Source organism: Limanda limanda, chromosome 5 (assembly GCF_963576545.1).
Source record: "Limanda limanda chromosome 5, fLimLim1.1, whole genome shotgun sequence".
NCBI lineage: Eukaryota > Metazoa > Chordata > Actinopteri > Pleuronectiformes > Pleuronectidae > Limanda > Limanda limanda.
In genome coordinates, this window is record NC_083640.1 from 23546358 (window position 1) to 23690536 (window position 144179).

Below are 144179 nucleotides of genomic sequence, written 5' to 3' on the forward strand. Positions count from 1 at the left end.
ACACACACACACACACACACACAACACACACACACACACACACACACACACACACACACACACACACACACACACACACACACACACACACACACACACACACACACACACGCAGACAAACACACACCTCTGTAAAAGACAACCCTTCCTCCAGCTGATGGAAGCTGAAGTCTTGCCTGGATGTCAGCTGAGGGCGACAGAGGGAGGTGTTCCCCCTCCTCGCTCCTCAGCATCTCCCTCGCTCCACAATAAACTTTCATTTTGGGAAGTCGACCGCACGCACATATACACACACTCACACATGCACTCACACTCACACACATGCACACACATGCACACACACACACACACACACACACACACACACACACACACACACACACACATACAGTCGTCATCCTGTCCTGCCACTGTTCTGTTCCCGGGAAGCTGGACCCGCACTTCACTTCACCTTCATTGTACTTTTTGCAAAACGCGCGTAAAGGAGGACGCACAAGAACCTGAGACGCGCACCGGTGGAAACTCTATTTCTTTAATTCTTCTGAATCCACTGGTGTCACTGGTGTCATCCACTGGGATCTACAGGAGCAGCACCATGACAGAAACCAGCCTTCTCTCTGCCTCTTTGTGTGACTGTTTTATTTATGTTTGATGGTGATTTTTTATTTTTTGTTTGGTGCCGTTTCCTCTGTGAAGACCTGGAATGGAAAAAGTTGATCCGCCTCGTGTGGACTGTAGTAAAAATCCCAGGAAAGAATGAAGTAACCGCGATGGAGCCGGACAATGCCCCGCACTCCAAACTCAAAACCACTGGAGTCGGGGGGTGAGTCCATGTCTATCTTTATTTCTCTCTCTATGATCGGTTATCTGACATTAATGTGCTCGTGAACATCTCTTAAAATAATGAATGCATTGTGCACATTCTTGCAAAGATAAGCTGCAGGTAAAGAGTTGATAAGTTGTTATAGCTGTTGTCTGCAAAACTTGCTGCAGGATTTGTGGAAGTATCTTAAGAAAGTAAAGGAAAAGCTTGATGTTTTTATTAAAATGCACAAAACACACGAGTTAATGAGTTTTAATGCTTTGCATGCAAACATGTTTTATTCTGCTCCACACAGAGTTCTGTGCAGTTTGCTGTTGAGGCTGTGTCTCTGCAGCTTGTCTCACAATGAGCTGCCAGACGGTCTGGGACTGATTTCAGGGGGAGAGAGATGTATGAGAGGAGGAGTAAAGTCCTCTCCTTCTCTTCCTCCTCTCCCCTCTTCCTCCTCCTCCTCCTCCTCCCTGCTGTGCATCTCACTCAGCTGGTTGGCTGTCTGTCCAAATGGGAGGGGGAAATAAAACACACAAAGTTGCATCATATAACTCTGCTGGACATGAGAAAGAGAGACTTGGTCACAAACTGCACTCTTTTCAGTTTTTTTAGTTTCTGTTGCTAATGGCAGAGCAGCAGAGCAGCAGTGGGACATGAAGAGGAGGGAGGAAAAGTTTTTACTGGCAAGTCAAGTGTGCCAGTGGTTGACCGATGGGTTTTCTTTTCTGCGGCTCGGTGGAAAAACCGCAAATGTAAAAGATTTCCTCTAACTGCCGTCTTTATGGCACTTGTCACCGAGCCTTCACCACTTCAAACTCCAGCAGCTCAACAAGCGTCCAGTTTCATGAGCCACACACAAGAAAAGCACTGAGTCTGAAAAACCAACATCATCTCTGGGATAATATCCTGTTACGCTCCTCAGAAATGATATAACACCTCTTATCAGCTCAGTGTGTGAGCACTCAACACCCTGTCATCACTTGTCTTGAGATATAAATGTCACTGAAAAATCAATGGCGGAGGTTTCCCCGCGTGTGGGCTGGTGCGAGGCGACAAATGTCAGCGCCGCCACATGAAAAAGGAATTGATCAAACTTTCGCAGGTTGAGAAAATAAGTCCCTCACCTTTAACATTCATCGCATCCGAAAGTTCACGTTAGAAATGAAAAGCTAAATTCATATATTTGAAAAGTGTTAATCATATCCTTCAGTGGAAAGTGATGCAGCGGTGTCAGGTTGTCAGAGATTCTCCAGTGGGACCAGTCACCTAGAAGCCGCTTGAGCAGTAGCTTATCTGGTTTAAAAAACAGATGTGAGACTTTGAACAAAGCTGCTGCGGCTGCTGTTTTCAGTCATTCTGCTGCAAAGTCGTCGTAGGAGTGAAGTTCAGAGTCACTTCCAAATTAGTTTCATCTTTACATGTTTCATTTTAGGCTTATTCCAGGTTCGGCAACCACATACAAATGGACGTAGACTGTGGGGAGTGAAGATTCCTTTGTATAAGCAGTCAGTTTCTATAGAAGTTTTTGAGAAAATTAACTTATTTCTTACTCATTATACATTTTCCTGTGGAGTTTATGGTCTCAATCTCCAGATTCAAGTGTTCTTCAATACAGCAGGATGTTCATTTTGTAACTCACGGCCCCATTTAGAGTCAAATAGACGCTAAAGCAATGAATTCATTGGGGCATACAGCTCTACGTCAGGCTCCACCCCTGAAGGTGTCACTTACCAAAACGCAAAAATTTAAGGATTCAAAATGGCGGCTCACATTTCCCACTCGTCTGCAACTTATGATTCTATTCAGTTTATTAGGGATTGTGTTAGTGGTTGGGACATGGGCCATACATGGGCCATACTGACCTGATAATAGTGGAGCCCGTGTAATGACAACACGATCACCATGGGCTGAGTGGTAGTCACTTATTTATGCTTTCATATTTTGGAGGATGAACATTAATCAAACCATATTTGAAGGAATCGAATAATATCTAAGATCACCTGGTCCCTTGATTATCAGTCATAATGTTTCCAAACTGTTTTCTTCTTCTCCAGGAGATTTCTGATTCTTTGGACGATTCTCTCCTGCTCTCTGAGGCTGGCACAGGCACAAGGTAAGTAAGGGTTTACTCTGTGTGTGTGAGAGGGTGGAGAGAAAATTAAAATGGATTTATGGGAAGTTACAGTGACACGTTCAGGTGTCTCCTGTGCACTACAACACAGAGAGAATATCCAGATTCTAAACTGATGACTGATAAAAAGTCACTTCTGGTTCACAGGTTTATCCAAGTTTATCAGGAATGATCTAAAACAAGCACAGGCTGTAGATTCCTCCTGCGTCAGCATCACTGATTGATCGATCAAGGTCAGAGACTCTGATTCAATACATTCACTCATCCCTGGATAGAATATTAAGTCTTTGTTGGAGATGAGCTTCACTTTTCTTCCTCGTCCCATTGAAGTGGTTGTTTGTGTGCTCCAACACTTGAAAGTGGATTAGCTGGGACCTGCAGACGTCCTTCACAACTCTGCTTCTAATTCAAGGGGCGATGTGTTCTATGTAGTTTGACGATGGTGGAATTAGAGCTAGATCCCATATTGTCAGTAGAAACATTTTGAAAAAACGGATGTGTTGTGTGATCCACTAATCAAATGCTTCAGCAAATTTTGTTGTTATCGAACCTTCATGACAAAGAAATGTAATCAAGGTTTGTTATAGTTTCAACATAAAACACAAGTCCAACCAAATATTCAGAGCTTGAATTAAGAATATAAACACACATGCACATCTTTTCTAAATGGTTTCATCTGTAAATCCCTCTCTCTTATGTCGACTGAGTCTCAGCTGTGTCCTGATGTCTGCAGCACAACTTAAACACCCGTAACCAGCACGCCGTCGGATTTTTGCTGTCAATCAAAATCCGCCAGATCTCATTCAATTCCAGCTCTTCCCAGTTTCTAGACGCCTTTTGATAACGCGCCCACGCGTAACTGTGTCTGGCAATTACTCCGTAATTCTGCCTTTGTAAGTTGATATTTTCCTCCCATGACGGCTGCTGAGTGTCTACAGACGCGGGGATTCTATATATACGAGGACGTGCTCATTTGCAAACTCAGATCCTAATGAGGTTATAAATCTGTTCAGGCAGGCTGCACTGTAATAACATTGCTGCTGGTAGAAAGCTGCAGAGTGGTTCTATCACATGAAGGATGTTGACTATGTTGTTTTCTCTTTTCATGTGGAGATGAGTTGCAATGGAAGGTCTGCAATTTGTTCACCCAATCCAAGATAGGTGTCCTGCACCGTCTGCTTCTATGTTTGCACCTTGGAAACTTAGTTTTCGATTTGCACAGGTGATGAAATTGAGTCTTTTGCAGTGTTACCATGGTTACACATGCTTATTAAGCTCCACGTTTCCTCAGGCGTTTCAGGGCTTGATCGAGTTCAGACACGGCAAAGCTTCCCTGGAGCAGACTTGGGTTCTGAAGATTTAATACCAACTATCTTCCAGGTGATGGCTCATCTGTCAGTGCCAGGAATTAAACCAGCAGCCTCTGGGATCACCGGATGACCTTTCACCTCTAGGCAGCAAGCATCCGTCCATCCGTTATCTCTACAGCTCATCCTTTGAGGGTTGCAGGGGGGGTGGGCATTGAGCGAGAGGAAGGGTACAACTTGGACAAACACCCATTCATGCTAAAAATTCTCCACAAATTCTCCCCCCCAAAAGAAACTCCACAGAGAAAGGATTTCAGATTCAATCCCAGAGTCTTCTTGCTGAGTCACAGGCCAACAAAATACCCCAAACTCAAAAACTTCTCTGGATGCAGAGTTCTTGAAACACAATTTGTGATTTATGTTAATTGTCTTTCAATTACCACTCATCGTCTCCATTAGAAGACTGAAGCAGCCGCAGGAAATCTTCAGTGTGAATTGACAGAATACTAATAATGGGGATGCATTTGTCTGGGAATGTCACTGTGTTTTTTGCTCTTTGGCAGACTTTTGTCTCTAGGATGTTCTATAACACTCCGCTTTCTATCTTTTCCTGCTCTCCAGGAAGTCACAAAAAGCATAGGTTACCTGCCTGTCCTCATAGATTTAAGTAAGCAGGGAAAGCTGTGAAGATGTATTCACAAATCACAAAGTAAAGGGACACCCTGGCTCTCGTTTTAAGATTTCAAATCTGTGCTGTATTGATATCTTAACTGAAGAAAGTCTTTGTTCTTTCAGATTCTGTTTTCTGTCATTTTTCTCTCTGGCCTCCCACTGTCTGCACACACTGAGTGGGGGGTTCCCTCCAAACACACAACGTGTCTATATTTGTGTTTCCTCTGCTGAGCCATAATTCATTATTTAACAGTTTATTTCAGAGTTGCCCACATTTGGTTTGCGTTAGTCTGGAGAAGAAAGGATATGTGAGATTCCATATATAAGCCTTTGGTTTCTGCATTGCACGTACTGGGGGATTAACATTCTGGGTTCAGGATATGCTGATTGGCTGTGGGGGTTGATCGACTCTTTATTTTCCAACCTTGGTAAACTAAACAAAAAGCATGTGTTTGACAGCACTGATGACTCGTGCCAATTGTAAGATAACTGGACTTTATAAAAGCACGGATTGTTATGTCCAGATTTAAATGAGCATGTGTTTTTGTTTCAGTGGCTATAACTTTAGGTCTGTTAGGTCAGTGAATACAGTAATTTCTGATTATTCAAGCTTTATTTCTTGTGAAATATCAAATAATATGAATTTAATTATAGATACACGATGGATAAGTAATTTTCTGTGTTATCCTTTTACAACATCTGCAGCAGTAGGTCACTAGTAGTTGCTCAGGATCGCTTCTTCAAAGGCTGTTCCTTGCTACCGTTAAACGTGGATTTAATTAAACTCAATAAAACTGCGGATCTAATCAGAAACAGTCTTAAGTACACACAACACCGCATTTCATAAAAAAAAAATTACCTGGATAATCCTCCCATGAGATGCAAGTGGTAATTAAAGTGTGCAGAAAACACAGCAGTACGTTTCCACGAGCTTGCGCCCCTGTCAGAGCGATCGGCTTTAATCAGCTTCTTTTCCAGGGAAAGTGAGGATTAATTCCCCCCCCCCCACACCACTGTCCTCTTCTCTCCGTCCCCCTGAGATTGTTCTAATTCAGACTGATGCAATGATTACATAATTTGCTGCAATCTCATAAACTGGATGCTGATGTATGGCCCCGTTGAAGATGTTATGCGGCCTTTATTTTGTAAATTGCTTCTGCTGCAGCTTTTCCATTAGTCTCACTATAAACCTGTGAACTCCCTGCTTGACATCACAACATATCTAATTAGCACTTATACTACTGCACGTTTCTTTGTGCTTTGGAGTGGGAGACTGTGAATAGGGACCTTACATGAATTAATATGTCATCTTCTTAAATAAAGAACATTATTAAGTGCATAATTTATTTTTTGGACATTTATCTATTGTCATACTTTTCCCTTTTGTAGTCTTTGCCATTACTGGAGGATCCTGAAAGAAGAAAGCCATGTACCCATCAGTTTGTTTTATAAGCTTAGGAATCAGGATCGTATTGTAAATAACATGTGGTTCTTGTTTGGGATCTCAAGATACTTAAAGTCTACAAAGCTACGAGTCACTGACTTCCTTCTCTTGTCTCTATGAAGATGTGGATGTTCTGCAGCAGCTCGGGCTCTCTGAGCGAAGGCCGGGGGGGTCACCATCTTCAGGCACGAGAACCATCCCTAATGGCATCATCCCCTTCAAGTCTGGAATCATCCTCACCCCCAGGGCGCGGATTCAGGTGCCTCTGCGCACCGTTATCCCTGCAAACTACAGCTCCGCCAACCTCTCCCTGATCCTCAGCTTGTCTGTCCATCGCGTCAACAGCGCTTTTCTTTTCTCAGTTCTGTCCAAAAAACGGAAAGTGCAGCTGGCGTTGCAGTTCGTGCCGGGGAAGGTCGTGGTCCACGTGGGGCCGAGGAGCTCTGTGAGTTTCGACTATGACGTCCACGATGGCCGCTGGCACAGTCTGGCCCTGGATGTCCGAGGCCATGAGGTGTTTCTACACACTTCTTGTGGAAAGCAAAGTGTACATGCTGATTTGCCTTCTAAAAAGGAGGAGGCCCTGGATCCAGAGGGCTCTTTCCTGCTGGGCAAGATGAACCACAACTCGGTGCCATTTGAAGGCGCCATATGTCAGTTTGACATTTATCCATCTGCTAAGGCAGCTCATAACTATTGTGATTACATTAAGAAACATTGCAGAGAAGCTGACACCTATCGGCCCGTATTTCCACCCCTTCTACCTCTTTTTTCCACGGACCCAAACATTACTGTCACTCATATAACTCCGCTGTCACTGACAGAGCTTTCCACAGAGGCCCAGAGGCCGACTCTGGCTTTGACGGCGGAAAACACCAGGACTACAATTCTTGCCCCGACTGACCGGTCGCTGACGCAGAACCAAACATCTGTGTTTCCAAAGCCTGGTGCTGTGTCTGTTTCTCCACCGCTTCTTCCAGGGTTGGAAAGCCCGTTCGAATTTCCAACTCAAACGGTTACTACATCACTGAGGACCAACGTGACGCCACCAAACCCAACTTCACACGCCAGAGAAAACACAAAGCAAATAGATACTACTGCCAATGGGGATAGATTGGATTTACCTGCCTCTACTAGACCTTCAGAGATGAAGCCAAACCTCCAGACCACGCCTGCCTCCACACAGGGGTCTCCTTCAACCGCCTACCTTCCCCATAAAACCCAGTTGAGCACAGTTCCTCCAGAGGAACCTGAGCAAAGGGTGACCGACGTGCATGATGTCAAACCCACCTCGCTTATTCTAGTGACTCCAGCTGCAACAGATGGCTTCCAAACATTCGACCAGGAACCAACCCACTACTCGCTGCTGGCTGGAGCTCCTGGACTAAAGGGAGAACCAGGACCACCGGTGAGTCCTGAATAAACACAACACAAACATGCCCCAGAAACCCTTGCACGAACCAAAGCACATTTATCACACCCACAATCAGTGCATATTTGTACAGGCACCGCAGAATTGTTATTCATCTCGTGACATGTTTAGATTAAAGTGTTTTTGTGCTTATCTTGCAAATTAACTCCTTATGAAGTAACAGAGCCATGTTTTAATTCATCATTTCACATCTTTAGATCACAATGATATAGCAGCTCCACAGCTTAAGTTGGTTTCCCTCTCTCTGATGTTCCCATTCACTGCTGATGTGTCTCTTGTTTGTGTAGTTTTGTGAATTTGTTGGCAGGCATTTGCATCTCTAGACTGTTGTCTGACTCGACAATGGAAGTGTTGTCTGCGTTACTGACAGACATCTTCAATTTGTTTAATTTCCTTTCTTCAATTTGTTTTCCAACTAGCTTCAAATGCTTTTATGTGGTGTTAAAGATTTCCTATCAATTTCAAATTGGTGCTGACTAACGTGCTTTCTTTGTTTTTAGCAGCAGAGGTAGAAACAGTCAGGTTTAAAGCTGCCCTTTGCTGTTGAGTGGTTGTCTGAGTGCAGGGGCTGGCGATGAGGTGCTAGATTCTTTTGAGAGGACTTGTATTTGACTTCTTAGAGATGGGATACTTTAAAAGTAAGGTCAAAGGTAAAACAAAAAAAGCAGCTGTGGTATCCCTCAGGGTGCAATTTTAGGCCCACTTTTATTTCATGCTTTATATGCTTTGTCTTGGCTCTATTTCCTTTCCTTTTCTTTAACATTGTTGAGTTGTCAGCATGTGACATGGGATATAACATTTTATTGGCTCTGAGGATAAGGATGATTATGTCTGTAAAAACATAAAAATAAAAGCATGAAATCTACTCAATGTGCACCCCACGTACAGTAGATATCAGTGACAAAGTGTTAGAAATGAAAAGATACTAGTGAAGAGATATTCATTCATCATTTTAATTAGATCATCGTAAGACTGCAGGGGAAGGCTGACCTTTCTGAGTTCAGGACAAAGCTTTGGCACTGAGCAGAGTCCAAGTATTCGATTTGACATTTATAAAGCAGTATGTGCCAGGGCCGGGTCTAGGCAGGGGCAAGAGGGGGCCTGGCCCCCTCAAATAAATGTTGTGCCCCCTCAAACTAAATCCCAATTTATAATAATAATAATATAATAAAGCACAATGCCCCCTCAAGATTTGTGGCTGCCCCCTCATACATGCCTGTCTAGACCCGGCCCTGGTATGTGCTATGTGCTCCTTCTAGGGATCTTTCTTCTACCTCTCTTTTGTTAAAGGGATGTCTCTGCCTTGTATTAAATCAGCTTTGAACAATACTTTTACTTAACTTCAATCTTTTTTAAGTTAAACTTTTAGAAACCAAAGCTCTGAATGCCCCTGAAGCCAATCAGACCGGTTCTATCAGACAGAAGTAATTAACATCAATCTATCGCTATTTGCTTCTATCACACTTGAACAGCTGTGACAAAATAACCTCGAGGGAAATCATGATTTGGAGCCAGAGTTGCATATCATGAAAAGTTTATAAACCGTATAAATTCTATAAAGATGTCAGATGTGAGATCTTGCCAAGTCTTGGCCCTCACTCCAACAGCGGCTGCAGCTTACACAGCGAATCAGGTGTGAAGACTAACCTGAGAGTCATAGGTTCTGTTCACACCTGGTATTCACATGGATTTGGGCCAATCCAGTCACATGTGGACGGGCTCTAAGAACGTCAGTTTACACTCGGCATTGGAATGTGTCTCTAGTGATGAGATCAGATCTCACTTCCTCCGGTCGTATGTAGTTTGTAGAGCCTAAACTTGTTGTTATTTTTTGACTGGTTGGGTGCAGAAACACATTTGTCGTGTCTGATCGGTTGCAAATGAAACGAGGAACACTGTTGATTAATGAATTTTGTATTTAAGGACGTCAGTTAGGAAGGCGGCACTTCAATGTGGCCCAGGACACATTTCTACACATTTTGCACTTTTGAGCAAAATGTATTTAACGTGTTCTTTGGCCTTATACTTGAAGCAGGAGGGGTTTGTGACCTATACTGTAGCCAGCCACAAAAGGGAGAAAAAGATAATTTGGCTTAATTTTTGCAGAGCTCTAATGTCATCCATCTTTATTTACTGATCAATTCCATCTCCATGTGTCCTCTATGCATCTTGGGTCTGATCACACGTATAAATAGCTGTCAACTGTGTTGACATTTCCCAAGATGCAATGGTGTGAGCCTTAATGCTGCTGATATTCCCTGTGGCTTTTCAAAGTGTAGGCTGGCTGAAAGAGTTTCATATTGATCTCATCCAAGTCAGACGGAATTGATCTATTCATCTGACATTGTTACAGAACCCCATTATCAGGCACATTCTCTTTTCCCTCTCTCTCTAAATGTCCTGGGCCATGGGAAAGGAAGTAACAATCCAATGTCTCGAGCAAATCCAGGTCCCTCAGATTGACCCCTCATTAGATTTGACCTCTAAGAGCTTTGCTAATCCATGTATGAAATTGTTTTAAAGCTAGCTGATGTCCATTATTAATGTGATTGGCTGTGCCTGGGCCAGTGTAGAACACGCTGCCAGGACAACGAATCAGCCGTACAGTCCGTGCACTGTGGTGGTTTTGCACGGAAATAATATTGGCTTAAGAAAAACAGGGCTGCTCTGGCCTCAAACGAGACATTTTCATGTTTGCTGTCTCCCCGGCCGAGTGCTTGGTGATGAACGTTGGCCTAAAGTTGCAGAGAAGCTTAAGATGTAGTTACTGATTTAATATCGACCTTGAGGGTCTTTTATCTGCTCTTTCTTCATTCTAAACACTGTCCTGTCTATCCAAGATTTCTTTGAAATGACACAACAAAAGGCAGAAACTAGTCTTCATCCTCGCTGTTTATGGATTGACTTCACTCTGTCCTTGACAGCTTCATCTTTTTCCTTTACAGGGACTTCAAGGACTTCCAGGGTTGCCAGGAAAGTCAGGGAACAGGGGCCCAAAGGTGAGACAAGTTTCCATTTACCTTTACTTTAGTTCCCTCTTTCTATAGTTTCCATGTTTTCTCTCTATACCCCTCCAAAGCCTGAATGATGCCCTAATCGTGCCTGATCCTGTATTATCGTACCATCAGACCGCTCTGAGTGCGCTGACAGGGACGAGCTTTGAGCATTCATGATCAAGCACTCAGTGACATCTTTGGATCAGGGAGCATTATTCATGCAGACGTTAGTTTGCTTTGGCTCAGGGTTTGATAAAGCTGTGTGTCTCCGCTGCCAAAGTACATCTGTAAAGCTGGAGACCAAACAACCATAAGCTATAAACCTGCAGGTTGCCAATTTGAAATTAATCAAACACATACGGTAGGAATAACTCAGACATGAAAAAAGGTTGCGTGAGCGTTTATACGCTGCATTTATATATAGGAGAACAGCGGCTGTGCTTAAATTAGGCAAACGTCCTATGTTAACATGAGTGAATGCCTCTAGTGTGTTGAGATCTGGAGCCTTCTCTCTCGACTGGGAGCTCCTGATGGAACCAAGGAGTGAGAGCAGATGTTTTTTCAAGCTCATGTTTTCAGAAGACATTTAAGAAAGGGGGGGGGGGGGGGGACATTGGAAGATGATTTGTCCCAAGTGACAGTTTGTTATTTTGGTTTCTTCCTACTGCCCAGTTACTGATGGATGTCGGTGCCCTTTTAATCGGCCCCTATATGAAAATGAATTGAGCAGAAGTCGGACTTCTCCTGAGATTGCAAACTTGGAAAAAATGAAGAGATAGCAATGTTGGTTGGAGAGTTCCTGTTGAAGTCCTCCTGCAGAGCACTCGTGTGTGTTTGTGTGTGTGTGTGTGTGTGTGTGTGTGTGTGTGTGTGTGTGTGTGTGTGTGTGTGTGTGTGTGTGTGTGTGTGTGTGTGTGTGTGTGTGTGTGTGTGTGTGAGCTACCTGCCACAGCCCGTGAGACTGCGGTCGGGCCTCAGAGGGGTGGGCTGTGGGAACCCAATCTCTTTAAACATGGAAGAAAGAGGGCTTTGTCCCCATCTTATTAAAGCCATTTAAGACCCTGTCTGGAGCTCAGCAGCTCTATCCAGTAGCGCACCAACCTCTATAGAGTTCATTCATCATCAAGCTCTTGAGACCCAACCGCAGGCCACGTCGACCTCAGAGCAAAATAAACCCAACAAAACCTGAGGGTGCAGTTCAGGTTCTTACTGATTGTTTTCTTGAACTGTCAGAATTTTTTCCTCAATAGTTCAAATGATGAAGAAACACCTGGAACCCACACACAACTCTAAAGTGGATCGGATCAGGGAAAAACCTGCACAACCCACAGTAGAAGATTTTTATTTTTATAACATAGGAGTTAATGAACAGTAACTCCCCTCATTTAGCTGCTCAAACAGTCATTACACTCTGTTGTTTATGTTTCCCTGCTGTTCCTCAACACTGCTGCTGGCTGAGGGTTGTGCACACTGAAGAGTAACACATCCTAATGTTGTTTGTGTGTGTGTGTTTGTGTGTGTGTGTGTGTGTGTGTGTGTGTGTGTGTGTGTGTGTGTGTGTGTGTGTGTGTGTGTGTGACTTTAAGACAACAGCCTCCTATTGTTTTATTAAGTTCAACAGGCCTCGAGAAATTAACGACACGTGTGATGAATTTATTCTCCTCTGCATTTTCTGACTTGCGGAGATCGACTACAATCATGGGAAGGTCCTTCACGTTTCTCTTTTGTTCCAGATGTGGGAGAAGTCGCAGGGGAAGACATCTGATGTGAAACATTTGCTGTTGCAGGAACTGTGTGGTCTTTCTGGGGAAAACTTGGGAAAGCTTACTCATCGTAAATTCACTACAGCAGCTGGAATGTGCCGGCACCTTTAGGGATTTACCTCTGCGATGGCGAGGTGTCATGTCTGACTGAGCCGACAGCCTCATCGTGATATGTGAGAGCGTCAACGTTCCTCGAAACTGCCATAAGCCCGGCAGAGTGCCGGAGTTCAGCCGGCCCCGAAGGGAAGGCTTGAGAGTGGATCAAAGAGGGCTTTGTGCAGAGGAACAGACCCACCGGCACTATATGCCGGCTTTCTGTAAAATTGAAAACATTTGCATAATCACTGAAGGAATGGTTGACACTGTATGACGACAGAGACTCAGCTCTGAATTTGCCACCGGTTGATTGGTGTGGAAAACAGAATTGATATATGGATGTTGTCATATTCAGACTCTTCCGAAATGAATCACACGTGTACGGATCGATGAGCAGCCTCTCGGAAGCTTGATTAGCATTTTCTCCATTATTATTAGTTACACAGACACTTTTCCACTATTGCTCTTGAGCTAACAGGGAGCACATCGGGGGAGTTGAAGTCTGGTGGCAGAGTTTTCACAGATGTCAGTGACACAGAGTTCATGAGAGTTCATCACCAAGGAATTCTTCCACTGACAGTAACACTGAGCATATGCAGACTGGCATTCTAACAATTTCTCTACTTTTGAGTTTGCATGTATTGTAAAAACTGTAATTTAATCAATACATACTGGATGGAAGTATTTCTGTATATATCAGTATATTTTAAGCCCACCTACCAGATACTACCTAAAAAAAGTCTGTGTGATTATATTTCCTGCTGCAGCAATAGTACTTGAACAGATGTATGAAATTAAACAGCACCTACTGTACAGTTTTCTGCACTGAAACAATCTGTCAATCAATCAGACTAGAATCAAATTTGTATTTTGATCCACACCAGATTGGACACACTCATAAATATTACTGCCCTAAATGTGATCCATGAATGATTCATAAATGGGTCCTGTGTTGGCCCGATTCTTTCACCAGGGAAATCTATTTAATAGTTTTTGTGTCATTCTGTTGTCAACCAAAAACCAATCGTTCAATCCTCGGCAAAGGTTCCAGTTCCCATAATGACTTAATCTTTTCAAATATGAGCATTCCAGCGGTTTGGCTAGTAGCACCCCTGTCATGCTACTGGCTGCTCTATGTCTCAATCAGGTCAATGATCAGAAGCAATCAACACTTAACTTTGCACCAAAATTCTTGCCAATTGAAATAACAGTCAGTCAGGAATACTATTATCCGAGCATGTATTATATTGAATAATCACAAGGCTAAAGCCCCAGTGTTTCCACCTGCGCAGTCCAGAGAGGGTGTTAGCGGGTCTGTTCTGGGTTAATGATCTATAAAACAGTAGCACTGCATGTGTGACTCCTGTAAAAGCCATCGACTCACATCGTAAAACCTGGTCACAGCTTTGGCATACAGGTACCCTTCATCTGCAGGCCTCAGCTGTGTTTGTGTGTATGCTGCAGAACTGGGTTTATAGTCCTGCTCCTGTGCATGTTGGTGTTTACTCCTCGGTGGAATCTAAATGGTCTCTTGCTTTTGAATAATTAAGCAAAGAGGATGTTTATTCCACTTATCATCCACGTGAAGATAGATGAACAAAGTGACTCATTCTTCCCTTTATCCACCGGGATAACATCCGCCCACCGAGTCATCGGCATCTTATGGACTGTGAGAATGTAATTTGTAATATTCTGCCCTGACCTCCCAATTTCTCTCAGTCTCCTCTTGCCCATGCTTCCAAAGTGGAGATAATGACTTCCATACGTTTTAATATCGAGCAAGGGAAAGGGGGGGATGCTCTGAATAGAGGAGGAGGAGGAAATCTGTAGATGAGCTTCTGGTAAGTGTCTCCATATGTCCAACAGCAAGCGCCTGCGAGGGGGAAGAGGTCTGGGCAGTTTGAGGGAAGAGGGGTGGGCCCAGGCTCGACTCCCTCTCCACAGTCTGATAATAGAGCACAGATAAGTAACAGACAGAGACCGGCTGGATCACCCAGCAGTACACTTACACCTCTTGGCCTCCAACGTCTGTTGGACTCAGAGTAATCTTATCCCTCACTTTCACCTCCAGCTCCATGGAAAGTCTGAATAACTCGAAAGAATGGGCTAGAGATACAGTAGCTTCCTGTTCGAGACATCTGAACATGTTTCATTGCGTTCTGGATTTTGCTGGGGGAAGATTTTCCATGCTCAGCAGTTCTACCCCACTCCACTCAAGTGTGCAGTTTAATGGAGGACTATTCTGCTGGATGCCTCAGGAAGTTGCGGCTTTATTCTTCCAAACAATCCCTCTTTGCAGCTTGCTTTAATTTGTAGTCCTTTCAGCCAGATAGAAAAAAATCTGTCTCCTCATTCTCTGCTCCTGTACATCTTACCCACCTGGCCAGACCGGCAGGAGATGATCCATTTAGATAAAACAATTGGCACTGATGGCCTCATGAATTACATCTAAGCACATTTAACATAAATCACAGATGACCTTGGCTCTGGAATGAAGCATTTGAGGAATGGTGGCCTTAACTTTGTGGGGACATAGAAAACAGTGGAAAAGTGTGGGGTTGAGGAAAATCACATCCATATGTCAGGACTTGGGACAGGCAGGAAAACAGGCAAGAGACACAGAGCGTCTCACAGAGCATCGATACACAAACACAGGGGGATCCTGGGGGTCTGCTGACCTGTCCCATAACACAGGCAGTGGAAAACAAACAATATGTGCTTACATCTGTGAATATCTCATACATAACACTAACCCCCCCTCTTAGCTGCTGAAATGGAAACCTGCTCAATGACCCTGATGACCACCCTTCTCTGTCTTCCCTAATTTTGAGTGTGTCTCTCTGTTTCCAGGGTCCTCCCGGCCCACATGGAAACCCTGGTCGTTCTGGCTCTCCAGGAGTGAAGGTACAGCATTGATGCATCAACAATGTTATCTCAAAGTTTTCTAAGGAACATGACACCTGTACTGTGTAGCACATTAGGTGGATCCTAGAATAAGTTATTAAGTTTGTAAGCCAGAGAGTTAAAGTAATTCGCCTTGATCCGAGATCCCTCAACCAAACTTACAACTTATATTGAATCCAATCCAATGGACCCTTCATCTTAGAGAAAGGAAAAAATTCCTGTATCAGCCCCTTTGTCTGGTTCTGTGCCAAAAAGTATCCAGTCCTCTCTTGGCCCATTTCCCACCCATCCAGCAAGTTTTGTGGAGATGCATTCAGTAGTTTTTACGTAATCCAGATAAATATAAAAAAGAACGTGAATTATTGTTGGCACCAGAGAAGCTGGTTTGACTATTTCTGAAACTCTAAACTCCAACAGTTTACTCAGAATGTTGAGAGACACAAAGATAGATCCAGTGGCAACGGAAATGCCTCCTCGATGACAGAGGCTAGTGGAGAATGGACAGGCTGACACGTTAATCAGATAACTTCGGCATAGAATGGACAGAATGTCAAAACCTGAGACAGACGAGCTACTCCATCAAAAGACCACATCAGCTTCCAGTCTTGTCAGCAAACAACAGAAATCTGAGGCTGCGGTGGACACACTGAGACTGGACAGTTCAAGCTGGGAAAAAGAAATGTAGCCTTGTCTAATGAATCATTATTTCTGTCGAGGTGCACAGATGGTAGCATCAGAGTCTGGTATCAACAGCATCAGTGGTGGTGGTGGTGTTGTAATGGTGTGGGAATTTTTTCTCTTGGCAGCCTTAATCAATGAATCATCATTTGAATGCTGCAGCCTATCTGGGTATTGTTGCTGACCATGAGCTTCCCTTTATGGCCACAATTTACCATGGGCTAATAGCAACTCTCAGCAGGATAATGCGCCGTGACACACAGCAAAAACCCTCTCAGAGTGGTTTTATGAGCCTGGCGATGAGTTCATTGTGCTTCAACGGCCTCCACGGTCACCAGGTCTGAAAACAATAGAACACTTTTGGGATGCGGTAGAACAGGAGACTCGCAGCGTGACTGTGCAGCCAACAAATCTGTCGACAATTTGCAATGAGAATCTCGAAGGGATGTCTTCTACATCCTGTGGAATCTATGCCGCATCGAATGGAGGCAGTTGGAAAGCAAAGGGAGCCCCTCTCCCCTTCCCCCTATGAGTGCACTGTTCCTAATGAAGTGCTTGTTGAGTGTTTATCTTATGTATCAGTAGTTTTTAGGAAATCCTGCTGACAAACCAAGCAACAACACGACTGAATGACCAACCACCCTTCATCATTACCTCCAATATTATTTAATCACTGAGTATCGAGTTTCTTCATCACAATGAACAATGAACTGCTCTTAAACAATTCAATCGCTTCCTATTATAAGAGGAAATAGGTAAAAAATTGACATAATATATAGATGTAACATTTCTTAAACAAGGCTATTCAAACAATAATGCAGAATGGAGAGCGACAATCTTTTGTGGTTTCTCTTGTTCCTCCTGCGAATGTTTTTGATTATCTGTATCGTAGTTTGCACCTTCACACATTCTCACAAAGACATTTGTGTCCATTCAGCAGAAAACAGCAGTTTTATGTCTGTGTGACTAATTTGCAAGTACTTGACATCAGTCTGCGTTCCAGCTGGTTTGAACTGTCAACAGAGAGGCTTGGTCAGCTCCATAATGTGTCAGCCTGATATCACAAAGGAGGCTGCATGTTCGACTTTGCTAGAATCAAACAGAAAATTGCTGGTATTTCATGCCTCTACCCAGTTCTATCAGATGCTCTGAAATTCAGCATTTTCCACAGCCTTCGAGCTTCAAAAAAACATAATTGATACCATGCTTTGGCTTGGTTTAACCAGAGAAGAAAACCAAAGCTCTTATATCATACATGTGTTGGTTGGAGCCTAACCAAACCTGGCCTGGCTCGGTTTGACTCGTTTACGCACAAACCCCACACAGCAGACAGCCTGGTCTGACTCAGTTCTCTGCTTTAAGACAAATGAACCAGCTTCATGAAAACAGCCTCTGTGTTTGCGAAATTCTGTTCTGAACATGTCCCTTTGTCCGGATTTAATGGAGATAAAATGAGACAAGAAACTTATCAATCACTTATTACTGTAAGTAGCATAACATTTGTCTTGAAAATGAAATGAATGAGGCCACGGAATATGTGTATAATCTGTGGAAGAAAAATACCTAATTTAGCATCACTTTGAGATTAAACTCTAGTTAAGGTGAAAACCTTTAAAAACAAAGTGTTCATGTATGTATGTTGCTCTTGGCCCGAGACCGTAGAGAAATCAGTCGGGAGAAAGTTCCCACAGACCAATCCCTGCCAAGTTGTGGCTCACGCTAACATGCAGGTTTAAATAAGCCGAAATACTGCTGATGGGACATTTTGTCTCAGTCAAGACGAATCCTCTCGTGTGTTATACTGTTTTTTATGCATTTAGAAGTTCTGCAAAGTTAAAAAGCCCAAAGTCAGAAGTAAAGGGAGTTCCTCTACAGCACAATAAACACCGAAGCTCCTAAAATGACCACAATGGTGATGCCATAATGCCCTATATTTGTATAATGCACAGCAAATTTGACCTGCTAACAAGGCCAGGTGAAAGGAGGGCGGACATTTTCTATACGTGCTGGAAACAGTTGACCAATCACAGCAGACTGGGACATAAAAGAGAGAGCAGGTAAAACCAAGTGTTTCAGACAGAGGCTGAAAAGAGGAGCTGCAGCAATGGAGAGTGAGGAAAGTAATGAGTTTTCTGAAGATAAACCTCTTCAAGTAATAACCCACATTACAATTATGAATCTGAGTATGAGCAGAATATGTTTCCTTTAAACCAGTGTGCATCTTTCCCACTTAAGACTCAACTGCTAGTGTGCTGTTGCTTTTTTGAGAAAGAGGTTTGGGAATACAACTGGAAGATTTTACCAAAGAGAGTCAGAGTGCAGGATTCATTTACACAAGCAAAGTAGTTTAATAAATTAAATCAGAGCTTTTGAAATCGACTGATTCCGGCTGTTTTTGCATTTCCAAAACAGCTCTTAAAAATTCTCTTTACATGTTTCTTTGGAAGTCGTCTAGTCCTTCTTATGACATTAAACCCGAGAGACACATTACCAGGCAGCTCTTCTATGAGTGAACATCAAATGCTGACCCTGAATTCAATAACAAGACTCCCACTGCCCGAAAAGGCAGAAGAATGTTCACGTCCACTCCCATCCCACATCACTTCTCAATGCATTGGTGTAAACCGAGTAACAGGAGGGCATACATGGAGCGCAGGTTTGTGTAAATACAAACCCGCCGCACTCAGCCGAGAAGTAGGTTGAAGTCATAACTCTTTGATAGTGTAAATGCAAACTGCAGGCTCCTCTGGAAGGGGCTGCGGCAATGCAGAAAATATGCAGAGAACGCTGGGCCACGGACAAGGAAATATCTTGTTTCTATTTGTGTCTCTGTAGAAAAAAGGAAAATGTTCTCTGTTCTTATGTTGCAGGGACAAAAAGGAGATCACGGACTGTCTCCTGGTCAAACCCCAAAAGGAGAAAAAGTACGCATGTTATCACCTTTTCCTTTTATTAAATATACTTGCCTATTTGACACAATCATGTCAAATATGTTGGTGTATTGATATGTGGCCTTATTTGTCATTTCAGGGAGAGTATGGTGTCGTGGGTCCTCCTGGAACGCCGGGCCAAGATGGACGAAAGGTAGAGCTCACACATTCTGAAACAAGTTTTTGCAAATCCCACCAAAAAAGCAGCGGACTGGCTCTTTCCCAAATGGGTCAAAGTTTACATTCTGTGTTTTTGTGTCCGTTCTGCTTTTGTCCTCAACAAATGTTTTCACACATAAATCAGAGAGGAAATTACGGAGTGGAGTTGTGCATATGGAGGATCGGTAAATCAATCGTACTTCCCCGGCCCTCTGAGCTGCCTTTATGGACGTCAGTCTGTGAAATTGCAATGTTTAGAGGTTCCAGCCAAACATGGATGTTTGAGCTCTTGTTTGGAAAGCGGCCGAACATAACGCAGGCATTGAGGCGCACACCTGTGTTCTGACTCCCACGTGGGCTGAAATACTAAAGGATGGAATAGCAGGGATGTTACATCACCAGTATCACAGGGCCTCCACAGTGAGAGTGAGGAAAGCAGAGGTTTACTGGGTGAAGCTCAAGTTGTAAATTCTCCCTCCGACTGAATGTTATGTCATTCCCTCTCCGGAGAGAGCAGCGCTCCCAAAAAAGTAGGACAGCGAACGAATGTGGGTTAGTCCTGAGATCGTGGGTCCCTCTCAGGATTGGTCGTCTACATTGTGCCGGGATCCTGACAGAGGGAGTGATGGTTAGTAACGTTTTCTCCATGGCTTTGTGCATTTTATCCTTGGCCTTTCCCAAACTCTGCTCTCCTGCTCACACTAATTACACATCTGAAGTGGACCGCAGCCACAACTCTGTATAGTAGCCAAAGAGCAAAGTAAACTGGAGCGGACTGGGTTTGTTTGATTTCTTTTTTACTGATTTATGGAGATAGTGTGAAAAAAGTCTATATTTGCAAAACATTCCATTCAATCTTGTTTTTCTTTGCACATTTTCTTGATGCATATTATCTTACTGTTCCTTTTGACCTAATTAACAACTTAAATGAACAAATTAAGTTTTTAATTGGTTTTGAGATGGTCTCATTTTAATATTGCTGGTTCCTTATGACCTACAACAGCAAAGGAGACAAACAGGGAGAGTTGTCAATATCTGAGGTTGGGTCGGACGACCAGCGAGTTCAGAGGATTTACGTCAGGGTTAGAGTATGGAAGGTGCTAAAGCAAAATTTTAATGTTGTCAAATTACAGCAACAAGAAGATAACATGACCTTATCGCTTTGCATCATTCAAACAGCTGATTGTCCTTTTCTCAAACTGAATGCACATGCTGGTCAGAGTTTAGTTTCCTCTACTTCAACTCTACACAAACTCTGTGATCTTATTTTAATATCTTATCTTATTCTTCAGAACAAACTGCCACTGCCTCAATTTTTCAGGTGATACATTCAAGGGACCTCTGTAAGCTATGTAAACTATCACTCGCTTCAGGTGATGCATTCAATGAGCCTCTGTAACTCTGTAAACTACAGAAAATAACCTGGGTTAGACCAACAATGCATCAGTCTGTCCCTCGATACTTTTTGAACTTCCTTACCCTTTCTCTGGCAGTCAGCCCAGACCCATTGATTCCTTACTGAAGGTGTGAATTATTATACACCAGCAGGATGGCTGCAGCATCGACTGCAACACCCATGTGCATTGTGTAATTGTGCATTGTGTAACTCATGTACACATGTTGCTATCGAATGTCATCCTGCACGTGTGTGCTAATGCTACGCTTTATAGTAAGTGTCGTCACTTTTCTGAGAGATTTCTAGGAAAGTCAAATTTCACACTCTAACAGGATAATGTAAACAATCCTTCGCCTTCTGCTACCGAGGGATATGGGAGTCTGACCTGACGACCCAGTGTCAGTGGTGAATAATGGCAGGTTGGGCCCATTACTCATTTGGAGTATCATGGGGTTCGGAATAATGTGGATCGTTTTTGGGCAACAATGGAGCTGTGTGACACAGATAAATATCCTTTATCAGGTTTTGTCTCCGCTGGCTGGACTTGTTTGTAGGACACCGACAGAAAATGTTCCTCAAACCACGGTTCGGTTAGAGTTTCACTCTGCTGTTAGGATCTAGACATGGGCTGCGATATGCGTGCAGTTATGGTCTAGTACGATGTTTGTTAGCTGTCTGTAGTATGGGTTGATTCCAACAACTTGCAGGCCTCATAAAATCTTCCATGACAACCCATCACTGGAGAGGGCGACAACAACTTCAACGCCAAAAACTTAACAAACTCAGCGTTTCACCCACATTTATTTTGTTAGCATGGCTGAAACATTGGAAACAGCAGTGAAACCACCAAAGACTGCACTGAAACCCAAGTACATGATATTAATTGAGGATTATCATGGAGAGGAAACCACCCTATTTATTCAGAGGCAGGAAATCTCGAAGATTTAAACGAGGACAGTGTTTCTCAGAGAATCAGATTGTATCTGTGGTGCAGAGGGAACTGGTGTAACGCCAAGTTCTGTTTGCCTGCAAGTGTTGGCAGACGGACCCAAGATCTGGTTAATGGAACTGGGTCGTTTTCCTGACTCAGTGGAATCGGATGGCAATTCAACAGATTGTTTTCAAACTCGTATTATTTTCTTTCATCGTCTATGGCGCAAATATTAAACATCAGCCTTGTAAAGTCTTGTCAGGGAGACCATTTGTTTTATGGTGTTTACATCGTCTCTTCCTCTTCTAGCGTCTCTGCTATCAGTGACGCAGATACAGAAACAGTCGACCTTAACTCTGAGCACAAACTGACGTTACACCACAAGAGTTGTCCTCGAGAGTTGAGGCAGACAGAAAACACTGTGACTCGTAGCTTTCTTGCTGAAATGCTAATACCTGCAGGTTATGAGCTGATCCCATTCACAACTGTTAATGTCTGAGTGCATTGAAAAGATTCAAGTCACCACTTTGAAGTCTTTTGTGTAAACTAACTTGAACTTACCCCCAAGAGGGCCACGGAACGCGGTGGAATGATGTTAGAGCTCATTAGACTTTGGATCAGGGGTTAGATCCAAGATATTTTATTAACTTTCTTTAACACTGTTAAATAGGGCGTTGTGCAACTTTTTAGTGGATTTCTCCGAGAATTGGGTGTAAATCTTGATATAAAAACATATTTAGGAGTTTGGTATCGACCATAATGTGGCCTTAGCTCTTAGGCTGTTCTTTAATTTGGGAGCTTGACTGAGTAGAATTCTAGTTTCACAACTGCTGTTAAGTGACTGATTGGTATCTTGTCTATTTGCTGAATCTGTTCTCACGGTCTTTGGCAGGTTCAAGTCATCATCTGATCCAATAAGTCATGAACTTAGTGTTGTGACTCAAGATGGTGATAGCTGTTCGTGATGTGTAGTCAACTTTATTTTGAAGCTCTTCAGGCATGTGGATGGAGGGGTTGGCTACATGGAGATAGGAAATAAAGCTTGACAAGAAGATAAATATAATTCATTCCATTGTTGGACAGACTTGAATGGATCAGGCTACTGCCGGTTAACTTGACGAGCAGATTAATTATATTGTTTCCATCAATAATTCAACAAACCTGCAGCTCCACAATGAGGCAACAATACAAAACACCATGTTCAAGATCTTTTTTTAGTTTTTATGAGAAGTGCAAATATTGTTTCCGTTCATTAAAAAAACTGTGGCAGGACAAATTAGATTGTGGCAGGAGGCTATAGTCGAGGTAATTAACGGGAAACACTGGAGGAAGTTAATTAATATGGAGTTAAAATAGACTGTAATTTCCTTGTGGATTACCGACCGTTTTCCTTTTTGGATGAAACGAGAATGAGTAAGCGAGCCACTGCTGAATTACCTGACATTGTGTTGCAACGGCCTCGGCTCCACAAAACAAAGTCGTAAAAAGTTGTGGACAGAAAAAATATATATCCTCAGACGGGCCAACTTTTAAATTACCCTCGACACACTACGCCTTTTGTATCCTGCTGTCAAAAATACACTGTGGTGAAGACGAAGGGAGAAAATCTGCATCGCAGTAAAGGTCAGCGTAAGGTTCAGGTTCGGATGTCTGAAAAAACTGAATTAGGAAAATGAGAAGTCCTTTGTAAGCAACTTTTATTTCTCAGCGACACACTTTCGGGGAAACAATGGTGCAATAATGTCTTGGCGGGATCTCCAATGATCTGTTATGTAATTGGTCGGCGCCTACTTTGAAAAACCATCTGGAGCGTTCAAGGTTCCTCCATTCAGCGAAGTACAGTGGGGAGGACTCCAGCGTGAAAAGAAGACCTTTTCTAGCCATGTGAGTCATGGAGCGTGGAGTCATGGGAAAAAGCTGATATTCCTCCTGCTGATTTAGGGTAATTCTGGATGTTTGCTGGGTGTGGACACACGTCCTGGCCGAGGCTGCACAGATCCGAACAGACACTCGTTTCCTGTTTGTCCTGTGACAATCAGCTCAGGTAGGATTCTGTTCTAACCTTGAGGACACCGAACTGCTGACAGCCATGCAAATGAATAAAATGCGGTTTGCATCCAGCTCATAAAAGCGGGGCAGTCAGCTTGGCTCGGCTGAAACCCACCAGACACCTCATTGCTTGCAGCTGTGTTCAGCTGTGCCTAACTCTCTTGTCTTTTTTCTTTTTCTTTTTTATCATACTCTGGGCCTGTGAGCCAAAAAGTCCTTACAGCGCACTTTTGTATTCAAATTACACCAAAATTCCATCATCTGGAACAGTTGAAGCCGGAGGTTTGTTCTCTTGTCTGCTTTGGTCCAAGCAGCCGGGACGAGCTGCGACCTGCGCCCCAGCTTTATGGACCCTCTTCCTCGGCTGGTCAGCTGCCAGAGAAAGCCTTGCTCACTGTGGGAAATGTGTAAAGATGTAATGGGGAGGTTGCCGGGGAGTCAGTCAGCAGTGCTGCTCTGTAAACTAAGAAGAGACCCATGCATGTGTGTGTGTGAAAAGCAGAAACACTGGAGAGTATTACCAGCTCTGGACCTTTGGGCCTTTTTTACGCAGCCAACTCTGATCATGGCACCGTGGAATCACGCTCAGCTTTTTATGAGCTGTGTGGCCTCAAGCTTTTCTCCTTCCTGCCCCTCAGCTGTTCTCATTCTCACAACTTTATTTGCTGAGTCTGATTTGTTGAAAAATATGTGTCAGACTTCATCACTTTGTGTTTTAAAAAAAAAAACAGTAAAAACTCACGGAAAGAACAACACAGTTTTTAGTCTGTTACTCATTCTGTCGGGCAGGGGGGGGGGGGACCACGACTGCCGCACTTTGCCTTTTGGCCACAGGGCCGATCTGGTGTGAGTTACACCAATTAAAATACTTTGCTCCTCATAGAGCGGGAGAACAAATGGAGAATGTGATCCTCTGCCATCTCTTCATCACACGGCGGATTGACAGGAGGCTGCTTGAGCTCGTCCACACACTTCAGGGACAGTTTCTTCTCCCTCTCCCTTCACTGTACTCAGCTGTCTGAGCCTCGCTCCAAGGTCCAGAACATTCTTATGTCCTGTCGTGGCTCCTGCAGGAGACTCATCCACTCCCAGGAACAGCCCAGCAGACAGGTCTAAGTAGAAGCACATTGCTTCCTCACCGCAGATAAACAGACAAATAATCAGGAGTTCGACAGAATTACAGTATTACAGCATTTGAAAGATTTGTTGAGGCCAGTGGAACCGCAGCTGGTTTCACTCTTTGTCCAAAAGCCGCAGGAGGTGCGGGAGCAAAATTTGAATGTTGAATCTAAAGAAACAGTCTCCTCTCAGAGTGTGTTTTATTTCTGTAAGGACTTTTTGTTGGACTCAGAACCAAGCGTCAAAATCAACTGTAGCTTCCTATTGAGGATTTACAGAGCAGCTCTCTCCCATCATGACATCATCAGCTCGGTTGATGGGTCTGCAGCTGTGGGTCTAGAGAAACGTTCCAGTGGGATGCTGTTAATGTACTTTCTGGATTTAAGATGATAACACTGGAACGCTATCTGCTTCTTAAACAACATGGTATGTTAGCCTGACAGCGTGATATCACTTTACTGCGTCATACGCGTCAGTCCCACTCTGCCTCAGCGTCTCAACCCCCCCCCGACCCACTGGTGGATTCTTACCGAAGTTATGCAGCCACGAAAGCTCATTTCAAATTCTAATCAAGTGTCCAAAGTTTCCAAAGACAACATCCATGTCGAGCTCCATTACTGATTAATAATTCACCGGATCATACACGTCCACTATGGAATATTCTCCTATAAAGTACATGGTGTCCCAGGTTTGAATATTTTATTGGTTTTAGGCACCAGGAAGCTAAAGTAAAATGTAGAGAGACGCAGACGCAGACTTTTCTGAATATGGTGCATGATATTGTATCAGCAGCCTAACAATCCTTCTGTCTGTGTATAATTTTTAGAAAATATGTAAAGATAAGCAATGCGTCACCACTTCTGTCCACTATCGAGAAATTAAGCCACACATATCTTCATATCGTGATCAGGATGGAGTCACGGCATCGGGGTCCTGTTGATGCTTGACCAATCACGAATCAGTCTCTGCAGTCATTCATGGAAGTTTATCTCGTATTTATAGCGTTACATAACTTTAGAACAAAACAAAAAAGTAACAGGAACCATGTGTAAGAAATTTACCCAACGTGTACTTTGGGTTCATAGTTTGGTTTGTGTCCCAGCCATTAACATGGAGGTGGGTGTGTTTATACCGCATCCAGCCAGCAGGGGGTGATGGAGAAGCTTTGGTTAACTTTTGGGGAGCAGTATGGTTTATTCTTTCATTTAAGAGTTTCTATTAGTCATATTAGTTATTCATTTATGTGTGGAATCACACTGCATTCTGAATGACGTTTTAGAGAATTTATCCTCCTAGTAACCTGTAAATGAATCAAAAAAATATTGTTCCTGCTTTATTTGTCACATGTAAAATAATCTAATCATAGCAAACTGAATAAAAAGGGGATGCTAGTATTGAAATCAGCTTAGTTGTCATATTCTTCGATCTATTTGCTCGTCTTTGTAACCATCAGACCTGTATGAACTCAGCAACACCGCGTTTTTAAGTTGAGCCCTGCTTGACATCAGGGCCGACTACCAAACGTGTCACAGGACGTGTACAGACGGAGATCTGAAGCCTCCTGCACACACTCTGGACTGCAGGCCTGAAACAGCTCTGTATGGGTCCTGGGTGGTGACGTGTTGCCAACGCAGCTGGGGCTGTGATGACTTCACACTTTAGAGATGACTTCACATGAGTCTATCTGCTGTGGATCTTCATGTGAAAAGATGAATTGATCTCGCAGACACGCTCATTTGAACCCACAGGGCTTGAAGGTGGTGATTAGTTTCCCTCTTTAGTTTCACTTATCGTCTAATTGGTTTATTGGTTTAATTAATGCAAGATTATTATGGATAATTCTGAATAGCTTTGTTCCTGAAGTGGTGGATGTGAAAACTCAAACTCGTAGTGTTGCAGCTTTGATGCAACAATAATTAAAAACTGCAATGAGTGTGTTTGGTAATCGTAAAGAAGCATTTTAAATCAAATTAAAAAGTAAACCTGCCAGTTCTTCCATTCACATCTATTACGTTTCTGTGGATTTAAACTAAACCATCCTGGTAATTTGAAGTTATTGTATTGAATTGTTTATGGAAACAAAATCAGGTCCACGCCCGCATGGTTTCAGTCCCAGTGGTGTTAACTGAGATGCTCTCGAGAACCAAGCGATAAACAACAGAAATCTGATAAACTTTGACCAACACTGACGTAATCTCTTTCTCCAAAGTACTTTCCTTAACACTGTTCTACATTGTCTTATTGTTATACGAGTTACAGTCTAACCTAATGTTTCTCTATCAACAGGGACACAAAGGTCCTCATGGTCCTGCTGGTCTCCCAGGTGAACCCGTGAGTAGGCGACTTTTTATTCATCACTTCATTTTGCTGTTGATCTGACTTTTTCTCGCTCCATACTCTTACTCTTCTCACAGTCTATCAAACTCTGTCACTCCTCTTTGAGACACTCAGTAATGAAAGAAAAATGTAAACAAATTTGAATGATGTGTCTCAACTGGGGGCAGCCATCTTGTGCTTGGGACGTGATTTGGAGCCATGAAGTCGCGTTTGAACAATCGCGAGTCAGACTCAGCTGTCAATCATGACTTTCACCCTGTTTTTATATCATGTGACGATTTAAAACCAAATTATCCTTCAATAAACATCAGTCTGATACCTCAAATGACAGAATCCATCTCAGTAAAAAATGTTTTTGATAACATGGAGGAGGGGGGGATTAGCACCTACACTTCCACCAGCCACCAGGGGGCCAACTAGAAGTTTTGGCTTAACTTTTAGGGATTTTTCATGTCCATCCTCAATGATATTAAACACTAGCCTGACGTTGTCATACTCAATTCTAGTCAGAATATGAGTCTGAGACCGCTCCATTGGGCTGTGATTATGGGGCGTGTTTCAACCGAACTAGGAAAAAAAATGCCTCTTCGCTCAATTGGATAGACTTACAACCAATCAGAGCAACGTAGTATGTGACGTATGTTTAGCGACATTGTGAGTTATTTACTAAGTCAGACAGTCAAGACTTTCTCTTACCATAAAAAAACAACACAGCGTGTTTCCTCATTGAGATCTTTATTACAAGATGAACAACTCTTGTGGCAGTTAAACGGGATCAGTTCAATGGTTACACTTGTAAATAAGCGCTGCTGTACTCCTAAGCCCCGCTGAGAGCTACCTCGATTTGACAGCTCTCGACCTCTCAGTCCGGTTGTTGTCACGCCATCACTTTCGGAACTCCTCACCCAGACCCGGGTCTGTCCGGGTTCCCTTCCCGTGGACTGACAGTCCGTGTGCGGACATGAAGCCGAGCCGCGGAGGCTAGCTCCGGGCTGCTTCCTCCAGCTGCTAACATCCTCGCCGTGCTGCTTTCAGGGCAACCGCATTCAGGGAAACCTCCTGCCACATAGCGAACATGAAATAGTTTTATCGATGAAAAAATAATGTCCACCTCGTCGTGCACGCCGAGATTCATCGCCATGCCTTGATCGCGTTTCTCTGTTCCTCTTTCAAAATTAATGCGCTATCAATATCTTCTAAAACAGACTCAATGCCAGCATCTACACATCTCAGCTCTCCAGCAGCAGGCATGTTTGTTGAAAACAAAGTCAACCCAAGCGCTGTTTGATGACGTAGTTGATTACGTAACTGCTGATCACATATCTATGGTTGATCCTCTGTCCATCATCGTATAAAGCACGCCCTGACAATGTGACTGGTCCGAACAGCTTCTGTTCGGAGCATCATTTCTCCCCAATGGAGCGACTCCACACCGAACTTCCCAACAGAAAATGTTGTGGGCGGGGCTAAGTTTGTCTGGCACCCAGGCTAATTAAACACCTCAATAATTGCACTTTTCCAAAGAGAAGCGCCCCCTAACGGCAATGAGTGTAACAGGAACATTGCTGGAAGGCAATTATAAGTGTTTTAAGGCGAGTGTGAGTAAAATAAGGATTAAAAACAGTCATGAGGATTTCCTTAATAGCAAACAGATCAGAAAAACAACTATAAAAAATGTCTTTGGTCTTTCCCCCATTTTTTTTAAGACCCACCACGCTGTCTGCACATGTTGTTTGTGTGTGTGGTGGCTGCAATGTGTGTATGTGTGTGTGTGTGTGTGTGTCAGCTGCAGGTCAACGTATGTTTATTCATTGACCAGAGGAGGTAAGAGTCTGCAGAGACGGTTCCCATAAGACTCCGGCACGTCCTTCCATTTATAGTTACACAAGAGAAGAAGAGGAGGAAATGGGAGAGAATATATTAACACAAAGACATTGGGATGTTAAAAATAAAGATGGCTGATGGGAGAGAAAAAGATAAGTTAGTCATCTTTGGCGGGAAAATAGACAGAGATTTTTTCGGCAGCAGTTCAAGTGGGCAACAAAGTTTGGACACTCCGGCTCATTCCTTCCCCTCCTCTCCCTCCTCCCTGATTCAAATCTTGTGAATCTCTATCTCTGAAAAGAATGTGCTGTGTCACAATGAGAAAAAGCAGAAAACTTCTCCTCTAAAAGAGATGAGCCAGCTTTTTTCTTTTGGAGGAATTGCGACAGTGGCACATGGTTTGAGGTGCAGACCTGGTGACCACACTCCTCCTCGTTCCTAAGCAAGTCAGAGTATTTACATTAAACCAAACTGTTTACACAGGCTAGTGGTTTTCTCTCCTGCCCTTTACTGCCGCTTGCTATGTTTATTAATGTGTTACTGCCACCAACTGTTGATCAGTGGAATAGTGGAATTATCTGCAATATATAGTAATGTTCTGTATAAAAAGTATAAATTGGCTTGACACACATTTAGAAATATAAAGCAAATTAGGCAAATGTCACCTTTAACACATTTACATAAAATCAAATGAATACTTTCTGCAAACTTCTATACATTAAACACAAACTATCTGTTTTCTGATATATTTGAAAGGAATATACACATAGACACATACCTGCTTTTTTAAAATAAAGATTATTCCATTATTATTATATATATAACATAGATAATTATTTTCAAAAATGTAAAAAGAAAACGTTATACCTCACAAAAATAACAAATAAAAACAAACATCAACAGAGCCAGAACTTTAGGACCTATCGGACTGCATCAGATTAAACAGGTGTACCTAATAAAAAGGACGTTAACTGTCTATTGTCATTATGTGCTTCTATTACTACTCCGACTAATTCAGCTGCCGCTTTTACTGCTAATAATCTGTGGCCGTTCACTAGGATCCTAAAACCTGCAAATGCAGAAACCGTTGTCAGTGGTTGGCTTTAAATATATTCTATAATTTCTTGCATGTCTTGAACTAACTAATCCAGTTTTACTCTCTCCATACATGTAGAATTAAACCTTCCTCCCGGTTGGATGCTGCATTTGGCTGCGTCTTCTCACAACGAGGAAGAAATGACTCGCGAGTTGCTCGGTGCTTTTGATGAGGATAAACATATTGAGGACTGTGCTCACAGCAGTCGTCCTAACAGCCTGTGGCTCGACCACATTGTAACAGCACCTACTGCAGGATTAATTGAACGGCTCGAGTGGCAGCGGCCGCGGTGGCGTCTCTCTCCTTAAGCTGCACTGACTCGACTAAACAAAAGCTCTTTGTAGAAAGGACGAGAGATGTAGATTCTTCCATAGCTGCGTGTTGTTTATGACTTTATGGATTCATACTGTCTCCCTTAGATTCCTATCATTCCAATCATTGAGGCTCCATGTGTGGATAAAAGAAGTATATTTCCTGAAGGATACTACTTCCTTTCCTCTGTCCTTCAGTCTTTCCTTCCTTCCTTCTCCATGTCTCAGTCTCTCGCCCCCCCCTCTGGTGCTGATTTCAGTTCCATCTTTCTCTCCACAGGGTGAACGGGGAGATGATGGAAGCCCGGGGGCCAAAGGCTATCCTGGCAGGCAGGTGCAGTAAATCTAGTGTTGCGGTGCTGGTCGAATAGAGCCACATAGACATGCACAGACACACACACGCACACAAACACACACACACACACACACACACACACACACACACACACACACACACACACGAGAGAGAGACATACAAACAAAGAAACACACACCAGGATATAACAATAAATAGAGGTTGGTAATAAACTTAATTCAGAATTCAGGTTTTTTGAAACAACACAGGTGATTGTGACCTTTCAATAAATCAAATTTCATCTGGTAATTTTAGTTTACTGTCAGATTGATGAATGAAATGGGAATTATAGGGGAAACACTGAACCCTTTTGTGTCGTGTCTGTGGCCGGAAAATCACATTTAAAGATATTGGATGCTGGCAAAAAAAATAATCTCAGCCACGGGCGTCTCAGCCTCAAAGAAACCTTATTTGGTAAATCCAAATAAAAAGTTTGTCGCGGCTGAATGAAAGAAAAGAAAGAGCGACAACAGCTCTAAACTGTTGAAGCACCTGTGGTGGAATTTCAGCGATGGATGCCCGTGGTCCAGTGAGGAAATAAAATGTCAAAAGGTTTCCATAGTAAGCACTACCCCGGAGAAAGTAAAGGTAATAAAAGTGTGACTAATGCCACAGCTCCCCAGGGACAAATAAGCTTCCTGTGTCCTTCCGATCGCTGCACTTCGAGGAATAGTGCATAGAAGAAGTTAAACCTGGGCCGCATTAGAGTTTCTCTGCATTTAAAAATCTGTTTCCTTTTAGCTTTAGGCAAATTTAAACTTTCAAAACAGCTGGGCTCCAGCTCGCTCGCTCACTCATGCTCCCTGGATGTTTATGATAACACCGGGTTCAGGCACGGGGCCCGGCGTTCGCCTCTGTGCTTTAGCGCACTTACTATGTCGGAGCTGTGATCCCTGCAGACACTTAGTGATGTGTGATGGATTAGGTTTTAGCACCCCCTACCATCTGTGTGCTGTGAATCAACTGGGGCTGTAGGTGCATGTCAAAATGCTGCACTCCTGCTTCGGGGGAAGTTCTCCTGAGCTGAGAGTTGATCTGCGTAGTTGCAGGAGGATGTTTTCTCTGCACCGGTGGATTTGCTGGCAGCGTCTCTGAGAAATTGATGTGAATGCCGCTGAAGTATTAACGCTGCAAATGTCAGCCAAGATGCTAATTGGACTTTTTTTAAAAGCCGACGGTTATCATCAAGTCGTGAGGATGTTCAGATCAAATCAAACCATTTTGTTCTCAGTTTCTCTCTCATTAAGAAGTGAAGCAGCATCGTGACTGAAGCCATGTCGCTGTTTGTAACCACAGAAATATGTTTTGTTGTCTGTTGTGTTTAGGGTTTTCCGGGGCCTGTAGGAAAAATGGGGCCAAAGGGAGTCAGGGTAAGTAGAGGCTGGAAAATGCAGCTTCAGAACAAATTAGTTTCGGTCAATTTATTCACATTTTTATGGACGCGTGTTTGTTTGGTGCTTTGAAAGTGTTCATTGTGTATTTCACATAAAGTTTCTAAAGCACTCGGAGAATGACACCCTCCGGAATCCTGAAGGCCACAGAGGAGAGAAGCATGTTTCCTCTCTGTTCAGCAAAAACGTTTCTTCAATACATTGTGAAATGCATGCTCAGTTACTTACCTCGCCAGTGTTGGTATATTCAAAAGGCCAATGTCATAAACACCCCTCATCCATGCCTGTTGACTCCAGGATGATAATGACAGATGCTTTTTTTAATATATATTTAATGCACCGGAGGAGCAATTACTTCTGGCTGTCTGGAAGTCATTTACAGGCTTAGGCAAATGTCATAAAACTATATTGCTCTGCTGCCGACTGCAGCCACGACGCATTTAGAAGTTAGGATCTCATCTGATGTCGTTTCTAATTTCCCCCACTGCCTCTTGTCCAGGTTTTTCTTTCCCTCCTCTTCCGCTGAGCAGGAACGGCAGTGAGATCTTCAGAGATCCCTGATGTGTGGGTATGTGCCCTTGGACTACATCGTGGAAGCCAGCACCATGCAGTCCATGGGCATATACACTTGCCTCAAGGCTTGACTCGTCACGACCACTTGGCTGAATCGAAACAGCCTGCAGTGCTGTAATTAGATCAAAGTATCATCTTGTACAGATATTTACACGTGTGTTGGTGATGGTGACATCTGCTGTCCGTCCCCATCATGTCTGCCCTGTCTCATTTTGCCCTCTTGTCTGTCTCCCTTTGCTCTCTCATCTGTCTTTGCCTTATGTGCTCCTCCATTCCATCTTTTATTCATCTCTTCAGGGTCACATCGGCAACCCTGGGCTTTTTGGTCTTCCCGGTCCTAATGGCGAGAGAGTGAGTATTAGCGGCTTTGGGAGCAAATGCCCGCAGGGGTGAATTATATGACTGTCCATGGGCCAAACTGATGAAATAGAAATAGACTGCATTTTATTTTTTTGTGTACTCCAGGCACACTTCCCCAAATCACTTTTATAAGTAATAAGTAGAGCAAGCTGGCTCGTACTGTATTTGATCAAACCTGGCAGAACAGAAAACCTGCACCTCCAAGTCTCTACTGTCTTGGATGAGGTTATAATGGTCCGAGGTAGATTTCATTTTACTTAAAGACAGACAATATAGACAGAGTCAATATGAAACTTTCAGGTAGTGGATAAAAACAGTCTCTTGAGTATTTTGGAATTAGTTTTTCATTTTTTAGCCACCCCAGCCAACTGGCACCACGTATTTTACGATGTATCAGTCAGTCTGGTGAGTTGATCCAACGCTTGAGGGAAAAAACGTCACAAACAATAGAATGCTTGAGTAGCATATGGCTCAAAGAACAGCCCAGATCACAGGAGACATTCTGCTCATATTTAGTTTGATTACTTTTATATGTGTTATTACAAACACATCGTTTTCCACATACTGTTATTTGCTGCAGCTCCTCTTTTCAGCCTCTGTCTGAAACACTTGGTTTGAGCCCCTGTCTCTTTAAGGCTGATATTGGAGTTGTGATTGGGCAACACTCTACTTTACTTGGCCAGACCAGCTGCTATATGTACATTTTGCAAATGCGGTGTATATTGATGTCATGTAACATCTGGAAACAAGTGCAGGACGTCTGACCAGGTGTTTCAGGGACTTAAATGTATTCTGTCGGGGGGGGAGTTCCCTTTACAGTGGACTTTAACTTTACATACACAAACTAGACTGACACTTAGTAAAGCACATTCCTCCGCCAACACCCAATATTCCCCTGAACTTCAATCAAGCTGCACTAAATTGCACAGCCTCGTAAATACCAGTCCCTTTAAAAAGACAGATTTTTCCTTCAAGATCCATAAATTATATCTTGGGAAATGGGTACTATGAATACTTTGGGACCCAGCCCATGATCATGATCTGTACCAAAATTGAATGTGCTCTTCCTTATTGGGGCAAGTCCCTCACAAACTGTCATTGAAATCGATTGATAGGTTTTGGTGAACTAACGAACAGGGGTTAAAAACCTACTTAACATACAAGAGGAAAGAAAAAGCAAAATATGTCTCCTGTAATTAGAGATAGGGTTAAAAACATAAACTTTTGCCCGATGATAGTTGAGAACTTGAACTTGAACCTGAACAGCTGAGTCAGATATTTTCGTGCCCCATACGAAACTGAGAGGTTGTTTACTCCATTGTTAGGTGATCCGAACACGTGTTTCCTGTTATGTAAGAAGCATCGTAGCTTCACAGGACCGCTAGTGTAACTAAAGCTTTTCAGTCTTATAATCTTATAATTTCTGTTCTGACATCATGCAGCAGTTTTCTCTTCCTGTTTCTCAGCTCTCGTTTTCTCTTCTGTTTCCAGGGTATTCCTGGCGTTCATGGGAAGAAGGGCACGATGGGTAGGCCGGTAAAGTTTTCTCTCAACATACTTTTCTCAGACAAACATTTTTTAATGCAGCCTAATGAAAGTGAGGATGTTTTCTCTTGATCTATGGACTCCTCCTGTGGCGCAGAGCTACTTTAAAGTGTATTATTTGACCATTACTCTGACAGATACTCCAGTTCTCACGGAATCCTCCCCTGGCCTCAGTCGTAAATCTGAGAAGAAAAGCTGTGGTAACTTCCACGCTGCGGCACAATGATGCCATAGGGATTATTATATGGATTTTTTAGGGATATAGGGGGAAAACTAGACCCTAAACATTGAGCTGAATGTACTGGAAACACAAATATTCAATTGTCAGCGGATTACATTCAAACTCTCAGTCTGTTCCTCTTTAAAAAGTTACTGGCCTCGTGTTTAAAGTCAACAACGGCTTTTCTATAAATCCTGCACGCTTCATTCTCTGTGGCTGAAGGTGATTAGGAAACATAGTATGTTATACAGTGTTTATTACTGTGCTTGTTTTCCATCACATTTCTATGATAACACGATGTGTCAGTTGTGGGTTTGGCTCTGGAGGCCTTGCCCACAGACCAGGGAAGTCTATCGTCATAGGCGCCTGGAAGTCAATTTCCCGTCCTTCCAGGCTTACATGGAAAACATGAACACTGCACATACGCGCTTATGTAAATCTGGTATTTTCCCCAGGATCGGTTCTGGTTGTTTTCTTTTTTTGATATTATGATGAAGTAATTGTCTGTGACACAGTCTGAGGTCCGATGGTATGCCGCTGATAGCCAAGCCATGAGCAAGCCTTTTCTCTTCCTCTGTGGTGAGAAGTCTTTTTTTCTGTCCTGAGTCAGCAGTGAAAGAAGAAGAAGACTTTGTTCCAGCAGAGATGCACATGATTAACTTCTTAAGGACTTAACCAAAAGTAGCCTTTAGTATCTAGTATTTCTTGCGCTAATCAGAATGGCGGGGTTTCCATTGGACAGACCTGATGATGATTGGGTTTTGCCGAACTCGCTGAACGTTGTTGTCGATACGAGAACAAAGACTTGCATGTGTTTCTGATCAGACTCAGTCTTTTATTGACGTTTTTGGAAAGAAGCAGGGTTTTCCACATTTCCTGTGGGCTTCATGTTGCACCAATTACCTCGTATTACTTGATCCACATTTGCCTAATGCTCTGAAGACGCAGGCTGCCACACAAACAAATCCGGTCTCTGCCGTCCCTCGAGGTCTCCGTGCTCTCTGCTCGTGTGCAGACAGAGAACGCGCAATCTCTCTCTCTCTCTCTATTCTGCTATTCATCACTTCTCTTACCGCGGCGCTCGCTCTCTGTGGGCGAGTGCAGAGCCGTGATGTTGCGGTGGGCTGCACGTTGACCTTGGCACACTGACAAGCACATGTTAAGCGTGTGGCCTCACGACTGCATCACGCCTCCTGTTCTGCCCTTCTAATAGAATTACGAGCACCATGCAAAAAAGAGGAGAAAAAACGACGCAGTCAGCAGTTCCAGGGCCAAACAGCTTTATTCAGCCGTTTAGGTGAGTCCTGGGGGTTTGGCTGGCGGGCTGCTGAGGGCCGAGCATGTGCACGAGCAGACACTCGGCCGCTCGGAAACACTCAGCCATGGAATTTCCTGCTGGTCTCCCAGGAATGAAGCTGCAGGATCACGTTCGGTGGGATTCGCTCTGAAAACGTTTTTGGAAACGCGATCCCTTGTGTTTGGTGACTTCCCTGACAAATAGTGTGATGTCTAAATAAATTCAACGTCAGAATGGATGTTTGGACTGAATGAACATGATAGAAATTCAGTTCCCTCTCTGGTTACACGACTGTCTCTGTTTGTTTGTGTGTTCAGGGGTTTCCTGGGGACTTTGGAGAGCGGGGACCTCCTGGGCCTGATGGAAACCCAGTAAGTGACATGATATAGATACAGATGCACCCACTGTTCACTCTTGGCACAGGTTTCAGATTGAACCCTCAGAGGAGATGAAAAATACACTTATGAACATCAAGTGACTGTGAAAAAAAAAATGCTACTACAGCACTTCTTCACTTTCAGTCTATGTCCCATTAGACCCGGAGGAGCTTTACTCAGATATTCTTCTGCAGAATGAACATTTTATTTCTGCACAAGATGGACTGTGGAGTAAATCCACAGAGTCACGCAGCAACTCACTCACCCATCATCACCCACACTGATACGAGGGCAGCATCAGCACTTTCACTCGCCTCTCCTCTTTCTGTAGTTTGACCTACACTGCTCGTGATAGACAGGGTCGGGGTTAGATTGTGATTGGCTGACCTCCAGAGAGCCTCCTCCGGGCCTCATTTCTTTTCCCAGCAGAGGGGACGAGGGGATGTTCCATTTGGCTGAATTTCATCTCCTTTCATTCACCACCAAATGGAGGCGGCGACCGGAAGGCCACACCGGGCCGCGTGTCATCCATCCCTCCACTGGTTGCGTGGTGTGGAGAGGATGTGGACTCGGCATGTGGCCACGGGGCGCAACGCTCGGACAACAAGCCTCTGTGTCCAGAGCCAAGTGCTCACTCAGTATGCTAAACCGACTGGAGAGGCACATTACTCTGCTATCAGTACAGGAGCAAACGAGTAAACAAACGTAGTGAACGCTCCTCCTCCTCCTCCTCCTCCTCCTCCTCCTCCTCCTCCTCCTCCTCCTCCTCCTCCTCCTCCTCCTCCTCCTCCTCCTCTGCTGCAGTTTAACACCTCTATCTCCCTCCGCTCATGTTGCATCTTCTCTGCATCTCTCTCTCTCTCTCCTCTCAGGGTGAACTGGGAGCTCCTGGGCCACATGGAGTCCCTGGTCTCATTGTGAGTGTCGTATATTTCTCGTATATTTTAAAAGTTTTATATTTAGTGACTTAGAGTTTTAACTCAGTATCCTTGTTTCCCTTTTTTATTCCCTCTGGAGACCAGTGAGAAAACCTGATTCCTTACTCATCTCTGTTGTCGCCACTTCCTATCACTGGCATTACATAACTAATTAAACTGAAAAAACTCCAAACTATTTTATGACTTTTCAATTTGGCCCATTTCTCATCAACTAACATAGAGGAGCTGGGGTTTAGACCTATATGTCACCAGCCACCAGGGGGTAATTGGGATGATTTAGCGAGCATCAATGTTGTCCGTCTCTAGATAAAGTCTGTGGAGAACTCTACGTAGTTGCCTTATTGATCTAATTCAAATATTACAGATTAAATATTTTTAACCCAATTATTAGAAGAAAAAATTCACATGAAATCAACAGAAAACAGATACATACTAATTTAGACCTTATGTCGTGTTGCTCCTTGATTTGTGACGTGCAAACCGCTGCAGACTCCAAGTAAATATCCAGACAACGTATAAAATAAGTTAAACTTCATAGTATTTGTTTAGTTTGGTGAAAACAAAGTGGTGAAAATGAAAGACAGGTTTGCAAAGGTAGTTTGAAGATAATGGATTAATCCTGGAAGGCCATTATTGTAATACTTTACCCCTAACGCATGTTGGCTCTTTCATCTGTCCAATGTCCATTGGCCAATTTTCTCTAACCAATGAATATATTTTCTTTTAATAAATTAAAAGGATTGTGTATAAAAACATGTTCCTATCAAATCCTACAATATCCACATCAACTTGTGGTTAATACAAGCAGCTATGACTGTGAGTGTGTGTATTTTGTGTAGTTTTAAGTTTTATCTGCTTATTCATTTGAGTGTTCAAGTGTATGTGTGTGTGTTTGTTGTTGGTGACAGGGAGACATGGGCCCTCTCGGCATTATGGGCTTAGCGGGACCACCAGGACTCAAGGTAAACAGAGTGGACATGTTGTGTGTCTCTGGTTTGATATAGATGTGACCAGCGTGAGTTGCTCATAAACACCGGGTCAAACACTTTGCTATTTTTGGGTTTTGTAAACTCTGTCTGCTCTTCCACAGCCCGGTCAAATCTTCCTCTCACAGCCCGACACCGGGTCAAACACAGCCAACATGATGTTAATGCTCGTTTCTTTCTTTTTGCCTTCAAGGGAGTTCCAGGAAACCCAGGGGACGCAGGACTGAAAGGTGATAAGGTGATCTGCATACGTCTCTCTCACACCACTAACCTTGTAAAATCCATGACTGCTGGAGGCCACAGCACAGACGTGTAGTAAATGACACAATGCTCCTGTGGTGCATGTGGATTGAAAAATGTCCTGCTAACATTCTGGTGTTTTTCCCTGCCTTTTTCCCAGGGGGACGATGGCTTGCCAGGAGAGCAAGGGGAGAGTGGATTCCAGGGGGACAAGGTACGTGTGTGCCGGGGTGTGCTCAGGTTGTAGAACAGGTCTTGGTGGTCCCTAGGCTCATATTGTGTTTGTGGTGTTTCTGTATCAAATCAACATTTTCATTGATGTGATTTGTCTATTTTATGTGACAGGGTATTCGTGGCTCACCTGGGTTGCCTGGTCCCAGTGGAAAACCTGGACCGCAGGTAGGCTACTCTCAAACCCCAACTACCAGCAGAAAAACAAGAAAGAACTACATAACACCCCATGTAGATACTTTGAGATCTCCTTGATCAGACTGCACATTTACTCTGTGATTAGTGAGAGCACACTTCATCTCCCCACTTTCATAAAAACTTCTTTAGTCTTTCCATCTAGCAACTTCTTTTAATGCTTAACTGCTTTGGTTGCTTCTGTGTTCTCAGCATGTAAAACATTGTGAGTGATCAATAAATGATTTTTTTTCTGCTTTAGCTGCTTCCAATAGTGTTGAAATTGCAAAAACTCTGAACAATGCAGTCGATTTAAAAACCGCCAGTGCTCAGGAAAAAAAAAGAGTCGAATTCTTTGAATGTATTAAAAAGCAGATTTCATTCACTCGTGCTTAGAGGGAATTTCAGTTGAAGAAATGTAAGCTCAATGACCACAAACAAACCCGCTCACAGAGCAGGACACAGGCAAATTCCAAGTTCAAATGTTCCCCAAGCCTTACGGCTAATCCGCCGGTTGGCACAGCAGCTGGCACACGTGCTCCTAAGTGTCCTTAATATGTTTCGTGTTCGCTGATCTGCTTTGAGATTCCTGGGAAAACCTGCTCCCTCGCTTGCTTTGACGCTGCTGCATGAGATCTGCATCCTGAAACCAGTGATCCCAACTGTTCCCACCATCTGAGCTCCACTCATTCCTCTTCTCTGAGCTCCAGTGGTTTAGTTCCTTGTAACTTCAACATAATGTCCCCAAAATTACCTTGAACTAAGATGGTTTGAGGCAGATTTCTTGTTATTTACAGGGAAATATCAGATTCATTTTAACTTGATTATGTTTCCTGCAGGTACTGAAGTTATTTTGAGGTTGTCTGATGTGTGAGATAAGATAGGATATGAATAAATACCAATAATATATATAATGTAAACAGTATTATTATTATATTATTGATTCTTTGTGACAATTCTTAGGGAAAACCTGGGGAAAAGGGCCCGGATGGTTTACCTGGCCCTCTTGGCCCAGAGGTACGACATATTCTATTTACTAATATTTTGACAAGATGCATATTTATACTGCCTCTATCAATGTGTTGTAACTTGCAGGAAAGTATGAAACTGTGTGATGATGTAGTTGTGGTTTATTCTCTGTCAGGGCTTTCCAGGGGACATCGGCCCACCAGGTCAAAACGGCCCCGAAGGACCCAAGGTCAGCAGAGTGGATTTAACAACTTAGACATTAAGCGTCAAGCTTGAGAAATGCAGTGAAAGTTTATCTTGGGTTTTGTCATCCACAGGCAAAGCAAGGGCTTCGAGGTTTGCCAGGTCCGAGAGGAAATCTTGGACTTCAGGTGAGTTTGACTTTGGTGTGATGATATTTAAAAGAAGAGATAGAAGTGGAGATAAAGAGATTTTTTCTTCCCCTTCATCTTTCACAACAATTTATGTTACCAGGGTGATGAGGGACCAGTCGGTCCAGCTGGACCTGCTGGATTCGAGGTGAGTGGATGAACCCTGGGACCAGATAGAAAACACCACAGCACCATAATCATGCAGCCTCTTCTTTACACCCCAGACCATGATCCATTCTACACAATAGCACCACGCATCTCATGTCCAATCTACAGTCTCATATGGACAGACAGTCTGTCGCTGACTCATCGCTCTATTGTTCTAAATTGCTACTTGCTGCCCTTTTCAAAAATAAGGAAGAAACCACACTAAAACATATTCTAAGCAGCTGTCTTTCATTGTCAGCTACCAGACCGTCAAAGAAAGTTTAATGTGAATTATGATATGAATATTTCAATTACGAACATTATGACATAAATCAACTGGTCCCTTGTATGGTTTGTTTTTCAAATACGTCTCCACCATATGTAGATTTATGTCAGGAGTCTCCAGTATCTGAATCACAGACTCTAAATATCGACACCCCCCTGTTGTACAAAAATGAGCCAAACTATGTAGGTGTCGCATCTTGCTTTTCCATCATAACATTTAAAAACCAAACTCAATGGAAACATGAACACTTGAACAAACATCAGTGTGATAAGAATCCCATCCTAAATGACAGAAACCATTTTTCTATTTATTTATTTTTCACATCTTAGTTTGTCCCTGACCCATCTGCTAACATGGAGTACATGAAGGTCTGTAACACTGTAGACAGCCACCAGGGGGTGATCCAGATGATATGGCTTCACTTTTGGGGAGTAGTCACGTCGTCCATCTTTACAAACAATCTATTTAATTTGTCATAATGCAATTGAAGGAGGGAAACATCATGATTGACAGCTGCGACTGACTAGTGATTGGTTGAGCGTGTGTATCAGTGGGACCTTGATACCACATCTCCATCCTCTGGGTGTAACTGCAAAGGTTACAATCAGTCAATGGCTTCATCTCTGGATAGTGGAAGGAAGCAGAGACTCGTCCTCCATCGTTATTTATAGTCTATAATCTGCACACGGTGGATGAAGGAGCCACGAGAGGCAAACTTATGGTTTTTATAATTGTCAGAGAGGCTTTGAGCTACTTTACATCGTAAATAAAAGTCCTCAGTGACTCTCTGGGTCCAGTGAAGTGTCTGTTTGGAGTCGTCCCACGCTGAACAACACAACACTTCTCAAATGACACTATTTTTGCAATGGTTAACTTCCAGTCTGTTATTTCCCAGCAGTGGAACCCACAGGTGATTACTGCAAACAAACACAAATGACCCGGTGGCTTCAGGGATAATAAGATGCTTTGATGATGAAAACAAAACTCTTTGTTTCCAGGATAATTAAGTATTTTAAAGGGATGTAGTTGTTGTTGTTGTTGTTTTGGCAGCAGTTGTCGGTCGGTTCTGTGCCGCGGCCTCTCGAGGCGCCGAGGAACCACACACAACCGGAGACTCTGTTGTTGTGTGTGTTGTGTAAAGCTGCGCTACACTTCCATGTGTCATTTTTGCTTTTTGTTCAGGGCAGACCTGGGAGGCAGGGATTCCCTGGATTGACGGGCCCAGATGGACTCAAGGTCAGACCCACCAGTCTCACATCCGCCGCCAAAACCACTGACATCCATAACTGAACATTCTCTCCCCGGTTCTCTTTTATGATAATACATCATCTGAATATGTGTAAATTAGATGTTAATCCTCCGTTACCACAGGGGAATGGGGCCTCCAAGCACATTTCCACTGATTTGAACTAAATACGAAAGGCATGAATAAGTTTGTGATATGCTAATTGGCTGCTTTGCTGTAGGGCGAGACTGGGATAACTGGCGAGGTCGGAAAGCTTGGCGAGAGGGTAAAGGCTTTTCTCCCTCTTTCTGCTGATTTCTGTTTGATGCTAAGTGTGTGTCTATGTGTGTCAGTTTTGTTGGGGGCCCCAGAGCTGAGCAGCCCCATTATGGGAAATATAACTTCAATAGAACTAATAAGAGTTGGTCATGACAGCGTGTTCTCTCTCCTTCAGGGACTGCCTGGTTTTATTGGGCCTGCTGGAGAGACGGGTATCGCCGGAGAAAAGGTTAGCACAGTCTGCTAGCGTCACGATCTGGTGTCGTGCAACGTCAAGTTTTATCTGATGAATCTCTGTCTGTCCATCTAGCGTGTGATCAGTGCTCAAATTAACTCTCTAACTGTTGCTTTTAATTCCTCAGGGGGATCGAGGGAACACGGGCACCCCTGGGCCGCCAGGGGAACGGGGGCCGATGGTAAGGAGTAAGTCTGGACCCCGTCTCTCGCACCATGGGGTGTTCAATTCTGCATACGTAAGGAAAGGGGGTGTGATATGTTAAGAGAGACTGTTTAAATAATAATCGTCCAATACGAAGATTAATTCAAGGTCAGATATTGAAGAGCAAATTCATGATGTGTTGGAATAATATAGATTCATCGTTTAAGTAATGTTGTGTCCGTCAGGGTCACACTGGAATACCTGGAGAGACGGGACCATGTGGAGCACAAGGGATCCCAGTAAGTTCACCAGTTAACTTGCCTCACAGCATTATGTGTGATGAAGGTAAACCAGAGATGACTCTGTTCAGTTATATCGTCCACAGAACAGAGGTTTTTGATAAGTCATGTGGGAAAAGCTGCTAAACAGCATTAAGATTGAAAGTCCAGAGGCTGTTTTTTAATCATATTGAGTCTCTCTTTTGAGATAATAATAATATAATGACTAAAAGACATTTTATTTCTGATGAGGAGAGAAATAACAGATTCAGAACTAGTTTTAAATCATAAACCGGCCCTGAAAGCTTAGAAAAATGTTTTATTTACTCAATATATCATCTATAAACAAATTTAAAAAAATGATTTTGACTGATGACATTATATAAAAATAGGTTAATCTACTGTATCTATGACTTAGACACTGTCCCTTATATCTTATTTTCCATAGTAAAACTCAAATAATATTTCTTCCCTCACATTCAGGGGCCTCCTGGTTCACAGGGATCCGTCGGCATCCGAGGGCCCACAGGCATCATGGCAAGTAGCTGAAATCTGTGTTAACGAATGATACGACCCAACAGTTCACTCTACACCCAAATGTTTCCATCACAGCTTCAGCATTTAACTTCAGCATCATAAAGCCACGGGCGTCGTGAATACGATTTCATATTTGCAGAAGATCCCAGTGGAATAAACTGCGACAAGATTTTATTTAGAATAAATGGAAGAACTGTTTCTGTGTAGATGTGAATCCGACACCAATCGAAACAAAACATCAAAAATGATTTCTACACAGACACAACGTGGAATCACGTTTAAGTAAAGCAGAGGAATTGTAATATGCTAATGAGCTTGTCCCGACACGCTGCTCCAGAAACAGCCTGGAGTTTCAGGACCTGGAAACGTGTGTCTGCCATGAGCTCGGGATAATTCCACTGATTCTAGCGCAGCAGGATCATCGGACTGAATGAATAATTGATGTAACATGAATAAGCGGTATAATTAAGGCTTTTCATTCTCTGGATTTGTTTAACACGGCTCCCCCCCAAATATTACAAGCAGTCTCAAATGCAATATTTAATAAGTGTAATGGCTGAAAATTACATCAAGGCTTTGGAAATTAGATTTTCAGACCAGGATGATTAAACACCATTCTCCTAATTACAAAGTAATTCACAGTTGAAATTGAATAAAAACCAGTGATAACCTTTTCCTCTGCACATTTGTTTCAATTAAGAAAAGTGTCATTACCTCCAAAAAAGTGGATTACAGCTTTATTCCTAAAATGTAAGCCATGGGAAGGAGTAAAAGGAATATGTGTTATTCTTATTCCTTACTTTATTTAGCTTTGTTTGTTGTTAAGGGTTTTTCATCATGATGTACAGTCCCCTGCAAATAGCTCATCATGAAATTCACAGGGGTTCTGATGAAATAACTGTGTCCCGTGGATTTATCTATTTCTATTTAATTTGAATACCTTTAAGAACACAGATGAGGACAGGAAGCCACATACAGAGATACAATAGCTTTTCCTTAGTAACAGTTATCATGAAGGACTTCTGTAGGAAGGAGCTGTGTTCTGCTCTGGTTCTGCTTGGTTCTCATAAGCAGCTGTCAGTCCTTTAATGTTTTCTGACAGAATATAGCTTGGTTCAATTTTTAAAAAGCTGAAGGATGAATCAGCTACAGGATTTGTGACCTTTTCCTGAGGCTTCTTTACAATAACCCCAGTGTGCAGGCGGTGTCGCTCTGTGTGCTGGAAGGGGGGGGCAAAGTCCACACAGTAGGGATTGGGCACAGTGTTGGAGCTAAATCACAAATGCCAAGTATTTGCAAAACCGCTACACAATCTTTGATCGTGTCGCTGCAGTTTGGGTAAATGCAAAGTTCACTAGAAAACAGGGAGAGCTGCCTCCCAGGCTCCACTGAGCGGAGATGACAGGAATGGAGATTGACTCGGCTAAATTCACTGACTAGATGGATTAAACAACATGTGCCTCAGGTCTGTTAGAGGCCAGGTTCTCCAAAGCTATTCATCAGTGCCAACTTACTGTACGTCTCTGTGCAGGGTCCAAGAGGTCCCGATGGCCTGGTGGGGGAGAAAGGCTCTGCAGGAATAAAGGTGAGCACATGGTGAAAAAGTCAGAGTTAATAAAAAAGCCCAATTTTGTGTCTAATTGTTGATAATGTTACCTTTCCTGCCAAACTGCCTTGGAGCCACGTCGGGCCCTAAGCCTCCTAATTGCACTCATCAAATCTCTCCCATGCAAAGTGAGGATAAACAAAATGACTCAAGTTTTTTCTTCACGGAGGGAAAAAGAATCACGAGAACTTTTCAAAGCAGCTTTGTTCAGCAGTCTGTAATTATTAACTATTTTTAACATCTAAATAATCTTTAGAGGACACTCGTTAACTGCAAATCTTTACAGCGCAACGTTAAATCAAAGAGTCCTGAAATATTGATGTCGCCGGTTGTGCTTCGAAGTCGGGAACAATTTAACTCTGGGGACTTTCGAAAGCTCGGTTTTTTACTGATTTGTATGTTTTTCCGTTGCAGGGCCCCGATGGTCCACCAGGAAAATTGGGCCTCCCTGGAGAGATGGTAAGAAAAATCCGGCGTCTTTACTTTCCATTCAAAACTGTTATGACATTATTAGCAGCATAAGTGGGGATTCTGGTGTGAGCACATTTGGTCATTCTCTCTCTTGGCTGCAGAAATAAGAATCTCGGATAAATGATGTCGAAACGTTTGTCCAAATGAGAGAAATTCCTCATTAGAGCAGTGGTGGAGAAACATTCTTGCAGTAAATTTGCTGCACGCTTGTTATTTCCCACAGTGCATCGTCGAGTAGGACAAACATCTATTAAAACAGCTGATAAAGAAAGAATAATTCTAAAATGGTTATTCTTTAATGCTTTATTTTTGACAGACAGATGTCTGTGCATTCTCAGCTGGTCTGTGAACCTCCAGCATTATTCAGTTTTGCAAAACAGCCAATTATCAGAAACGAGAAGGTCCCTCGAGGGAGAGCACACACCTCCACCAAGGCCATCACCCTATCTCCACACGTTAAAGGAAATTGAAAAATAAATAAATAAATTATAAATCAACCCATTTATTCAGACCCACCCAAGCTAAAAATAATTCCATCATGTGAGGCTTGCCTGCATGAATCCCAGTGGTTTGATTGATGGCTCCTCCTCCAGTGCACGTGTCGCAGTGCCCTTTGGCAAGACACTGAACCCTGAGTCTCACCTGATGGCTTCATATAGATGCCCTTAGTGTGGTGAATGGGTGAATGAGACATTAGTACCTTTATACAAGAAGAAACGCTATATTAATGCTCTTTTAAAATGAATGCCGATGATATCAGACTAGGACAGCACCATTAAAAACTAGTCTGACTGAATTTACTTCTTTGTTCTTGTGGTGTCGCTGCAGGGGAAGCTCGGCGATGCAGCAGAATCTGGGCCTCAGGGATTTCCAGTAAGTGATTAGAACTAAAACAGATCTGACTTAGGTCTGTCTGGACTTTTTTTTTGGACTGTTAGTGGGTGCTGTGGGTGTTAAACATGTGTGCGATTACCAGCAGTGTGTGTGTTATAAACAACTGTATTATTTTCAGGGTATTACAGGATACTCAGGGCCTCCAGGAGCCAAAGGATTTGCAGGAGAGCCTGTGAGTTGATGGTTTTGGTTCCATATATGAAAAAAAATGTTATTTTTCTTAGTTTTTTCTCTCTGTCTGATGCAGCTATGTACATTTTTGGAAGCTGCAGAACCCCAAAGTGGATGTAGGCCGAAAATAGAGTCTCATCTATTACGACCTGTGACTGTCCCGTCTTCTTACCCTCGCACATAAACTCTGAATCTCCACTTTGACATCTTTTATTCAGTGAATCCTCAAAACCCACAGACTTGCCTGAAGAGCCCAGAACAACCTCATCCTCTTCTTTTGTTCCCTTTTATTTTGCCCGAGTTTCACAGACACAAGCTGAGAAGTGAGTCTGAGACAATTTGATTTACACCTCCTCTTCCTGGAGAGGCAGCTGTATTGTAGCCTGAATGAGCCTCGATAACAGTCGGCCCATTTCCATCCCTTACACAAGCTTTGGCTCTGTGTTTTCAAATCTCTTAGTCCTGCAGATTAACTTATCTCCACAAATCCCCACTTTCTGGCTGGTTTTTATTTCTTTCCATATTTGTCCCTCTTTGCTGTCACTTTCAGAAGTGTTGTCCAAGATTACAAAGTTCTCTTAACCCTCGTATTGATGCCTCTACTTCTGTCGCCGCAGGGGCCAGCAGGGCCACAGGGAACGATCGGGCCCCTGGGGGAGAGGGGGCCGACGGTGAGTTGGATCAAACGGCCGGTGGCAGAGCTCCCACTGACTTCTACATTAGCGCTGAAAAGTAAAGGCTGTTTTCTGACAGGGTCCACCAGGGAAGGATGGAGAGAGAGGACCGCCTGGTGAGACTGGGGAGAAGGTGAAGAGGATAATATGATATTGAAATTTGTATTGATTGATCTGGTGGATGATAACATTATAGCAATCTTTGGTTTAGTAAATTGTAATGGTTGTGGTGGTGGGCTCTCACTTCATGGAACCATGTTTGTGTTTCAGTCCTGGGAGCAAGATCAGACATTTTTAATTATTGTTTGTAGATAAAAATATAATCCAACATCCAACTCTGATGAGATCGTAGCCTCTGGGGACAACGGCCAATATTTGGGGGCTTCTGGTTTTCATCGTAAATTGTTTAGTTTGTTTAATCACACTAGTTCAACGTGTCTCCACACAAAACACAAACACTGATACTTGTTATCTGGGTTTAAAGTCCACACAACATTTTGGCCAATCTCCATTAACAAGCCATCTGCATACGAATGAAGATAAATGAAAAAGCCAAGAGCTAAATCATTCGCATCAATGTGTTTGTCCTTTTTGTTCTCCACACACACACTGTTCACCAGGAAGAAACCAAAGCTAAAACTTTTTTTGGTCACACTAGAAACAGAATCCAGACGAATCCGGCCTCGCCGCCAGATTCATTAAAAATCTGTTTATAAATATCATCAAAGCCCAATCAGAAATCAAATCTCCAGTTTTCCAATTTGAAGTTTTGGCAAATAAAACTGAAAAAGCTTATTGTGCACTGAGGTGGACGATCAAATTAGATTATTGTGGGGTTTTTGTTCTCCTTTTTCTTTATTCAAAATGATGTTTTGCAGCCTCCAGGTTTGGGGGTTGAGTCATAATTCAATACTCGTCTCTAACGTCGTGTTCCTTCTCCTGGCAGGGATTCATCGGTTTACATGGCAACATCGGAGAGCAGGGTCTGATTGGCCAGAGAGTGAGTATACAATGGTTTTCTTTTAGTGACTTTTAATATTCAATAATATATAAAAGTAGCCGAGTCACTTGCAGCACAGAGTATAACCATCGTTTTTTATTAATTTGAACTAAGAGTGTTACTATGTGCTCAATGCATGAATGTGTTTGCCTTGATTACTGTCCCTGTGTCGTGGAAACATGATGCAACCAGGGACACTCGGAGAAGGGGTGCAGTGGGGAGTGGAGCACCCCCTACCTGCAAGGGATGCAACTGCGAGGAATCCAGTAACAGGACTTATGCCCGATGATGTAGAGTTGGATGTTCAAATTACAGCTATAATCACGTGTGTGGCCCCACTGCTCTGCGTTTAATATGAGGTCATAATAATATAAACTCTCTGCCAGCGCCCCCAACTGTGACTGACGGTCCAATGTCCCTGGTTGCATCCATAATGTTTTTATAATTTGTCTATCAGGGAGAGCCAGGCATCGATGGGGAGGCTGGACCAAGTGGACTAGATGGAGCCAAGGCAAGTATGACAATAAAATAAACTGTGAATGAAAATTAGAGACATGCATCATGGGCCACAGCAAATAGTAATCACATTGTCACTGATTTCAACATTCATGTTTTTTCTCCCTGTCCTGAAGCTGTTAGTCTGTGAACCCCATGAACTTGTCTGCTTATTGCAGAGGCTCATTCTCATTAGAGCTAGTTGCGTATTGTTTGCCCCTTTGCACAGTTGGAGCTGCATTGTGTTGATGCTTAGTTGAAAACAGATAGAGCGGCTATTTTAAGAGCTCTACTGTCTGGCAAGGATTGTGACAGAACACACACATACAAAAAAGAAAAAGAGACAAAGAAAGCACAAAAAGCAGATCGGCTGGTCGGAGCCAAACTGCTGGAAGCACGGCCACAAACAGCCGGAGCCACAAGCAGCCGGAGCCACAAGCAGCATTTGGCTCGGAGACGTGGGTCAAATGTGAGCGAAGAGGAGACAGGGTATCAGAACAGAGTCAACCTGATGAGTGTTCGGCTCTGTTCTGGACACAGTGTTTTCCCTTAGTCAGGAGAGTAAACTTCTCGGAGGGGTTCTTGGCCTGAGTGCAGCTCCTGCTTGGAAAACACAGCCGCTCCGGATGGATAGATTTAACAGCTTTAATTGTGAAGTATTAGGAGAATGGAAATTCATAGTTTTGTTCATTTGTTAAAGTTTGAATTTCAACAAAGAAAGCGATAGACAAAGTCATGACGTCTCACTAAACGTGACTGTTTGGCATCAGCTTATTAACAAGAAAGATCTGGTCGAAATTCACAATGTTTGACAATGAATGTTTTAAATAAACTCAAACTGTTGCTTTACAGTCTTGAACACATGGTTTGTCGGTGTGATAATATTAAGTGTTTATCAATTTTTAAAAAAGCAATACAGAGTTTTAGGAAACAAAGTGAAACATTCTTCTATATATATATTTAACTATCTGTCCTCATCCATTTCTTACACAAAATAAATCTTTGTGCCAGATTGGGATATATATATATTTTTGTATTTTTCATATATACATATAAGTCCACTTTTTGGCAACATGAATGGTGTAGTGACACATGATGAGAGCATCTAAAAAACATGTAAATCACTGTGATGTAGTTTAAAGTTACAGACTTTAAACTGTAGAAACTGCAGCTAACTCAGACGACTTTAATATAGAACTCACATCTCTCCTGTCCAGGCTTCGTGTCAACGGTGACCTTTGTGCACTGGATACAATTAAAGATGTTGTATACAACGTGCAACGCTTTTCAAAATCAAGCTACTATGCAGTTGTACACTGACCTTTTTCTCATAGACTTGTTCTGCTGTTCTCAGGGTGAAAAGGGGGAAGCTGGTCCGGAGGGGGCCACAGGTGAGCGGGGTGAAATTGGCCTGAAAGGAAAGGAAGGACCTCCCGGGCCCCCTGGACTGGTGGGTGTGAGGGTGAGTGTCTCATCAACTAATTCCGAATTTCATTCAATTCCCGTGAATAGGCGGATCTTTCTGTCCACTTACAGCCCCCGTTACATTTTCTTTCCAAGGGTCAGGAGGGGAAACCTGGCACACTCGGTGAAAGAGGAAAACCAGGACAAAAGGTTTGTCAGTTCACTTGCTCGAGGCTAAAATGCACGTTTCCTTCTCGGATGCCTGTGAGTTTGTTCTCCTGTAGGAGGAGTTGAATAGATCTCTGATCTATCGGTAAATACCGAGGTCAGCAACCTCCTTAAGTATGACGATGCAGGTGCTCGTCAGGTCTTTCAGTATTAAATGTTTGAAAATGTCAAACAACACACACACACACAGCTGTTCAGGGAACTTCTGTAGATTCGCTGCATACCTGCTCATTGAAGGCCTCTCTCCAGGGGAGCAAGGGTCACCAAGGTCACCTGGGAGAGACCGGGCCAATCGGTGAGCACGGAGGAATGGGGTTTCCTGGACAGAAGGGAGCAAGAGGCACCATCGGACCAGTGGTGAGTTCTTAACAGGCGGATTGAAGCACTTAATTGGTTGTTTGGCGGATGTGCACTAAATATATGTGTATAATTTCCCAAGGGTGCACCGGGGAGAATGGGCCAACAAGGAAACCCGGGCATATCAGGTTACGAGGTGAGCAATTCATCTCAGTGGTGGAGTGATACGTCTCCTTGAAGGATGTTATGAGGGAACTTCCAAAACTCCGCTGCTGTCAAATCAAAAATGTTAAAAACTGTGACCAAGGCCATTGAACTTGATCTATGAATCCTCCTTTTTCTTTTTCTATTTAATGTAACTTTCTATTATTCATTATAATGTAGATAATGTTCAGCGCAGCCTCTGATAAAGAATAAACCTGCATTTTGTGGGTGAACTGTCTGTGGCAAAAATGGTACGGTGCTACTATGCTGCAAGTTGGTGTTCAGGTTTGTTGTCTGTTCTAAAACTGGTGTAAAATGTTGTTGGTCTTTCTACTTAATCAGTACATGAACTTTCTCCTGGCACCAATAACTCTGGCTGACCTAATATTTCCACATTTAGTACTAAAGTAGAATCAAATTGTTAATTGACGTGAAGTGAATTACAGTGGAGGTTTACAAGGTTACGGTTCAAAATGAAGATTCAGTCACTAACTCTGTTTCTTGTCACAGGGTCACATGGGACCGCAGGGCCCACTGGGACCTCCTGGGCCGAAAGGTGAAAAGGTACATTCGCAAACTTATTTGCTGTTCCTAATGGCTGTCTGCACTAAAGAAGCTCCAGGGGCCTGTAATGGCTGCATTATTTAACATGCAGCCCATTGCCTTTAACTACATGGTCAGTTTGTTTGATGCATGGAAACTTCAGCCGTGTCCCTAATTAGTGCTTCCTCTGTCCGTCCTGTTGTCCTTGCAACATTCCTCAACTCCTCCCTAATTTGATCGATGATAAGAACTAGGACACATCCAATTAACTAAGCGCTGTCAAATGTATATAATTAGCCCAGCACCTGGACTCCCCTGCTCATTATTTTGGGGATATTAGAACCATAATTTGTGTTTATTTGACAGGAGCAGCACACGATAGAACACACTGCACCAGAGTTTAGCGAGATGCTAATTTGCATTTTTTTTAAGTCCCTGGGCAGAAGCCATCTGGACGAGGCTGTTTGTTGTATTCTCTTTGCCAATATCCTCAAAATGAAGGCCGTGCCTGCTTTATAATTAAATCAATATCACGCTATTATACTGGTAATTACAAAATTTATAATTTTAAATTGAGAGCCAGGTAACCCTGACGCTGAAACACGCTGCAGATGAGAACAGATCCCTATCACGGTTATGTTAAATGCACCTTTTCCATCACCGTCCCCCGTGTGAGTGTCATTTTTGCTCGTCTCCTGGACATTGATCACCAGCGTCCTGCTCTCAGACGCCTGCCGGCCTCGTCTCTCCTGGGTTTAATCTGACACATGCACAGCACATGACTAATAAAATCATACACACATTTGTGGCTTTTGGTTAATGAATTCCATCAAGACACTGGAACAGAGACTGGCACCATTATGTGAAATGGGATCATTGTGGGTAATAGCACATGCAATGATTTGCTGTTCACGCAAAAAGAGAGTGGATGATTGTTGTACATTGATTTTGCACAGACCGTTGGGTTTTGGGGGGAAATGCCATTGATTGTGGTTGTTTGTGTGTCCCTGTGTTGCTTGTTCAGGGCGAAGAGGGGGATGACAGTAAGGTGGAAGGTCCTGCAGGTCCCCAAGGTGACAGAGTGAGTTTCTCACATGGACGTGTTGTGTTGTCTGTTAGCGATGTTCTGGATTGTTTCATTAATTTGTTCCTATATGAATCCAGGGTCCTGCTGGAGACCGAGGGGAGAGAGGAGAGCCAGGTGACCCGGGACACATTGTAAGTGATATAAAAAACAATTATTGTTCCAATTGCATTTGTTTGCAGGTGTAGCGTCCATGAGGTTTAAGGATTGTTCTATACACTGAACTGCAGAACTGCATGTTCTTTTTCTAGGGTCAACTAGGTTTTGATGGAAAGAGAGGTGAAGCTGGTGCCACAGGGCTTCCTGTAAGTATCCAATTTGTTTTTCTAGAATTGTAAAACTCATGTAGTCGCAGTCAGACTGTCCAAACACGATCCAAATCAAACACTAATGGTTGTTTTAGGGACATCCTGGACCAAAGGGAAGACCAGGGATGAAAGGATCCAAAGGTGATCAAGTAAGGACGTAAATAAAAGTGGCATGATTTCTGTTTATGGATGAGAAACCTCACTGTTGTATTATTTGACTTACTTTCTGTCATGCAACCATGTCATGAACTGTGCAACATGAACTCTTTACACTCCAGGGTAAGAAAGGAAAATCGGGGGCAACAGGCGCAGCTGGGACCAGAGGACCACCAGTGAGTTGGAAGCGTTGTACTGACGTAACTGTCCTGAGGAGGATTTGTGACATTGGACTAAATAAACTAAATCTGTTGTGACTTTAACTCAGTCAAACGATGTGTAACTATGTACATATATATATATAAACACTTTTGATTGTCTTTCATAAGGGTCCAGTGGGTCCTCCTGGCCCACGGGGAGTCGTGGGCAGGGAGGGACTCGAGGGGCCACCTGGAATAGACGGGCTGCCTGGTAAAGATGGAGGTAAAGGAGTCAAGGTGAGGACAGATCAGAGCACTTATTGTTTTTGCTGAATTAATTAAATATCAGCTCTGATTATTGCTTTTTTTTGTTTGAAGGGGGAGCAAGGAGAAGATGGAGAAGTGGGATTACCTGGAAAACCTGGTCTTCACGGGGAAAGTGGTGTGACCGGGCTACCTGGAAGTCAAGGCTCCTTCGGACCAAAGGTGAGAGTGATGCAGGAGAAGCTGCAACTTCTTAAGTTTTCACCTTATTCACAAAGAGTTTAATCTTAAATTATTGCACAAGTGTTTTTTTTTCTCGAAAGATTACAAAGCAGCTTTGTTAACAGTATAGAGTGGAAATTGTCAACGCAGCTTTAATCTGCCAAAGCAGCATCACAGTGCCAAGGCTACCTCCCCTGGCAACAAAATGCTTCCTTAATATTTGGAGCATTTTCTGACCTCTAATGCCAACGTCTGCACAAAGACTTTACACAGTGTCTCAAAGGACCAAATACTCTCTGCAATAATTTGGGGAGTTAGGGCTGTAAAGCAGCAATGAGTTGGCACAATCTTGACTTGACTTGCCTCAACAATATCATATAAAATGTACATATTCACGACTGTAACAAACACAAGGGCTTTATTTATTGGAGCTGTGGTAAAAGGCAGTTTTCACCTCACAGCCTGTGGGTGAGGGCATAATGCTGCATCATCTGTTGGTGATTTATGTGCATACATATACTGAATCTGGACATTTTATGTTTTCTACATCATTAGGGGCACATGAGTAATGTAGGGTTCTAGGCACAGGACTATATCCAGGTTCCACTCCTGGCTTTGTGCTTCCTAACTGGTCTGAACTAAATGCAGTGTCCGTTGATGGAAACCAGTGAAAGATTTTAAGCTTTTTATTGTGGTTTAGCTAAAACTGGTCACAACACTCAATACAAGTATTCACAACACAGGACTTTTAACAATGCTAGAAAATAATAAAGCAAGAATATAGTAGCTCTGAGAAATGTGCACTAAAAGTCTGAAATGCAGCATCATCCTCATCATCAGCAGATGAAGGCAAAATTAGGACGGCTAAGTACAATATGCAAAACTAATCCAAGGCACTAAAGTGAACTATCAAAGAGCTTGATGTGTCATAATGTTGTGAGCAAAGAAGCCACAGTCAGAATTGCATCTCATTCTCAAGCACATTGTCGAATAAATCCAGAATCCAAAGCTGTGATCTGCAGGAGGTTGTGTGACGAGTTGTGAGGATTGTGCTTTAATTGTGTGTGTGTTCTCCAGGGTGAGAGGGGTCTCCCAGGTCAAACTGGTCCATCTGGGAAAAGAGGCTCGATTGGTGGGATGGGATTTCCAGGAAAACAAGCAGACCTGGGACCTCGAGGGCAACCAGTGAGCACTGACTTGTGAAATTAATTTACTGCAGCTCCTTCCCGTGTCCAGTCCTTGTGCAGTGATGGAGGTTGTCATACTTTCCCTTCTCTGTGCTTCAGGGGGATAACGGTGAACAAGGATTTCCAGGCGTGTTCGGTCTCTTTGGGCCAAAGGTACGATCCCATCAAGTTCCCCTCTCAAAATGATTACCTCATATCAGTCAGAGCTTTAAAGCCACGAGCTACAAGCTCTTAACCCCAAGGTCAGAAATGGTTTAATGTCCGGGTTTAACTTTAGTTTAAGTACTTTTGTGTGAAGTTTAAATGCTTTAAATTGTCTGGAGGTACATGACATTAACTCAAAATGGTATGAAAGCTGTTAGGTATTCCGGTATTAATGTAACATGCCGCAGGATAACATCTGCTGCACCATAATTCTGCTTCACTCACAGCGCTGCGGCTCTGTAGATTATTACCAGCTGAAGAAACAAAGCGGGCTTCACTCGAGTCCCACTCTCTATTCAAAACCCTGAGAGTGACGTTGGATATTTTCCCACAGTGGGAGTTGAACAGCAGTGTGAAGCAGATGAGCTTTAGTGTTCAGCTCTTAGTATATAAGTCTGAATTCAGGAGCAATGGGTTTAAGGTGAAGGCAGAAATAAAGGTCTTGGAGGGATTTCAGGGTTTTTGCTGGTCATCGTTACAAGTTTAAAATCCAATCATTCATCTGAATGTTGAATCTTTAAATTGCTTAAAAACTTTGACAGTCCTGTAAATGTATCATGACGTTAATCTCACTTTGATTGAATTTCAATAAGTACAAAATGAAATCAACATGGGTCTGCAAACCAACATGGACAAGAAAGAGGTCTTAACTTATCTTCATAATGTTTCTTCAAAGGCCTTAAAAGTACATTGTTAAACTCTGAAAGTATTGACCTCATTTTCAATAAAAATAGAGATGGAGTAGTTTATGCTTGTTTGCTAAAAACAAAACTCTCCTCTCCTTCAGAATGACTTCATTTATCGAACATAGGCCGTTTTTGCTTGTGGTACTACGATGGCGCAAGCTTCAGTTTTACAGCTGCAGTTGCTGAGATTAAACTTGGAGCCCAAGTGCCATTAAGCAGTTGGTGAAGTGTTTCTATGCAAATATTACATCTCAAAGACAACACATTTGTTTCTACCGTTACTGTTTTGTTTGTCGGTTGCACAAAGACGAACCTATGGAACCATAAACTATATGAAAACATCTGGGTTGCCGTTGCATGCATTTGTGAACGAGCATTTAGAAGCGTGTGTTTGTAAGTATTGCTCCGTAGAGCAGGGGAACCTGAGCGGTAATCCCCACCTGAGGGTAATAGACCGAGACTGTGGTTAGAAAAGCAAACACGATCCCAAACGCGCCTCCTTTCTAAGCCTTGAATATACATTGAGGTCCACGAGCTCCATGTAACTTTAATTAGCCAAGTGAAATGAGAAATTAGGAGGATTTTATATTATGCTGCAACTATAAGTCAATTAAAGTACATCAACAGAAAATCAGGAAGCACTTGGATTTGTAATTCTGAGCCAAAATCCTAAACATTTACAGGTTTCCAGTTTCCAATATGTGAGGATTTTTGGTATTTCCTGGTGAGATGTTTCACACACTAGACACTGAGGTGAATAATAGTGAAAAAATGTAGTTATGAAATGAGAGCTAGATGACCTTGTTGCCTCAATAGTCTTATTTACGGTGGGATAAGTCCACAAAATAATTTATTATTGTGGGAAAAAACTTCTGTGATTTTTCTTTGGCTGTCAAAGCGTTGCATACTAACAGCATACTATGACATTATATGTCACATGACGTAGGTTATTAATATGTAGGTAAGGAATTGGGAAATCATTTTTCTAAATTCACCAGCTAGAGACCATAAGGGAAACTACAGCTTAAGACATTTCAGCAGCTTCAGCGTTTTACAATGGCAGCTGTTGTTTGAAGAGAAATTAAGGCCAAAAAAATATCAATGGTTAGTTAATACTGGTTTTATAATTTCACTGAATATATAATGGAAGTAGAGTCAATGCGGAAGTGCCTTGGTTGGGGCATGGATACCGTGTGATTGACAGCTAGTACTCGTCCAATGGGTGCAGGCTGCAGGTGTAGGTGGGCGTGACCTTAAGCTCTCAGTTAGGCTCACCCCATATAGTTTCTTCTGGTATCAAAAAAACAAGATGGCCTCAGTGAAATGGCAGTTCTCAAACCAATAGATGACATCACTGGTTTAACCTTTGATTAACCATAACTTATGATTAATGAGACAAACCCTTGTTCTTCCAGGGACCTCCCGGAGACATGGGCTCAGCAGGGATCCAGGGTCCCAGAGGACCACGTGGTTTAAAGGTAAGATGAACGGCCCTAAGGTGACATTTATCTCTGCTGCGTTTCAGCCGAAGTCGGAGCCCTGAACTCTCACAAACTCCACAGCCGCCATGAAATATAAGCACCGCCTCATCAGATGCTCCATCACATGTGTCCTCAGTCACTAACATGCCACTGCTTTCCAGGGTATGGAGGGAGCTCTGGGTCCCGTTGGCATCATTGGCCCCAGCGGTCATCCTGTATGTACCTCGTATTTCATCCTCTCTGCCAAGCTTTATGCGAGTTCCCTCTGCTTTTTCGGCAGTGATGGAGTGATCCTGTGTCTCCTTTCTCTCCATCAGGGACCCCAGGGTGACAAAGGAAGTTGGGGGGAGACGGTGCGTGCTGCTGTTTTTGATGAATCCCTTTCTGTCTGTACTGTGAGCACAGGATAAGATACTTAGTATGGAGACGGCGCACCACTCGGCCCGCTTTGCCTTCAGCACTTTTCATTTCCTGTTGTACTCCACTGTTTGTTGTTACACTCGCAGTGACACTTAGATGCTGTGGATTCCTGTCAGGGTGATAAATGTTGGGTGCATGCTCATCTCCAGCGTTTTTTAAAGAGGTTTGTTGAGTGCTCGTACGGGGGGCATAATTCACAAGCTCTAAAGCTGAAATGCCAACTCACACACGCGTGTGGGTTTGCTGTGAGGAAATAAGATTTCTGAGTGTAGGCTTGCAAAGATGCAAAAGTGCAATTCAATAGCAATAGAACACATGGTATTGAATCTGTAGCAGGAAGATGACATTGCGCTGTGCATGATAGAATAATATCACATCTGCTTTCAGACTCCTTCTTTTATTGTGGAATTGTTCGCTTCTGAATATTGATTTTATTTTTCTTTGGTTTCCATCAGGGGCTGCAGGGACCAAGGGTGAGTAGTTCCTCTTGCAGCTTAGTCTCAGTTCTTCACTCAGGCCTGTGGTCAAGTCAGGCTGAGAGCAACAGAATGAATCACTTGATCACCTTCTCATCTTGTGAATTTTCAGGGATCTTCGGGTCCTCGTGGACCACCAGGACCACCGGTGAGTTCTTCATTACCCGTGGTTTTCATTGTTAGTTTTTTTATTTGTTTACTCAGACACTGTTTCATTTCAATTTGGAATTGGGGTGGGTCGTGACACAAGGAAGACACCATTCAGTTTTGGAACAGATCAGGAGAAGGGCGAATCCAGGAGGTTTTTCCAATTTCTCTCATGTGACAAGATAAGGTGTTAGCCTTAGTGGCGCTATGTGCTCTCTGTGTATATTTCAAGTTTTTTTTATTTTTCCAGACAAAAAAGACGGATCTAGAGTCAGAACATGAAATAGAAAAATTATCCTTTCACTTTGTGCATCTTGAATCCAACTTGAAATTAAATTAGCTGCTTGTAAGATCAAGGACAGAAACTGTTTTCTCCCTTTGTTCTCTAGGGTCTTCCCAGTTCTACCCTTTCACTTGTGAGTATGTTTCTCTTCATTGTCACTTCAGGGTTTTTCTGACAGGAACTGAGACACGTAGAAATGATCTGTGCCGTTGTGGTTAACTTGTTGTCTCGCTGTCTTCTTCCTCGGTAGAGAAATGAGGCTCTTGGTGCCGCCTTTCAAGTCATCATTGATTCCCACACTGCTCTGAGGCAAGAGGTCAGTTTTAAAGGGAAATAAGGCTCATTGCTAAGAATCATGTTTGACTGTTCTGTCCCACAATATTATAACTCATTATGGGGCATGGAATCATTGCAAAAGAGCAGCGATATACTTGCTTTTAACTATGTGTACGCACCGGGTTGTCTGGGTGAACACGTGACTAAACTGTAATTATATCTCCAGCCTTGGGAGGAACAAACTAATATGGTAAAATGAAAAGTGATAAGAGACATGTTTTTGATGCAGCCCTTTCAGAACATGGACCAGCCCATGTTGGACCAGGGCACAGAGATCTTCAAGACCCTGCAGCATCTGAGCACTCTGATCCAGAGTTTGAAGAACCCGCTGGGAACCCACGACAATCCTGCCCGAATCTGCCGAGACCTCTACAACTGTGAACACAGGATGTACGACGGTGAGGAGACGTTTCAGACCGCTCCGTCACTCCCATACAGATATTCAATGTGTTTTGATTGATAAGAGCCATTTCCCCCCCCCCCCCCCCCCGCCTCTCGTCTCTGACAGGCACGTACTGGGTCGACCCAAACCTCGGCTGCACTGCCGACACTGTTGAGGTGACGTGCAACTTTACCGCCGGGGGACAAACCTGCCTGAAACCCATCACCGTATCCAAGGTTTGCCTCTCGCAGATAAAACAACCCATCAAATTTGAACACGTATCACTTAGACACAGACGGGATCACTTTGGGAGAATTCTGTGCAGACAGAGGATGAATATTAAATCCATGAGTGCTCATGTCCTCAAGGATAACGTTTTCCTCATGTTGTCTTCGAATATCTCCAGAAGTAGAGAAGCCTAGAGTTGGAGATTGGCTGTGGGACTGTCTATGTAACGCCATCGATGTGATAAATAAAGGAGCACAGCTGCTCATTTTCTGGCTCCGTACGATAAACACCGCCACTATTTGGACGGATAAATCCTTCAGTGGATCTTAAGGAGTCAGATTTAATCTTTAGACTTGGCCGAGTCATCATCTAAACGACACACACACAGTTGGCAAGTGAACCTGTAGAATCCGAGGCTGTCTTCCATCCTTTCATTCCTTTGATTTGGAATAATATTTAAAAAAAAAACCCTGATCCAATTCCTGTTTTAACAGCAAATAAAATAATGTGGACACACAAGACACTCAAAGACACAATATGTGATCCAGATGCAATTTATAACAGAATTGGAACCCGTCCTCAATTCCAAAATGTGCATGTGCTCAAGTTGACTAACACTTGACAACAACTAAATCCATTTAGTAATGTTTATATTATGAAAGCTTGTGATCAAACATATTAAAAACAGGCCTATTTTAAATGTATAAACTATTTTTGAACATTCCTTAACACACTGGAGGTCACGCTGAGACACTTGATTGAATCCCTGAATGGAATCATACACTATATGGACAAAAGAATTGGGACACACATCTTAATCATCGACTTCAGGTGTTTCAGTCCCATTTGTTGGACTCGGCCTCTTAGTTCCAGTGACGGAAATATCTTACTGCTTCATCTTACAAAGATATTTGGAAACTTCTATGCTTCCAACTTGTGGGAACAGTTTGGGGGAAGGAGTTCTGTTCCAGCATGACTCTGCCCCAGTGCACAAAGTCATGGTTGGGTGAGTCTGGAGTGGGAGAACTTGACAAGGAGCCCTGACCTCAGCCCCATCAAACACCTGTGGGATGAACTAGAACGGAGAGTGTGGGCCGAGTCCTCTCGTCCACCTTTAGCGTCTGACCTCACAAACGCTTGTCTAGATGAATGGGCCAAACTTCCCACAGACACACTTCAGAATCTTGTGGAAAGCCGTCCCAGAAGAGTGGAAGCTGGGGAGCAAATCCATATTAAGAAGAAGAATAATGGGGAAATTAATGCCTATATATTTGCAATGGGATGTGATTCAAGCTCCTGTAGGTGTCATGTGTAGTTTGTCCCAAAACCTTTGTCCATATAGTGTATTTTGGTATAAACTCCAAAACAAACCTGACAGGCCTGCGCTTTCAATTACATCCACACACACGATGTGCAGATTCTGACTTTAAATAATGAGACTCACTGTCAGTAACTTGTCCAACATCCTCTTGCCTCTCAGCTGGAGATGGGAGTGGGTCGTATCCAGATGAACTTCATCCACCTGTTGAGCACAGAGGCCGTGCAGCACATCACCGTCCACTGTCTCAACACGGCGGTGTGGGCAGCAGGACCCTCCCTGCAGCTGTCCACCAGGGCCGTGAGCTTCAAGGCCTGGAACGGTGAGAGGATTCGAGCCGGGGACCTCCTGGAGCCGCTCATCCCCATCGATGACTGCTGGGTACGAACTGTTCACATGATCACAAAACCTGCCGACTCAGCGCTTTAGAGAGAACCGATCCCATGAATCTGTTTTTCACATTATCGCAGCACGTGACACGATGCATCCTTCACTTTCAGATCAAAGATGGACACTGGCATCAGACCCACTTTATCTTCCAGACCCAGGACCCAAACCTGCTCCCCATAGTGGATGTGCAGGATCTACCCACAGCAGAACCTGGCGCACGCTATCACCTCGAGGTCGGACCCGTGTGCTTCTTATAGGGCCCTGTGGAGGGGGTCCGGAAAACTCCTTAAAGGAGGGACTGCGAGGGGGGGTACGCCTCCTTCAGACCTCCGTCTTCTCTCTCCCAAATATGCTCGGACTGCAGCCACAGGAGTCGGCACCGGAGAGAGAGAGGCAGCCCATTGGAGATGCAGAGTTGAGACTGGAGGCACTGATCAGCCTATGGCAAACAATAATAAGCTTCTTTTTCAGAGACTTGAAAGATCTGAATGCCCCTTTTTTGGAAGTAATATCTGTACAGAAATAAGGAACGGTTACATCTGCAATTGCAATAATTCTTATTTTTAATATTAAGATATTATTTATACATGTATATGTACTGTATATTGTAATATAACGTGCAAAAGTTATTGTTTTCTGCAGCCTCTGGGCGTATACAGCATCCACTCACTCATTCAGGTAAACAGTGTGCCGCACACACACACACACAGGCACATGCTGCCACCAGGTATGTCTTCTTGAGCCTTCACTAGCTGTCCAGTGCTGAGAGCTTTCACACGAACAGCTGCTGGGTGGGGTGCTCCACGTGTTAAGGTGGGCCGTGGTTTCCACAGTGTGTCAAGACGCTACCTCGTACGGCACCTCCCGTCCCACGGCGAACAAGTGGGACGACGCTGAGGTGAAACCTGGTGCTGCAACGGTCGACACGCCTACGATAACCCCCCCACCCCCCCTCCGTCAGCTCCCAGCGAAGTAAAGTCTGTGCTTCACGATAAAAAGGGAAGATTGTAAAACACACATACATTACAAATTCATTCAATTATGTTTTCATGTTATTCTTACATTTTCAGCTATTTTTTTGTTACGAGTCTGACACGATGAATACAGTTGTTTTTGTAATTGTTCAAATGTAAATGTACAAGTATGCAACTTGTATTATCCACAGGGGAGTCTATTTAAATTCTGATTGAAATCCAGATATCAAGGCCATGTTTTTAAGCACATCTTCTGTCACTTGGAGCTTTAAAGACTCTTCAGTCTTTGCTTTTGTTAATGTCACAGTCCTGGACAATCAGCTGTAGTTTGAGAACTTAACTTAACTTAATTAACTGTCGGTTCATTTTTGCAGCAGTTGTCGCTCGTCTCAGCCGTCTATGTCACACTCAGAGGATTTCTCACAATACACAACAATAAACTACCACAATTCATGAGCTCACAGGTCTGTACAGACATTTTATGCCGTGTGAATGAAGTCTAATGAAAAAGGTAATTTAATAAATGTTCTGAAACCTTTGTTGAGAAGCAGCTTGAAGTTTTTCTCTCTCTCTCTCATTGTTGAACATTTCATAGCAAAAAAGCAAAGCGAGATAACAAAATGCATTTAAACTGCCTACTTGGAAAAGTACATTTTTCCCCTCCTTCTGTTCACTTCACACCTGGAACTGTCAACGTCCTGACAGCTTGTGCTGTTGTAAACACAGAGAACAATGGTGTCCTTGACGTTATGCCTTGTTTGTTTCCCTCTCCACAACATTTCTCCTCAGTTTAATTTTAGTGGCAATGCGGTGAATTCTGTCAACCACAGTGTTGTTGGATACAAAGACGCAGAGACTTGGAGAGTTTGAACGTTTTGTATTAGCAGACCGCTCCGTGTTAAAATGCACAGCCTTATCTCGGGCACATGGCGTGGCGACCGCCGTCCACAGGCAGGTTGACTCCGGTGATGAAGCTGGAAGCGTCGGACGCCAGGAAGGCGATGCTCTGGGCCACTTCCTCCACCTCGCCTGGTCGACCCAGGGCGTGGGTCTGCTTACACTTGGCGAGAAACTGGCGGCGAAAAATAGATATTTAGCATTTCTTATTTTAGGGTTATTTGCTTCTAGACAGAAGAGGAAAAGAAACAGATCCCAACACGCTGGTGTCGAATTGTGATGCGTTACCTGAGCGTACTGCTCCTCATCCAGTCCTGCTCTCTTGTGGACATCTGTGATAATCACACCTGGGCTGAGGAGATAAAAACATAGATAGTTCTTTAGCCTTTAGCCTCACAAGGCCAAAACACTGAATGGTGCACAACTGAAGCTATGTCCCTAATATCTGCTGTTGGCCGCCAACACATGCTAATATCTACTGGTAGTTGGTAACTTAAATTGTGCAGAAGAACTTAGAGGGGTTATTCAACATCTCTAAATAAATAAAAAATATATAGTTCAACAGAAATGCTCAATTTCAACAGAGAAAACTGATTTTGATCACAGATAGCATGTGAGCATGACTGAAAACTAAGGAAAAAGAAAATGCTGATTATGCAAAATGTCCACGTACCATACAGAGTTCACTCGGACTTGCTTTGATGCCAGCTCTGAAACAAAAAGCAGTCATGTGATTTCCTGTGAATCTTTTTAACAAGAACTTGTACAGTGTTGAACACAAAAAGCTCAGGGGTCTCACCCAGTGCTGTACAGCGTGTGAACTGGTCGATGGCTGACTTGGACATGCAGTAGGCCAACACACCAGGGAACTGCAGGGAGACAGAAACACATGTCACAGGTCTCAAAGAGGCTTGATGATAAATATAAAGAGCTGGTCCAGCTGGTCAACACTCACTGATCTCTGTCCATTGACGCTGGACACGTTGACGATGGAGCCTTTGGTCTTAATCAGGTGTGGGACACACAGCTGAGTCAGATGGTAGACAGATCTGAAAAAGAGACAGATCATAGAGGGGGCGTTCAAAATGTGATATAATGTGATTCATATTAAATATCAGTTTGTGTCTACTTGTGACTATCAAGGAGAGTTATATCCTAACATCTGTTATTAGACTCACCAGTGTGATAACATACTCTATATATAAAGCTGGACAACACGTCTCTACTTCCTGTCATTGTTCAGATGTGACGCCAAAGTATCACAGATAAGAACGGTGTCATGTCGCCCTCAACTGTCAATCATAACATATCATCCCCGTTAAATAAGTTATTAAAACCAAACCTACTTGAAAAAAAATACATTTCAACATATATCAGTGTGATAAGAACTACGAGAAATGACAGAGAAACATTTAATTGACATATACATTGACTTTTTTCTTTGGTCCATGTCCCTTGTGAAAACATGGAGGAGGCAGGTTTATGACCTATACTGTAGCCAACCACCAGGTGGCCATCAAGACACTTTGATTTTACTTTAAGGAAACAGTCATGTGAACCATCTTTATAAATATAAATATATATATATCTCTATGTGTGATAACAGCATTATTGCAGCTCCACATCGATACAAGTAAATTTGAATTAGGTAAATGCTGCCATTGGTCTAATGTTTCTGTGTATTTATTTTATGTGTGTATATTTGAAAAAAAAAATTATATGGGTAGTAGTCTAACTTTCTTTTATTCTTTTAAGTGTATTTATGGGCCTTTTGTCTTTATTTTTCATCGAGCCGGAGCAGGACTGAAGTGAGAGAGTCGGGGGATGTTGTGAACCGGCTGCTCGAGGCGCATGAGCCCATTTGGTGTAAAAACAAACTACTATCACACTTTCAGTCATGCCCCGACACCTTCATACATACTGTGTAGAGGATCCACACTCATGGATCACACGTCATTCACACACTGTCAGAGTGTGAAAAGTGCAGCATATAGTAACACTGTAGGAATGTGAGTGTGAATGAGGCTTGTGGTGTAAAGTGCTTTCAATGAGCGATAAAGAAATGTGGCAAATAAATGCAATTCACTTGCTACGCTCACAGGCCACCGTCCTCTCAGGTGGTCAGGTCCCTGAAATCCCACCTGACGTTGATGTTCATGACTCGGTCATACTGGGCCAGGTCGGATGTCTCGATGCCGCCCATGGCCAGGATCCCGGCGCTGTTCACCAGGACGTCCAGGCGGCCGAAGTGAGCGATGGTCTGCTCCACCGTCTTCTTTACCGTCTCCTCGTCCGTCAGGTCCCCGGGAACGAGGAGAGGCTGCACAGCAAAGAGCCGCAAAATCATTCATGAGGTGGTCATTTATTTATTAAATGTACTCATGCAGATACTGAACTAATGACTGTGTGTTTGTATGGTTTGAAATGTAATTGTATGTTTAATAAACTTAATGTACAGAGCACTTTTTGGTGGAAGAGTGTTTTAGGAAGGGACTTAAAAGACAGCGCTGCCTCTGTGATCCTGATTTCCTCTGACAGCTCATTCCAGAGCTTCAGGGCCTAAAGTCTGTGTCCCTTTTATTTTGTAGCCTGGACTCTGAGACAGTGAGGAGGCCTCAACCACACTGAGGTTCATATGGGATCAGAAAGTCTAACATACGCTCAGGAGCCAGAACAGTGAGAGGCCTTGAAGGTAAATCAATAATATCTCACAAATCCTAAAACAAACAGGGAGACACTGTGACGTGGCTGAAATGTGTGAAACATGATTTGATTTGAAGTTAAATTTTGTGGAGGAATGGACCCAAGGAAAAATTGTCACTTTCTTTAACATTTATGCTTTTTTCAAAATTTTGCAGATTTCTTGTGTATCTTGATGAAAAAAAATGGATATTTATGAGTGTGTGCAATTTGGTGCAGATCCAAACTCCATTCAAATAATGGACAAACTGTAAAAATGTATTTATTCTGCTGCACCAAGAACTACATTAAACAAAACCTTGACTCAGACTGGTTCAACATGTGGGTTCTCTTTGACTTAAGAAGACTTAAATAACTTGGAAATTGGTAAAAGCAACAAGTTCTTTACATCTCTCCTGCACAACTTCAGCATAAATCTCTGCACACGACATATAAATACACTTACATCTGCTGCACCATGACTTGACAGGCTGCGTTAGTCTAATACACAACTCTGTATACCTTCAGTTATCCATCTTTAAATCTGTATTTATATTTGGCTGCAGTACTTGTGTCTTCCATTCACCTTATACTTGGAGTATTTTTATGGTCAATATCTGCACTAACACATCCTTCTTTACAGTGACAGCTCTCTGTTAGTTCTAGTGGCTCAACTTTCATCTCAGTGAACTTCTACTGGACTAATTTTGACCGTTTATTATTATTATGCTGTTTTGTTTGATACTGGAGGACTTCATTTCCCTCTGGATCAATCAATCAGGTGTGTATACGTGTTAAAGTGTGTGTACCTGAGTGTGTGTGTATCTGAGTGTGTACCTGAGCAGCTCCACAGTCCACACACTGCTGAGCCACCTTCTGCAGGTTCTCCACGTCACGTCCGTTCAGAGCCAGCAAAGCTCCGAGTTTAGCGAAGAGGAGACTCGTCCCTGCCCCGATGCCCGAGCTGGCCCCGGTCACCAGAGCGACTTTCCCCAGCAGAGAGGAGACCTGACACACACACACACACACAGACACACACAGACACACACAGCAGCTTAACGAGGAGACAGTGGTTTATAGTCATGACACAACGGCCATTGAACAGGGAACAGTGAACTTACTTTGAAAGCATCGTCTGAGGCCATGTCTCTGAGGACTGAGTGTGTGTCCTGTCCTTTATATAAACAGTCTGTGGTGCTGTCTATGTGAACCCGTGAGACATGCTTGGTCCACTAATGATGACGTCACGCGACGAGCCAGGCCCTCCGTATGTAGTTTATAGTTACACCTCCAGCACCATGGATATGTAGTCATAGACCATAGAACACTACACGTGTATAATCATAATAGTGATTTTTTATTATAATCGGAAAAATACACATTTATAAACCTCATGGTGAAGAGATAATATTAAACACTAATATACAAAGCTCAATAGATAACGTAAATTATCTAAATAAGACAACTTAAATAAAATAATGAGTCTGCTCCATATGTTCAAATTTTATCCATTTTAGTTATTTTTTCTATATGCTAGTAAGAAATGCTACTGAATTATGATTGAACCACATGACAAGTAAGTACAAAAGCTTTATTTTGTAAACAAAAAACAAGGTAATTTATTTACAGTCAAGTAAAAGAAACAGCAGTGTCGTATAAAGACAAAAAACGTGTTTTATTTCTATTGTTTCAATGTTTGTGAAAACACGGAAATTAACAGGTTAAGTATAATTTCCATTACAAATGCTTAGAGATACTGGAATCAGTTTAAAAGGAAAATAAGCATTTCTTATAATTAACAGTAACAGATTCGGCTAAAACAGGTCAAAATCAAACAAAATTTAAAATGATTACAAATTTTGTTAAGACAACTTAGCATTTGACAGCCTCAGTCGTTCACTTATTGGTGTCAATTTAATTTGTAGCAATTTAACAATGGCCAGGTACCACACACTGTAACACTTTGTTTATTGGAAAATATCTGAGTTCATGACTGTGTTAAAAGCCTGTCAGCGTGTTGAAGTCCAGATGGGTTATCCAGCGAAGGGGTTGGCGTGAATGGTCACATCCTTTATCCGCGTTTCCGTCAGCGGTCGAAACGTCTTTTCATTGACGGGCAGTTTCTCCAGCTCGTCCAGCGTCTCCAGGCCATCGATAATCCTGCGTGTCGAAGAGAGTGAGAGGTCAGATGATCTCAACTGAACCGAGGTCATGCAGAGACATGTAGGGCCGGTGGATTCACTTCAATTTATGATACATTATATAAATTAAATTTGATCAATAACTGACAGCATTGATGGATTGATCTCATTTACATTGCCACCACTAATTCGATGTCACAAAATTCTTAATTTATACAGGTTACATACTTTCCAAAGACCGTGTACTTCATGTCCAGATGGGGCTGTTTGGCGTATGTGAAGAAAAACTGGGATCCATTCGTGTTGGGGCCATTATTCGCCATTGAGACCACCCCCCTCACATTATGCTGAAATGAGAAAAAATTAAAAAAAACACAAGAGTTACAATTTTGAACTCTGACCCCTGAATGAAAATCAAATATTTATATAAACCAGCCAACTCACCTTTAAGTGCTCACTGTACTCGTCTTCAAATTTGCGACCCCATATACTTGTTCCTCCTTTACCCGTTCCTGCAAAATAGAGGCGGAAGATAGGATAAATAAAAATGTCAGTGAGAAATGTAAACGCTGACATTTCAGGTATTGATCAGATACGAGAGCTGTGACAAACCTGTGGGATCTCCAGTCTGAACCATGAAGCCTTTGATATTTCTGTGGAAGACGCAACCGCTGTAGAAGCCACCGGCACACAAAGCAAGGAAGTTCTGAAAATAAAAAAAGTAAAGGACATGCGATTAAATATGATAACTTCATTAAGGAAAATACAAGAACCTGACTGATATGGTGTTGGAATAATTGTACATAAGTTATCATGAACTGAATTTAACCCTGCGTTGGAGTAGTTATGCATCATTGTCTGTAACATGCTAAAATAAGCTTCTGGGATGTGTGGCGACATTCTTACGCCAGAGTTAGCCTGACTAACAACTGCTGTGCTTCGCCTGAAAGCTGTTTTTGAGGAACTGTCTCTATGGTTGTGAAACCATAGACGTTGTTTTGCTATGTGAAGAAGGTGGTATTGCCAAAAAAGGTAAAAACCCTGAAGACAAAGGAGTTATCGAGAAATTAGAAAAGCCCACGCTTGATGTGCTGAAATACTGAGCTATGTTAATAAAAACTCTGCATTAAGGAAGTACTGTTGAAGTTGGCTGAAACCGTTCTCAGAGGTACGGGCTTCCCTTGCAAGTAAAACCTAAGTACTTGTTTATGTGTTGTGTTTGATTCAGTGAGTTCTTACAGCATTTGTTATATGTCTTGGTGAATTTCCCTCGACATATGGACTCATGCCTTAAATTTGTATACTGATATATCTGTCGACAAAAACATTACATAAATGGATATATACTTTATTGATCCCAAGGGAAATTTTAAAGAAGAACACATTTTCCCTGAACCAGATGATGTGTTCATAAACCCCAAATGACACTCACATATACCTTAGGCCAGATAGTTTACAGTTTAATCATAAACTTTATAATTAAAAAGAAAACATACAGAAAACAGTACAATCCTATATATTGAACTTGAATCAAAACAAAATGTTTACATAAATACAAATATTTTTTCTGTGTTGTTTATTCTGTAACCATAACTATTTCAGATTATTGGGACCCGATGCATTTAGTGTTGAATCAAATCAAAACACCTCAACCACAGTTTAACATCATTAGCTCATATTAAAACTCACAGTCAAATCTTATTACAGTTTTAAAACCTGAAGCACGAGTCCATTTCTAACATGCATGTGAATTCAACCCTGCCTCAGATCTATTGTGGAACCAGTGGATGTTAATTTGTGAACCAGTGGAAGTTAATGTGGAACCAGTGGATGTTAATTTGTGAACCATTCGAAGTTAATGTAAAGTGTGAACCTGTCGTTTACATCCAGTCTCTCACCTCACACGCTCTCGGTGTTCGCTCACAGAACAGCTCGATCTTCACTTCTCCCAGGTCCGTGTGCAGAGTCACAGCCTGAGAAACACAAGTAAACACAATGAAATGCGTGATACTGGTAGTGATGCTAGCTGTGTAGCCTTTTAGCCCATGTAGCAAAACTAAGCTAATAACATATTAAACAAGCGTATTGAGCTAAATGTCTCTTAGCTGCGTTGACTGAGATACATACAACATATGAGTCAATCACTTTTTCAGCTGTTTCGTTGAATTTACACTGAGAATAAGCGGATAGAAATTCCTACAATGAAATTTACCATTTCAAACGCTGCGTCGTCAACCGTGTGTCGGGGAATCGTGTCCGACTACGCGCAAGTACCCGGCGGAGAATGGTTCCGCGTGAATTTACTGTTATTTTAACCCTTTGATACACAAGCTATGCAAACAACTTCTAATGCACAACATGGGTAAAAAATAACCCGAATTAATATCTAGTGTTATTTAATGAATCAAAGGCTTTATCATAGTAAATAAAAACAACTGGACATGAAGTGTACATACACCTAAAATAAATGTCTGGGCCCTTAAACCCCCCAAATCCTTTTCATTCCCTTCAAAGCTTTCTAGATTGTATATTACCAGATTTCCTTTGGGTTCATTTGATTACCATAAACACATATCTGACAAAAAAGTGGATTTGACACAATTGAGGCCAAAAAGAGGGATGTAGTGCAAGGCCCTTACCATGTCGTACAATTAACAAAACCTTAACAACAATAACACAACTCTGTGTTTATGACATGGTCATCAAATAGAAAGAGCTACTGCTACCTCTAAGAAACCTCTGAATAAATATTAACACCATCTCATTAACCAATATTGGAGGACATGATAACACACAAATGAACTGTCTATTTCACACTAGAGCAAGAAGCAGCACAGACACCAATACAAATGTGGTCAACCAAGTTTATTTAACTTTACCCCAGGGGATGGTGTACAAGAGGATGAGACAAATGTCCGAACAGGAACCTGACTCATAGTCAGACAGGCCAAGACTGGAAATGATTTCCTTTAACAATGAAAACATTTTGGCAAATAATAAGAATCATAATGATAAAATCACTGCACAAAATCATGTATCTACATCACCTATGATTTGAGTGGAAATGGGGGGATGTTGAAACACACACAAAGCTCTCATACAACACTTCCATCTGTGCTAATAATCACAATTCAAACAATTCAGACACAACAGCTAAATTAAAACCCAGTCATTGATGGAAAACAAAAAAAACAACACAGAATCAAGGTTAAACCAAGTGGTTTCTTTAAAACACAAACATCTTTTTGTTTTAAACCAGCAGTCGATATTAAATACACTAAACTAGAAAATAATGTGTAGAAATGCATATAAAATGTTATCACAACTGTTTAAATAAATAAGAAAAACCCGGTGCAATAAAAAAAAAGGCAATCAACTCATAAGAGAAGTGAGTACAGCTGGTTTCCTGAGAAATTTAGTTTCACTATAATAATACTAATAGCTGTCGAAATAAAAAAAATAAAAAAAGATAAAGAAATGTCGGAAAATACAAAAAGAATATCATCAATGACAATGAGACAAAAATCTATTTACTTAAATCACTTTACTAGCCACCTACACTGTGATTTTTTTTAATATACTGACCATTTACTTGCAGTTTTCTCACTACAAGACTTTACATCTGACACTTGTGATGTCAGCTTTAAAGTTGATTGTCTTAATCTGTGGCGTATTGCTGAGGCGTTCTGGGAAAACATTTGAAATGCTCTAGTTCGGGATTTAAAGGAAAAGGGGACAAACTTAGTGTATTTTTTATGTGTAGATAAAAAAACAAACGTATTATATTAATCAAATACTTGTATAATCTCATGGCAGTCATTCTCTTCAACCTTCCCATATCAGAAAACATGCACTGTATTCAGTAAGCTGTATACCAGTGTTTGCATTGACCTAAATGTGACATGTGGCAGAGGCGCTATAGTGCAAAAGCATTCTCCTCTAATCAACTCGACTTGAAATTCACCATCACCTCGTTAAAAAGAGCGCAACAGAAATAAACGTCCATGCTCATCAGAAAACGACATCACCACTGACGTTTACATAGTTTAAATAAAGGCAATATTGCACAATAAAGGATAGTTTCAAATGTTCATGAAATACATGCACAATAACCATTCCAATGTTTTTGAGCCCAGTTATTGTATATTGCAACTGTTTGGAGTTTTCTTGCAGTTAAGTTTATTAAAACGCAGACTGAAGGTTGTTATTTTAAATTCTCAGAGTAAACACAGGAGCCCCTTTTGTGTGTTGAACTGTGTCGGAGCTCTGCATTGATCTTGAATTCCACAGTTTGAGCATCACGCTCGAACGGTGGCAACAAAACACAAGTGAAGTAAAAGTCTGTCGAAGGCAAAAAGTCTGAAACTTTCTCTCTAGAAATGATCACAGTTTGAAACCAGAGAAACAAACATGGTAACAATGACACGGCCTGACCTGGAGCGTACGGAAGCCCAATAATGATGGGACACAAAAACAAATATATATAAACATGATCATAACATCTTCTCAATTATTATAAATCAAGTAAAAACTGTGATAGGTTAAGAAAACATTGTGAAGCTTGATTACATGTGTCACTGTAGTTCTCATAGACACACGTGTTTTTCTTATTACACTTCTGCCTCATCTGCTTTGAGAACATGCAGCCGATGCTCTAGCTTGGCACTTAATCAAGTTGACAAGTTAGTCTTAACTATCTCTTAAGTTCAAATTACAAGTTATTACTTCGTAAATATGGCTCTAGGAATCTTTTTTTTCTTCTTTTCTAGCATTTTGTCTTTATTATTTCCTTGGCAGGGATCTTGTTGAACTTTATGAACAGTAATCTTAACTCCACTGCTATGCTTCCATATTAGAACATTTATTTTACACCCCATGCAAAGCGGTGCCAATAACGACACGTGTCTTAATTGGTTTCAGACCAACGCAGTCTAGTGCCTGTGTTGTTGAAATAGAAAATGCATGTGTCTGAGCCCCCGCAGGTGTTGGTTTTAAAGTGAAGTATTTTCAGAGGTGTTGTTGACACCTTGCTATCTTAACGTGGTGGAAAGCAGTGAAGTGTTTCAATGTTATTTTTAAAGGACCATTATCGAAACAGGAATATTCACCTAAAATGAGCCTATTGCAATGTTCTTTCTTTCCCATAAAAAATTAGATACAATTATAATTCAACTCACTTGATATTGATCACAATGACGATGGCTTTAAACTCAGGCACGTGTGCTCAATATACTAATGCATTTTAGTCATTTTAAAATGATAATTTCCTTATAGATACAAACATGACATTACAATGTTACGTGAACATTACATGAATGGCCAGGTGCTCATAACAGATGTAAAGACGTGTCATTGTCTTACAACTCGACTGTCAGTGTTTACATGTAGACCATCACATCCAAGACAGCATAGTTATTAAACTAATAAAGGGTTTGTGTTTCAAAGCTTGTCAGCATTTCCCCTAGATTTGTTCATTTTTTTTTTGTGCAACTCATTGCAAACTAACTTTTTTAATGCAGCGTGGCCATGCTCACATTCCCACTCATTAGCATAATGACAGAAGATGCTTCACTAACTTAACTGTGTGCACGTTGATGTTCTGTAATGCTCCTCACAGAGAAAAGTTTTTCTATCAAAACTCAGGCCAGCCTCAGACCACACCTCCTCCTGTGAGTCCTCAACGACCCTCGTCTTCCCACCTCGTCCAACAACTACTCACAGACAAGGAGTTTGTGACAGGGATTTTGTTTCATGCTCTCATTTCAACATTTTTTAAGCAAAACCTTCCCTCTGAAGGAGACTCACTTCACACCCGAGCTAAAACTTGTTTCAGGTCAGTTCTGGACAACTGATAGACATCAAATCCATGAAAGAGCCAAACTTCTGATTCAAACTTGTACAATTGCTAACTTGACTGTGTAGTATGCTTGTGATTGATACAGGTCATTCCATACAACTAGAATAAAATTGTTGTGAATATTACCTTATTATTTTCCTATCATTATAAAGAGTTTCAGCCTCTTGCCTTAACCAATTTCATATTCTTACTTATGCATGCTGCAGTACAGTTAGGAATTTAACAAAGATCAAAAACACTGAGGCAAGTGTTTGGAGGGAGAGGTCTCAGATCACTTTTCTACTTCTGGATTTCCCTGGACAAATAATCTCAGTAGTATGATCACTCTTGATTAGACAACACCTAATGCTTTGGGTAAATAAATATTGGAAAGTAGGGTTGGACGATGTTAACTTAAATGGCAAATGGACGATGCCGAAAGAAGGGGGGCTATTGTCAAAAGGGTTAGTAACGATAAAACGATCAGGAGGCTATTTGTTTAAGACGGGAAGAGCAGAGAACGGCAGAATTCACTGGTTTCCTGCTGTTGTTCATACTGGCGTGTCTGCTGCGGTTTATAATATATAGTAGAACTACTGTATTTCCTTGAATAAAAGTCGGATTGTGTACTCAACTAAATGCCATGACGCATCAAGCCCTGTTCTTCTGGTTCATCAACAATCAAATCCTTGTTAAAACAAATGAATGGATTCAGTCAACAGACACGCTGGAGTGCTTTTATTTTTAAAATGGGTACAAGATGTGTTGCAAACATTTAGGTTTGTGACACGATCAACAGATAATTGTGGTGATTTTCCTAAAACTGTGGTGAAAATCATTTTTTACTCTAATTTGCTATGACCCGCGTGTGGTATGCAAAAGATCGGTGAGTCCTCTCATCTCTAGATTAGCAGCACGGCTTCAGTGTGGCCGCTCCTATCTGTCAACATGTGTGCAAAATTGAAAAGCAAGTTGTTCCATTAGAAAAGGCCCAAGCGTCAGGCTGATACTCCTTAAAGTAGCATAGCCTCTATATTCATCAGTTCTACGGCTCAGGTGTATATCTGGCGAATTTCTAGGTTATAGTCGACTCTGAAATCGTAGTATAGTAAAAACTATAGTGGAGAATCTGTGCATGTCAGTCTGCAACCGTCTGTCGGTGTCGAGCGGGGGAGGGGCCCACAGCCATCGTCCATCAGCCCAACCCTATTGGAAACTTCTATTATTTCCATTTCCTGTTAACCCACATTTTTTAAGTATTCAAACTTCTTCACCACAATTGAGAAGGATAACAAAATAACAATGGCACCTGCTACATTATTGCTGAAAAGAATAATTCTGAGGGGTTGAGTGTGAGGGAAGAGAAATAATCTACTGGACAGTAAGGAACTTAGAGAACAACCAGAAGCTACCACACTTAGTATTTTGGTTTTGCCAAACTGGCACTGGTTCTCGATCACCCAACCTCTCGGGCAGTACACTGCGGCAGGTTTACCGCCGCCTTTAGCCAGCCCTGTGGGACATTATGTCCTCCAGTATTCCTCCAGTGTTGGGGCCCAGTCGGGGGGTATCCATTTTCACTAACAGTGACACTTTGACCTGTTTAAGCTTGTTCTTTGTCGACTTTCCACAACTGTTCCTTAACCTCTGTGGGAAGCGTGTTGAAGAGGTCCTCCTCCACCACAAGTCCGGTTCTCTTCAGTTGTCGGCACTCTCCCAGCTCCACCGGCAGACACTCTAGACGGTTTCCTCTCAGTTCCAGCTGTGTCAAACCGGTCAGCTCTCCGAACCTCGATGGCAGAGTGTGCAGACAATTGCTCCCCAAATTCAGAGTGCGAAGCTTCTTGCACTGGAACAACTCATTTGGTAGACTCTCAATCTTTATTCCGAGGAAGGGAGGATGATGTGAAGGGAAAGAAAAGGAGAGAGGTTGTAATTTGTTGCTTTGCAGACATAACAAAGGATAAAATCAATCAACATTAAGATTAAAATGGTTATAAAACCATGAAATGCTCACCCTGTTGGCGGTCACTGCCAGGTACTGGAGATTCTGCAGGGTTCCGATGTCTGTAGGGATGTAGGTCAGGTTGTTGTGGCTCAGGTCCAAGAAGCGCAGCTTGCGGCAATAAAACAACTGGCTTGGAATTTTCTCAATCTTGTTCCTGTTCAGGTACAGCTTCTCCAGGTGTGTCAGGGTGCCAATCTGAATGGGAATGTAGGCAATCTGGTTGTACCAGAGCTTAAGGCAGACGAGCCGATGAAGGTGCTGGAAGCTGATGATCTCCTCAATGGTCTTCAGGTTGTTGTCCTTCAGGTCGATCTCCTGCAAGTTGTGCAAGCTGAAGATCGAGTGCGGTATGCGTTCGAGATCACAGCGAATGAGCTCCAGTTCAGTCAGGTTCACCATCTTCTTCAGGCTGTTGAGCACCATCAGCTTGGTGCCTTCGTTGTTGATGGAGAGCTTCTGGAGGTGCATGCCCACGTCAGTTACCACCTGAGGTAGCTTGGTGAGATTGCTCTTCAGACGAAGAACTTTGAGCCTCTTGAGCTCCCGAAGCCCGTCAATGACAATGTAACGGTTGTTTTCCGCACTAAGATTCCCGGTCAGATGGAGCTCACTCAGATTCTTTAAACTGTAGATCCATAAGGGAATCTCCTTGATGTCAGTGAACTTGATGTGAAGGGACTTCAAATTCTCGCGCAAAAATGCCAGAGCTGGAGCTTCGATCTTTGCTGGTGTGTGATAGAGCCACATTTCCCGCAGGTTGATCAGCTGGGCGATGATCGGGGGGATGGTGACATCTGGGATGAGCTCCAGTTTAAGGACCTCCAGCTCCATCAGGTCAAACACTGTGTCTGGAATGCCGCTTAGCATGAAAAGGTGCAACTCCAGCTTCTCCTGAGAGTTCTTAGTTATCCTCTGCCTCAGCTTGTCCAATGTCCACTCATTGTTAAGGTTCAGCTGCCTCAGCTTGTTTTCGCTCACCTCTGAGAGGAACACGGCAAAGCGTTTAGAGTACAGAGGGTCGTACTGATCGATCATGTGCAACATGAATGCAAAGTCATTCTTCACATCGGGTATGTCACTGTAGCTGCTCTCTTCCCGTATTGACTCAAAGGAGTATTTCTTTAGAGAGCGCCGGAGCATCCAGCAAAGTGTGTACATGCAGATCAAGCCATACACCACCACTAAGCTAATGTAAAAACAGGCTAAGATTTTAAAAAGTGTGGCCAACGGATGAGCACAGCGGTACACGCTGTAACCCGTCAGACTCTCGATATTTACCGAACAGTCAACGCTAAATTTAATATCATGCACATAATACCCTGTGTAACAGATGATCAAAATGAACTTGATGACTTTGATGATAGTCTGACGGATGTACAGCCTGTACACAATGTCCCCCTCTTCAACGTGTATACGGAACTTTTTCACTTTTTCAAACAGGGCTTTTGCTTGTTCGCCCTCTTTTTTCTCCAGAACCCCCGTCTCCGTCCGATCTACAATGCCCTGCTCTAAGCGCGTCTTTGTCCTTTGGAGCATAGGGACACTTGCTTCAACATCCTCACTGATGACGGACTCCTTATGGTCCATTGAGCCGTTCATCTTCATTGGTTTTGGGTCACTCTCTTCGACCACCGTCTCTGACAGTGCCCTAGTTGTCCATGGGGAGTCAAAGCATTTCAGCAAGATGGACACAAAGTGCTCTAGTTTGGAACTAGTCCGTGGAAACTTAAACCAAAAGTTGCTGCATGCTAGGAAAATAAGGGTGTGGAGTAATACTAGGTAGGGAAAATACTTGGCAAACCAGTGCAATCTGTTCTCGTAGCACACAGCGTCCACATAGTTGTACTGGTGGCGGTCCAGATCATACTGGATCCCTTTGGGCTCGAGGAACAGCGAGGCATTGAAGTTCTTCCTGCAGGTCTCATTGACCACCCATTTGCAGGGCAAGCAGATCATCTTGTCCTGGGTGACCTGCAATGTCCCTCCAAACACGGAAATCATGAGCATAACAATGGAGATATAGTCGGTGAACACGTCCCACCATGGTTTCAGGATGCGGTACGCTGGCTGAGTGTCCACAAAGTACCGCAGCTCAGTGATGGGGATCATGGTTTATCTGTGGGGGGAGAAAAACAGATATAATAGATATAGGAGAGGAGTCGTGTACTGTACAGTTTTGTTAGATATCAAAAATCTCCATTCCATCAATGTAGTAACCACAACACAATACCAAGCGGACAAATCAATATTACGACAACAACTAACAAGCTCATACATCAGAGCATTCCAGACAGTTCATTTGAAGGGTGCTTTGGAGTAATGAAAAAGAGATTCCCCATTGTTGTGACAAAGATTTGCCTGAGTGACTTCACTGGGGTGGGCTGTTGTGTTATTGATTTAGCCATTGTTTAACACACACAATTAATCGGCCTTCAAAAGGGGGCGTCAAACTAGACAAAGCATTTTAAATGTGGCTAAATGGCAAACCGGACATCAATAAAATATGAAGTCAATTTTGCTGCAGTTCAATTTAAACCCGACAAGATTTCGGTTAGGAGTTAAAGAGTTATCCATATGAAGAAATATAAATAAATCACATACAGGCACTTGTTTAATAAGTGTAATGAAGGCTGTAAACATAAATAACAGAGCGAATAAACAGAACATTCATGTTCGATTGGTTTAATCATAAAAAAACGATCTGATTTTCCAATAAGAGGGCACCGTAATTACTAGGGACATAAGTTCCTATTTTAATATTCTGATTCCAATGATGATACCTATAAACTTAGTGCTACAAATTGTATAGTTGATTTTCATACATAAATATGTATAATTATAATATTAATACATTGAAAAAATGACATTTTTGGATTAAGATACAGAAACCTAAATCTGTAATAAGTATGTGAACACCGCAAGATACAAACTCAAAGATTTAGCCCAACTGTTTACACTGTAGGGGAATTAAGAAGTGGCTCTAGTTGATGGTCGGTTTCAAGTCATCAGACACATCCACAAGCTTATTAATTCCTTCCATTGTTGCTGGTATGCATTTGTTAAAGCTTTGCATGCAAAACAATAATGTAAATGTTCTATGCTGCTGGAAACTTACAACAAGAAGAAATCATGGCGATCTGGGGAGAAGAAACAGTCCAGAGAGAGAGTTTCATTTCACAAGGAAACAACAGGTATATGCTGGAATATATCTAACACCATGCATAAGTGTCTCTGCTTCAAAACTGAGGAGCATATCCATCACTCAGGGACAACATCCGTATGTGAAGTCACATTAATGACAGGCACGCAGATCTATTCTTTGACGAATAAAACCTAAATGAAACTGAATGTTGTAGTAATATTCTCCCAGAGAGATTAAACAGTTGCACTGAGAAACTTTGCAGGGTCATAACGTTTGTACAGGAGAAACTCTTGTGTATCCATGCAACCTCAAATATACACCTTGTACTCAGGTAGCAAGACTTGGGTTATTACTCCAACCTGTTGTTAGGAAGATATAGCAAATTAAAAAAGCATGCATGAACAACATTATTGCGCAAGGAAAGATAGAAACTATCTTTAAGCCACTGGAAATCTTGTTTTACTTACAAATCCACACTGTAAAACGCAATAACTCCGTATACATAACGAGTGAAAGACAGATCCACAACTACTCCCCGGCTGCTGCTGTGCAGTAGAGCCAGATAAAACCCTCCAAATCAACCTCTAGCCTCGCTCGAGAGTGACACACCCAGCATGTTAAGCTTTGAGAAGTCACTCTTCCACAGATGATGTTCCGTTTTGGCTGGTTTAACCCAAACAACACGACCGCCAGAGGAGCCACCTCGCTCCCCTGCTCTCTATTCTTAGCCATTTCCGTTAATAATACCCAGAGTATTGTCTGTGGGGGCCTTGAGAAGCACCTCCCTCGACCTTCAGGAGGAGATCCTGTTTACCTTATGGAAGCTCCTGTCTCCAACCACTGTCTCTCTGGAATACTCTGCCGTCACCTTTTGAACCCTCACAGACGCCACCCCCCCTCAAAACACACACACATACACAGTACCAGGAGATGGCCTTCGTCCCGGCTTGTACTTTCTGAGGAAACTGTAAAAGCTGGAAGTGTAGACGCCTGTTCTGATCCCTGGCCAAATAAGCAGATATAAACTGGCTCAAGTTCAAAGAATCTTCCTGCAGTGATTCCAGTGAAGTGGGAGGATGATGAAGCACCAAGCACCAACAACACACGACAACTATGAGAATCTGCTCACCGGTGTGGAAGATGTTATCTGTGCTCCGGTGTCTGCTGGTGTCTCTGGTGGACCAGCCACTCTCTGTGTATCCAGAGCTCTTGGTTAAACATCACCACGCTCATCGCCATGAGGTTTCAATAGAAGATCTGGAAAATATAAACAAAAACCATGGAGAAATCAAAAATGTGGCCAAAGCATAAATAGGAGTGAGACATATTGTACAGACAGGAAAACAACCTGCGTGTGCGTGTGTATGTTGTCTCCACACGACAATATTGGTGTAGACAATGTGTGTGTTTGTATATCACATTTGAGCCCAGATACACATGTGTTGTTGAACATTCACATTAATAATAAACTAAGAAGTACCCATCAGCCACCGCTTGTAGCCCGAGCATGAGATGTCTTTGTCAAGTAGCATGCTAGCTAGCATTTAAAACGCAAGTTAAAAGTTGGGTGTGTTTTTTTGTGTTTACCATTTAAACGACACGACGCCACAGCTGAAATTAAACAAGAGTTTCAGAACAAACCACATATAATAACATCCATTCTTGTTAAACCACGTTAGCGAACTAAGCTAGGCTGCCGCTAGCTAGCTAGCTAGCTAACCTAGCTTACATGCTAACCACCCGGGCTCTTTCTGTCATGCTCGAAGTTTGCGTCTCTGTTTAAATGGCAGCGGCGCGTTGCTAACACAATGTAAAACCCCAGCAGGGTGTGGAACTCACAAGGTTTGCGGGGCTGCGACCAAAATCCAACGCAGCTCTGAACACCGGTGGTTTCTGAGACGTAGTGTTTGCTGATGCTAGCAGCTCGGCTAGCTAGCTGTAAACGTGTGTTAGTTACACCGCCCGGCCGAGGGGAGGCAGCAGAGCGGTGGGTCAAACCCCACGAAGAAGAGCGCGCTTCCGCCAATGCCTGTCACATGGGGGACAGAAGGATGTTGATGTTTTGACAGGAGCCTCCTGACTTGTTGTGGTTGTGGAATCCCGTGTTTTAACCCCAGACATGTTGAACTCACTGCGGGTGGTGTGCTCAGCCCGAGCCGCTGTGGTGAGGACTAGCCGGTTGTCTTCTGCACTTCTGGGACACAGTTTGTCCAGCAGCCTCCTCTCCAGAGGACACACATGGTCCTGCAGCATGGCCCCGTTAAAGGACAGAGGACTGAGCTACCACAAGAGTCCATCTCATTCACTGAGGAACTTCTGCACAGGTCAGGTCCATCTGAACTGCTGGAGGTGTCAGCAGCCTCTGGACAAAACACCTGCTTTCTTCTGCCTGTCGTGTGAAGCGGTGCAGCCCCCAGAACAAGGGGTGTCCTACTTCGAGATCATGGCTTGGTAAGTTTCTTGTCTCTGCCCCATTTGTCTTCCCCACATGAGCATGTTATGAGACCCTGTGTTGCGTCTTTGCAGTGACCACACTTTCACCCTGGACTCACACAAGCTGCAGAGAAGATACCTGCAGCTCCAGAGGGCCCTGCATCCAGACAACTTCGGCCAGAAGTCTGTGGTAGGCTGGGGAATGAGAGGGGACACTGGTGGAGATGGTCTTCATGAGTCAGAGGAAGCTCTGCCATCTATTTCTTCTTGTCCAGCACCTTTCATTGTACTGTTGACCTTCTGTTAACTTGCATATGACAAATATAACTTTAAACTTTAACCATTATTATCTATTCACAGCAGTGTGGCACATGGCTCTGACCCCTTTTCCTTGTTAGGCCACTTTCTTTTTGTTTTGTTACTGTAATTCGGCCAAGGAACTAAGTCTGGACAAATCTCAAAGTGGCTTTGACAGACGAACCTCTGCAGGGTTATATAATGCTATTCAACAAATAAGGTCGAGGCACAGTAAGCAAGTTCAAGAATGCAAAAGAAGTGAATAGTTGCCTTGAGAAAGAATGGCGAAATTTTCAAAAATGAAAAATATTGTAGAATTTTCCACTTTTATTTGTCAAATGCAAGTGAACACAAGGTCAACAGAACAAGGAAAGGTGTTGGACAAGAAGAACCTGGTCAGCTCGGCAGTACAATAGATACATTACAATAAAATCAAGGTAAAAAGAGCTTACTGTAAAATAAAGTCGATTAAGTAGGAGATTCAGGCGACCCGACATGACAGCAAAGCCAGGACAGTGGAATTTATTTTCCTAAGACTTTTTCAATGTTTTTCATTACCCTGACATTTTAAAATGTCTCCTGGGGAAGAGCTCTTTTTGAAAATACTAAACTATATACTATATACTATATAACATTTTAGAATTCGAATAAAGAGAAAAGTAAAGAAAGAAAAGAGAAAGTTAAATTCAAAAGAAAGTTAAATTGTTTGACATAAATAATATGATAAGTAAATAACCTTTATTGGTATAAAACCTTTTGAAACACAAGCTGAAACTATGGAAGTTTGTCTATCTGTCTTTAAAACGGAAAGTAAAATGGCGGATGATTCATTTTCTGTTGATCAGCTCATCAACTGATAGATAAATAGACAAATTGATAGATAAATAGTTTCAGCTCTCATATGGTGGATATCTGAGAACTACTCATACCTCAGTATTTGCTCTCACTCTTCTTGTGGTTAACACATAGGGCCTAATGAAATGTGCTAGCAAGTTGCATCATGGGAATTGTAGGATACAGTTGGAGCTTTAAAATGCCAGGGGCTAAAAATCTTGATGATTCTGCTGCTTAAAAAAATAAACTTCCAATATAATTTATAGAATTCCCACAGCAAATTGTGAAGGTTCATACTTAAGGATACCAAGTCAATTCCGGAAAGAGATATGATTATGGTTCTTCCTCTTGTCTTTGGATGGAGCTCTCACTCACTGTTGTATCAGAAATTCTCCTCCTCTTCACTTTTGATTTGTCTATTTTTTATAAGCAGACCTCTCGCACACCAGAATGTTGTTATGGATAAAATAGATTTGAGATGCTCGGTGATTCAGACTCGGCCTGAAGCGCGGCGAGACTATATTTTGCATAAAAACCTCAACTAGATCATCATAAAAAAGAAATTCTCAAGAAGAAATAAGATTTGTTCCGATGCATCAGAGCACTTTAAAGTCAAATGTGTTCAGAGTTTATTTCAGAGTCATAAATAATAATGGATAATGATTTCCCATCTTTTTGTATAGAGGGCGGAGCAGTAGTCTGTTGCTCCACTTGTAATTTATTCTGTACACTCAGGTGGAAAAGCACAATGCAGAATTTTGTCAGGACTCGATATGAAAGCTAAACTCACGTTCAGCCGAGCCGGAACGCTTTCCACACACACAACCTGTCCAATATTGTACTGACTCTGTTTTATTTATCAGCACCTCTGGCCATTTTTTCTTAATTAGACATCTTCCTGCCTCGGGGGCCTACATCATCTATATAGAAAACTCATTACTTATACAAGGCTACAAGGCAGCCAGCTAGTGCACTGGTTGTTATTACAGAAACAGCTCCACACGATGGGCCCATGGGCCAGCGCTTGAGCCTATTGATTTTCACAAGAGCTGACAGAGCTGATAGCTGGGAAATGTACTCAGATCTGCCAACCATTTCCGAGATACTTTACTTCCCCTCCTTGTTTCTTACACATCTGTCGTGTCAAACCTGCACCTGCCTCCCTTGAAGGGTCCCAACCCGCTCGACTGTGAAGATGCAGCTGCATGTCACACACCTCACTGACAGGATCACCGAGGATTTGGTGTTTTTAGAGAATTGACGGATTCGATTAGGGAAAACACGCCTCAGATTGAATTCCCCTTTGCAACAGATTGATGTGAAGCTCTTGATAATGTTAGTATTTGTTGTTCAAAAAGCAAAAGCATCACAAGCTGTTGTCAGACATGGTCTTTGGATAATCTTTGCTTCGGCCCTCATGACCAAAATCTCAAATCTTCTTCTCTTTCCAAGTTGACATCTTCTTCCGCATCTTCTAGAAGTGTGATTCCTCTTTTTCATCTTAAAATATTTGTTTTGCATCCAACTTGCTTGCAGTGAATTCTCCTGACATGTTTCCTGTTGTATTCCTTCACTCGTTTATTCTCCGGACATGTTACTCGGTGACTGGCAGGAGAAAACTCCAGAGAATGTCCCAAGCAATCGACCCAGACATTTGCATTCTCACATACAGCCCCATCCTGGAGCCCAGTTCACGTCTGGAAGCAACAACAACACAGGTTTTCTTTACATTGTGAAACAAATGAATACAGACAGAAACCTAACGGAACCCTCTTTTTGCAGACGGAGCAGGAGTTTTCAGAAAGCCAATCGGCCCTCGTGAACAAAGCATACACGACTCTGCTTAAGCCTTTGAGTCGCGGCCTTTACATGGTGAGTCTGAAATCGCTGCCGCTGCTCCTAAAGAATACTTTATTTCCATAACTTCGAGCTCTGTGTGTCTGATCCCTCGTTCAGACGGAAACATCTTCACCATCCGACGTTGAAGAGTACTGACATGCATTTAAAGGAGCCTGGTGAACTCCCAACCCCCTTATGTTTCAGCTGGAGCTGCAGGGGATGCGTATAGAGGAGGGCACCGACTCCGAGGCTGATACTGAGTTTCTGTTGGAGCTGATGGAGATCAATGAAGCTGTTGATGAGGCACAGACTCCAGAGGAAGCCAATAAGATCGGACAAGACACGAAAGGTAAACAAAACTGTTTCAGTTTATATATTGAAAGTCTGGTGGAGGGATTTGAGCTCATTATGAAACATATATTTGCTCAAGTGGACCAGTCCTTGGTTAATTGGTGCTGCTGACACTTCATCTATTTCCGATTTATGATAAGTTATATGAATATTTTTACATCTCCAGGCCTTAGAATATATTTTTAACCAAACAATAAAATCAATCCAAGCATTATAAGTCTAAATTGCTCACTGGACTAGCTGAGACGTGCCTTATTTTAAGGGTTAAGTTGTCAAGATTCCCCGTTCCGGTTGATGTGGCGATACCTGCGGTTGCCATGGTAACAGCAAGTCATTTCACACCACAGACATCACTTTTTGAGCAGCTACAAAACAGAAGACAACACAACACAAGAGCAGGTGATGAGCAAATGATGTGTGCGGTTTTAAATGCAGCCACAGAAAGCAAACATGTAGGTGAGTAGGCGTCAGCTGAAAATAATAATAAAGCAAAATACATAGAAATCACAGTTATTTCAGAATTAATACATTGACCACATATGTTATGGGATTTGATTTAATGAAAATAATGGATTACAACTTTAACAAAGGGTGAACTAGTGACACAAAGGTCAAACATACATAAACCTGCCTTTGATATAGAGAGCACATAAGGTCACTAACTGATGCGTACTTGACAGATCTACTTTATATATGAATGTATTTGTATATATATGTATTTAACTGTGCTCGAGTACCGGATGATGCACGCATCAAGCTGTGTTGACACTCTTTGATTTCACTGTTGTCTGTTCCACTTCAAATCAAGCTCTTCATCTCAGAGGCGAGCGTGCTTTTGCATTTCCAGGAAAAAATGAACAGCATGATGTGTTTCCCATGTCTTGTTAACATATGCAGAACTGGATCTTGTCTCCTCCTCACTTGCAGGGAAACTGGCAGACTTGACAGAGCGGATAGACGCTGCCCTTCGTGAAGGTATTATGTCGCAGCGAAGCATTTTCTGTTCCGCCCACGCACTCGTTTGTTTGTTTTATAATCTATGCTGAAGCTTACCTTAAAGTCGCAGAGTGAGTCATTGATTCAATCTCCTTTTTTTGCGCTTTGTCTTTTTTAATCAGCGGAGCTTCAGACTGCCAAAGCTCTTCTCGCCCAGATGAAATACCACGCAAACATCGAAGAGAAAGTCAAGGAGAAACTTCGGGATTTCATGTAATTTCCACCCTATAGTAAACATTAATGTATATTTTTAGCCAATTTTGTACAGAACGCACAGATTATTGTGTAAAGTGATTATCCATGTTAAATTAAAAAAGCTGTATTGAATAATACACAACTGGATTTACAGTGGTTTGTACTTAATATACTATTTTTATTTGTGATTTATAACTCTACAGATATATGAGGTTGTAATTAGATGCAGATAGTATCTCCCCCATCACATCCACATCCACCTAAGGTATCATTAAAGATGACAGAGATGTATTCTTGGCTGTGATTAGAAAACTGCTCGGAGTGTTTATATGATTATCCTGCCTATCAGTTCATCTTGACACACACACACACACACACACACACACACACACACACACACACACACACACACACACACACACACACACACACACACACACACACACACACACACACACACACACACACACACACACACACACACACACACACACACACACACACACACACACACACACACACACACACACACACACACACACACACACACACACACACACAGAGGACCCCCCTCCTGTTCCTCAGGATGCCTTTAGGGGGAGACATAACACCTTTACAGTCATCATGCAGAGAAGCAGCACGTGTGTCAAGCAAACAGGAGATGTGACCAGAGCCGAGTGCTTTCATTGAGGCGGACAACTCATTGAATTATGAATGGCGGTTCTCACATGTAGCATTAATGCTATGATAATCAGGAAGACCCCCGCTGAATGACGATCTCTTGAAGAGCCAAAGATCCTGTGATCGGTGTAATTCCTCACTCGTGAATTGATGCGCGCTGACCTCGTGCACCTACCGCCTGCAGCACGCTCGCTGTGCACCAGAATGTAAATTCATCCACCTTCTCCCTCTCACTTTTGAAGGTTGTTCTTTCATCACCGTAGGGAAGATTTGTCATAATCTGTAATTACTTTGCAAATTGGAGTTTCATCAAAGCTATTGATCTGAGGAAGTGATACAGTCATAATCACAGTGAAATATACAGAGGAGGAGGGGGGGGGGGGGGTGTTAATGTGAAGCAACTGATCAGAGAACGAATGCACCAGGATCACAACTGACCCCAGATTGTGCTTTATAGTGTTTTTACATTGACAACTGGAACATCCCTCTGTGACACATCCTGGTGGGTTGTTCATTAAGTCTGGAACAACAATGTCCTGTGTCTGAAGCTGTTCCTGTTTTCTCACCGTGCAGAAGCAGTTTCCTTAATGCACGTGGTTAGACAGTGAATTAAACAGGGCTACTCCCACCAGAGGCCTATTTATTATTCATGGCGTAATCAGAAGGCATCTATACGGCACCTTTAAATTAATGGGAAGATGTGATCGACCGACACCGAGGCCACTGCTGCTGTCTCACGGAAACTCTTTGAAATTGAGTTTGAAAGAGACGAAAAAGGAAAGAGAAGAGGAAGAAAAAAAGAGAAACTCACTACAGCCAGTCTGTGAAATTGACTTGGATGGGAAAGCTTGGCAAAATGAACTAGGTACATGGGACCACCGGGCAGCTCCTGGAATGAATCAGGTCAGCATCAGGCACACTACACAACACACTACACAACATGCTGCTGCTGATGATGCTACAGGGCTTAGCTGGATTTGTGGCTGTTGCGCTCGGGGTTCAGATATTTTCTGCAGGTCTACGTGACCCAATAAAGCCAATATAATTACTCCTGTTAGGTACTGCAGTAGTTTGGCATTTAAAAGCAACGCGATGGAACTTTTTACCTTTTTAAAATAGCAGCTTCAAAATGACTTTGACGATTCACGGAGAATGTTTCCTCTTTCATTCCCACTCCTCACCCTGAACATCTGATCCTGCTCCATATGTAGCTTCGGTGAGTGGGTACGATCTCCTGTGAGAAGTGTGGAACTGACTGAGAGTCGCAGTTTTAAATTGACTGAATCACATCCGGCAAGTGGGAGAGCAAAGCTGAGCTGTAGATCAGTTAGAGAAAGTCATTATAAATCAGTGTTTATCTCCAATATTCAGCAGGAAACTTTTAAAATATGAAGAATTCTACACAGAGTTTATTGGATTTGTTGCAGAGGCAGCTCTTCCTGTTCAGGAAGCCGGGGATCATGGGTAATATCCACCGTTTAGTTGTGTTTTCCGCTCAGTGAGTGGGAGCTCTTTGATAGCCAACCTTCTCCATGTAAGTTGATGGGACATGGGCAAAATAAAAAAGTCAAAGTACACCTCAAATAAATGTTTCTCTCATTTAAGGTAGTTCTTCTCCCACTGACATATGCTTGAAATATACATCATAAGAAGATTAATGTGCTCTTAATCACAACGGTCTCATGATCACATTAAGACTCTTAACAGAAACCCTAATAGAAAAAACTAATCTCATTATAGACTAGAAAGTGCACGTAACACAGAATTCCATATAGAGCTACAGCTATAGAAACTGTACGATGACAAATCTGAGTAACACAGGTTAAAACCAGCGAAGGTGACTCAACGGAGCTTAGCTTTTTTTCCGCTCTCGCAGCCGCCTTTATGATCCTCGTCCTTCTGCTCAGCTTTTGTGAGTCAGACGCCGAGTGTCAGTCCCATCATCCCACAGAAAACCTCCAGCCTGCTGTGTGTGCTCGTGTCTCACCAGGTAGTAATGCCATTATAATGTACCACTATCGGGATTTCTTACCCTCCCTTAATCCATGTTTTTATGTTGTTTACCTCATCCCTTTACCGAGCCGTGTCTTCACCTCCCCGTAAAGCTCCTGAACCGTAGCCGCATTGAAACCTGTTGCTGTTTGAAAAAATGCTGCCCGGGATCATTCACACCTGCTTATTCTTTGCTTATAGTTGTTGTAACTATATGTTTCAATATGCAGTTTTTAAAGTACATTTTCATGGGTCTTTTTGCCTTTATTTGGTTTTGTGACAGAAGAGAGACAAGGAACACGGGGAGAGGAGGGGAAGGAAATATAGTTTTTGGTTCATCTGCCAAGAGTCAAACCAGAAATCTATACTGCTTGAAGGCATATATGAAAAAAACAGAATGTGGCGCTATAGATAAGATGTCGGCAGATATAATGTATGGGCATGTCCTCAGAATTGATCCCAAGAAGGACACCACCTGGAAAAAAAAGTAGGCCCAAATCTACCGTATATTAAGTTTGATACAAGAATAATACAATTATTAATTATTTCTATGAATTGGGTTTCTCTAATGGCTGACCTGAAAATAAATCTACTTAAGTAAAGTACACATACATCATTTTAACCACAACCTGGCAACACAGTATCATTCATAGAGACAATGTTCTTCTCAAGATTGCAAGAATCATAAAAAATAAAAGCAACAACACGTTTCCTGTCTCTACAGTTGGTGACAGCATCACAACACCTGGCATGTCCATATGTCGACTGATGTGAGGTGCTACAATGAAAGATATTGGGAGATGGAAGCTGGCAGCAGGAAACAAACAGTGCTTTGTTTTTTAAATTAGCGGGTAAGCATTCATCCATCTCTTCAAAGAGTGCCTCAGTCTCCTGCCCATCGTCTACATCTTATCTTCATTAAAACAATGGATGGGGTATTTCAAACACTCCAGATTACTTTGTTTTTTCCCTCCTTTAATGTAAGTATAAGTCAAATCGAAACACACTTTGACAATAAATCCCTTTATTCTCGGCTTCATGTTTGCGGGAGAATTCCCAGCGGTGCGAGCCTCGCTGTGGCAGGCGAGCCGCTCTTCCAAGCTTTTGATATCGGTCCTGCTGAGAGATTTCTGGGGGAATTCTCTGCTCTCCTCTGCAATAAGAGGCAAAGGCATGTGCGTTTAGATGAGGCATGTTTGTGTGCTTGTGCACACATTGCTGCATGTGCTTGTTGAGACCGGAATCAAGAGCCATGTCGTATCCCCAAATCCCTCCGACTTCTCAGAACGGGCAATCGGCCCAACAGAAAGCATGCTGTGGAGTAATCCCCTTATCAATTGCCTTCTGGAACCTCATGTCACATATATTCCTCCAAATGATATTGGATTTGATGTGGTACGCTGCACCAATCGAACACTTCTGCTGCTGTGTCTGGTAGCCTGCATAGGAATATTACTGTACAGTGTATTCCAGGGTTTTTATGATGTAATTGGTCGTTTTGGTCTATTTGGTTGTTGGGGCGGCTGTGGCTCAGGATGTAGAGTGGGTTGTCCGCTCACAACAACATGAAATCAGAGGTTAGATCCCAGTTTGATTGATTCTGCCTGCTGAAGTGTCCTTGGGCAAGATACCATTGTACACGACGGCTGTGCCGACAGAATGTGAGTGTTATATGATAGAGAAAAAGCACTTCACATAGATGCACTGTATGAAAACAATAACATAAAGCCCTTCAAAGGGTCATCAAACATTATAAGTAAAAAACAATTAACCATTTTTATAATTCAGCCCTGGTGGCATAGTGTTGTTAATACTGTCACTTCTCCAGTACTCCATGCCAGCTTGGCTCCAGCACCCCACTGCCTCAGGATAAGCATCATGGATGGATGATAATTCAGTACAGTCAGATACCTATGGTGTGCCACTGGTGCGTATAAAGTTTCTTTTGTTTTCTCTCTGGTCATCAGAGAGGTCAAATCTCCATTCTTAGAGATGCAGTTGTTGCTATGCAAAAGCAGGAGACCCTGGAAATGTTTCTCTTAAAAATCAACCAAAAATATCTTGAAATGTAAAAGGAAGCAAGAAAAATTCCCCTTCTGATTCCAACCTGCACCAAAATTTAAAGACTTCTTTCCAGACCCAAACAGATTCTTCACCAAGTTCCATTGCAATCTGTTTTAGCTTAAATCCGGCTAACAGATAGAAAGACAAACAAAAACAGACAAAAAACAAAACCTCATTGGCAGAGGTGAAAATATCAAATATGTGAAAATGCCACAGCTGCAATATCTTCTCAGGGGAATCTCACAGGAAAAAGCAGGGTCCAGTTTTAATTAAACATCTGTGAAGCAGCAAGCAGCAGGTGGATCTGCACATTAACAAGGATTTTCTTTCTGCTGTCCCATTGAATCACCAGGAGATATTGCTTCAAAAGGCTCCTTTGTGGTTCTTAGGTGTGGGATTCCTTTGAAGGTGAAGAACCAGGCGTTTTTTAAACGAGGTGTATGCGTGTGGAAACAGATCAGCCATTCACTTTCAGCCGCGTGCAAACCACTCGCCTCTGCCGGGATCGCTCCCCTCACCTTATCTCCCGCACTCTGCTGCAGATCCTCCCACCCCCGTCTATCTCGCGGCAATCACATTGTCCATGGTTCAGATCAGGCCTGCGTTTCCCTTTTTTCCCCTCCTTCTTCTCATCTCATCTGAATACCTTGCACGACATTGTGTTTCAGTGCCTAATCAGGCTCTGGATTCCAGCCTGACATTGTGGCTCTCAAATGGCTTAGGGCAAAGTCTTCCACTGATCTCTGGAAACTAGCATAAGTACTCCTCTCTCTTCTTAGTGCAGCGTCGAGTCTCGGTGAGAGTCGTGATCAAGTCATCAACACGCTGTGTGAACTGGGACTAGACAGGAGAGAGGGAGGGAGACAGGCACTTTTCATCATGGTGCCCTTATATTTTATAATGTTTTAATGTTTTATGGTCCCATCGTGTACTGCATATAAAGATGGACGACATGACAGCTCCCCAAATGTGAAGCCCAAACACCTGCAGTATCGGTCGTAAACTCTGTCTCCTCCATGTTAGCAGATGGGACATGGAGCAAACTCAAAAGCCATCTTAAATACTTTTTCCCGTGTAAAGGTTTCTGTCATTTTAGGAAGTTCTAACGTTGTTCTCAGGTCATTATTCCAGTTAATGTGTTTTTAATTTGATGCTATAACTGGCTGAAACCTCACGATTGACAGCTGAGACTGACTCGTGATTGGTTGAGCGTGAGCATCGTGAGACCTTTAAACCGACTTCAGATGAGCCGCTTTCCTGCCTCCTATACATCAGCCTTCAAAAGATTTTTCTGATCCCTGGGAGGCAAGAAAAAAAACACTGTAAATACACCAATGACCACTGACATAATCACCGTATGGAGCCTACACACTGAACCTTTTCACAGACAGAGCCGCAGATACAGAGCAACATTAGCATTCATTTGAAGCCGTGTCTCCTGCCACCTGCCAAATGTTCTGTATTCACTCCAGTAACTCCTGAGAAATAAATTATCCGGGAAATGTGCAGCAGCTAGTTGCTAACTTTATCTTTCTGCTCCTCAGTGCTATAGTCATGTAGCATTCAGTGGAGCTTTATTTGTTCATTGGTAGGAGACACGATGTGTGAAGTGGAAGTCATCTTTAAACTACCTGGATCTGCCCTCTGATCTGGACCAGCACCAACATTTAACTGGTTCTCCCCTCACACAAACCATCCTTCCACAAGTATTGTGGTCGGGTAGTTTTTACATAATCTTGCTTTGAAACAAACCAACCAAGAAACAAACAAACAGATACTAAAATAACCTCCTTGGTTCAGTTAACAATAGATGGAGGCTATTTTGATTTTGCCATCAAACACAAAACGTCCTTCACAACCTGAAGAAACACACCAGGCAATAATAACATGTTTTCTGTGTGAAAACGACTCATCACAGATCTCTCTCCCTCACATCATTGTAGCGTTGAACCGAAGTGTAAATACTGGTTTCCAGCAGCGTCAAGTCAGAGAGACTGTGAGCAGAACTGGGGACACTCTGCAGCTGGTGTGAATACTAATGTTCAATCCTCAAGTGAAGAGACATCACACCCTGCCTCAGCTTTACTGCAGGTGGGCCACACGGCTCTCCTTTCTGAAGGAAGGCACGACAGGATGATTGCATTGTGGTGCGGGTACAAACCAATTCTGAGCCCTGAAAACAAAATTCTATTAGTGGCTTTCATCACTATGCAGGAATTCAGCCAGATCCCAGCACCTGTGGCAGTATATTGCCTTGACTCGATATTGTCCGTGAGCTTCGCCGTATCCTCCCGCACTTTCATTCAGGGCAGGTGGGAGAAAGGGAATTTGCAGTCGCCCGCACACATTAGATCCGAGAGGCCTCGCTCTCCGAGCAAACAAAAGAAGCGGCGTTCCCCTCCGCTCGTGCCGCCGGTATCTCACATAAGGATGACTCTCTTTACTGCCGGCTTCACACCAAGTTCAGCAGCAATCTAACCTCCTTTTCTGCTGCACCTGTTTCTATGACAACGCACGTCCCTGCTGCAACTTTAAAGAACGTGATGAACACAAAAATCCAGATAATGGATTTGATTGATCTCACGCTCTCCACGGGACTCACATAAAGACTGATAGGAGTGTTTAGGCTAACAGGCAAAGATCAGAAGTCATGATGTTTTCACTCCACTTACACATTTCTGCTGCAGTTGAATATTTCTTATGGAGGTGTGACTGGATTTCTGGAGATGTCTCGTGAATGTACGTTATACCAAATAGACTTGATGCAGGGAGGGTTTTTTACGCATCGTCGGCCACATGTTGAGATTCAGGTGAATCTGTTTCTAGAGAAAAGATCCAGATGTGTCTTTTCATGTAATGGAAACAGATGCATGTTAACATGAAGGAGGTTTTATTATGTTTAAAATGAATCCCTGGACACAAAGAGGAAAAACCTTTACTCCGACTCTCTTATTCTTAAACGAGATTTTTATTATCAGCCATAATATTGTAAAAGATTGTAAAAAGATCTTATTTGCTCCCGCAGAAGCCACAAGTCTGTATGATATCACCTGGCTTTCCAAAGACACATGTTTTATTCACGATGTCAATGAGAATAACTACATTACCCATAATCCTTAGGCGTGATAGCCACATCTCTAATTGGAAATGTTTACCACAACCAGGGTAATCATGTCAACTGTTCACCGTCATATTAGGTTTACCACAGAGTGACCAGGATGAGTGAAATCTCATACCAGCCAGTTAATTCACAATGGTTTATAGTTCTTCACTCTTAAAACAATTACGAACAGAAGCTTATACCTTTGCCTTATTTTCATAATGTGTTTTATGGTCATGATTCTAGTTGGTGGGCTTTTTACGAGGATTTTCTGAAACGTCAGTGGAGAAAATGACTTCTGGTATCAAAACCGTTCTAGAAGTGGGGCGTCACTGTTTGTTCGACAGTCACCTCATCACTCACTCGTTCCTCCAGCTCAAGTTAAGTTCTCTGAGAACGCACAGTGACACTGAACATCAGGCTTCAGTGCTTCTCAAGCTACAATCATAAATTAATACCCCGCCACCGCCTCCGTCTGCAAAGTAATAAGGATTTCTGCTGTAATCCAGATTATGGAAAAAATAAGGAACATGAGATTACATGTGGCACGACGTCTCTTGCCAATCACCGCGAAGGAGTGAAATGCATCACTCACGGGGGCTGTCAGCCAGCGTCAGCCAGGAGACATTTATCTTTGAACCCGTGTCAGTAATTTGGCAATAACGATTCTGTTGATTAATTCACTGCCTGAATCTGTGCCAGCAGAGCAGAAGTTCAGAGGCGGTGACAGATTGATGATGCTTGTATCCTGTAATTCTGTGGCCCTCAAACTTTACAGTCATTATAGGGTTGTGTAAAAAAAAAAGACAATACAGATAAATGGCTTGCTCCTAAATTTAATGATAAGTATGAATTATAGTTTGAGTGTCCTCTAAGGTGTGTTGTCGGAGGGGGTGGGGGGGGTGGGGAGCAGCCTCTGTGTTGTCGGGAAGTTGCGGCTGATGTCTGGCCAGTGTTGAAGCAGTGCTGAGGTTTGTCTGCCAGTGTCGGCTCAGTGTGTCCTCAGATCAGCTTCAGTCATGCTGCTTAAGCAAAAGTGTTGACACATCTCAAAATCACAAAGTCAAGAAAGTTCAGGAAGGATGAGAACATGTCGGACCTGCAGCAGGAAGAGCTCCTTCAGCAGATGTCGTTCCACAGCTTGGGCAAACTCGATGTTTACTTCCAGGCCGGGACAACATGTCTCCACTTCCTCTCACTGCGCAAACTGAAACCAAAATATCCTGGATACATGCGCTGCCATCTTGTGCCTGTGATGTCATTCGGAGCTACAGGTCAAGGTGCCTTCAGGTACGATATCATATATATATATTTTGTTTTGATACTTCTTTAGTTTGGTACATGTTCCATCTGCTAATGTAGTGGAGGCAGGGTTTAAAACAGCCACCAGGGGAGGATCAGGATGTTTTGGGAGCTGTCATGTCGTCCATCTTTGTTTGCAGTAAATAGCTGCGTCCCAATTCAGGGGGCTGCATCCTTTCGAGGCAGCATTTGAAGATTGAAGATTGCGTCCTGGCGGCGTCCTTCCATTACTGCGGCCTATCCCAGGATTCCTGCAGTATAGATGGTAAACTTTGTCTCCTCCATGTTAGCAGATGGGACATGGAGCAAACTCAAAAGCCATCTTAAATACTTTTTCCTGTATAAAGGTTTCTGTAATTTTAGGAAGTTTTTAACGTTCTCACGTCATTATTCCAGAAAATGTGTTTTTAATTTGATGCTATTAATGGCTGAAACATCATGATTGACAGCTGAGACTGACACGTGATTGGTCGAGCGTGAGCATCGTAGGACCTTTAAACCGACTTCAGCTGAGCCGCTTTCCTGCCTCCTATACATCAGCTGTGAAGTGGAAGTCATGTTTAAACTACCTGGATCTGCCCTCTGATCTGGATCAGCACCAACATTAAACTGGTTGTCCCCTCACAAAAAACATCCTTCCACAAGTTTTGTGGACGGGTAGTTTTTACATAATCTTGCTTTGAAACAAAACCAACCAAGAAACAAACCAACAATTCAGGGGGCTCCATCCTTTCGAGGCAGCATTTGAAGATTGAAGATTGCGTCCTGGCACCGTCCTTCCATTACTGCGGCCTATCCCAGGATTCCTTGCATGCCGGTGACGCAGCCGGCTGTGTGGTTGGCTGAGTTGCAGCCATTCAAAGTAGCAAATTAATTCCACGGTGAGAGCACGACGAGCCGATGACGCAAATAAAAAAATCCTCCGTAGAATCATTTCATCTCCTCGTCCTTTGTGGACGACTCCGTCTACGAAGGCCTTTGTAGAATGAGTCTTCAGAGAGACGCGGCCCCGGAGTTGGGACTCAGCTAATGGGCTCGTTAGAGAGGTAAACAACACTGGGAGAGAAACCTCTCTCTCCTCACTCACGGCTCAGAACAAAACTGTAAGATAGATACTGGGCCATTCTGTCTCTTTGCACTGACTTCCAATGCAACAGCTTTCTCAATGGAAATTAATGAGTGTCATCTTCCACGCAATTGAGTCTGTTAATGGGTAACATTGGAATCTCATTTCAGGAATCACCGGTGTTGTAATTTGAATCATGCCGCGTGTCAAGTTGAAAAATTGCTTTTATTAATTGATCTATTTTTTTTTTTACATTCCCTCCCAAAGTAATCACAGAGGTACAAACAGATAAATAAAAACACAGCCTCTTCAGGCCACTTGTCAAATTTGATAATCTAATAAGCTCCATGTTTGGTCTGGTTTAATTGGTCTCCCAGAGAAATGTGGTGGGGTTTGTTTTGATACTGGACACACACACACACACACACACACACACACACACACACACACACACACACACACACACACACACACACACACACACACACACACACACACACACACACACACACACACACACACACACACACACACTGTTGAATGGAATAAAGCTCAAGTCCCCAGTTAACAAATATTGTGTGATCCTATCAGCATATCTGACAGTGTAGGTCATGGGAAAATACTGCATGATTTTTCCTAAGCACATGGTCTCCCCCCTGGTTTTAACCGAGTTTCCCACCTCAGTCTTCATCTTTCTCCTCATCTCTCTTCCTCTTCCCGCCGTCCTCCCTCCACGGGGACGTCTGGATAAAATATGTGCTCATTTCTTTTATCTCACCTGTTCATTTACTGCCTGCCGGTTTTATATAAATATCATCGCACACCCATCCATCAATTATATGAATTCACACCGTGGGTTTGACTTGTGTGACTCCATCTGTTTCCTCTCCCTGACAAATACCCACCAGCCGATGGGGGGAATATTTTGAAGTCTAGAAGCGGTGTAGTGTGTGGGTGTCATATTCCACTCTATATTTCATTTAACTACGACTGTCTGACTGACTGTAGCCATGGAAACCTAGTCGCACCGTAACCCCTCGACTGATAATACGGTATTAAAGGGGAAATTTTGGTAATTTAATGTAATTGAGTAGCTGTAATTGGATTAGTATACTATTACAGTCATTGCCCTTATCTCCACAGCGCCCTGTGAAATCTCTTAAACGTTCCACTCAGTGCCGGTGCTCTGCCAAGCATATCGTTCACACGTTCTCGCAGATACGCCGCATGGAAATGTGCAGCGACCATTAAAAATCAGTGATGGCGAGCTGCGATACATCACTGCTCTGAAGAGGGAACACTTTGCAAGAAATCGAATTATGAAAAAAGCTTTTATTCTCACTCTGGTGACGGGGGGGGGCGCTCTGAATTGCTGCGAGGCTGCCACCTGCTTCTCCATCTCTGGCATGTCCCCTCGGCTGGTTCCAGCTGCCTGCTGGAGGAATTAAGGAGGAGATTTGGAGAGCTGGGGCAGATGTAGCAGCTGAGTTGACATTAGCCTGCGTGGGACAACATGCTGCTCAGATAGACAGAAATGCTCTGCACTGGTAACTGGGGGGATTAAGGATGTTGCCTGCTTCATTATGTCCGGGACAAGCTTCCTGACTTGGTAGCCAAAGTGTATTTTCTGCCCGCTGCCCACGCCTATTTTAAGGGAAGGAGATAAAGAGTCGGTTTGACCAGGTGTGAAAAAGCTGCAAACTGCAAAATGTAACTACCTGGTTTGACCTGAGGAAAAGCTGCCGTCGAGTCGCTGGCGTCTGACGGGGACGCAATTAAACCAGAGCTTGGATGACTGGGATTGAACACCTCTCCTCAAACTTCAAACAGGGCTTGTTGAGATGGCCTGTCAAGGAATCTGTAGATAAATAATGCACAGGATTTGTTTCCCAACTGGGAAATAAACAACAAAGTTAACATGGTGACATTAAATGTAATATTTTCTGGCAGCTCTCAGGGCTACGCTTTATGTTAAGGATTTGACTGACAGATACTGTCAATCAGGATGAGGAATTTCTGTCCGCGTGCATTGGCCATTCTGCTTTGGATTATTCCAGCAGCAAGAGAACACTTATTATATGGGAATAAAATGGACCTGCTATTCCACGTTTTGCAATAAGATGTGTTTATTAAAAAATACTACTAATTCCTACGAAACATTTTCATTCCACCTACAAGATGTGAAGTTTTTCCGAACAAAGCATATTGAATTATTAAGAAAATTTATGTCATCATCTCTCTCTCTCTCTCTCAGTCTTTCTTTCTCTCACCAGATCGACTCGTTCTCTGTGTTTTGTGTGTTGAGTCGTTGTGCAACAAGTTCATCGAAACATCCAGAGAGAGAAATTAAATATTCATCAAGGTTAAGGGGCCCCGTGTCTCCATGTGAGAATGCTCGAGAATTAAATTTGTTCCAGTTTTATGGACTCTCAAATGTTTGCTCTCTGCTCCCTCAGTTCCTCCGGGAGCGAAACGATGCCAACTCCCACATATGCTCGATCAAAATGAAAATGATCAAATATATCTCTTTTTTAAATTACACCCCACTGGACCTTTGCATGTATGGAAAGCACATACATTAGATTCTGTAACCCTGATATTTATTTCATAACTCACTTAAACCACATTACTGTCTTTATATGTGTTTTACATGCTGTTTACATAATGGAGGACAGTGGCTGCACAGGGACCTGAACAGTTCTAATGACCAGACCAGTGATTGGCCGGCAGATTTATAAGAGTATATTTTCTTCATTTGCAACTCACACAAACATGCAGGTTTGCACAGCTGTCCTTATTAGGACTTTGCATTGACGTCCGTTCTTTGTGGAAAGCCTAAACATTATCCCTGACCTTGACCTTGACCTTGAACAAGTCATCCATCCTTTACCTCTAACCCTTTTCCTTTGAGGGTTAGCAGAGCTGAAGCCATTGAGCTGAGGCTCAAAATGACAAACACACACACATACACACACACACACACACACACACTGATGGGACAAACATCTGTTACAATCTGGATGAGATTTAAAGATGGATCGGCCTCCTTCTATACTCTAAACATGAATTTGGGGGTTTGGAGCTGCTTATGAACTAGGAGGTTGCATCTCTGGAGACCGAGCAGCAGCAACATCACTGACAAATATCTGCAGCACACTCTCACCCCCCCCCCCCCACCCCCCCCCCCCCCCGACTTTTTAAAGCAGAACCCCACCAACCCACCCGATGATGTATTATGGTTGCTTTGTGCTATGGGGCAGTGAAAAAAATATACTTATTACATATTTAAAGGGATACTTGAGGTTGCTAATGACTTTTGTAGCTGGAAACCCAGAAATCTCACCATAGCTCAAATAAATCCTGTATGGGTTGTTTAGGAAATAAGAAGCCACTTTCTGGCTTTGAGTTTATTTCAGATGTTTTTCAAAGGTGGTTTTTAATTGGGAACAATTCGATAATTGATCCGATTATTTCATCCGAGCGCTGCCTTAAAGAGAAATACAATTTTATGTAAATGACACCAACACATCATCACAAGCTACTTCAGAACATCAAATCCAGTATTTCAACACGAGAGTCTCCAAAGTGACGTGAAGATAAAAAATAAAAATAGAGGCTGCAGTTGTCGCATAATCATCTCTGAGCCCTGCAGGCTGAGATGTTTAATTACAGAAACAAAAAACCTTCCTCCACACTTTCCTCCACGTGCAGTTTTCACACCTCGTGCATTTCGAACACTCTTTAATTTCACACGGGCCAAAGAATTCTGTCATGTTACTTCTTCTGCCTCTCAGCATCGGTGATTACAGCTGCACGGCTCACGGCTGCAGCACTGACCTCAGCTCTGTTGTTTGGGGGATTAATCTGTCGCCAGGTCGTGTCTCTGCCTTTCCCCCATTCTCTTTCCTTTTCCCTCTCCTGCTCCTCGGTCTTAACGACGCGTCAGCGCTGCCACCATTTCTTCAGTCTGTGTTGCTGTGATTCACATGAGTGAGCCATTAGAAAATAGATGTTTTCTTGACCCTGCGAGTAGGAGAGCGAGTGGGTTGAAAGTGCAGGCTTTCTAAAAGGCAGGCGCCCTAATAGCCCACATACCCTGTTTCTGTGTGTGGAGCAGATCTGGCTCACAAACACTCCGACAGGTCCATCTCCCTAATTGTCTTCAGGGCTTCCTTTCGTGACTGACTCAGTGAAAAGTTCACTTCTTTAGTGTGACTTTTTCTAAATGGAATCTATTTAATATAAATAAGACAACACGAGCTGTTAAGAGGATGTTGATGCTGCACTTTGAATGGATGGAGCTCCTCCAACGTGGATCCAGCCCTATAGGCGTTCAGCCTGTTAAAAGCTCCGTGAAAACACGGGAAACACTTAGTCTTTGTGAGGAGACTTGTTTACAAAACACCTGGTGCTTTTAAGGATGCTGCATGTTTTTCTGCCCTTTGACTCTGGAAAAAGCTCAGAGGAGGAGGAAATGGACCTCGGAGCGGCGCTCTCTGATCTCCTCCATTTAGATGTGTGAAAGGAGCATTTTTTAGCTCAACGTGTTTAATTCATTACAGCCTCCTTTTGTGTTGGTCTTTGCCAGCAATTTATCTTTACCCCCCGTTGCCCCTGTGGCAGCGACTGGCCGGGCAGGCGGCCACAACACGGCCAGTGAATTCACAGTCAGGGCCACATCTCTGGGCTGGTTTGCCCCCTCGCTGAGCGCTGAACTTTGCCATGAGGCCAACCCCTCAAACACTCGAGGAGGAGAGCCAACAAGTTTACAGAAGCCCACATGGGAGATGCCTGCGGGAAACTACTCCTCCTGCTCCTCCACTCTGCTTTTGTAGAAACTGCCCATCTCCTTCTCCCCTGCGCTGTGGAGGCGTGGCCGCGGCCCCTCAGGGACACATTTGCTCCCTACAAAGCCCATTGCTATGAAAATTGTGTGTAATTTCAGGGGCTGTTAACGGTGAGAGTGCGGGCATGCATACAGCACACTGCTATCATCACACCGGAGCAGAAGAGGCACCCGGGGCAGAGTCTCATATTCGTTGCTCATTTGCCCGTCTCTGCCCCGAGAACATGACATGCATCACCTGACGCAAGCAAAATAAGGGCTGGGCAGAGAGGGTGGGGGGGCTGGTAAGGGGTGATTAGAGATGGATGGAGGGAGAGGGGGATGCAGCAGCACTTAGTGTGCGACGGAGAAAGAGAGCGAGTGTTTGAGAAACAGATTGGAATAAGAAAGAGCAGAAGAAGTGAAAGGGGATAGGGGAAGGGAATCCGAGGAGAGAGAAGCCCGAATCAATATTTATACTGCGAGGCGAGACTGAGAATTCTGAGGCAGTAATTAAATTGGTGTCATATTTCATTCCATTACTGGGCCGAGCTTGCATGCAAATGATCCAAAAGGCCTCCTTTTCAAGTGGATTCCATTCCTTTTATGACAGTGAATAGAATCGAGGCAGGCAGAGGAAAATAAAATACTACTCCACTATTCATGAGCTTATTGTCAGGAACTTGGGGACCATTCAGCAGAGGGGGGGGGGTTACCGTACAAATCCCTCCTGGAGACATTCGGCTCCGCTGCAAACTGGTTTACACTCAAACTAGGCACCGGGGTGGGGAAGGAAATCAATCGCTTTTGAATAATGATCAGCGAAATGAGTCGACGCTGATGCTGATTGGAAACACGGTCTGATTCTCCTCCTCCTACTCCTCCCATCTCCTCCTCCTCCTCCTCCTCCTCCTCCTGTCTGTGGAATCAAAGACAATGAATAAAACATATCAAAGTAAGTGTAACACTGGAAAACTTCCTGTGTGTGCAGACACGTTGGGTCAGACTCCAAACATCCCAAAATATTACAGCTTGCAATGTGAATACGTGCTGCACTGGTTAGTTAGCTAACCCAGGAAATGGGACAGTGACTCTGAGGGGGGGGAGTGCTCTCCTGTAAATCCTCCCTCCCCCCAGTGTTTACTGTAAGTATTAGTTTCAGGTGCTGCCTCCCTATTACAGCGCTCTGCACTGAATTTGGGGCAGAACAACAAAACCCAGCTGTGCTCTGAACAGCCAATTAAAAGTTTCCCTTCCATCCCTCAGCTGCTCAGTATTGGCTGCTCCCTTCTTTTTTTTTATTACAGTTTCAACTCGACTGTGCAAGAAAAAAAAAAACGGATTTCAAAAGACAGAGGAGTGTGTCCAAAGAGCAGCATCAGTGATTTCTCTAAACCAACTCAAATTGCCCCAGACGTATACCTCCAGTTGCCCAGTGTGGTCGATTCCCAGTAAGGGGGGGGAGCAGGGCCATGTACGGAGGTCCAGGTCCGGCCAGTGACATCTGAAGTGCTGCCAGTGGGAAACACAGCATTAACGTCCACAGTGGTGAAAAGAGCAGCAGCTGCTGGTGCTCTGTGTGTGTTCAGGTGCCAGTGGCCACAGGGAGAAACAGGTTGTCAGATGTGATGTGTGTGTATGAAAGTTTCTGGAGTATACGGGTTGTGCTCGTGTGTGTTTCCTCTCGTGAATCCATCAACTACAGACGGCAGAAAAAATGGCACAGTGTAAATTATGGCACTATAAAAAATTAACTCGAATAAAAGTGCAGCAAAAGAATTTCAAATGCAAGACAGACTTTACTATGTGAATGGAAAAGTAACGGCCAATGTTTGCTGATGTATAGTTATGTTGTTTCTGTTAATTCATTAAAATACATTCAGAAATTTTGATTATCTACATCAGCATCTTTAAAAGGGTTAAACGTATTTACTGAATCTATTCACTGTTTCTCACGCACCTTTATCTCTGAGTCTCTCTATCTTCTGATTGGTTGGTTCAGCCACAACCAGGAAGCAGGGTTGTTGTTGTGAGGCTGCTGAAGGTGGATGACAGAAAGATACTCATCTCCATCCTTCTGTTTCATCTAGAATGATCCGACCACCACATCGAACCCTCATATATTTAGAATTTAGAAGTTAAAGCAATGTAGTTAAGGTAAAAGTACAACATGTCCTGGTATTGAGGTAGTACAGATAGCATATAGAATCCAAAATGCTCAAGTACAAGTATTCAAACTTCCACTTGACTCCAGTACTTCAGCGAATGTGTTGCATCACATTTTTATTTATTCTGCACTTACAGACAATTGAATAGTCTGAAGAAGAAGAAGAGTGCGATCTGCAAATTACACTGAAATAACATTTGAGAGGAAAAAGAGTCACCGTGCGTATGAGAGACAATCGCAGCTCCGAGTGCCAGACGAGAACCTTCCATTCGATTAGACAAACAGTGTCAGGAGCAAGAGAAATGTTTCACACTCGACAAGCGGGTGGGGGGGGGGGAGAGACTGACAGTGGAGCTGGTGTCAACTGGTGCTCGTGGAAGCTGTTACCCTCCTCCAGCATGCAGGAGTCAATCGGTGTAACGACACCGAGGGGTAATCGCTCGGCTGGTGTTGACAAGCTGATAAAACCTCATGCCTGGTTCCCTCGCTTTGTGTGGAGCAGCCGGCCCAAAGAATGACATATCTACTCATTATGGCCGGGGGAACATATGGGAAGCCAACACAGCTGCCAGACACGGGGGCTGGAACACGCCGGGCCCTCCACCGAGCCCGCCGCTGCTCACAGGGTCACAGCTGCCGGTTCTCACCGTAGAGCAAACGTCCTCGGTTTCCACACAACAACCTCATCGCATCCACGGAATATTCAGTAGGAGATGAAGCATTGAGCACATCAATAAATGGAAATCAGTCATCATGCGAGTGCGTGTTGGTTGCACGGTTGAGCAGTGGCAGGACAAACACACAACCTGGTGAAAACCCTCCTTTGAGCCACCATGACCATAAAACTCCTAAAAATCAGAATCCTAACATTAGCATCTTTATGCACATTTCAGGAAAATAACTCTAGATGGCACTCGAGACCCGGTGGACTCCCTCCTATGTGTGTGTGTGTGTGTGTGTGGAACATGTGAGCATGTGAATGTGTGTGCATGCAACCACGTCTGTGTCTGCACTTGTGTGTGTGTGTGTGTGTGTGAGTGTGTGGGTTTGTGTGTATGCCTCCCAGATTCAATTATTCATCATTTCCAGTGCAAATATGGTTTGGCTTTTCTGGCGTCTCTCTTCTTTCTTTTCTTTTTTTTTTTCTCCTCCCTCCCAGTTTTGTTTATTATTTATTATGCCGAGGCTCACAGTGTTTGGGTAGAAGAGAAAGTCGGGTTGCAATAATAATAATGTCACAGCGTGGGTGTCATAATTATGTTCTGATACAAACACACAGGAGAAAGGTATCGGCCGTGTGCTGCAGTCACCGGTGCTGCCGACTCAGACACATCTATTTGCCGTGTGTAGCCAGCATCTACACACTATTTCACCAGTAACACACAGACGTGATCCTCAAATTCTATATCGGTCTCTGGACTGGAATGGAAATCTGTCAATATACCATCTAATGTTTTCCACCGTGGTAACGATTCCATTTTGCCACCACCATTCATGGTTTATTATTTTTCTCTGCGAGGAGGATTTCTCATGCAAAGAATTATTCATCAGGACATATTGACTCTGGAAAGAGACTTTGTATCTGTGAGTCACGCAGCAGCCATGGTAAACACATTTATCGATCGGCGTCGACCGGCCATGGATCTTCAGGGCACACGCAGTGATTTGTGATGATTTTTAAACACAACATGAAGAATGTTTTCATTCTGTTATGAATGTGTTCACGATTATTTTGAGGGGGTTATATTCCTGAGAATACTTTGCAAAAAAGAAATCAAACGATGTGTCTCAGCACAGGAGGGATTCAGGAAAGATCTCACTCACTCTCAGTATTGAGCATAAGAATCGTATTGCTTTAAAAGAAGTACGAACCATTTTCAAAATGTGTTCTTGGTTCTTTTCCGGACACATATGCAGAACACAGCAGGAGATAATCCGGTCAGACACGTTCACAACAACGGGAAAATGTCTCTCAAATCTCGTTGTGTTTCCGCGTTGACGTCTTTGTCGGCGTCTCAAGTGTGTGACACTTCTTTTTCATCCGGAGATATTTGTGTTCTTTGGGTTTTGGGTCGGCTTAGTTACGAGAGGAACAACGTCTCCAGTCTGAACTTTCTGTTTTCTTTACGTTAGTAGAGTAGATTGTTAAAATTGGATGACGGCCAATGAGATCTTCCGTTTCTTTTCCACCTAAACTGAGGAGAAACATTTCAGTTACGTGTGGTTTCTGTTTTATTCATGTCGTTAAATCATTTTCCAGTTGTATTCTCATTCCGATCTTTGGGGTCTGGCAGGAAAAGCACCAGAAAAGTTGGGGCAGCAACTTGCTCGACCATCTGCGTTCTCACGTGCAGCTTCTCTGGAAACCGTCCAGACTCCAAAAACCTGTTTGTTGTTATTTTGTGAGCCTCTCGCCGATGAGAATCCTGCTTCATCAAATATTTAGAACAATTAAACATTTGGAAACGCGGTGAACATGGCTCTCACCCACGGTAAAAGAGCACACAACCAGGCTTGCTAAATAAAAGCAGTCTAGCAATGATGCAAATGTGTCCCATCAGTGAACCCCCGCCGCACGCAACAGCTGGGCCGCACCATGTATTCATTAATGCTGATTTGTAGACTGGCAATTTGCACACATCAGGTGAAAGCGGCGGCTGAGAGAGCATTCATGACAAGACGAGGATTAACAGCAGCGACTGAGCGACTCACACACATCTCAAATGACATCTCTCTAATTCCCCGTTGTTCGGAGGTTGCAGCGGTTTCCCGCCGTCGCCTCCACCCGAGGACATTTGCTTTAAAAACTCTAAAGCTCCACAAGATTCTTCCTCCTGACTTTTTAACAAGTTTTTTCCACCTTAGGATTCATCGTCAGAGCTAAGAGGCTTTGTGTTAGCTTTTAGTCCTGCTGGGATTTCATCTTATTTTTAAGGTGGGATTCTTAAAAGCTTGCCAGTAGCTATCTTAAAATAATAAGCTAGTTTGGCAAAAAAAAAACACACTTTGGAATATTTGATGCTGAAGCATGAACTGTTTAAACTAATTATAAGTTAATGTAAAGTTGAAACTTAGAACAAGAGAAAATTGAGACACTCAGCTGTTGTTTTTGATTTAATTCTTTAACTTGACTTTGAATTCACTAAAGCACTTTTGTTCTTTGAATTTACCGAAACAACCAAACTATGTAATGGCTTTTTAAGAAAGTGAAGCCAAAGTGGTTACTGGCAGCAGCCTGGGTCATAAACCCTGCCTCCTCCTTGTTAGTGGATGGGGCATGGGCCAAACTAAAAGGTCAAAGTACACATCAAACTTTTCTCAACGATTTGAAGTAGTTCTCGCCACTCGATGTTTGTTTTTCTGGCAATGTTGGTTTTATGAGCTTACAACTTAGCTTCTTACAGTATGATTACTCTATATTTGATAAATATTTGGTAGAATCTATCCTAAAAGCTTTTGTTTCGGAAATAGTCTCAGTGTCACACAGAAAAATGTACCCTTTCCTCCCAAATCTCCCAGTGCATACTGCCACGTAAACATCTGTAGTGTCCCAGTAAGGTGCTCAACCTGAAGAGATACGGTGTTGAAGGTGCTACTCGGCCAACTCCTGTGGACGTAGAGCAGCTCTGGACCCTTTCCCTGCTTTCTTACTTCATCCGTCTGAGTTTGCTGGCAGGCAGATACATGACCCTGCCAGAGCCGCAGGGAGGGAGGGAGGCCGAGGAGATGACAACCAGCCAAGGACATGTAAGTCCTGAGTGTTTTTTTTGGTCATGGTTGATGTCGCTACATGGAGGCTGGAGATAAGACGGGAGCAAGGCTTCTTTTTTTTGCTTACAGGACTAAAAAGAGGGAGGGATGGAGGGAGAGGTGGGAGAGGAATAGGAGGATGAGGGGAGATAGAGAGCATGGGCTTGAGGAGGAGGAAGCCTGGAGCGATAGATTTCGGGGGAGAGAGGAGGGATGGAGCTGGTGGGACGGAGAGCGAGGCCGAGTTGGAGAGAGGAGCCAGACACAGAGCATGTTTAAGCTGCTCTGCGTCGGAGGATTGAGCTGAAAGACTCGATTCTCATGCGTTCAGATCGGCTTCAATCAAGTTTCACACGTTGCTGCGCTGCTGCTTTTTTAAAACATGTTATGATTCATCATTATCAAAACAATTCACATCTCTCTTAGTGGCACTTGAGGAGGAGAAAGTCTTGTATTTCAGAATATATCCACAGACTTACATACATAAATATCTAATGTTTGAAATGACAGACAGATTCCACCATATTCCCTTGCAGTTAATATTGAAGCAAGAAATTCTCACTCTGGCGAATTGGAAGTGGGTTTTGACTCGCACCTACGGACCGATGGTGGATAAAAGGAGTTGGGATAGAGTTGAGGGAGAGGTTGCGTTGCTTAGTCATTCTCACCAAGCAGCCACTGGGACAGAAGGAAGAAATTCAATAAAGATTAGACACTGGAGTTTATTGTGGAAGCTCCCAGCGAGGCCTGTATGGGTGGGAAAGTTTACTTTGAGTCACGCTCGTTAAAAAATTACGCTCAGATTTTATTTTTAAAATCCGAGCGTGAACTAGAATTTTTTTTCTCCCTCGTAAATCTCAGCCTTGTGCTTAGAAATATCAGAATCCACGGCGATAATTGTTGAAGCCTCGGAGGTGGTGGAAATACAAAGATGCCAACTGCTGCATTGAGGTTTTTAAATATGTCATCTTGTTGCCCTCGGAGAGTTCAGCCTGTATTAGTGAGTCTTCCACAAACAGAACCAAGAGAAAAGAGTTTGTTCCTCCGCGTTATCATAGTTAATGGAGCAGCTCCAGGCTGTACATCGATGTGACGATGCGATTAGGACTTTCAGCACTCTGGGTTGTGAAGCTTTGCTGGAAAGTTTTTCCAAAACCCCGCCTGAACTTTCCAGGGCCCGAAAAAGAATAGCACACATGAATTCTCCACAAAACTACTATTTCCATTTAAGAAAGGCTCCTGCATGAGAATGGAAAAAAGAAGAAGTGTCTCTATCTGAGCATAGCAACGGCTCTGCTGCGAGGGAGAGTGAGGAAACCCTTGACAATATTCTGCAATTCCTGTGACACTCATCAGTGTGTCCTGTGACTATAGCACCGCCGCTGCTGCCATGCTTTACCGACACCGTGACATGTGTTCCACTGCTGACAGGAGATGTCATTTTACTCTCATCTGTCCTCTGTGGGGGTCCGGGCATTTCTGGCATGAGCCACAGCGGGAAACATCGCATGGAATCAGACATTAGGAACGATGTATGTTTTCCGATACACAACTTGGTGCTCTCTCTCTCCCAGCGTGATGGATTCAACGTGGCCTGCGTGGAACGGAGTGTTTTCACAGATGAACACACGAGCTCCGTTTTGTGTGATCTTCCCAAAGCAATATCTGTCCTCTGCCGCTAATCCCCGCTTATCCGTCTTTACCCTTCGTTTGTGTGCTTGGGAAAATACAATTTTGCAGATGATGTCATGCTGGATCTCATCAGTGACAGCAGACCGAGCCAATAAACACAATCAGGGAGCGTCCACTTTATTTACAGGGACTATCTGTTGCAAGGGACTTTCATTTAGTTTCGTGTTTCTACTTTATCAAACAACATATTTCGTAGGGTGTTCATTTAAAAATCCTCCTCCTCCCTTCTCCTCCTCCTCCTCCTCCTCCTCCTCCTCCTCCTCCTCCTCCTCCTCCTCCTCCTCCTCCTCCTCCTCCTCCTCCTCCCCCTCCCCTCACATGACACGAGCAGGACCTTAATGTTATATTGGAAAGAGAAATTTGTTGCTCACGGAGGAAATCGCATTACACCTTCCGCCATTGTTCATTTAGTGCGTCATTTATTATTAACAGCACTGTTTTCAGGGGCTGTGTGTTTTCTGTACGCCGGCGTGGTCGAGCGCAGATTGATGGTTAGATTATAACCTGAGGCGAGATGAATCCCGGCTCGCCTGACCTGTCATCATCAGCCCGTCCCTTCATCCCAACCTGTCCATCCCTCCTCCATCATCCTCACTGTCTGTGTCATGCATCAAAAACGATGGGATCTGATTTCATATAAATAACTTTTGTAAACCCACCCACGATGGAAAGAATGATAATTCCCAGTAAACCCACAATGTTTCGTGTAATTAAATTTTGTTTAATAGATTGATCAACTGATCATTGGCTACAATTACATACACATAATAATGACTATTATCATCTTTACATTTAAAGCAGTAGTCTAATTAAGCTGTGTGTGTAATCCCTCGGTGCTGACAGCTTCCTGTAATAATCCTGTGCACGTGAGTGAAGTGTGTATCTGGAGAGACAGCTGCAGGAGCTGGAACGAGCTGTGTCCAAAAAAGAAAAGGGAACAAAAAAAATGGTCTCTGTTTTCTGCTCCTATCCATTTTTTACCTCCAAAAAATAATTACAGCTCTGACTCAGCAGAAGCAGAAGATGCTTTTAAATCCTGTGGTTTTCCATCAGAGATACTCTTACACCGCGTGGGCCTTCCTCGCTCTAGTTAAACGCCACCTGTCTGACAACTATACACTTTATTGATACCTGGCTTTACGCTGTGTTTTGGGCGATCAAACTGAAATCCGATGGTGCTTGACCACATGAAGATACATGTGTTAATGCACCAAAAGACGCTTTGTGACCTTATTGGATTCAAATGTAGCTGCTATTGCGTTGTTAATTCACATGTAACAAGGGCTTGGGTAAAGCTCTCATGTTAGTTAAGACACTCGAAAAGCAAGAAAAGACGATAAGAGATCTTCATCCGTACAAACTTCGTATTTCTTTATTCTTTTATTCTGTTGACATTGGATTATATATTTCTTTTACATTTTGCACAGTTTTCCAGAGTAAATGCATCAATCTCCACAAAAAAATACAAAATCTGGCAGCTGGAGTGATTACATTTCGCAATGGACACTGGAGAATTATCTTAATATCAGGTGCAGATGTACTCAGATGAAAATCACACCTACATACAACCTGGTTCATTTTCTTAGACATGTTTTGAACTATCTGTAGTGAAAACCCTGTTACTGAGTCTCTCTCTTCTAGGGGCAGGGAACCCAGAGATATCCCGGGGAAACAGCCAGTCAAGTTCCAAGGAGAGGTGACTGCTCAAAGGCTGCAGGGTCGGGATCATACAGGAAGCTTCTCAGATGGTGAGCAGGAGCAGAGCGAGGACGAGCTGCCTCAGGCGAACAGGCTGCAGGCGAGCCAAGAGAGACGCTGGCTCGAGGCTAACAGGCGAGTCGACTGGGACGCAGACTGGAGGCCGACTGACCCAGGTACGGGTTGGTGCCCGGCCAACATGGACACCGGAGTGGCCAGCAGCCTGGGAGACTGGCTGGGGATCAGCAAAGTCCCTCAGCCACTCGGGCAATAAACTCTTGAACCGGGGTTTCTTGGCCACTTCTCTACATACCGTCCTCAGCTCGATTGGCTCTATACTGCCATCTTTTCTTCCACCATTCTCCATGCAGGCACCCGAGGGGACGAATCAAATTATGAAGTTCATCATCAAAAGAGATGTCTGCCGGGTCCTCGGTGGTCAGAATGTACCGTTCTATCTGCTGCTAGCAGGGTCACAAAGAAATGGAAGAACCGAGAGCTTCTGCAGCTCGGTGGGTTGTTACCCTCAACCTTAAATTAAGGGCGTGGCCTATCCAATTCACAATTTGAATGTGGAAAATGGTTTGAGGCAAAGTTAAAGCCTTGTCAGTTTTGGGCCGAGCTGAATTTACCTTCCCGTGCACCCCCACCTTTCTTTCTGCCTCCAACCTGCTCTGTTGAAGTCCCCCCCCGCAGAAACACTCAGCACCTGCACTGCGTGAGCGGCGTGCTGGGGGTCCCGGAGGTCCGAGTCGGGGGGCCTGTCACTCCAGACCTCCCTGGCAGCGTGGATAGCGAGCGCCAGGCAGCTGCTGCCAGGATCACTGACTCTCAGACTGCTGGCGTGGACTGAGCAGCCTGGTGTGGGAGGAGATCTCCCCTGTGTCCTGGGTCTCTGTTTTTCTCTCCCCTCACTCGTCTCAGCCGTGTAATGAGCATCGCTGGCTGGTGAAACAGAGGAGAGGAGAAGAGGGAGAAAGAGAGCGAGAGGGAGTTGCCGCGATTGTGTGCGTGCACATGTCTCTGTGCAGAGAACGCTGATTGCTGGAATATAAATGGGATGTGCTCATTCACCTAAATCAAGGCCACATGCTTGGGCCCAGAGTAAAGTGCTTTGAGTGCAATGAAGCGTTGTGCTGTATCTGCCACTCAGCTCGTGAAATGAAGCCGGGCACCGTCCCTGCCCCACATGAAGAGCTCAGGGTAACCTTCACAAAGTCTGTTGTTATAAACTGACTTCACCGCTGACCTGAATCCAACGATTCGGATATTTTCATGTGCAATTTACTCTGTTGGGAAAAATTATCTTCTAAACTTGGCCTCATCTCCTGTTATCTCACCTTATATTTGAGCTTTTCTCCTGTTCAGTGGCTTTGTTTGGTTTTAATCTGTTTGCAAAAGGCAGTTAATGTTAAGACGGAATATTGAAGCCATATTTAAGAAAGAAAATTCAAAGCTTTCGAGAATAAAGTCGTGATTTAGCGAGAAAAAAAGCATAATGTTATGAGAATAATGAAAACAATTTATTACCCAGTTGTCCCTGTTGTTCTTTCTTTGGAATAGAATCAGTTTCATCAGGTCTTATACTCAGTGTGGTGCTAATGAGCCACAGATAATATCTTTAATATTTGAAACCTATGCTAAAGTTTAACTTAACAAGATGCTTCAAATTCCTCATTTTAACGCAAATGACTCCTGATATTCCTAGTCTTTCTTTATTAATTTATGTTTTTGTAATAATGCAAACGTATTCTTTCCTCCCCCCCAAGGCTCCTTTGTACGTCAGCTGCAGTTTACGTCTGAAAGGATAAAGTTGGTGATATTCCATATTTTAATTAATGACGACAAATCCAATGAAAAGAGCAGAGCCAAGGATTTCTCCCAGTAGATGGTATTGACTATAAAGTCGATTTCGCCCATTCCTGTCTGCAGCAAACCTCCGTCTGTGTCCGAACGCTATTAACAGCTCGTCCTTGAGCCACGCCACTGCAATGACTGACATGTTGATTCATTATTTGTCCCTGGAGTTTTTCCCTCTGAGTCAATCTCACATTGTCCAAGAAACTCTCTCCTGTTCCAAAATGTAGAATAATCCCCGGCTGCTGATATAGACCCCAACGGTTCCCACCTCCTCTCAAGTATTATTGGCTGAAGGTGTCCAGCTGTTTTAGGAAATGACTTTTCCTTCCTAAGAAATTAAACCATATATATTTGTGGCCCTTCCACAGCAGCAGCCATCGGACGCAGGGCGCAGACGTGATTAGAAAATCAAGAACTTATTGAAAGACGTCAAACATTCTGTTGGATTTGGTCTTTTCAGGCTTTTTTGTGAAACAATATGAAAAAACATTATCATTCCAGCCTCATCCTTCACAACCCCCCCCCCCCCAACAGTCTTTGCCAAGTACTCGCTGACCTCAATCGATCCCTTCTATTGGATAAAGTTAAACATTCCACTTTACATTCTAACACAATTACAAGTCGTCTACTGAGAACATTGAACGCCTCACGTCTGGACACTTGTCAGCAGTTATCAACGACGCAGGATGGAGCTGGACACGTCTCCTGTCCTGAGGCCAAATCGCTTCCTGATGATGTATCGACAAAGTTGCATTACCGATAGCACAACTGTGTCAAGCCGCATCAGCCCCTGTAAACAGCGAGAGGTAAGGTGACATTGAATAATACGCCGTAACATGCCGCTGTCTGCGAACAACACGGGGAGACGGCTGCGTTTTGATGAACGATAAGGAAATCTCCAACACGCTGCCATTTTTCCCTGGAATAAAAAGTGCTGTTTTCTCCCATCACGTCTCTCCTCTGAAGTTATCTCTTGAAATAAATCATGCCACAAATATCTCAAGCTGCACTGCAGTTTTTTGCATACCTCAGCGCATTTCTGCTTCTTCTCCTGGCGTGGTTAAATATTGGACTCCGCATACATAATACAGACACGGAGGAGAGAAATATGGATCAGTCATGTTTGTCTGTATTCACTCTTTCTCTGCTCTTCAGCTGGCGAAACTGTGGAGCTGAATGCCAGGGAAAACGTAGAATAAACATATTTTATTGGAGTTGGAAATCATTTATACTCTCCAAACATGCAGCGAGAATAAATGTCAGGACAGATATGAGCATGTGCAAATAATAAACACATCTTTGTACCTTTTACTTATGGCCCACCCTGAAAAGTGCAATTGTATGGCTGTAAAAATACATGAATTGTATGTACATATACTAATGTTGATGTATTTACTTCTATTTGCTAAAAAAGCTTCTCTGATTGGTTTATTCATTAGCGATTGCCATGTTCTGCATTAATGTGTATTTTTCCAGGGACGTAAATCTGGTACAGATGGAAAAATCATCTGTCCTGTACAACAAATGCACGCTCCTCATTAAAATAAATGAAACGCAGAGGTAGACGGATGCTCATGCTGCATTTTTAATCAGATTTTTAGTCAAATTTAAATCTCGTTTTGCACTGCAAAAGCTCCACGAATTTTAATGTATCTGCATAATTTTTAAGTCACTTCATGTCGGTCTGGATTCTGATCTGAATCACCGGGTATACTGTACCTCGATGGCAGGGTTAAAAACTGGGGATATCACTTTTTAATTCAATTTTTTTATTTCCTCCGGTGCCCCCAGTGGACGTATCAAAATAGATGTGTCCCAATTCAGGAGCTGCATCCTCTGCATCCTTTAGGATCAAGTGCATCATAACAGCACAACCCGGCTGTCCCGTTTCCAAGGCTCCTTCAAATGTGTCCTTCCATTCCTGAGAGCTGGATCCTTCTTGGGCCGAACTATCCTGGGATTCTTTGCACACTTGGTGATGAAGCTCATGACCTTCACAGGTGACTGAGTTGCACTAAGCACATGCGCTTAAGGGGAGGCAAGTAAAAAATCCTCTGTGGACCAGACTGTCTCGTTTCGGCTCGGCCTTCATGGACTCCTCAGTCTGTGGAGGCTGTGACCTCTGTGGACCAGGTGGACGGCTTCCTCTAAAGGATGCCGCCCGTGAAGTGGGTCACTTCACTGTGAGCACCCCCGACACCGATAAATCTTATTCAGGGACAATGAGATCGAAAGTCACTCACAGGATCCACTTGTCTTTCTACAAGCAAAAGCTTATGGGGACAGATTCTGAAGGACACACTCACATTTTATTCATATTTTATACAAATCTAACAGATTTTCCCCTAATTAACCTCGGTTGACCAAACCAGGAAATGAGTATCTACTACAAGAGGAAAAGTCAGTGTTTAATCCAATGTGGGATAATGGATTTAAAGCTTAAATTGGCCGTTAATGTTTTGACTCTGTTCTGCAGGTCAATACAATATCAAACAAATCTTCTCTGGTTAATTTCAGCCACTAACAAGTTTTACTCTTGGGTCAATAAAGTTGATTGAAATCATATCATTCTTTCTGGCTCATTTGACTCGGACAAACTTGGCCCAAGCCGGCGAAGAGGAAGTTTCCCTCGCCTTCCTCAGTCATGATGAAGATTGCTCAGTGGGCAGAAGACTCCACGTTGTGTGTGATGTGTGCGATGTTCTCTGCTAGATGAGCTTTTAACTTTGCCCCTGATATATTTGAAATTTGCATATAGTGGCTTGTATCGTTCACACAGGAGAATCAATTTCTGAAAAAGGCTTTTAAGACACATTGCGCACATTCACCAGAAAATCAAAGCTGCGATTTGATTTATGGAAAATTTAGCTCAATCTCACAAAAGATCTTTTTATTTCCTCATTAGCAGAACAAACAACGTTTTCTCGTCAATCTCTCCAAAAACAAGTCGGATAAATACATTTGAACATCACTTTCTCATCCCTTGAAATGAATGAGTTTAGGAGAGACCCATGAAGAGGGAGATTTATTCTCCAGCAACCCCACAATAAACAAATTCAATCTAAATACTGCAAATCGTCTTTTTACCACAAAAAAAAGGGGAAATAACTGCAGTTCTACATAAATCTGGATTTGTCTCCCAGCAGGTCTCCATCACGTAGAGATTTACTGCTCAGCAAACCTCTTCTGTTTTATTACCCGTCTAATTTAAGAGATCTGGCGCACTGATCGCCGGACGGTAATGAATGATGAGACGCAGACAAAGTCACTAAATTATCCCCTTCGTCGTCGGCCTTAAAGCAGCTAAAGTGTCACTCGGCGTTCTGTCTTCTCACCGCTCGCCGCAGCCTGGCCCGGTGTGACATTTCCAAAAGGACAGAACGAGGAGGAGTGAGTGCTGACCTATGCCGGAGGCCGGCTGCTTGTAAATAGATACACTGCTGTTGTCCTTCAGAGGAGAGACTTTTCTCAGCGGCGTAATTCATCCGTGCTCCGCTCTGATTTACGCAGTGTCGCTCACAGACAGTCGGGGTAGCGCCTTTATCTCCACCTTGTCTCGCTAAATGAATTCCAAATGGCACTCGGCCCAGTTATTTGTCAGTGAATTTGTTATCGTTGACAACCACAACCCCCCCTTTAAACAAATATAAATCTCGGGGAAAACAATCGCTGAGCAAGATGCAGCGTAACCTTTTGAAATATCACGCCGGCCATCAGTTTCTATAGCAGATCATTTCACTCCCTCCCTCCCACTCCCCACCTACATATGAAACATGAAAGTAATGGCGGCATAAGTCGTGGTTGGGAAATGCTCGGCCGTCTCTTTGGGTAATGCCAGTAACTCAAGCTGTGACAGGATAAGTATGCCAGTATCATTAGACTGAGGGAGCTGCTCGGGGGTCTGATGACAAGTCGGCCTAGAGCAGCAGCTGCAGTAATAAAACCAGAACATTTCATACATGACGTGTGATGACAGATCATTTAATAAGGAAAAGATTGAACTGGAATCAACGCTGTGGAAAACGCACACTTTATTTTAAAATGAAAACCTTTTATTATTACCATTATTATGAAATGCTGTTATTGATAAAGATACGATTGCACCTATATGTAAAACCACTGTTATGAACATTATATCAACCAGTCTGACAGTGTTGGAAACAGCCTCGCTCCCCAGTTTCTGTCCTCTCTGCCCAGACAGTAATTTAGAGGACGTCTGCCTCTGTCAGAGGTTTCTCTCTGTTAAAAGATTTCTGTTGGTTTCATCTCTCTGTAATAGTGTCAGGTCTCAACCTTCGTCTGTACAGAGTCTCGCTGTATGTTGTAATTTGGCTTCTCTACAAATAGAATTAAATGGGACTGAGGTGAAATTGAATTTCACACACAGAGAAAGGGAACAGAGACAAACCACGAGAACATCCGAACTTCATCATAGGATTCCACTTAGAAGACAATACAACATTATTAATAAAGCCCATTGGTTAAGGGCAATTAAAGAAGACACTTACAAACATCCACTAAAACAAAAACACAATCAAACACCATGAAATATTTGTTCAGTTGCGTTCAAATGCAATTTCTTAAAAAGTACAAAGTTATAGTGAATGTTTAACACTTGATCAAACGAGGAACAGGAACATAAATGTCTAAAATAATTAACATATAAGCAGTGAGTGTAATTAGAAGTTGTCAATAATGCAAAAGGGGTTTTTAGTCGTTGACAATAACACTTAATATACTCCTGAGACAACTGTTATTTCAGCCAAAAAAAACCACGTGAATTAAATATTGACGATTATATGATCCCGTCATTTTCTGTCTCTCGAGGTTTTTTATCTCAGTAACTGTTTGATACTTTGAAATTTAAAACAGACTTTCACGTTGCTCTCAGGATAATTTGTAATATCAGTAAGTTCTTGAGCCTTTTATCTCTGACCATCATCATTATGATCTAATACCTGTAGAGCAACGTTGTTCCCATAGAGCCTCAGTTGGACTTTGTCTTTGTGTTACACTGTTTTCGCTGTAAAAACAAAAATCACCGGATGCAGCTAATGACGACTTAATGTCCGTTCTTCAGGGCATTTACAGGCTCATAACTGTAGTTTGATGCTGGACTTGAATACTGGTGGTGATGTTTTTAAAATCCACATTATATGTTTAATGCCTCTGCTGCATTGTCTCTTTTCACCTCCTGCCTGATATATCCACCAATATGTGAAGTATTACTTTGAAATACAGACGAGGTGATTCAGGAGCTGCGTCTTCTCTCTTTGTCTTCGTCAATTAAACTGTTGCTTATGACCCTGAAAAGCATAATATGGCCACTTTAAAGCACTAAAGCACTAAAATGAATCAAAGAAACACTCACATCTTGGCTCTGAAACCATCCAGTTCAATATGTGCCCACCCCAGATCCTGCTGAGAGTGGGGGGGGGGGGGGGGTCCCAGCTTTTTTCTTTCCTCCCACAGTTCAGCCAGCACACTGATCTCTGCAGTCAAGTCAAAAGCATTAGTCTCAGTTTGAAGCCACATGTCGAAAACCTCAGAGAAACTGTAAAATCATGTCGAATAAAACTCTTATTTGTCACAGATCTAACATTTACTAACGCCACTTAAGCAGCAGTTTATAGTTGATCCATCACGGAGGAGGACGACAGGCTTCTTGAAATGAACAGAACTTGATAATAATGACCAGTTGGATCTACACACACCAAACCATCACCAGTATACACTGGTTTATTATAAAGCAGGGGAGATAAGGCAGCTCAAGCCGTTTAGAGGAATACTTCAAGGGCTGAGGGGGAAGTGGTCGGGCGGGGGTGCACTCATCCTCAGGGGCCATCATTCACAGCCCGACACCGATGACACGGGGGTGCACGGAGAGCGGCGGCTGTGCGACTGGTTTGCAGATAACAGTCTGGAGGTCGTGACACTGGTTGTTTGTGGCATGTCACTCTTTTGTGCCGCGGGCTGGAACGCGACGTTCTTTCTCGTCGGTTGCATCACACGCCGAGTCCAAGTGATGGCAGCGAGTGATCAAAGACAAACAACTTCAATGGCAGCGTGCACCCGGAGCCTGGATATGTGGAGCATAGGAGCCGCGGCCTCTTATATAAGCGTCGATTCTTCACCTTCTCCTCCCACCCTCTCATCGCTATCAAAGAATCACGACTCCTCATATTCAAATATGCATAAGAGCCTGAAAGTGGCTCAGACTGATTGATGGGAACACACTGAAAGAGATACAATTAGGCATAATTAAATCTTCTAAAGCCGACGCTGTTTGCCGATTGCTCGTTGGGAGATGATTCTGTTTGCCGAGGGGCTTTGGTAATGTTGCACAAAAGTCAAAATCAAACAAAAGAAAGGCATAATCCTCCCCCCCCCCCTCCCAGTCTTCCATTGTGGCCCGTTCCCCTGAATTCCATCTGCTGCTCAAAAAGATTTTATTTACAGCAACACCGAACGGCAGGAACAAATTGACAGCAGAGCAGAGGTGATAAATAATTCAGCAACTCCTTGAAAGGCGTTTATCTGTTTTTGTTTTTTCCAAAGAGGCTTCCAGGCGCTATTGTTGAGTTTCATAAAGTTTTGGGATTCACCCCCCCCCCCTCTCCCGACCCCTGCTGAGAGTACACCTTGACCTTGTCTAATGTGCAGGAAAACAGAGCTGACTCCCCGTGTTCGAGGAGCAACGCTATTTGGACATTCATGTATGCATCTGCAGAGGAGTCAAGATGCTGAGATGCTGAATTTTTGTGAATGACTTTACGCCGTGAACCGACAGGGGCTTGGCGGTTACACATTCTAATCCGGAGCAGCTGAAAAGAGAGCGAGGAAGCAACAGAGAGAAACAGCCTAACGAGTCGAGGACCTTTCCTAACAACACCACTCACAGCACAACAGGCAGCAAAGCCCAAAAACCAGGAGGCTGAGCCGGAGGTTCAAAACTGTTTTGAGGCCTCCTTGGAAGATTTTCCCTTAAGGTCTGACTTTTGATCTCAATAAATCAAACTTTAAACTTCGGCTGTGGAGCTGAAAGGCAGAGATTCCTCATCAGAAGTTGCTGGAGCCCATACATGGGTTGTTATTCAAGGTAAATACACGGATAAACTAGAATGGCACTCAGTAGAGCACAGACTTCTACCAAGGCCGAACAATCCCACACATGACTGTTTGGCTTCAACATGAATCTGTTCAAGAACAATAAACCTCACACAACCAACCAAGATTCATGTCTTTACTGTAAAGTTTACATTTGATCCAGCTTATTTTGGTTTTACATTCTTATTAAGGGTCCACACCTACGACTCTGTATGATATACATATACGTTATCATCACCTACGATGGAGTTGTGTAGCTGAACATGACATTGATTGGTTGGCATGTGTGTCATTGTATTTGCTACTTATTTTGAATAAACAGCATTTAAAAACGTCTTTCTGTTTGAATGGAGGAAAAAAACAATTGTATTGTGGCAGGACAAGGAAAGGCAGAGACGCAGGTACTGCTTACTGTTGTTTAATCAGTAGTCAGGAAGAACAGGCACATGTTCCCCATACGGGAAGTATATATAGCTACAGACTTTACATTTCCCATCGACCCACTGGGTGAGAGGACACACCCATGAGTGCACGCCACACAGCCCCCCCCCGAACACCCAGAGGGAAAAATACAGTACCTCTCAGGGGGTTTAACGAGACAAAAGTCAGTACCTCTCAGGGGGTTTAACGAGGCGACCATAACGGCTACGCCGATCCCCGTCCGCAAACGCAGGGGTGAAACAAGAAGAAGGGACATCATTTACAACAGACACAGGATCAGGAGGCACAACTGGAGAAAACAACACAGGGGTCTTAGAAGGGGGGCGACCACGACGGGGAACCCGGGCCGGTAGCACCTCTTCGCCGGCCAACAGATGAGCTGGCTTAAGTCTGTCTAACGAAACACGCTCCCTGCGCCCGCCCATGTCCAGAATGAAACTTTTAGAACCCGCCTCTAACACCCTAAACGGGCCGTCATACGGGGGCTGGAGGGGAAACCGGTGAGCATCGTGACGCACGAAAACAAACCGAGCGGTCGCGAGATCCGTTGGCACGAAAGACCGAGGAGAAAAATGATGCACGGGCACCGGTGCACAAGCGGACTGTGACGCAGGACGCGGAAAGGGGGCCGAGCTGTGAGGCAGAAACTCCCCTGGGATGCGGAGCGGCTGACCGAGCACCAACTCTGCAGGCGAGGCATCCAGGTCAGCCTTAGGAGCCGAGCGCAACCCGAGCATCACCCACGGCAACCGATCCAACCAGTTTGCATCTGAGAGCGCAGCCCGCAATGACGCCTTAAGCGACCGGTGAAAACGTTCACACAAACCGTTAGCCTGGGGGTGGTAGGCAGTGGTACGGTGAACCTGTGTGCCCAAAGACTTTGCTAGCGCCGACCAGAGCTCCGAAATGAACTGCGGGCCTCTGTCAGAGGTGATATCAGACGGTGCACCAAAACGTGAGACCCAAGCTGAAAGAAAAGCGCGTGCCACGTCCGCAGATGTCGTGGAAGACAGAGGAACCGCCTCTGGCCACCTAGTGGTCCGATCTACCATGGTAAGGAGATGTGTAAAACCCTGGGAAGGGGGAAGAGGCCCCACAAGGTCGATATGCACATGATCAAAACGCCTGGCTGGAATCAAAAATGGCTCGAGGGGCGCCCTAGTGTGCTGGTGAACTTTAGCTCGCTGACACGCAACACATGTGGCCGCCCACTCCTTGACCTCTTTGCGAAGGCCAGGCCACACAAACTTCGAAGACACCAACTTCACCGAAGCCCGGACACCCGGATGAGAAAGAGAGTGCACCATATCAAAGACCCGACGACGCCAAGCAACCGGCACCACCGGGCGGGGGCGGCCCGTGGAGACGTCGCAAAGGAGGGCAGGCCCACCATTTTGCACAACTGCCTCCTCCAGCTTCAGACCGGTACTCGCAGCTCTCAGTGCAACGATACCCGGGTCCCCAGGTTGATCGGCAGCCAGAGCGGAAAAATCAACCCCAAGATGCACAGGGCACACCAGCACCCGCGACAGGCAGTCTGCAACCGGGTTCGCTTTACCCGCCACATGTTGGATGTCCGTTGTGAATTCGGAGATCGCCGCTAGATGGCGCTGCTGGCGAGCAGACCATGGCTCTGTCACCTTTGCCATAGCAAACGTCAATGGTTTGTGGTCAACAAAGGCTGTGAAAGGGCGGCCTTCCAGCAGGAAACGGAAATGACGCGTAGCCAGGTACAACGCTAACAGTTCCCGGTCAAACACACTGTATTTTCGCTCACTGTCTCGCAAACCGCGGCTAAAAAATGCAAGGGGCTGCCACGCACCCGCAACCTGCTGTTCAACAACTGCACCAACAGCCACATCTGAAGCATCGGTCGTGAGGGCGATGGGCGCCCGAGACGCGGGGTGCGCCAGAAGCGCCGCGTTAGCCAGGGCAGCCTTAGCCCCCTCAAAAGCCTGGATCCTCACAGGGGTCCAATCAACCTGGTCCTTGGCTTTCTTAAGCTACAAAGCACCATACAATGGTTGCAGGAGTTGGGCCGCACGCGGCAAGAAACGATTGTAAAAGTTTACCATGCCCAAAAACTCCTGTAGCGACCTGACCGAGACCGGACGGGGAAAATCCGCAACTGCATGCACCTTCGAGGGCAAAGGAACCGCACCCTGCGACGAAATGCGATGGCCCAAAAAGTCTATGACAGACAGCCCAAACTGGCACTTGGCTGTGTTGACAATGAGACCATGCCCATCAAGGCGCTGGAAAACCTGCCTAAGGTGCGACAAATGTTCATCAGCCGACGAGCTGGCCACCAAGATGTCGTCCAAATAGACGAAAACAAACGCGAGGTCACGTAGCACCGAGTCCATCAATCGCTGAAACGTCTGCGCTGCGCCTTTAAGGCCGAACGGCATCCGCAGGAACTCGAAAAGCCCAAACGGCGTAATGACAGCAGTCTTGGGCACGTCCTCTGCCCGCACAGGCACCTGATGATAACCTCGCACCAAATCGATTTTAGAAAAAATTGTCATGCCCGCCAGACGAATCGAAAAATCCTGAACATGCGGAATTGGGTAACGGTCATGGGCCGTAATGTTATTTAAACGGCGGAAGTCGCCGCACGGCCGCCAAGAACCATCCGCCTTGGGCACCATGTGGAGCGGTGAAGCCCACGGGCTGTTGGACCGCCTAACGATCCCCAAACGCTCCATGGTAGCAAACTCCTCCTTCGCGGTGGCTAACTTCACGGTGTCGAGGCGACGCGAACGTGCGAAAACGGGCGTACCCGCAGTGGGAATGAAATGTTCCACGCCGTGTTTAGTAACCGCGGCAGAAAATGCGGGCGTTGTCAGCGAAGGAAATTCCGCCAGTAAGCGCTGGAAGACATCCTTTGACGCCGCAAAATTAGCGTGTGTTAACGGCCCGGGTCCCCCTGACTGACATGGAAAAGACGCAAAAGACACAGCATCAATGAGCCTGCGATTAGTTACATCCACTAACAACCCATTAGTGCACAGAAAATCTGCTCCGATAATAGGAACCGTAATGGAGGCAACAACAAAATCACACAGAAATTTGCGTCCATTGAAACACACAGTCACAGACTTGGTACCAAACGTCTCTATAGCCGAGCCGTTAGCCGCTGTCAGACGCGGACCACTGCCACGGGCCGAGAGGTCCGTAGCTGCAGGAGGGAGAAGGCTCTTCTGCGAGCCGGAGTCCACCAAGAACTGATTACCTGATATGGAGTCATGAACGAACAGCAGCTCCTCTTGATCACCAGCGCCCACGGCTGCTACCGAGCGCCGGCTCTTCCGTTTCCCGGTGCCTGGAACGCGCACGGAGGAACACAGCGGCGCGCCTTGCTGCCGAAGCGCTGATGGAAGAAACACAGCTGGCCGCGCTGTGTGCGGGTGGAGACTGCAGCCGTCACTGCCGGAACCTCGTTCTCCAACGTCGACTGCGAGGACTCCACGGCCACACTCTGCACGGAGACGTTCCTCGAAGTCAGCAGGATCCGGTCCGCCTCCTCAGCTAATCCACGGAAGTCGCCGGCCGCCAAACAGGAAGAGTTGGCGAGGGCTGCGCGCACCTGCAGCGGGAGCTGGCGCAGAAAGATGTGCGGGAACAGGAAACCCTCATCCTCGGAGCCCAGCAACGACAGCATCTCGTCCATCAGGTCCACTGCCGAACCATCACCCAAACCGGGAAGCGACAGTAGCTTGTCCGCTCTCTCCGCGGCTGACAAGCTGTAGCGCCGGAGGAGAAGCTGCTTGATGGCGGTGTACTTTCCCCGCAGCGGCGGGGCTCGCAGGAGCTGCATCACGCGCCGGGTGGATTGCTGGTCCAAAGCCGCGACCACCAAAAAATACCTGGAGTCGTCTGCCGTTACTCCTCGCAGATGGAAGAGAGCCTCGATGTGCTGAAACCACGGCGCGGGGTCGTTCTGCCAAAACTCCGGGAGCTTAACGTGCTCCGCGGAGCTGTTCGATCCTGGAAGCTGCTGCGCCATGGTCGTCGTGGAGACACGGTCCACGGGAGCCGGGGAAGAAAAAACGTCTTCCCCCGATGAGGAAGGGACACTATCCTCCTTCACCTCGAACATGTTCAAAAAAACGGGGTCACCAATGTGGCAGGACAAGGAAAGGCAGAGACGCAGGTACTGCTTACTGTTGTTTAATCAGTAGTCAGGAAGAACAGGCACATGTTCCCCATACGGGAAGTATATATAGCTACAGACTTTACATTTCCCATCGACCCACTGGGTGAGAGGACACACCCATGAGTGCACGCCACAGTATATCATTAAGGATTTTTTACCGACAAGATTAATGTCCTTGTTCTTCTAACATTATATCGTTTACACAAGACTATAAGTGATCCTGTGAGCTGCGACCTCTTCTTTTTTTTCTTCTATCGTTTTGTGCTGTCCCAACTTCCTGCAATTGGCCTAAAAGACCGTACTATCCAACAAAATGTATTTTCAAACAAGTTAGATGTGAATGCGTCCACTGTGGTAACGCAAAATAACAACTAGAAAGGCTCCAGTGTAACAACCACAAACATTGGTATGTAGCAGCTGAATCTCTTCCACATTGTACACACTCATACCGGGACACTAAATATTCTTCTTCAAAGGCCCAGACCGCATCCCTCCGACAAATTTGGTGGAAAATCAGCTCAGTAGTTTTGTCATAATCCAGCAGACAAATAAACGAGGAAACCAACACGGGTGAAAACACAACCTCCATGGCGGAGCTGACTAATGACTGCTTTTGATTTGCCTGATTGGCTCGTAAAGCGCTGACCCCGGCATCGATGAGGTGACCTCCTGCCTCCCGTGCCCTTGAGGCTGGAGGAAGTGCTGCTCTAAATCTCTTCTCTCAGTGGAGATCACACTCAGTTGGAGAGTATTTGTGACCATCTCAATGGGTTGTTAACCTCCGGTCCTGGAGAGGAGCGTTTATTCCAAACGAGCCCTCCCAGCTGTCCTCACAGGAACTGCCACCACCAATCAGGACGCACGGCTCAGTGTGGACGGGGCCCGCTACCTGCTGCGCCTGTTGATGCAGACAGAATGTGAGAATGGGACATAGAGACACGGACACAGTGTATCCTTGACTGTTCGTGCCGCCCCGGCGAGGATACAGGATGTGCCTGTTTGAGGGCATGTGGAGAGAAACTGTGTTTATTGTGAGGAGTGAAGCAGAGACAGAGGCAACGCCGCACATCCCCATATTTAAAACATGTCTGGTAATTATGCAGCTATCCCTCCGGCCATATTCAATCAAACAAGCTCATTGAATTGCAAGTGAAGTCGGGACTTATTTCTCTTCCTCGGTGAGGATGCAAGGCTTATTACACGAACTGAGTGGGGGGGTGCATCGTTACCTTGCAAAGCTCCACACGTATTTACCTGCTTACGAGCGCTGACCCTGGCTGTGCTTAGGCCTGTTTAGAGGGCTGGACTATTGTTGATGGCATTCGTGAGAGGCGATTAAAGCCGCGGCTGACACAAATTAAAGTTAGGGTCTGGTGTTGATTGTATTTTGACTTCTAACAAGCGGCAGGCTTTTCAAACAGCTGGGCAGTTTCATTAAGTCTGTTTTAGGACTGAATGGAAATGGAGAGTCTTGAGCAAGTCCACATAATTGACTGGGAAAAGAGCTGAACGTTTAAGAAATGTCCCTCGGTCCCCCCCCGATCAAACACCTCTCTGCAATGCCTAGTAATTAAGAAGCACTGATTGCTGTTTTAATGACTTCATTCCACTGCCCAGTATATTGGCCGTGAGTGAGGGTGGCAGTGTGTGTGTGTGTGTGTGTGTGTGTGTGGGGAGGTCTGACTATAAAACACCCATTGTGATAGGCTCTCTGGGGAGTCGAGGTGTCATTCTCAAGCCATTATCAGACCGGATCCTTTTCATTCCCTGCATCCACACCTGTCAATTTCTCAATATGTGCACACACACACACACACACACACACACACACACACACACACACACACACACACACACACACACACACACACACACACACAAACACGCACACAAACACACACACCACAATTTTGCGCCTGTCACTTCCTCATGACCATTATCAGGACCAATGTATTCTGAGAGGAAATGTGTGTTATGAATACCAAAATAGGGAAAAAAGCAATATGTCTCTTTAGCTTTCAAGAAGTTCTCAATTATTATGTCCACTCGCATGTGGGAGAACTGGTGTAAAACCTAAAAACGACACAAAGCTCACTCGCCAATTCGGACTCCTCGTGGTGCTGAGCCGGTGCAACTTTCAGACGCAACACAACAGTGTCTGATAATTGCTGTCAGACTGGCAACATCACTTTTGTAAAGGTAGCAGGAACCTATAGTGTGACAGTAAGACAGAGACTCAGCACTTTGCTGTATGGGACGGCTTTGTTGGTTGTAAGGTTTAACATTTGGGAGATTTACAGCAATTTGAAGAATTTGCAGCGATAATTTACAGTAATTTTTGTCACAATAGACTCTGGTAAGCCACTAACACACCAGTGCTGAGGAGATCTTCACTGACATAAATTGCCCAGTGCACAAGAAATGATTCCTGCAGCAGCAACATGAGTTTATTCACAGTGTTATAAACTAATGTGCAAAACGCTCTGAGTGAGCGAAACTGAGGACTGGAATAAAAACGTTGACGTGAAACGATACGGTTGCAGCCCAGTTGTCACTAAAAATCATGAAAGTATAAAACCTTGTTGGATTTATAAGTTTTAAAACGTCACCTGTTCAACTTTAAATGCACAGAAACAGATAAAAGACACACTTCAACAGTGATTTGTTCCAGATCGCTGGTTTCACACCTCGGATCACAACTCACTCTGATGAGTCATGGTGATAAAAACACAGAGAGTGTCACAGAGTGGAGTCGATGCCTCGGCCAAGACCCAACAGTCCCTTTACATTTAATCAAGGTAAATTAAGCACACTCATAGATATCACTCCCTTAAATAGAGCTTATTTTCTATCATCAAGATCTATGAATTACTTCAGCTCATGTTCCATCAAGTTTTCTTGGAAATCTGCTGATGAACAAACAAAACAGATTAAGAAAATGCTGGAACTGAGCGGCCTTAGAAAATGAATTTTTGCTGCCAGACAGATGTCACATGTTACAAGCTTGTGCGACACCCAAATATGTTGACGATGACACATAATACACTTTAATTTATGAATCATATCATTCTGGAAAGTCATCTGTTGAGCAGTTAAATGAAACACAGATGTGCACTCGCTGAACCACGACTCCCTTCCAGCTGTTTTGCTCACAATCATGTGAGCTGGCATCAAGCAACATCTCCTACTGCTGTAAAGCTACCCTGTTATTTCACATCCATCCCTGATTTTTAAAAAACAAGGATGAATTTACAGTACAAATTACTCATTAGGCCCCATTGTGAATAATAAAATACTGATTTTCCATAAAACCCTCTCACACAGCCTGAGTGGAGACTTAATTAAGCTTTGAATAACTGCATCCTTTCTCCCGACAGCTTGTGTCACAGAGGTGGAACACTCTGCCTCTCATATATATATACATATCAGTCCGTTCACCAGAGCATCAGACCTCTGCGGCTCCTTCTGAGAACTAGCGGGACATTTTTACCCGTACGGCAGAAAAACAATCCTGAGACAGGCTGTGCTCCTCTCTCCGCCCGGTACATTACATTAGTCCCCGTGATGGAAGGAATAGGGAGCCTCTGTGGAGGAGGCACTGGTCAGATCAGGCACAATTTACAGGAATTATCCGCCACTGTTTTACTTTCATTAGCGCACGCCCGTCACCGGTGTTTGCTGGCGAGCGTTTCGTGCCGCTCGGCGGTGTCGGCTTATTCAAATAAATGTGCAGCTCAGGCAGATGACGGTGCAGCTCTGCTGAAAATGAGCCGCCTCCTGTAGTCTGCGGCCTAACCTGATAAGTGAGTATAATGCGGTTTGCAGCGTCGTCCGTCATCTCTCCTCTGGGGGTCGTTACGTCCCCGGATCCCATTCCGGCTGTTTACAGGTGAATCTGAACTCGTTAGATTTATTGAGCTTGATCAGCCTGATAAGTTGAGCCGGTGGTGGAAGATGTTTTCATTTATCTTGATCAAAACTGTTATGGAAATGCAAAAAAAGTATTTATCAGGAAAATGTTCTGTTATTGACAGTGGATGACCTGCTATATGTGTGAAGTAACGTGTCATTCTGCATCTGTTCCTCTTTAGCTTCTTTAATCAAAAACAACTAATGGTTCGGCGAACTCACTGTGTTATGATGAGTGATTTCGGGCTGAGGCAGTGGAGTGCGACAGCTAATTTGCTCCGTGTCTGCTCGATGTGCAAACTGTGATATCTCCCATTAAACCTTTTGCAAGTAGAATAATAAATCCAAGTTTTCCAAGTGAAGTTTGAGTTACAGATCAGTCACAGATACAAACGCTGGCGCCCGAGTCAAGATTATCATCAAATATCAGGACTCGGGACTTTTTCTTTTGCAGTGTTTCATAATATCATCGCTGGTGTCAGAGGTCACTCTGAGCCGAGTTAAAACAAAATGCTCTTTCCCGAAATGAGTTCTCTCTTAACATCACAGTGAACTAAGACGACAGGACAACACACCCGTCTGCTGCCGTGTTGCTTCCTCTTCCCACTAAACTCCTCTCATCTCGCTCGCACGCTCCAAGAGGCTCCTCACATCTACATCTATTAGGACAGGTTAGCATCATAGTCAGAGCATTTTTCCTTTGCCCCTGGAGTAAGAGTCATTATTCTGTATCGCCGCTGAATCATGTTTCCTGGATGAGCGCTGCAGGAAAGGCCGTTTTTATTTTGGAGCCGTGCTTTTCCTCGGGGCGAGCCGAAACTGTCGTTTGCCAGGATCTGTTCCAGGATTCTCCTCGGCTATCCCCGAGCTCTCAGTAGAGCCAGAAGTCTTGTGAGCATGATCCATCGCTTTATAAAGTCTGCACTTTTTCCCCTTAGCGGCCATGACTCAGTGAAAATTTAAAAAGACCAACCTCTGCAACACTTGTTGTCCATCTGTCTCAGTCACTCTTATGCCTTAGATATCCTCATTAGTGCTTCTCAGGAAGAGATTAGTCATCTTCTTTACACAGCCAGGACGGAGAGAATCTTTTGCAGCCTTTCCTTTAAATAAGCAAAGTAACAATTAACTCTGCGATCGTGTGAATTCGATGCTCACGTCAGGTTTCACCCTTGAAATTCAGCAAACGGAAGCAAAAGCTCAGCACCGCCGACGCCCGCGAGGGGGGAAACCTCTGGAGGTATTAATATTTCATCGCCGCATTATGCTACCGCCTAATCCAATATTAGCAAATTAGATGACTGATGATTCGTATTGAAAGTAATGGAAAATCAGTACTTTCTCTTGCCTCTTTTCTCGAAATTGAATAACCAAAGCTTTGGTTTGAGTGATTGAACGAGGGTGTTTGCTGGAAACAACACTCTCCCTCTCTTGGGCCGGTTTTTAACAACATGCCCTCATCTGTGACCTGCGAGGCTGACGCTGGGAACGATCAGAGAGAAGCTCCACAGGCCGCTGCAGGCGCTGGTATATGCATGAGTAAGAGGCACACACGCCCTTAGAGCTTAAATTTTCAACAGCGCATGAATCATATAGGGTACACGAGGAGGCAGGAGTGAATCTTACAGGGGAGGGGGGGAAAAAAGAAGAGTGAGGCAGAGGAGGAATAAGGTGTCAAGGATCTGAGGAAGGTGGAGAAAGAGCGAGAAAAAAGGAGAACGACAACAAAGCGAACACTGGGAGTAGAGACTGCAGCACCAGCTCCTCCGGAGGGAGCCACAGAGATGGGGGGGGGGGGGAGACAAATCAGGGCCACAGAGGTGATTCTACTGCTGCACTTCTTCCCTTCCCGGCTCTACCATCTCTCCTCCAGCTATATGGACATGTAACGTGTTATATATCAGCCATGCTGTTGTGCCTGAAATGAAAGGAATCGCTATTCATGACATACCTAGAACCCCGGGTGTGCTGCAACTTTATTCCCCGCGTGTGTTGATGAATAGCGAAATCAGTCAGCCTCGGCTTCCTCTCGGAGCTGATCGAACAATGACATCAAGCTGCGCCGGATAAATTGGAGTCCTACTGGGCCCACGCTGGAGACCAGCCCGCACACTGCTAGGAATAAAAATAAATAACCTCACAACTAGCCCGGTAGCTCATTAAGGTATGTCCATCATGAGCCTATTCCGGGAACAACCGTTAGGCTCCGTTCCTGCTAAAAATACTCATCATCACCTCGGGGATTTGTGAACGTTTTGTTTTTTACTTTGCGGAGTGAAGGACACAGAATCGTAGAAATGCAGAAGGTGATGCGTTATCTCCGACCTATTAGTGAATTCATCCTGACGCCGCAGCGAGAGTCGGACAGTTGAGGTGTCCTCTTCCACTGCAGAGGGTGATACGCTGCGGTCGTCAGTGATCAGAACAGACGCTGCCGGGGCGCAGGAGCCGGGAGGCTGAAGGTTACTGACCACGGCTGATAGGATCGGCTCCTTCTGAAAGACAGGGACGGTGCAGAATGCTGCCGCTCCTCCTGTCACATCAGTCCAGATGTCATTGGGAATCTTTGTGGGTGTCCCTGAACGTTTTCGGCTAAAATCCTGAAGGCCTATTCTCTATGCATGCGTTACATCACTAACAAGAAACACAGAGCACGCGGCGTCCGCATCAACAACAAAGGCGACATCGAGTCAAAGAGCTATCTTACATCATTTTGAAGCCTTTGTTTTAAAAACCGGTCTGATCATGTGCGCTTCACTTCTTTGCTCTGGAAAAAAAAAAAGAAAGCAGAAGCGTTAGAGGGCCTCAGCTCGCAGCACAAGTTGAAAGGGTAGAGGAGGCAAGGAAGAGATGAGACAAGGAGGCAGAGTCTCTCACTGGTGCAGCGTGGGGAAGGATACAGGCCCTCAGGGAGATGTGGTGGTGCGGCGATGACATTTTTAGGGCAGTTGAGAGTTATAGATGAGTATCAGATGTTATCCATTACTGCCTAGGAAAAGAATTGATGAGAAAATAGAAATATAAGAAAAGGAAAAGGGATGTAATCAAAACTTTCTTTCTTTCTTTTCTTTTCTCGGGTTCTGCTCACGGTGCCCGGCGTCTGATGAGGTTTCTTCTCCAGTAATTTCCGTGACTCTTATCGAAACACATTTGTGAACAAAATAAACCAACTGAATGTTTAAGGTTCGTGTGTGTGATGCTTTCTCTTCGTTAATATTCGCGAGCCGTGCTCTCTGGCATGAATAAACAATAGAGGTGAACGAGTAAACATTTTCGCTGCTGTCAAAAGTTGAAAATGAATCCAGAGGCAGACGGGCTGCTTGTTTGTGTGCTCCATGCTCTCTCACCCACAAAAACCCTTCAGTGCATAACCTCCTGTGTAGCTTCTCCCTCTGTGAAACATGTAAACTGATTATGTGCTCCCACCCATGTTATTATTTAATGACAAGGATGCGAGACCCATATTCTCCTTTTTAATGTGTATTAGTGCTGCAGAGTGACCTGCTCGGGCCTGTTAGTTTGGAAACTGAACTGATGCTGCTCCCGTGCGCTGAACTCTGATATTCTCCTGAGCTTTTCCAGAAGAGCCGTATCTGAGGACCAGTTGCTTCCAGCATTCTCCTGAGTTTGAGAATCTGCAGTGGGCGACTGGACGTGTTGAGGTTTCCAGAGACGATGGATTCAAAGAAAACACATCTAAGGATGAAAAAGAAGAAGTAGAGGAGACAGACGAAGATGTCCACTTGGAAAGACAGTGGACTCGAGAACTTTTGGCGTAAAGAAGTGACGCTGCTGTCGATGAGCTGCATGTCCTCCTGCTCTGTCCATGCACCAGCCCTCAGCTGAATGTTCAGGACTTGAATAGAAAAGTTAATGCCGTCAAAGAGCCTGAGTAATTCACGCAGATTAAAATATTTCTTCTTCCCCACTCCGACCTCGGCTGCTCAAAGAGTTTCATGTTCTCAGCCGTCACCACTACAGAGAAGCAGCACAGAAATATCCGTGCTCAAACATGAACTTCAATAAAACCCAAAAGCTGTAGCTAAACTTCTCTAAAGAAAAGCAACTAATTCCGGCATCTTACTCCGACACGCTTCATCTTCAATCCCTCACCTCTTCATTGCTAGTTTCTTTGCCTTTATCCTTTATTCATGTGGTATTTGAGCTGAAAGCGAGCGGACCTCGGAGTCCCTCGGCTCTCTGGGGCCCCTGGTAGGTCATGCAAAAGGAAGGCGAGAGACATGACCGCCAAGACGATGGACAGTTTTAATACAGCAGCACGTGGCCTCTGGGGGCTGGAGTGGTTACCCCTGCAGATACTATGGGCGGTGAAATGAAGCACATCCATTTCCCGCTGCCCCGAGGATGACATGTGGCAACCGGGGAACTCTGATGGGCTTTGCCTTGTACAGTGGCCGACGTCTGTCACACAAACATCCACTGATTAACAGAGTAAAATGAATGCTTGAATCCCCCGCCTGCCCGTTAGAGGGTGAAGTGTATCGATTCCATTCCTGCAGTCGTCGTGACTCTGATTGTTTTTAGCTTACAGCGCACAGAGCACACAGCGCCGCGGCTGTGTGGGAAGAAATTGCGGCTGTAAAACTGAAATAATGGCTGCTATTAGAGTGATGTTACGACTGCTACTGTATGTCATTAGAGGCTGCTGCTGCCAATGCTGCTGCCGCTGCCGCTGCCGCCGCTGCCGCTGCCGCCGCTGCCGCCGCTGCTGTGTGCAGACGTTGAACAGAGACGACAGGTAACTGATAAAAATTAGCAGCTGGAGGGAAGCAGACACAGAGAGTGCACTTCACAGGCACCGTCACGAGTCTGTCTCCAAACTGCCTCTCAGTCCTCGAGGCTGATCCCTTCGGGGGGGGGGGGGTGGTGGTAGGGGAGTGTGAACAGCGCCCACACATAACACGCCACCGCACACCCACATGAAACGGGCTGGGGCTGCATTTAGAGCGTTTCTTTAAACACAGCCTCCTCCCGCTGCTGCCGCGGCCTCCCCCAGGATGCATAATCAATGCCCTGCTGTGGTCCACCGCCATCACTTCGCCTCCGTGCCGCCGCCGCTCCCCCTGCAGCCGTAATGGGGCGGGTGCACGGAGAAACAGTATACACAGATGTATCCAATTAACACATATTCCACTGGTTCGCCGCCTTTATCTTTGTCACACTCTCACATCTCTCCCCGTTTGCATATTCCCTCTCCAAGCCGCTGTCTGCAACTTGCCAACACCTTTTCTTCCCGTTCCCCCCCCCCTCAGCTGAAGAGTTCCCGCGACTCTTGGGGGATTTGGGGTGAGCGTGGGTGGAAGCGTGCGCCGCCGCGGTGCATCATGGGTTCACGTGGGCCTCGGAATGAGAGCAGGAGTTGAAGCAGGGCCTTTGCAGCGAGGGATCCCCTCCTCAGTCGGTGATCATCTTTTATTACCACGTTTATTCTCCAGCTATCTCACGTGTGTTAACTACCTACTTAGTCACTGGTAATTGTTCACAACACGCAGCTCTTGTGTGGGAGATGCACTGAATGTGCAGTTTATCCCTGATGCTTAACTGCAGCCCGTTTTTTCCTTTTTTAATCAATCTATATTTTCTCACAGATTAAACATCTTCCTGAAAACCATCTGCTCCTCTTTTACATCAATCTGCTCCTTTTAAAAAAGGGGGAAATCAATAAGGAGGTGGTGTTTTTTTGCTTGGACTCACCTCATTAGTGTTTTACATCCACAGTATGTGTTGCTGCAGCCTCACATCATACACAAAGACTGCATCTCCCTCCTGTAAATGAACCTCAGGTGAGCAGTCCACCTTTAGTATGCAAAGCGTCACGTTTCCTCTCACGTGCGTTTCCACGACGACAGCGGCGGCTGCAGTTCCTCTCACCAGCGGCGAACCTTTTACAGCACAGTCTTATGTAACTGCAACAAAAGCGGCTTTGTGCTCCTTTAGTTATCTTGGATCAGCGAGACTGTCGAGGCAAATCTTCTTAATGAAGCAGCATGAAATGTTTTTTTTTTTTTTGTCCGACTCTGTTTTTTTCATCTGCAAAAAATTGCGTGTGTTTGGTACCAACACTTACTCTAAAGTGGACGTGTGTGGGACGAGGATGTGTTGTGAATGTCATAATTAGAGTTCTGAATATTTAATGTGTCCGATGTCAAGGTCGTGTTATTGCAACAACTGAGCCCGGAACTAATGATCGTTTGCATTAACGATTTATCTGCCCGATAATTATTTTCTTGATTGCCCAATTAATCTTTTCACTTCAGTCAGGAACTCGTGAAAAATCATCATCCGGTTTCCATCAGGTGACGTCTCTGCATATCTGCATCAAATCAAATATTTAATACATTTATATAAATAAGTATAAAATATATAAAAAGTAAAATGAATGAATGAATATGAGCAGATAATGTCTCCAGCTCAGTCACAAGTTGTCACAGGGCCAGAGCAGAGTTTGGTAGTAAAGTTACGACCACAACAGTTTAAAAGTGAACAAACTGAATCATATTAACGACTTTACAAGCGAGACGAGCGTCTTCTCAGATGCTTATTGACTTTGCTTCCCGGCCCATGGAGATCGATGCCGTCTCTCTCCCGCGGATCATGCGGTGGTCTTGCTGATGGCTGATGGATAAACACTGGAACAGCATGTTACGGTTTGATATGATAACATGTCCTGAAGCAGCAGGAGCTTATTCAGCTGTCACTTCTCTGTCTACTTCAGCTGCTGTGACACAAAAGGACCTGACCCCGGTAGAGCTTGTGTCTTAGAGAAACACATTTAGTAACTGACCTCATAGTGGGAGCACAAAGCTGTGTATTCTTTTTCTCCCCCCCCCCCCCCCTCATGCTGGTTTTCAATTAAGACCTGTCAATGACTCATATCAGCAGTAAACCCTTTAACACGCAATTGAGTGCATATGCCCAGTCGATACCTTCATCCCGAGCCGCCGCTCCGTCTATTCTGAGGACAGAAGAAGTCTCCTGTGTTTACCTCTCACTGCAGATTGGCCTCTGATCTTCAAATCCCGTGTTTAGCTAAAGTGGCTCTCCTGGGACCGCGGCATGCAGCGGCTGAGGAGACAGAGAGTGATGAAGCAACAGAGAGACTCGCGGAGTGGAAGACGAGCGAGAGAGCAACTCGGAGACGCTGTGAAGACGGAGAAAAGACGTAGAGACATGAGAGACAGGAAAGGGAGGATGGAGGAGGAATAAAAGAGGTGTTCCGAGAGAGGAATGGAGGAGGTGGGAGGGAAGGGAAACCTTTCAGGATGAGACGGCCTCGCACCTCCGTCCCACCATCATCAGGTATTCACAGAAGCCCCCTCTGAAGCCCACCTCACCGGTGCTCTCTGTCATGGATGAAATGAGAGTGTCAGGGCCGGCAGAAATGGCAGGCGTGGACCCAATAGCAACGACACAGAAGCAGACTAGGACTAAGCAAAGTTCTTGGTTTTATTACGAAGCAGAGGTCAGGATCCAGGCAGACAGTCCGAAGCAAACAGAACCAGTAGGGAGTAGGCGACAGGGGAATCCAGAAAACAGAGCCGAGGTCAGGAGCCAGGTGGTCAGTCCAAAGGCAAACAATGTCCGACAGGGAGTAGGCGAGAGAGAGGTCCAGAGAACAGGCAGGTAGATAACAAGGAGGTCAGGCAGGCGATGAGTAAGGTAGGTAAACGCTGGAAGGTAAGGTACAAAACACTAACGATCTGGCAGAGGACAAAGGAAACTGGCAGGCAGATATACTGGTGGTAACTAATGAGTCGATTGGAGACAGGTGCGTATGTGGGTGGAGCCAGTTTGGATGTGCAGAGCAGGAGAGGAGTGGCTGACTCTGAAACGACACAGGGATTAGTAATTGGAAATCTGACAAGTAGAAACATTAATAGGAAGGTGAATTTGTGACAGAGAGGCTTAGGCCCTTCGTGGATCCCTCTCCCTGTCATATTTAAGATATTTAAGATACATTTATTTGTCCAAAACACATGCACAGACATGCACAAGCACACTCATGCAAGAAGGGAAATTTAACCTCTGCTTTTAACCCATCTGGTGCAGGACACACAGAGCAGTGGGCAGCCGTGTACGGCGCCCGGGGAGCAGATGTTGGGGGAGTAAGGTACCAGAGACGAACCAGAGACCTTTTCTGCCCATAGTCCAAGTTTCTGCCACTAGTCCACCGCCTCTCCTATATCTCTGTAGTGACGACACACCACCTCCCTCTTCGGCTGGGGGTGGTTGGAATAAACTGGGAGGGGACAGGATGAGGTTTTGATCCTTATTTCTGTCCCCACCTCTTCTTCTCTGTCAGCGAACACCTACACCTGAGTTTCCGTGATGTGGGGAAACCGCGGTGGAGTGACAAGGATTTGAGGTTTTGCAAACAAGGGAACGCACAGAGCGAAGCGCCGGGACCTGACAGCGTCTCTCCTCTGTGTTTTGATGGATGAATATTTCCTTTGTTTGTATTTCATCTGCTTATCGGCGGCGTCGCCCACACACACTCACACCTGCCCTACCTTCACTCTCTTTCTTCTGTAGAGTTATTCTACCTGTTTTTGTTCGCCGCACATCATTTCTGTTTCTTAATGACAAGCGATGGTATAGACGGGCACCATCTTTTTCTTCTGACAGCGCTGCGACGGAGCAAGCAGAAGCACGAGGAGGAAAAGCAATGGGGTCAATCAATACGCTGGTAATAAGGGCCTCGGAGCGGGATGGAAGTAACACGTTGTGTGAGGCACGATGGGAGAAATATGTGGATTCATCCCACCGGTGACACGTGATAGTCGAGATTATTGATCGTTGTTTTCGCTGTGACCCCGGAGAACCTGGCAGTCGCCACAGATGTACTGTACCGTGCAGTTGTCACAGCTCCTCCGTGCCTCGAGGTGCCACAACACACACAAAAACACACACAACACAGACACACACAGACTCGCATCGACAAGGTGGAATCCTCACGGGATCCGCAGGAGAGTCCCACCTGCTATCGACTTGAGGAGAGGAGCCGACAGCTTTGCCCCAAATTGCCTCGACTTATCAACGCTCGAGCGTCGGCGTCACGAAACTGCTCGTCCGAGTCGGTTAAACCAAATCAATTACAAAAAAATCTCTTTACAATAATTTACTTTCTATTCAAGAGATGGCTCCTATGGAAATGGTTCACTGTTTTTTTTCGCGAGTCTGCGTTTGAGGGGAACGGCGTCTCGAAAAAAGAGATGCTTCTGCAGAATATTTTAAAATGTAATTGTATTTTTTTTTGCTTCTAATGTTGTGAGCACCACAAACAGAATTCAATTCACCTACACGCTATTGAGTTGGAGGCAGCAATCTCAGAGACTATAAACTAACAAGTAAACAAACAGCTTCGGGTTTTCGTTGTCCTTCGCCGTGACCCCGAATCTGGTTACCAGGGAAAAAGATTATGTAAATTTCCCATTTAGCTGCGGTGTAGTAATTACTTATTCATTGCGTATTTGTACAATTTCGCAGGGTGAACATACTGCATGTGTGTGTGTGTGTGTACATGCTCAGTTATTATTCTGTTGATTTATTATAGAATCAAGCTATTTGGGAAATTGCTTCCATTGTATTTAGTCTCTCAGTTAGACGATGAAATCATCTTGAAAGGAACAGAAATCCACCGTAACTTTGTCGGTCCATTCCGTTCGTGGACGATAGTTCCGTGTAAGTTTGGAATTACACTGAGGTCACACTGCTGTAAACAAAACTACACAAAGTGAGTGTGTGTCCTAAATCAGTCCCTAGTTCAGGAGGTCGTGAATCGCTCGCTGGTGAATTGGATTCCAGGAAGTAATTAGGTTCCTGTTTCATTGACTATCGGGACACTGATGAGTCAATGACCTGCAGCACAGTTGTGGTAATGATGTCGCATAAACAACAAGTGTAAAGACTTGGGGGGAAAAAACGACAACATGTCGTTGTGAAAATACCTAAAATTGATGTATAAGGGACGTTTTCACTGAGGTGTCAATCAAAGCCTGGAAAACGCATCTGCATAAGTGAAGTAGAAGGTTCCTTCACATGAGCTAATGAGCAAACTCTGATATTTGAATTAGTTCAGACAGATTCTGAGGCTTCACTCGCACAGGGTTCATCACACTGCTGAGGGATAGAGAGTCAAAAAAATGTTTCAGGAAATCCTTTTGAGGGAATCTGAGCCTCTGATGGTCAAAGAGTCAAATATAATTCACTCATTGTGGGACTCTGCTTTTCTCTGGATGTTTGAAGTGTCAGCCACAGGCTCCTGGAGTCTGCTGAAGAGGCCTCCTCCACTTCTCTGCAGGGACACATACATCTCTGGTCTGATCCTGAACACAGTCTGTACTGCATGATTCACTGCACCTGAGTCTTCTACAGGAAGTGTGTGTGTGTGTGTGTGTGTGTGTGTGTGTGTGTGTGTGTGTGTGTGTGTGTGTGTGTGTGTGTGTGTGTGTGTGTGTGTGTGTGTGTGTGTGTGTGTGTCTGTGCGAAGTTGGACAAAGGGCCACACACACACACACACACACACACACACACACACACACACACACACACACACACACACACACACACACAGTTTGCAGTTTTGGCTTCTTGTGAATATCCGTTTTGAGTATAAACCTAGTGTTCCCTTCTGCCACCTTAGTAGAAATATATTATCCATCTTTAATGTTTTTATTTTTACATACAGTATATACACTGTATTTACTCTTTACTTCACAACAGATGGCAATGCAGACCGTCTGGAAGTCTGTTGATTCCTCTGTTCACTACTGAAGACATTCGTGGTCCCCAGAGGAGGAACTTGATTCTGTGACTTTACTTTTCTTGCCAGGGGAAGTTTATATGCAATAGATATATGCAAAACACATCTGCGCTTTGTGTAATTACTCACAAGAAACATTTAGTATGCATGGAAAACTAAGAAAGTGAACATGAATTCCCAAATCAAGGATGTGACAAATTATATACCAGCATTCATGGCATGTCTACAGAAACTGGGTGTTACTGATCTGTGCTCACACAATGTTCCAACATGGTGACCCTCAGTGACACGATTCAAAATCAGCAAGAATCAGTGTTATTGAGGTTTTCAATATAGTTTATTGAGATGTTACTGCACTGTAAAACCTAACAGTACATCTTACTAAATGAAGTAAGTTACAATAACTTAATTCTCAAAAAAAGTTGAGGCTACTTATTATCAATAATTTAACATAACTCAAAAGTAAATTATTGAAGTAATAACTTAGTTATTTTGAGTGGGCTTAAATTCGTAGAGCATTTTGAGTACTGCTGACATAAATCAATTTTTTTCAATGACTCGTTTTCTTTAAGTTGATTTTACACTATTACAAAAAATATAATTCCCCTGGGCTGCTATTTTTCTATGTCTTAGGATTTTAAATTTTATTTTTGTTGTTGTTTATAAATCATCATATTTTGGATAAGTATGCATCCAGATCATCTCTAATAATCCTCCAAAGTGGAACCTAAGTGAGGATGTTAATTACATAACGTACAAGCAGGTATTTTTAACAACTTGATTGACAGAAAATGAATTGCCAACTAATATTATACGTGATTCATTTTGTATCATATGTACATTTGAAAGTTATATATATATAATCATTATCGTATTTTATAGTCCGGAAATAAAAGCATCTATGCTTTACACGCAAGTAAACGTCAAGACTCTAAGTGATTAGTCCGTTCATCTTCCGCTCCTGCAACAATAAAACCTTGTTAAAATAAATGAATCGACTCAGTCAACAGAAACGCGAGAGTGCTTTTACTCTGAAATGGGCACAGGAAGAAGGGCGTGGTTTAAGCTGATGACCTGCCGCTCACTACCGGTAACCTGCCGTTCACCTGCTGTCGCACACGGTACCGACGGGTCGGAGGGCGTGACAGGTTCGAACCGGTCAGCACGAGGTTTGCACCTGGCACCGGCGTGTTTTAAAAGATCGACACGAAGAGTTTTTTGCTGGACAGACTTCATTACTGATGGAGAACCCCGTGACGATACGTCGGATTGACCCCGAGTGTGTGTGTGTGTGTGTGTGTGCATGCGTGTGATTGTGTCTATTGCCTACGTGTGCGTCCTAATATACCGGGGAAAGCAAGGACAACACGAGGGTTAAATTGTTTACTTAAAATTTGCCCTGCTTTATGTTATACAGTTCATGGTTATGGGCACAAGAAGGTGCTTAGTCTGCTGTAGCCTTTAAGATTGCATATGTGAAAAATCTGAGAGATATTTCTTTGAATTTCAGTAGCTGGTTGCATTGAAATGTGAACAACAAAATAAATTGCTCAAACTGAGTCATGTGGGTGTTTTTATTTTGAGTTAATAGAGTTTAAAGGTTTAAGGCAATCAGTTTCATCAAATGAACTGAGTAGCCATAATAAAGTTTTAAGTTATCACAACTGCAAGAGGCGGTGGACTAGTGGCAGAAACTTGGACTATGGGCAGAAAAGGTCTCTGGTTTGTCTCTGGTTCGACTCCACGGAAAAACAACAAAAAGACAAACCTGGATTGATCTGTTCAAAAACCCAAGAGGATTCTCCCTACCCTGTCTAGTGCCCCTGAGCAAGGCACCTTACTCCCCCAACATCTGCTCCCCGGGCGCCGTACATGGCTGCTCACTGCTCTGTGTGTCCTGCACCAGATGGGTTAAAAGCAGAGGTTAAATTTCCCTACAATTGCATGAGTGTGCTTGTGCATGCCTGTGCATGTGTTTGGGACAAATAAATAAATGTATCTTATCTGTATCTTAATCATTTTTTCCGAAATTGAACTTAATTGGTAACATTTATATAAAGAAGGTTCATTTAAGTTAGTCTTACTTAATTCACTTACATTCTGTCCACACATTGTCAATAAGTTTGGGTAAATACTGCATATGAGTATTGAATACTAAATAGATTTAAGGTCAATTAACTTATAGGGATCGGCAATATTAACTTTATTTACGAAAGTTGCCTCATCAATAAATATTTGAGTTACTTTTGCTTAAATCAAATAATTTTTTAACCTTAAATTGTTTGAGTTAATAAACTTAAATGGTTCAAGGCAATCAGTTTCAGCAAACAGTTTGAGTTGACCTAACTTGTCAAGTTTTACAGTGTGTCAATGATGTCAACTTAACTTCTGAAGTTCTCCTTGCCGAGTGGGAAACAATCAGAAATGAGTGACTCTACCTCCAGAATAGCTCCTCTGAACTGTAACAGCTTGGAGAGCTCCGATAAAGGACCCCACAAACTCCCGTCGTAAAAGATTTGAATCAGCTTTTCAAAAACTGAGCAGAATTTAGGACGTCCACCCCCGCATCACTAACATATGGTTTGTCCAACAACCGCTGTCCAGTCTAAAGTATCGTCTCCTGAAAGAATATGAAGTCGTCCCGGCACTTTCACAATAATGGATCCCGACTGGCACAAAGCAGAGTCCTGTCTCATTCCAACAAGGGAAACCCGCTGATTGATGCAGCGTGTCACTTCTAATGCAGAGATCGGCTTATAAGGTGGATTTTAAGACGTCGTGTTTTTAAGTTGCTTGATGGAGGACTTCTGAAAGGAGTCACTTTACATGCCGTCAATCAACCTAATAAAAGTCAGCGGAGTGGAACATACACCACAGGTAAATTAGATTTGATTTAATGGAGCCTCTTGATGTTTATGTATGCCACCAAGTCGAGTCTGTCACCTTCAATAGGCAGTTTTAATAAAGCAGAGACCTGTTGCAACTGAAGTGGAAAAAGTAAACAGCCGGAGTTAAGACAAATATCCAGTTAAACTTTGAGGTAGAGGGGCTGAGAACTGAAGCATTAGACATTTAGGGTCAGTTTCAAATGAGCCATCAGAGGTGATTTTCAAAAGATAAAATAAATCAAAATGAACGCTTCTGTTGTGTTGAAGGGTTTGAGATGAGACATTCTGGTGCAAAGCTCATTCAGAAATACCTGAATCTGCCTCCTCCAGGAACCAATTCACCGTATAAGACAAACTGCAGAGTAAAGTTTAAAAAGATAAGATCATTATGGATCAGCTGTTGAATCCTTGCCTGCTAAAAGTACTCAGACTTGTCAAATGTGTTCCAAAGCAAACAGGCTTAATTCTTAAAACAGCAGGTATGACATAAAATCTGCATGCATGTAAATATATCCACGTAGCACAGGGGTGCAGCAGTTTGCATTGTTGCCGTAAAGCAAGAGGGAACTCCTGCCTCCTCCCACAGTCCAAAGCCACAGTTACAGTGGCTCTAAATTGCCTGTGGATGTGAATGTATGCTTATTTTTACCTTATTAAATTATTTTACTGTGTGCGTAAGGAGAAACTGGACCCAGTATGCAGACTCAGAGCGCAGAGGCAGAAGTAGTTTCCTAAAGCCGATTGTGTTTATTGACACAGTTTAATAACAGTTGCTGAACTGGAGCGATGTGAGCAGAGCAGGTGATGAGGACGTGTTCAGGGAGAATCACAGGAAACGACAGCAGAACGGGAGAGTAGGCTTGGACCTGGAACTTAAAGAAAACAGGGATTATTCAAGAAAAACAAGAGTCAACAATGTCATAAAACCAAAGTGTGATGTCTAGAACCCACCTTCAACCACCTAGCATTTAAAAAATATATAGATTGTTTACCGACCTGCAGAGACACAAGTAATCTTCCTTTGAATCCTCTCTGGCTCTAATAGCGCAGCGTATCGACTTTCCAGTTCCACCCTGCTGTCCCCAGCTCCAGTGAGATGAGTCACACCAAATCAAACCCCATCAAATGTCAAGCTTCTAAATGAAAGGGTGGGGGGTGTCACGAGTTAGGAAAGTATTACCTTCTTCCCACCTTTCCCACATTCGGCTCGCTAACTAGCATTCATCAGTTTACCCGACACCGTCAGGGGTCATTCGATCCAGCCCTGCCTTTACTTCTGTAATCGCTAATTCAACGGTTTTGGTGAATTAAAGTAGTGGGAGTGTTCGGGTTTGAATCCCGCTGTTGATCAAGGTGAATTGAGTGCCTACAATTGCTTAAACAAATGTGTTCTAGGACTTGTGTCGTCGCCGACTCCCACTCGGTCTCCTCTCATTAACCAGACTCTTCACTTTCCACTTCATTTGTCTTTTCCCTCTTTCAAAGCACAGTTAATGTTCTGCAGCGATGACTTTAGTTTCATAAAAGTTCTGCACCTTTGGCCTTTGTGCACAAGTTTGTTATGAGAATTTCTGCCCATCGATAATGGCGATGGTGTGTTAGTGAGCTCCCCAGTTCACCTCTCTGCTGCTCTGCTCAGCCCGGCCTGATCTGCCGTTATTTCTTTTTCAGGGAGTAAAAAAGTATTTTGGAGTTTTAAAGTTAAACCTTTGGTTCTCTAGGTGATATTGAATAATGTTTTTTTTGTTGCAGGGCCTGGCTGCATAGTTCCTCTGTTCAATCCAAATTGGATCATTTGATATTTTCAAATGTGGAATTTTTTAAATCATTGTATCAAGTATTCGCTGGATAGAGATAGAGATAGGATTTTACTGGCACAAGATTGCTGACATTTGTTATTTTCACATTGTGCCATTCAGATTTGTCGTAGTGTCAGAAACGGACTAAATTATTGAAACATGTAGTTAAAATTGTCATAACGTGACACCTTGTGTATATATAGTTTTAATTAAAGAAGCCATGCTGACCAGCGAGCAAATACAAGACCGACAACCGCTCCCACAGCCGCGTGTCAGCTGGATACACTGTGTTTGTCTACATAAACACTGAAGCCTATAATTTATTAATTGGTTTACAAGCGTTACGTGCATGGGAAATATAGAAGGAATTGGGGCACTGAGATTTTGTTCTTTTAAGCCAATCCCTCCGTGTGATTTATTAAACCACAGAACATCGATTTACCCTTTGAGAATGTTCAGTACTTAGTGCCTAGAGAAAGAAGGGATTGAGTTCTTGACATTATTAACAAATGTGCATTGTTCACAGGAACTGACTGATAAATTATTACCTGACAGGTCAGTTGAAGCTATTCAAACAAAGACGGGGGGGGCTCAGGAAACGCTTGTGAGAAATGCATCAGTAAAAACCTGACCCAAATTCAAACTGCCTGGAATCGCAGCCAAGTAATTCAGTGAGTGCGATGAATAAGAAAAAGGGGGTTTCTCTCATCCACTGTCGGGCAAAACACAACAAACTCACAAAGCCGCACAGATACGTGTTGGCACCGGGACAGAAGCGTTTCATCATGAAGATTCTGCAGCTTTACCCGTTTCACTACGTATTCAGCATTCAGGAAGACGACCAGGACACGGAAGCTTTTACGGCACAGTGCCCTGTGGAGCTCCATTAACGTACAAAGGATGAGGTAAAACATCTGACACCACACGCTGACGTAAAACCACTTTAACGGCCCATAAATGTTTTCAATGGGGAAGTCAATGACTGTTATTTAAACCCGTAAAACTGTTTTTCTGGCCAATTGTAGACA

At 43.7% G+C, this 144179-nt stretch overlaps 5 protein-coding genes across 5 annotated transcripts; 2 read left to right on the top strand and 3 right to left on the bottom strand.

Moving 5' to 3' along the window:
- The first annotated feature begins 770 nt into the window (after window positions 1-770).
- col27a1b (collagen, type XXVII, alpha 1b) lies at window positions 771-62173 on the top strand. Its single transcript, XM_061071943.1, has 61 exons — window positions 771-823; window positions 2869-2927; window positions 6491-7776; window positions 10746-10799; window positions 15506-15559; window positions 19108-19161; window positions 19268-19321; window positions 27108-27152; window positions 30670-30723; window positions 32070-32114; window positions 33006-33059; window positions 34560-34604; window positions 36448-36501; window positions 37380-37424; window positions 38354-38407; window positions 38625-38669; window positions 38832-38885; window positions 39017-39070; window positions 40040-40093; window positions 40221-40274; window positions 40363-40416; window positions 40520-40564; window positions 42032-42085; window positions 42316-42360; window positions 42529-42582; window positions 42716-42769; window positions 42978-43031; window positions 43494-43547; window positions 45079-45132; window positions 45568-45612; window positions 46453-46497; window positions 46637-46690; window positions 47307-47360; window positions 47443-47496; window positions 48310-48363; window positions 48821-48874; window positions 50213-50320; window positions 50419-50472; window positions 50740-50847; window positions 50930-50983; window positions 51502-51555; window positions 52559-52615; window positions 52699-52752; window positions 52870-52923; window positions 53022-53075; window positions 53205-53258; window positions 53412-53519; window positions 53601-53708; window positions 54786-54893; window positions 54995-55048; window positions 57201-57263; window positions 57428-57481; window positions 57584-57619; window positions 58142-58159; window positions 58275-58310; window positions 58699-58725; window positions 58843-58908; window positions 59158-59326; window positions 59437-59546; window positions 61019-61237; window positions 61357-62173. Exons 1-61 carry the CDS (start codon window positions 771-773, stop codon window positions 61501-61503), a joined length of 5073 nt encoding a protein of 1690 aa, XP_060927926.1. The 3' UTR covers window positions 61504-62173.
- A 909-nt stretch (window positions 62174-63082) lies between these two features.
- zgc:101858 (uncharacterized protein LOC449555 homolog) lies at window positions 63083-67033 on the bottom strand. The gene is made up of 8 exons (XM_061071786.1): window positions 66918-67033; window positions 66634-66804; window positions 65259-65437; window positions 64073-64166; window positions 63917-63986; window positions 63791-63827; window positions 63406-63469; window positions 63083-63292 (listed from the first exon to the last, which is right to left on the bottom strand). The coding sequence occupies exons 1-8, from the start codon at window positions 66939-66941 to the stop codon at window positions 63134-63136; spliced, it is 798 nt and encodes a 265-aa protein (XP_060927769.1). The 5' UTR covers window positions 66942-67033; the 3' UTR covers window positions 63083-63133.
- Window positions 67034-67435: 402 nt separating this feature from the next.
- On the bottom strand, window positions 67436-70192 carry ppil3 (peptidylprolyl isomerase (cyclophilin)-like 3). The gene is made up of 6 exons (XM_061071733.1): window positions 70150-70192; window positions 69836-69910; window positions 68550-68643; window positions 68382-68449; window positions 68166-68284; window positions 67436-67956 (listed from the first exon to the last, which is right to left on the bottom strand). Exons 1-6 carry the CDS (start codon window positions 70150-70152, stop codon window positions 67830-67832), a joined length of 486 nt encoding a protein of 161 aa, XP_060927716.1. The 5' UTR covers window positions 70153-70192; the 3' UTR covers window positions 67436-67829.
- Window positions 70193-70787: 595 nt separating this feature from the next.
- lrrc8ab (leucine rich repeat containing 8 VRAC subunit Ab) lies at window positions 70788-80854 on the bottom strand. The gene is made up of 4 exons (XM_061071355.1): window positions 80763-80854; window positions 80053-80180; window positions 75791-77897; window positions 70788-75652 (listed from the first exon to the last, which is right to left on the bottom strand). Exons 3-4 carry the CDS (start codon window positions 77888-77890, stop codon window positions 75377-75379), a joined length of 2376 nt encoding a protein of 791 aa, XP_060927338.1. The 5' UTR covers window positions 77891-77897; window positions 80053-80180; window positions 80763-80854; the 3' UTR covers window positions 70788-75376.
- Window positions 80855-80953: 99 nt separating this feature from the next.
- Window positions 80954-86015, top strand: hscb (HscB mitochondrial iron-sulfur cluster cochaperone). The gene is made up of 6 exons (XM_061071356.1): window positions 80954-81374; window positions 81450-81546; window positions 84270-84359; window positions 84531-84675; window positions 85605-85652; window positions 85796-86015. Exons 1-6 carry the CDS (start codon window positions 81043-81045, stop codon window positions 85888-85890), a joined length of 807 nt encoding a protein of 268 aa, XP_060927339.1. The 5' UTR covers window positions 80954-81042; the 3' UTR covers window positions 85891-86015.
- Window positions 86016-144179: the final 58164 nt, after the last annotated feature.

Coding starts and splice junctions, on each gene's coding strand:
- col27a1b (XM_061071943.1), top strand. CDS start 771: ATGGAGCCGGACAATGCCCCGCACTCCAAACTCAAAACCACTGGAGTC. Junction 38,670..38,831: donor CAGGACTGAAAGGTGATAAG/GTGATCTGCATA, acceptor CCTTTTTCCCAG/GGGGACGATGGCTTGCCAGG. Junction 45,133..45,567: donor AAGGCTCTGCAGGAATAAAG/GTGAGCACATGG, acceptor TTTCCGTTGCAG/GGCCCCGATGGTCCACCAGG.
- zgc:101858 (XM_061071786.1), bottom strand. CDS start 66,941: ATGGCCTCAGACGATGCTTTCAAA. Junction 65,438..66,633: donor TGGACTGTGGAGCTGCTCAG/GTACACACTCAG, acceptor TTTGCTGTGCAG/CCTCTCCTCGTTCCCGGGGA. Junction 63,293..63,405: donor ATGAGGAGCAGTACGCTCAG/GTAACGCATCAC, acceptor TTTCGCCGCCAG/TTTCTCGCCAAGTGTAAGCA.
- hscb (XM_061071356.1), top strand. CDS start 81,043: ATGTTGAACTCACTGCGGGTGGTGTGCTCAGCCCGAGCCGCTGTGGTG. Junction 84,360..84,530: donor TGAGTCGCGGCCTTTACATG/GTGAGTCTGAAA, acceptor CTTATGTTTCAG/CTGGAGCTGCAGGGGATGCG. Junction 85,653..85,795: donor AGACGCTGCCCTTCGTGAAG/GTATTATGTCGC, acceptor TTTTTTAATCAG/CGGAGCTTCAGACTGCCAAA.
- lrrc8ab (XM_061071355.1), bottom strand. CDS start 77,890: ATGATCCCCATCACTGAGCTGCGGTACTTTGTGGACACTCAGCCAGCG. Junction 75,653..75,790: donor TGGCAGTGACCGCCAACAGG/GTGAGCATTTCA, acceptor CTCGGAATAAAG/ATTGAGAGTCTACCAAATGA.
- ppil3 (XM_061071733.1), bottom strand. Junction 68,450..68,549: donor TCAGACTGGAGATCCCACAG/GTTTGTCACAGC, acceptor TCTATTTTGCAG/GAACGGGTAAAGGAGGAACA. Junction 68,285..68,381: donor AGTACAGTGAGCACTTAAAG/GTGAGTTGGCTG, acceptor TTCTCATTTCAG/CATAATGTGAGGGGGGTGGT.